The sequence below is a fragment of the Epinephelus fuscoguttatus genome, linkage group LG1, assembly GCF_011397635.1.
Source record: "Epinephelus fuscoguttatus linkage group LG1, E.fuscoguttatus.final_Chr_v1".
Taxonomy (NCBI): domain Eukaryota; kingdom Metazoa; phylum Chordata; class Actinopteri; order Perciformes; family Serranidae; genus Epinephelus; species Epinephelus fuscoguttatus.
Window position 1 is genome coordinate 26,469,643 of NC_064752.1, and position 142,693 is coordinate 26,612,335.

Genomic DNA, 142,693 nt, shown 5'->3' on the forward strand with positions numbered 1-142,693 from the left:
CTTAGCATGCCAGGAGAGTTGGTGAAAACATACTGATAGGGGTATGTTGAAGCAGGGACAGACGGTGAGATCTGACCCCAAAAAACCCTCTATGTGCTATGTGACATTTAGAAGATACTGCAAAAAAAATGAGATGATGCTTGGATTTTAGCCTATTGTGCTCTTAAGGGGTTTCCTTGTGAAAGTGTTCTGAAAGCCAAAGACTTGCAAATATGGCAACGTACTTTGGACAAATGAAGTGGCATCATATGAAAGCAAAAAACTCTTCAGTATCCAGCAAAAGGACGTCCTGACTGGTTACTGGACTGAGGCAGCAGACTTTTATTTTCAACTCACTCCACATGAGGCACCAAACATCTGACAGGTACAGGTAAATGAGTCAGACCTTGGTATGAACTGGTTATTAGTGTATGTGTCAGTTTTTATAGATATGTTTAGTAGTAGTGTAATTTAAAATTCTTCACTCTTATTGTTGCAACTTGCCCTGGTATTGGCGCAGATCGTAACAACAAAACACCTTGTATTTGACATAAGTTAATGAGTTCTGTGATATAGTTGGAGAGTTGTAGTCAAGAAATGAGGGTAATCTGTGTCAGAATTTGAGAGCTCTAACACTAAAATTCAGCAATTTATTAGGTGCTGAGACATATTTATATATATGTATATACCATCAACCTGCCAGGGACTGCAGATGAAAATTAGCCTGTATGGCTAAATCTGGCACATTTACGTGACTTAAGTGATCATGTTAATTAATGTGCACTGTCCATTATTAAATAAAATAAACATAAACATAAACATTGCTGTAAGTATTGCAACCATCCCCGGCCTAGTATAATTATTGATTATTTTTCTCTATCACGTTTCATTGAATTCCATTGTTTTTGTCTTCACTGATGAAATATAACTTAGCAAATCCATTTACATTTTTTTCAATCTCACCAGCAACATATTTTTAAAAAGCCATCACTATGGTATGTTGTAATGTGTTATTTGTTTCTGTAAATAAAACACTAAGTAACTTAATAATTAATTTAACTCAGTCATATCGCCCTTAAAGGTCTACTGTGAGGGATTTAGTGGCATCTAGTGGTGAAGTTGAAGAACTAAACCTTCTCTTGTGTACCAAGTGTGCAGGAGAGCCATAATGGCCGACACAACACAAATGGCCATATCTGAGCCAGTGTTTTGTTTGTCCATTCTGGGCTACTGTAGAAACAACATGCTGGACTCCGTGGAGAAGGACCCACCCCGTACGGCTCATTCTAAGATAACAAAACACAATGAGTCTTTATTTTCAGGTGATTATACATTAATTAAAACATAGTTATAGATATTATAATTTCTGCCAATACATGCCTACATCTGACACATTGGACCTTTAACATGCGTTTTATGTCATACAACTGATGGTTCTGACAATAACCTTAATAGCCATTGTTATTTTTTTATGTCATCGGTTTGATTTTGATTTTTACAAAACAATGAAATTCAGTTTATATATCTATACTGGATAAATGAGACCAGATTAAATGTCACTGATAATCTTCCACAGATTAAATATGTCCCATAACTGCAGATTGCTGTTTTGGAGTCATAAACTAGGAAATATGACCAAATGACTCCAGTTCTAAAGTCCTTACACTGGCTACCTGTTTTCAAAATCTTACTGCTTGTGTATAAATCACTCTGTGGCTCCGCGCCCAAATATATCTCTGACATACTCGTGATTAGAACATCTGGGTCCAGCCTACTGACCATCCCAAAGGTCAGAACAAAACATGGTGAAGCAGCATTTTGTTATCATGCAGGACAACACTTGGAATAACCTCCCAGGTGATGTTAGACAAGCCCCGACTCTGACCGCTTCAAGTCAAAGCTGAAATGATTCCCTCTTTACACTGCCTACTCCACCCTGTAATGACTGCAAACTCATTTTTAACTCGTCTTTGCACCTCTTGCCTGCACTTTTACTATTTTTAATATATTTTTTTAAATTGTAAATTAGTAAATAGTAATTTATTTTAGCATTTATATCTTTTCTCTTTACTTTTTCATTATAAATCTGTATCTATTACTATGACTCATATTTTCTTGCTCTGTAAAGCACTTTGAATTGCCCTGGCATATGAATTGTGCTATATAAATAAAGTTAAAATGTTACACCCCACCCCACTTATATATAATATAATACATGATTCAACAAGTGATGGACTTAGTGTAATACCACATCATACAAATTCTGTTGCGAGTAAAAGTCCTGAATTAAAAATTTTACTTTACTACTACTACTCACTTTTTTAAAGTACAAAAGTATTAGCATGAAAATATACACGAGTGTCAAAAGTAAAATACCTCATTATACAAAATGCCCCATATCAGAATAATGTTTATATTATTGGATGATAATTATTGATGCTTTAATGTGCATTTAAATGTTGCAGCTGGTACATGTGAAGCTCTTTTTAATTGCTCTCTGTACTGCTGGGTAATTTAATCTGTTATAATACATCATATTTTATTAGCTGAATCAGAATATTAAAAGTAGCGGGTAACTAAAGCTTTAAAATAAATAAAGTGAAATTAAAAGTGTGTTTCCCTTCAAGACTTAATGGAAGTTAAGTCTAACAGCAGAAAATGGAGGTACTCTAGTAAAGAGAAGGGGTGGGATTTAATAAGTTTATACTTTCTCCCACTTCTTTTCAGATGTGTAAATCAAAGTAGCTATACATTGACTACTGCTTTACATTGTGCTTTTCATTGTTTGTAAATATTCCTTTCTGTTGGCCTGTTTGTATGATCATGTCTTTTTTTTTTTTTACGTTTGATGTCAAATATCAAAGTACAATTACCTCAAAACTAAACTTAAATACAGAAGTTTAGTAAATGTACTTAGTTACATTGCACCACTGAGTTCAACACGAATACTCAACATGAGTTTCATTATTTGATGAAGAGCTTTTATATTAGATGGTTTAGGTGTTGCTTCTAATGTGTCCACTCCTGTATTTTGCTGACACACAGTTCAGGTGTCTTTTACTTCATTTCAAAGCTGATGTACTCCATGAGAGAGACAGTGTGTCGAACACTTTTTACATGAACTCTTAAACTACACTCAGTATGAGTTGAGACCGCAGATGGTTGGACTCATTCACACCTGCGACTCTGCACAATAGTGACACCTAGAGGACGCCACAGTCTACATGTGTGACATCACTAAGTGACATCAGTAATAACCAGTACGAACAGCTGCAGGCATTTCAACTATTTATTTTCCATCAAAACAAAGACTGCTGTTGGTATGTTGAATGATCTGAGGGAACATAGATACTGTATGTAAGCAACTGCTGACCTGAAATTCAACGAGCTAAAAAATGTTTACACACCTTTTGACTATTAAAATGCAGCATCTTGTCTCCCAAGTGCACAAACATTCACACAGTAGAGCTGAAGATAAATACATCTGTTATGGTACATGTAAGACTTAGACACACACACACTTGAGCATTCATACTGTACATGTGCGTTTATGTAACACCAAGTCCTCCAGCCACACACACACACATACACGCACTTCCATTACAGTTGAGGGCAGTCTGCAGGGAGTGGTGGTGGTGCTGGTAGTGTTGGAGCTAACAGGTGTTCTGGCCCTTCAGACCTCAAAAAGCATTTTTCTTGTAATCAATATATAATTTTATCATGGAGGGAAACATTGATCAAGAGGACCACTGAGGTCTCAGACAGCAGCTGCCTTCTTCTCCTTGTACGTGGCCATCATCTTCTTGATCTCAGCTATCGCCTTCCCTGGGTTCAGGCCCTGAGAGGAAGACCAGACACATGAGGAGAGAGCAGTAAGAATTTAAGATATACAAAGCCTGAGCTGTGCTGTATGTGTGGCTGCAGACATGTGCAGACAGGTCACCTTGGGGCAGGTCTTGGTGCAGTTCATGATAGTGTGGCAGCGGTAGAGCGAGAAAGGATCCTGCAGCTTGGACAGACGCTCCTCTGTGAACTCATCTCGAGAGTCGATCATCCAACGGTACGCCTGAGAGACAACAGGATGTTACTCATAAACTCATCATCTGTGTGGTTATTTTATGCCGATTCAGAATTTAAAGTCAGTGATTCCTAAATGTTTACATGTTCAGGCACACACCTGCATGAGCACAGCAGGCCCGAGGTATTTGTCTCCGTTCCACCAGTAGCTGGGGCAGCTCGTACTGCAGCAGGCGCACAGGATACATTCATACAGCCCGTCCTACATGAGGAGAAAAGCAATGAATGACGTCTCTTATTTACATGTAAACACTGAAAAGCTTTGATGTTTTCCCAAACTAAAAACAGTGGCGTACCAGTTTCTGTCTGTCCTCCACAGTCTGCAGGTACTGCTCCTTTCCTTCATTTGCCTCATCCTTCTTCTTCAGGTAGGGTTCAATAGACTTGTACTGGGCGTAGAAGTTACTCATGTCCTGCAAAAAACACAAGTCTACAATCAAGGATCATGTCAGCATACAAATGACAGAATTAAACAAATAATTAAATCTAAGGAGCTGATCTGATTTGACTGCCAATCTCTGTCGCAGGTGAAGGAAAATGTAGTTATGAAACAAAGGATCATTCCATTTTGGCTATATGGGACTACTGAATGTCTGATCTGACAGAATTGCTTCGGTTTCTCCCAGTAAATCACAGCCTGTACTGGTATAAATGTATTGATCAGAGTACTCACATAAAAGAGCTCACAGAGTACTAAATATTTTTTGAACTTATGAACAACTCTCTGTCAAATTCAGCGAGGGGAGACATATAAAAACAGCTGTTTGCAGCTTGTGACTCGCATCTCTCTCTTTCTAGAAAGTTGAAAGTACTGTTTACAACCACAGAAAGCAAGCAGAACCAAACTAAGTGACATGTTCTGCTGTCTGTCTTATCTGTCTCCTCTGCTCTCTCTCTGCAGCGCCACTGCTGCACCTGCTCACACCTACAAATGCCTCCACACAACAAACAGTGCTGGATGGAACACCTCCTATTATAAAATCCATTCTTATGCCAAGTCAAGAAGACAAAGTGTTTTATTATGAGTTTCAGCTTTTTTATCTGGTGCGGAAAAAATGGGAACTAATGTTGAGAAAATAGATTAAGAAAAAAAAGCAAGACTTTATGACTCAGATTTGACTATGTACATTTTTAGTCGGGGACACCCCTAATATTCAGTAACACATTTAGCAAGTTGTGTTGAGTCACATGAACACCTGTTGAATTTACCATGTACATATTTTCAAGAGGCAACTAATAAATAAAATAAGTCTTTATTATCCATAACCACGTTTTGGCTTCAGTGATTAATTTCAAATCATGACTAAACAACATAACTTAGGGGGGTTACTCACAGGTACCAGGTCCTTGACCACATACATATGTGGCAGAGGGTAAATCTTGGTTGGCTTGCTGAGGTTGGTGTCAATCTTGTTGAGACAGGCAAGAGTGTTTCCTCCATTAATGTTCATTGCACAGGATCCACAAATACCTGCGTTTAAACGAAATAAAAGCTTTTAATATAATTGCAAAAACAAGGCGATCTCATGACAAAATGCTTCTCCTATCTTTTTTATAAACATTTATTTAACAAAAAAACAAACAAACAAAAAACAACAATGATTGAGATAATATATCTTTTTCAGAAGTGCCAGGCCAAGATAGCAGTGAATTTTTGTGGTTAATTCTATTCTATTAATTGACTACCACAACCATCATTAATAATAACACAGAATTATTATTTGTTGCCACATTTATTGATCTTTTTATTATCTACACGCTGATGCTTTTGTAGAGCCTCTATGTTACCAACCTTCCCTGCAGGAGCGGCGGAAGGTCAGGGTGGAGTCCATCTCATTTTTGATCTTGATCAGAGCATCAAGAACCATTGGGCCGCAACTACAAGAAGACAAACAAGACGAGTTAGTGACTGGAGAAGGTCAAGACATTAACTTATAAAAGGGAACATCTAGGGGACATCTAGGGGACGTCTCTGACTTGTCGAACAAGAAAATCCTGACCGGATTCAGGGGCAAACAGCATTTTTGAGTTTTGGACTCTTTTGTCTGCAGCATCATGTTGACAGAAGTGAGTTAAGAGTTTCCCAAAGCTGATTAGAGAACAGATGAAGAAAGAGGATTGGAAATATGCCAGGCTGCCAGAGCCACCTGAGTTTAATCTACCTGACAGCTGTTCACAGTTTGTTAATAGTGCCCTCTGTTTATGTGTGCTTGGGTATTGCTTTGAGCTTCACTAAGCGATAAGCCTCCGCAAGTGCAAGTGAACATGATCAGCTAATAGATGTGTTATTAAACATGGCCATATTTTCCTGCATGCATTATAAAAGATAAGCAAAGATTTGAAGTCCGCCTCACCTGCACCTCTTACTAATATAACAATGGGCACAGATAATCACTGATTCTGAAGGGATGCCAGGTGTCAATAAATTTTAAATTCAACCATCCTTATTTTTTAATGAATAGCCAGGGAGAAAAAGCGGCAATACACTCCAAGGTGTCCTGATATAAAAAGCGATAGATTCAGCTTCCTGTCACCCATCATTTTTAGATATCGGGGCACCTTGTTGTGCATTATCACTTAAGTATCTAAGTAGTTAATGCTTGAGAACACAGATGGAAGAGCCATAAAACCTACGTGTTGAGGTCGATTTCGTAGGTCTGCATGCGGGGTTTGTCTCCTGGAGTGTCTGGGTCCCATCTGTACACCTGGAACTTCTTTACTCTGGGCTGAGCTGCTGGAGCCGCTGCTGTCTGGGCATACCGCACCGCCTAACAGCAGGGACAAGGGCAGGAAATACATGATCATTTTGGCAGTCGACTGTTTTCATTAGACACTCCCTTAATAAACACACACAGAAAATTAGAGTTCGATGATGAACTGACATAAAGTTCATATCTAATTTAATCTTTCATTGTATCTTTCACTTTGTACTAATTGTATTGCCATTTCAACATTCACTCTGGTGCTCACTGTCTTAAAGGTTCCTTGTACAGAATATAGTACAATTCTTCTAAAAGACAAGCATTCAATTTTACTTATAAGTGATCAGAAGTAGCAGGTGCATGCTCCTTTAAATAATTCTATTAATCTAAATCAATGGTTTTCAACCTTTTTCGTGTCTACACTGATGCACATTAGGTCACAGACCCCCATTTGATAAAATTTCACTTCAGGGCCTCCATCTCAAAGATCTGGGTTGTTAGATAAGATTAAGACCAAACAGTTGTCAAGTACACTTGAGTAGATAGCGGAGGAGGAAGTGAAACCTTTGGTCTGAATTCTCACTCATGGGACTTTTGCTCACAGTGTGCTTACTTCTGGTGAAGTAAAAATAAAAGTAAAACATAATATATTTCCCATTTTCCTGGGAACCTTCTGGAGCTCCCTGAAGGACCCCAGGTTTAGAGTGGATCTTTAGTTTTATAAGAGGTAAACATTACATAACATTAACCCCAAACCACTGCCATATCAGTGATCATAAAACATTATTTTGTTTGTTAAACAATACAAAGAAAATCCAAATTACACACAGGTTATCACTTGTGTTAGTATGACACATTGCAGTGACGTGATTTAGCAAACATGACTATTACACAAGGTTATTACAAGTTTATCACTTTTGTCTGGCTGTTTGATCTCACTGAATTTCATCCATAAAATGTGAGCTTGTATAATCAGTTAACATTGTCATAGTTAGGTGAACAATGTTTACGCATCTCTTTCTGTCACGTTTGGTGCTCACGTGGATTTTAACTGCCTAAATTTTAAGCTTAACACACACCAGCACATAAAGAAGAAATTCACACGTTTAAAAAGTTAATGTTGTGTCAGTTCAACCACAGTTAGCACTGAAAGCTAGCTAGTTGGTAGCTAACTGCTGAACCACGTAACATTGACTTCAGAGTATAGACGGAGCCCTCCGCTGTCAACAGGGACTGTAGCTCCGTTGCAATGTCACTTTAGGCAAAGCCATGACAGAAACTGTAATTGACATTAACGGCTAATTAAACCGGTTTGTTTGTTGTAATGATTTTCAACGTACCACCAGTCCTGCGGGGGAGCGGAACGCCAAAACACCACAGCGGCTCAAGGACGTGAAACTGGCAACCGACATTTTGGAGTTTCTCTGACCTCCACCGCCTGCGATCCCAGCAGCCACCGTGGCTGCGTCACAGCTCGGGTGGGAGCGCGTGTTTTGTGAAGCGGTGTCTCCCGGCTTTCAAAGCACACTGGAGGTTATCAAACACAAGGAGAGCGTGAAATTTCATGATTTGTTTGATTTTCTTGTGACGATTTTGCCTTGTCTTTAATTGTTGCTTTACAATAATCTTCTGTAGTTATAATGGATTTGTTTTAATTGAGACTCCGGGTCTTCGTAGGACAGCAAACGCGGGCGGACACACGTACATCAGATGCCTCGGTTCTTAAATCCAACGAACCCAAAGCGCCTCTGTCAGTCGTAACACAGCGTGTGAGGTTGAACTCACATAACAGTCTCTTCACTGGTGGAGTGGACTAAGGTCATTTAAATAGTGTTTTAATTCAGGACGGTGGTGAAGTGGGCCACTTGAAGAGCAGACATGGTGTTCCTGACGTTATCTTGTTGGATAAGAAGCCGAGGACCCGACAGATACTGGAAAGTTCAAGAAGTCCTCAAACATGCACGGGTAAGGCCACGACTATTTCCTGGAGGAGAAGGGGGGCTAAGCTTCTCTTCACTGCTAAAATGTTGTGGTATTTGTGTTGTATACATTTATGTGTGACACTGAATCTGAAATGTTGTTTAAACCAGACAATCAGTGAGTCATTTGCTGCATGGTTGGGTTGGAAACATGCCTCATCATTGTAATCTAATATTAACAGGATACTGAGAGTCATTTTGTGTAAGTCATCCTCCCTGTCGGTTCATCCTACAGCACTTCAGAGGCAGGAAGAACCGCTGCTACAGGCTGGCTGTGAAGGCAGTCAGGAGAGCTTTTGTCTACGCCACTAAAGGTCGGAAGCTAAAGAAGCGCAACATGAGGACGGTGAGACACCTGATGAGACACCTGATACTCAAATACAACAACAGCAAACACATGGGTAACACACAGGGTACAGTCTGAGGTTTGTCAATGATATTTAGTGTGTAGTATTCAAAAGAGCTTCTAGCTGCTGTGTAATCCAGGCTATCACTCTCAGTGCATGAACAGGTGTACCTCACCTGAACATTGAGAGTCTGGGAATGATCAAGAGGAGGATCATGTGAAGCAGTGCATGCTGCAGACAGTCACTGTGCAGCTGTTTACCATCCCTGTGCTACTCTCTAATTCAATTTATTTAATTTCACCAGGATAATACTGCATACACATATACAGTCATTGGCCACTTTATTAGGTACACCTTGCTAGTATCACGTTGGACCCTTTTTGCCTTCAGAACTGCCTTAATTCTTCATGGCATAGATTCAGTAAGGTGCTGGAAACATTCCTCAGAGATTTTGGTCCATATTGGCATCGTACATCTATGATGCAACTCTCCCGTTCCACCACATCCCAAAGGTGCTCTATTGGATTGAGATCTGGTGACTGTGGAGGCCATTGGAGCGCAGTGAACTCATTGTCATGTTCAAGAAACCAGTTTGAGATGATTTGAGCTTTGTGACATGGTGTGTTATCCTGCTGGAAGTAGCCATCAGAGGATGGGTGCGCTGTGATCATAAAGGGATGGACACGGTCAGCAACAATACTCAGGTAGGCTGTGGTGTTTAAACCATGCTCAGTTGGTACTAAGGGGCCCAAAGTGTGCCAAGAAAATATCCCCCACACCATTACACCTCCACCACCAGCCTGAACCGTTGATACAAGGCAGGATGGATCCATGCTTTCATGTTGTTTACACCAAATTCTGGCCCTACCATCTGAATGTCGCAGCAGAAATCCAGACTCATCAGACCAGGCAACATTTTTCTGCTGCTGTAGCCCATCTGCTTCAAGGTTGGACGTGTTGTTGGTTCAGAGAGTCTTCTGCAGACCTTGGTTGTAACAAATGGTTATTTGAGTTACTGTTGCCTTTCTATCATCTTGAACCAGTCTGGCCATTCTCCTCTGACCTCTGGCATCAACAAGGCATTTTCACCCAGAGAACTGCCGCTCTCTTTGTCAGACCATCCTCTGTAAACCCTAGAGATGGTTGTGGATGTCGGATGTCGGACAACTTCCTCCAACTTAATAATGAAAAGACAGAAACCCTAATTGTTGCCCCAGACATTGTAATCTCAAATGTGAAGTCTTGTATCGGGTCTTTAACCAATTGTGTCCAACGCAAACTTCGTAATTTAGGTGTCATATTCGACCAAGCCCTATCATTTGATAATCACGTTAGCATACTCACCCGATCTTGTTTCTCACAACTTAGGAACATTGCAAAATTAAGGTCAGTTGTGTCCAAAGCTGAATTGGAAATGATCATTCATGCTTTTATTAGCTCTCGCTTCCAATCCTGTCCTCCTTGCACTGGCTTCCAGTAGAATTCCAAATCAACTTTAAAGTATTGCTCCTGACTTTTAAAGCCCTACATGGTCTAGCCCCTGCATACATCACAGACCTCCTTCAACCTCACACTCCGCGTCACACTCTAAAATCCTCGGATCAGCTCCTACTGTCAGTTCTACGTACTCGTTTCGTCACTCGTGGAGACCGAGCATTTCAAGCAGTTGCTCACAAACTTTGGAATGCCCTCCCCTTTTTGTTGCGATCCGCAGCATCATGTGACACTTTCAAAAAAACAACTGAAAACACTGCTCTTTAGCCAGGCCTTTGGTTAACTAACTCCTTTTACCCCATCAATCTCTTACTGTTTTTCTTTTATCTAATGTTTTATTTACATTTTGCACTTTGCAGACACCTTGTCTTTTGCCTTGCTTTGTTTTTAATGCTTCGTCTTGTGCTTTGTTTTTAATGTTGTGTTATATTGTTGTACTTGCTTTGTCTACTGGAAAGCACTTTGTGATCTAGTATCTGTGAAAGGTGCTATATAAATAAACTTTACTTACTTACTTACTTGTGTGTGAAAATCCCAGTTAAGACCATAACGTGTGATCAGTGATGATAGGTAAACATTGGTTCACTGAGGGAGTCACATGTCAAAAAGGTTGGGAGCCACTGCCTCCACTGTGTACATCCATCGTATTCATTGTTTTCAGTTCGGGCATGCCGATGTCTTGCAAAGAATAATTATGTTATTAATTGAGCAAAGTAATCAGTATTATTTATTGTGCTCTTATTTCTTCAGCTCTGGATCTCACGCATCGCAGCAGCATCACGAGAGCATGGCATGAAGTATCCCGCCCTAATGCACAACCTCACCAAGGTTAGTTGTGCTGAATGTTAGGGAACTGCACCAGTCCTCTATGTTCTCTGTGCTGTTTGTTCACTTTATCTGTGACACATTTCCTCTGTTCGTCCACACAGACCAGCGTTCAGCTCAACCGACGTGTGATCAGTGATCTCGCCATCACAGAGCCTCGGTCATTCCTCTCACTTGCAAAGCTGGCGAGGGCTCGGCAACAGGAAGGCTTCCGTGCAGCACTGGGTGACGGCAAAGAGCCCGCTGGTGTCTTCTCCCGTGTTGTTGTACTACAGTGAAGGACTCGCTGCAGTTACAGATTTCCAATTGTTATGTGGTTTAAAGATCGGGGGTCTTGGATTATGGGGATGCCATGAAAAAGTCAGGCACACAGTCGCCTCCTGTCATCAAGGTTTTCGCTTCATCTAAATATTTTTTGTATAATAATATAAGATTATCAGTTGAATTATTTTGTGTGTCATACTTTGATCACTAAACCAGGAATGCTCTGTGACTAATAATGACCCACATAAATGACCCATCTTGACACCAGGGTCTGGTTGCTATATGTGATGGGGGTCGCTTGGTAAAAAAAGGTCAACTGATGTGTGATCAGAGAGTAGACCATGACATGATGTACTGCCAGACCAGTGTCTCTGCCTCTGCCATGTATAAACAAGTCGACATGGAGACTCACATGTGTTAGCCGCACACTGATGTAAAATCCTTTGAACTGTTACCAACAGAGCGACGTCCCTGAAGCAGAAAGAAATGCAATATCTTGCTCAAGGACACTCCAGCAGGATGGATGATTACTGTTGCAGTGCCTTGATGGCTGACCTTGAAGGACAGTTTAGAAAAGATTGAATATTTGAAATTATGCACGTATGTCACAACAAGGACACAATCATAATCCAAGATGGCCCCTGGCATTTAACAGCATAGCATTGTTTGTCCACAGACAGCCCTGCTTCTGCTCTGTTCACTGATTTATCCCCAACATCTCTATCATGTGTGCCAGACTTTTCCGGCTACAGTGCTCCCTACAAAATACTCCACTGCAGCACCCCGGTTACCTCCTGTATCATGATAGAGGATGTGATTATCCATTTCCACAAACCTCCCTTTGTTTGCATATGAAACCTTTTGTTAAGTTATGAATGGATGCTGATTATGAGGGGTTTTTTGTGGAGGCTGGGAAGAGGAGTGACCTCAAGCTTTTTCACATGTTGACTTCTCACTCTGTGTAAATATAGATTTTACCATTTGTTGTGAGGTTGAATGTCAAGGTAATTAAAGATTTTGATATGAATGTTGTTATCCTGTCTTGTTTCTATTCAAACATGTTAGGGGTGTGATTTTGAGAGAGATTTTATTCCTAACTAGTCACATCGGCTTCTGCAAATGTCCCTCTGCTGTAGCCATAATTGCATAATGCACAGTATTATAATACTAGAGAAAAGGCACAATTATCTTCCTCCAATGGACCAGCAGTATTTCAGAAGCATTGCTCCAGCCTTACATGAATATCTCATGAATGCTCCATGTTACACACTGAGATAAAGAACAGACACCACTGATGTCAATGACCTGTGACTTACAAAACCATTAAACAACCTGATGCAACTACAAGAAAACCAGTGAATTCAATGGTTTTTGACCCTCTGCGGCTACCGTAGCAATTTTGGGTGGGACTACACGAATGACCTCTACTGAAGTCAGTTAAGGGGACAGCCAATGACAAGAAGAAGTACTTATTAGCAGCCAATCATCGCTGCAGTTATTCAGAGGAACCTGTACACTCTGCTGCACATGCGCAGAAGACTGCGGCATGACACGCGTGGAGAGGAAGTGTACTGACAGTAGTCTGTAGCAGCTGTAGCCTCTCGCTCCTCACACAACCGGCTAAACTGTGTTTTATCTGTTCTGGTTAAAATGTCGTGGCTGTTCGGCCTGAACAAGGGGCAGCCTGAGGCGCCACCCGGTCTCCCGGTTCAGCCACCACCACCGCCACCTCCGCCGGCCGGAGGCTCCAGCGGCGGCGGTGGAGATAAACCCAAGGACAAATGGAGCAACTTCGATCCCACCGGGCTGGAGCGGGCTGCTCAGGCGGCCAAGGAGCTCGACAAGTCCCGTAAGTGTTCTGGAGGGGCCCGTTAGCTCAGTGGAGGTCACCCCAGTGGAGGTTTCTCCTCATTATAGCAGCATTACAGCACACAGATAGACATGGTGTGTCAGGATTCAGCTCCTCTCTGGTCATGGTGGTGTCACCTCAGTGATGCTACAGCTCAGATCATGTGGCCCACAGTCACAGCCAGCATCTGCACATGTTCATTTAATCTAATCTGTGTAAAATTGTTGGTTGCACATGAGAGTAATGCAGTAATGCTCTCACATTCATTCAAACTACTGACTGGGTTCAAAGGTCATCACCTTGCAATGTGGCTTGCAACATCCAAATTCAACTTGTTCTACTTACATGCCATGGTTCACTGAGTGTGCCTATCTTGTTTTGTGTTCTAAGATAAGGTAGAAATAGGGACTAGTGACACATCTGACAGGGTTCAGGGGCAGACCAGCATTTTACATTGATCACTGTAAATTTCAATGTGTTGAAGCCATCACACCTCTCACCTCTCTGATGTTGTCCCCATCCAGGACATGCCAAAGAAGCTCTGGAACTGGCTCGAATGCAGGAGCAGACCACTCAGATGGAGCATCAGAGCAAAATGAAGGTACGGCAGAAACATGCGTACAGAACTCCAGTGTCTTTCTTCATCTGCTTCAGGACATGCCAGGTCTTTTCCAGACCATGTAGTTGATATTGTCAGTGCTAATTTACATCATCTAAAGAAATAGTGAATAATAGCGTGAGTTACTGGATGGTTTAGGGTGCTGAGAGATGTCGTCGTCAGGTCAACCTTATTTATATAGCACATTTAATATGACAAGTGTAAACTCAGTGTGCTTGAGATACATCATACATGACAAACATAAAATATCATATGGGATAATAAAGTATTACAAATGCAGGACATGATAAAATCACCAGTTTTTAGAGTTTCTTTAGTCGCTGCAGTGTAAAATGTGAAAGTTAAACATTTGAGGAAAATAGAGAATAGAAAAAGCACACACAATAAATATTGCACATTATTCACTGTGTCTTTGTATGTGCTCAGATAAAACTGGACAGGTTATGATTGCATAAGTTTAAGATTACTGTCATGGCATTGTTGATGATATATTTGACATGTGGACCCAGTCGATTGTGTGGTAGCAATGTATTAAAATGTTCACCAGTGTGTTACTTCTGTTTCATAGATTTTTGCCACCTTTTTCTAACAGGAGTATGAAGCAGCAGTCGAGCAGCTCAAAGGTGACCAGATCCGAATCCAGGGAGAGGAGAGAAGGAAAACTGTTAATGAGGAGACCAAGCAGCATCAAGCGGTGAGAGCAGACATGCATTTTATTTTAGTATTTTCATAACAAGTAGGAGTTTGCTGCAGCGGTGAGCTAAACACATTTGGCTGTTTTGTGTTACAGAGAGCTCAGTATCAAGATAAGCTGGCCAGGCAGCGATATGAGGACCAACTAAGACAACAGGTGAGTTCATCTTCTACATATTCAGGATAAAATGTGTCAGAAAGACATGCAGCACCGACATTTATTTTCTGTTTTTAACAGCAAGCCCTGAACGAGGAGAACCTTCGCAAACAGGAGGAGTCTGTCCAGAAACAGGAGGCCATGAGGAAAGGTTTGTAACACTAACGACAGGATCTTGTAGAAGCTTTTTACGATGTTGAGGGGTGGTTTATTTACTCGCTGGGTGTTGTGGTTTCTTACAGCGACGATAGAACACGAGATGGAGCTGAGGCACAAGAATGAGCTCCTGCGTATAGAGGCGGAGACTAAAGCACGAGCCCGCGTGGAGCGAGAGAACGCCGATATCATCCGCGAGCAAATCCGCCTGAAGGCTGCAGAACACAGACAGACTGTCTTGGAGTCTATAAAGTAAGACACACTCACTAATTTAGGATTTTAGACCACAATATTTGTGATGATGAGGAGGTGTATCGTCCTGCATCACGCTGAAACTGAAGGTGTTGAGTGATTTTAAATAAACCAGTATCTCACAGCAGCTTAGCCTCAGGATAAATAAAGGCTTATTTTATCTTTTCTTAGAAGTGGTCAGTTTGTGTGTTAAGTTACTGGTTCATTGACTGTTGGATGTTGTTAACGCCTAAAAGGCATGCTAATGACAGTTGACCTGTATTTGCCCTCAGGACTGCGGGTGCTGTGTTTGGAGAAGGATTCAGGGCCTTTGTGTCGGACTGGGACAAAGTCACAGCCACGGTGAGACTGCTGTTTCCACCCACCATCAGCTTAGTGAATGATTATATTATAAATACATAATAAAGACTGAATTTTCCACTGAATTTCACTGATGGAAGGACAAACTGGGCAACTAAATGAGTTTTCTGAAATATCCCTACACACTAAAGGTCAGTTAGGTGTAAAAGTACTTAAAAATGACATTATTTATAGATAAACAGATGCCTCCAGTTCACACTAACTGAAGCCTGTCTGTTCATAAAGGTGGTTTCATTTTATAATGACTGGTACCGTCTGTCTCTACTGATTCAGCAAAGGCATCTTTTGAGTGCTCATGAATTTAGACCTTAGAATCAGAAATGGTCAAAGCAAGTAGTGTTTTTTCACACTGGTGTTAAAAGAACATATAAGCATAACAATCCTTCTGTTATGTGTTTGCATTTGCATTTGATAGCAGCGTCTATCTTGTAAACAGTGCTTGCCATAGTTGTAATTACTTCTCTTTGGTTCTGGTGAACTGTTTGACAACAGCTTGACAATGATGTTTGTCCTGCCCATGCTGCTTATCGGCTAATTTAGTTTCCCCACGGTGCTCAATTGCTCACCGAGGAATTGATGTTTTATGTCAGCGATGCCAGACAAATCAGTCAACCTGAACTCTGTGAAGTGGGAGGATTTAAAGGTCTGGATCCAGGCAACCATTCATGACATCCAACAGACAAAGGGTAACCATACATTTCCATGCGAATGTTCGAACTGTCAACGTGGGCAAATATATAAAAATAGGTTTGGAGTGCTGCTCTGGGTTAAGGCACTGTGTAGTTAATTGTGAAATCAGGTGCTCTTCAAAGATAGGGCAAATAGTCACATAAAATTAAAAAATGACTGGCCACATCACTTAGTGTAAAAGTCCGTGGTGCAGGCAGGTAGTCCAAAAATGCATCCGAGGCACTCTTGACTGTAGTTGAAAATCCTTTATTGATTCATGGATAAATCAACGCATTTCGACTGTACTTGTTTTTTATCCATAGGTTTAACTTGAGTTTGACCTGAGTATTTGAGTGCTGTCTAACTGTTGCATCACATCACCAGGTGGCAGGACTGACCCTTTTAGCCGTGGGAGTTTACTCTGCCCGAAACGCAACAGCGGTGGCAGGACGTTACATCGAGGCCAGGCTCGGTAAGCCGTCACTGGTGAGGGAAACGTCCCGATTCACCGTGGCAGAGGCAATCAAGCATCCAGTCAAGGTAGCTAATGACCAGTTGATGCTTTGCTTGTTTTGTCAACTGCGGATTATAATATGCTAATTGTACTTTTAATGTTAACTATTTAGACGACCAAGCGGCTGAGGAGCAAACCTCAGGACGCCCTCGAGGGAGTCGTGCTCAGTGTAAGTGGAAGAAGGATGTAACCAACATGCATTTTTTTTTTAAAGGTTTGTAACCACTTGATATAAATGCATTTTTTAATCTCTTAGCCTTCCCTGGAAGAGCGTGTTCGTGACATCGCCATAGCAACAAGAAACACGAGACAGAACAACGGCCTGTACAGGAACATCCTCATGTATGGCCCTCCAGGCACGGGCAAAACTCTCTTTGCTAAGGTAAACCTGAGGACTAACCCATGACTGAAAACATTCATACACAAGTGATGCCTTGTCTAACTGTGAGGCATTTCTCTTTCTGTTGAGTAGAAGCTTGCAATGCATTCTGGGATGGACTACGCAATTATGACTGGTGGTGATGTGGCACCCATGGGCCGTGACGGTGTGACAGCCATGCACAAAGTGTTTGACTGGGCTGGTACAAGTCGGCGCGGGTAGGCTTGATTATATGAAATGGACAAATATACAAACAGCAGTAGTGTGCACTCCAGATATGAAACAACAGATAAAAGTTATCGTGTGTTTTCCTGTTACAGGCTTCTGCTTTTTGTTGATGAAGCTGATGCATTCCTTCGCAAGAGAGCCACTGTAAGTCTGCATGTATTTAATTTTCCAGAAACCCTTGAGGTTTGTGTTACAGACGTTCCTTAATTTATGTGACACATAACGTGCAATCTTTGCTGTTGTTTTTTGCAGGAGAAGATCAGTGAGGACCTCAGAGCCACTTTGAATGCATTTTTGTATCGCACTGGAGAGCAGAGCAACAAGTAAAACATTATTTATATTCTCTACAAATTAAAACTTGAACGTTACCTCGCCTATACCAGTGTGGCTACCTCCCAGTGCATCTCTAAGCTGCTTGATTTCTGTGTTTCTCCTTCAGGTTCATGCTGGTGTTGGCCAGTAACCAGCCAGAGCAGTTCGACTGGGCCATCAACGACCGTATAGATGAAATAGTGAATTTTGCTCTGCCGGGTCCCGAGGAGCGGGAGAGGCTGGTGCGGTTGTACTTTGACAAATATGTGCTGGAGCCCGCCACAGGAGGGAGGCAGTGAGTACAATCCCCACACAGCAACACAGCTGTTGAAATAGGGCACCGAGTCACTGCACACCCAGGATGCATACTAAAGAAGTAATTAGGCCTAGTCCACCATGTCCAACACTCACATGTCAGTGAGCTCATTCTGAGTTAGTTTGAGGAGTCATATAATCGTTGATAGAGTGATCCATGGCTGTGCTAGAATAAGGATTAGATTTAGACTCTGAGAAACAGCCTGTTGGCCATCTGGAGCAGGGCCAGCCATGCTATGGCATTAATAACACAGAGGTCAGATGTGTGATGAGGGCTGAGAGGTGGGGAGCAATCCACAAGGGCCAGGAGGCAATGAACTGAGCACCAAAAACACAACAAAGCCAGAAAGAAACTGATTTCAGGTTATCTAAGCTGTGGGAAAATCATTTACTCTGATGCCCTCTCATCTGTCTATCTGTGTGTGTGTGTCTGTCTTTGTGCAGGAGGATGAAGCTGGCACAGTTTGACTACGGTAAAAAGTGCTCAGAGATAGCGAAGCGGACAGAGGGCATGTCAGGAAGAGAGATCTCTAAGCTGGGTGTGGCCTGGCAGGTACGTTCATAGCTGTAATCTTTAAAAAAAACAAACAACAGCAATATAAATCTTAATTTCACAAAACTCCCATCAATTTTTGTAAATGAATGTATAGAACACAGGTGTTGACACATGTTCTCTTGCAGGCGGCAGCATATTCCTCTGAAGATGGCGTCCTGACAGAGGCCATGATTGACGCCCGAGTTGACGACGCTGTCAGGCAGCACCTTCAGAAGATGGACTGGCTGCATGGAGACGAGGAGTCTCAGGCCAAGACCCTTACACCTCCCACAGCTGGAGCGATAGCCAGCGGAGGCAAAATGGGCTTCACTCTGCCGCACAGTGCGGCACCCGAGGCTCAGGAGGTGATCGCCCCAGTTCTCGAGATGAATACAAAACAAGAAGGTGAAAGTATACCACCTCCTTCAGATATCGACCAATCTGCAGAAGGCAAAAGTGCCACCCCAGCTGCACAGGACAGTGAAGATGCCGTCAAAACAGAAGCTGCGATGACAGCGGAGAGTTTAGACCAGCCTGCTGCCTCCACTGATGGTGAGGGCAAGACAGAGAAGGAAGATAAAACTGGATCATCTCCTCCGAAAGACGGAACTCCAGTTTGAGTTGTAGATTTGGTCAGTGGGGCGGCTGGGATTAGAAAGATTAGTGTCCTGCCCCTGTAACTAGTCTGTCAGTTTGTCTTAGTCTGTTGGACTGTCTGTGACAGAAGATGTGTCCAGCAGGGGGAGATAATTAACTTTACGAAACACAAATAATGCCTGAGACTGTTTGATTCTAATATATAATGTATACATTGTAAAAGTGTACTTTACATGAAACCAGACTGTGTGTCTGTAATAACAGTGTCTAAGTGTTGTGCACAGTGGAGTGTCTCTGTGGAAATGATTAAATGGATTTGTGTTTTTATAAACAGGAGAAGTTCGAATGTTTTTGTGGTACAGTTGCTTATGATAATACACTGGAATAATCAAGAGATAGTTGAGTTAAAATTTCTTTGAGGAAGCTACGTTTTGAATAGTTAGTGACATGATATGGCATGGCGTTGCAACATGGCAGCCTCCGTGGACGAGGACCCGCTCCCTGTGTATATATAAACGTCTCATTCTAAGTTAATGAAAACACAAGGATTCTCATTTTCAGGTGATTATACACAAAAGAAAACATACTTATTTTATTAAATTATATTCTATTTCTGCCTATATGTTCCTGAAATCCTACGCACTGGACCTTTTTAAGTATGCAATAAAGCACAAAATGGCCAAAAAAGATGAAAAAAATCAAAGTTGTATTTGACTCAGTCAGACCTGTAAGTTTGTTGTAAACAAAACAGCACACGAACTACTGAATTTAATCCACACTTTTATATTTATGTGTCATTAACATCATGGTGCACATCTTGCTCGATGTTTTCCCCGGAGTCCTCCATGTGTTTTGGATGTGATTGCCTGAACAGCTCCTTTGCGTTTCTGAATTTGGGCATCCATGACCAGGAAACTGGAAATAAAGACAGGGTAACTGGGCTGATGAAAGGCTCTCATATGTATTTGTGTGCAAGGTGAGGTGAAATGACATGACTTTAGTGGAGTGCAATGGGAAGTAGTAAAAATCCGAATCATAAGGAGTGGGGATGTAATTGTTTAAGAAAAAACATACTTTAGGAACCCCTAAGCTTTTCCCCACATGCCAGTCCAGTTTAGGCTGACTTCTTACTCACCGTTCATTTGGTTTTCCCTCCAGTATTTGAGCTGTGAGCGCCAAACCCTGTCCAACCACTGCAAGGTCAAGCTGATGCAGAAACCCAAGAGCAGTCCAACTATCACGTTCATCTCCTGGCGGGTCATGATGTCACTCCCGGTGTAGTTTTCCCTTGAATCCACAATGGACTGGGCCCCATTATATGAAACGACATGATAGACTTGATGCCTGCAGCAGAGAGCAGAAGCCAGTGGTGGGGGATGTGCACACAGAAAAATAAAGATAAAAATGAACACATGATGCTGAAAGATGATTATGGAGTTTTGTTTTTAGGGTGATATCAAAATCTACTCATTCCTGATGATCAATTTTCTGTGTGGAAAAAAAATGTAGACCTTCACATGTTTTCAGCATCAATGCAACGGTTTGATTATCTGAACAGTGAGTCTGAACACAGTGTAGAAACAGAGCAGGAAAAAAGAACTGATATGACTCAGGTGTGAAAACGCTCCACTGTTTAACAGTTTTCTTAGTCAAAGAAAAAATGTGTGAAGCCTGCCTGCACTGATGTTATTACAACAGAGGATATTTACTCTTGATAATGGACGTGCTGCTCGGCTGGGAAGCAGTCATACTCGTGTGTAGTTTCAAATACATGGCATTCCTGGAATTTAACCCCACACTGTGTAGAAAGATAGTTCAGCATATTGCTGGTGTTTACACCCTTACATGCAATGATCATTTTACAGACATTACAAGCAGCACTGTTGTCATCTTTCTTTGTCAAATGAAACCATGCGAAATTGTTTTTAAGATGTGCAACTATTAGAAAAACATGCTGGCATCAAAAAAGGGAATTGATAAGTACGGAGGCATTCAGTTCTGATACCAATTTGGAACTGGTTCTCCACTGGCACCGGTTCTTGATTCCCATCCCTGGTCTCGTAAACAGTTAAATAAGAAAATGACAGCCTGAACAAACGTCACAAAAATTGAAAATTTGACATTTGCCTTTTCTGAAAATCAAACCTTTAATTTGAATTCAACTGTCAGTAATTTAACAGTTGAATCAGCCAATCTCCTAAAAAGCTCACAAAAATTCCAGTCTTACAAATGTTAGCAATACAGCAATACAATACAGCTCATAGGTTAAACACACAAAAACACACACCACCTGAAGTCACAGTAACCAGAGGGAGCAGGTGTGGTGACATGGACTCCAATACTGTGCATCAGCAGCTCACAGTTCGAGCATCTCTGACACACAGGGAACGAGTATCTCACTGAAAACTGATACTGAGCTGAAAGCCATGAGATAAATGCCCAGGGTTCATGGTGAGAAATCATAATAAAAAATGCTGTTTTAATCCAGGTTTATTGGGTTACAGTACCCCTTTTTCTGAGCTCACTGTCAGCAACTCGCAGCAGCCTTTTAAAGCACGTTTAGTAACATAAGCGTCGAGTTTGTCTCTCTCACCACAATATACAATCATAAGGTGTCATTTAGTGCAGCTGGACTGTGTCTTACCGTCCACACATACAGGCGCATACGCGGTCCTCCCCTCTCACTAACGGCAGGATGAAGTTGAGCAAACGGTCAAAAAGCGCGTTCATGTCCGTCAGAAAAGTCAACACCTGGAACCAAACAGTAACTAAAGTAAGCTTAAAATAACGCTATACAACACAACACTATAATATTCCCATTACAACGGGGGGATGACACGTTGAAATGTTGATTAACTAGCTTAACTACTATCAATTTATTCGTTAACTGTCGACGGAGAAGCGTTAATACACTTTAATATCTGGCGAAATATGGAACGTTATGGTGCCTTCACGTCCCGACTCTTCAGTTAGCTTACATCTCCAACACGATACAACAGAACAGGGCACTTGACTCCCCGGCGGCTGTCAGTCCGTCCGTCCGTCGGTCCGTCGGTCCTGCCTTCTCGGTCCGCTGGCTCAGCTTCACATCACCACCACCGGGGAGCAGTCGGAGACGGATTTACAGTCACAGGTAGTTTAATAACTCATTGTTTTTAGCTTACAGTAAACAAAATAAGTTATCATGGTAACTTTTGTTAGCTAACAGTTACCGCCGTCACACTCTTCATTAGAACAGTCATTCTTCTTACTAACGGTCGGTTAGCTAACTGTTAACGTTCATGATAGTTTGTCAGGGTAATCTGACTACATTTTTTTAAACTAAATATCGTATTTTAAATTGCCATTATTGTTATGTGAGAAAGCTAGTTAACTCTAACATTATTTTATTAATAAAAATGAATGAAGATTAAAACCGAGGTCACCTGGTAAAAGACAGTTAACGTTACATCCGGACACTAACGGTTTTAACTTATGGCTGAGTATTAACCAGAGGAGAGTAACTGACCCACTCTTCAAACAAAGCCAACTGTAGATTTGCTTTAAATAATTTTGCCTTACTCTGATTTTTTTTTAGGTTTAATCAAAAAAATAAAATAAAATAAGTTGGCCTCTCACGTCCACTTAAAGGTCTATAATACATAAATTAAAGGAACACTTTGCCCACAAAATTACCATTTGTACATCAATTTGTCAAGCCGAGTTATCTTTAACTTGTGAAGAAAATTTTGTTTTTCTTGCATTCCTCCACAGAAAACAATGAACATATTGATTAATTGGGGACCACGCAAAACAGCGAATGATATCAAAACATCTGTTTCTCACACAACTCTTGCAGTATAAAGGGCCATACACGCCGCGTTTTTTGCACACTCAAATTCATCGTTTTAAATGAGGACCATGGCAGGTGTGCTCAAATGCCAGAGCGATACCAGAGCGATGCACATGGCTTACCGACAACTATTTTTTAGGGTGTGAGAGGCTGTGCCCTGAGATATACAGAGCACCGCATGTCATGTGACGAGGACCAACCAATCACAGCCAACAGATATCTCTCCCTCCTGTAAATATCAGTCTGTGATAAATATGGAAAAGTTGTCATTTTGGTGCAAAACCGCCAGAGCTTTTCATCTGTCCCACGGATGATATCCCCACACACAATAGGCTTACACACAAACAGCGCCTGGAAGATCAGCTCTGCACTCAGGATTTCAGATAAATAGACTATACTTTTTAAGGTTGCTTAGCAACGTCAGACGCAACCTGCCACTGCGCTCTTAAAAGATGGCTCAAAAAAAGCACAAAAGTAGCACCCAGTGCCTGACCTTGTGGTTTCCAGGTGGTTAAAGATGGGGCATGTGTACAGCCCCTTATCCGACTCTCATATATTCAGGTGTATGCTCAGTACTACCCAAACACATGCATTTTCATTAAAACTTTACTATTCAGAACTGAACTGAAAGCGAAACATATCTCTGCTCCATTCAAAGACACTATTCAAAGACGCTTAGGATTTTAAGCTAAAATGCTTGTGTTTAGGAGATACTGAATATATAACTGGATAGGCGAGACTTGAATTATACTGCATAAGTTTTGTTAGAGTTTGTAAATGGGTGTTTTAATATAGTGTTGCTGTTGTTAGATACAGGTCCCTGATCAATAAATCACTATTTTTGCCATTTCTCTTGGAGACATGCAATAAAATGTAGTTTTCTTCATGAAATCAATGTAACAGCTACTTCTCACAACTCTATTTGTAGCTTGATGGTGTTGTAACTGAATGATTGTTTTGTGTAACAATACCCATTTTCAATTTTATGTAATGCTCTTACATGAAACCACCATAAAGTAAACATCTCAAAGCACACACAGTCATGACATGTTTCGTAGAGATCTCTTTCATTAGAGGATTCATATGTACATACAGAAAAATCAGGCACTCTGAGCTGAGCTCGCATTTTGCAAATAATTACAATGCTTCAATTCTTTAACATTTACAAAAGAAAAAAAAAAAACATACTATGCCCTGAAAATAGCATATCCAAGTTTAAATATGAATCAACACATTATATTGGAAACACACTGGAGGAGGGCCTCAGAGAGGTCTAGGTTTGGTTATTCATTATTAGCCCACCCACTTTAACTTAATCCTAACTAACCTACAACACATGGTCGCACAAAAACACGCATTCAGTTCAAATAATTCTGTCTGACCCCAAAAACACATTTACACTGTCCCAAACTATGAATAAAAATCTGACATATATGCTTCAATAAATTGCAATTATATATCATCTGGAGAAAATAAAAATCAGCATTATTGTTGCTGTACTGAACAAAAATCAAAGGGACTGTTAAAGAAGTTGTTGCAGGGGTGTGGGTGTTATGGCTCTCCCTGAGGAGACATGGTTGAGTGATTTCACTGGACTGGGATGGAGGGAGGACCTTGGCCTGACCTTGATCCGGAGAAATGAAGGCAGAGCGAGAGCAGCGAGTCCGTCCTCTGCATAGAGGATAAACCCATCATCTCCAATGTGTCCAACAGCAGCCATTTGTTAGGTCCTGACCCAAAGCTGTGTGTGTGTGTGTGTGTGTGTGTGTGTGTGTCTGTATGTATGTATGTGTGGCTGTGTAGGCACACAACGTGTATGTATGGTGTTGTGGATGTCTGAGGAGTAAGAATTGTATGTGTGTGTCTATAATACTATTGTTTGATTGCTTGGGACCTAGGTCTGTGTTTATTGCAGATTTCTATTGTGTTATCAGTAGAAACAGACAGTGTGAAGAAAAGGCCTGTTGCTCTTCTCCTCAAACTCTTGTATGAGCTCATCTATTTCATCCTCCATGTCCTCAGTTTCCTGGATCTGCAGGGGTGGAGGAGGAAGGACATTAAACACAGCCTGGAAAGCACACAGCTCATTTGCACCATTGAAGTCAAATCAATCTGCACACCATTTATGAATCCATAGCACCATTTTATAGCATTACTAGCATTTTCATTAGGTGGCCACTTAATCCCTTACTTTGGAAATACACTGCATGGCATATTATGTCCACTTAACGACCATTTCATTCATATTACTTAAGTAAACAGATATACGGCAGAATTTTTCATCATTAAACCACAGTAGCATGAATGATTTATGAGTGTTTGTTGTATCAGTGTGGCTATGTAACAGTGTTTGATAATCCCGGCAAGAAACACTCACACATTGACACAGCTCACAGATGAGGAAGGCGCCCAGCGTGGCTTCCTCATGGTTATCCTGAATATCTACATTGATGACGTGCACAGGCTGTAGGGTCTCCTGCTCTCTTGAGTTCAGATCTGGGGAGCAGCAACAGATGAAAGAGAAAGTGTGCGCCACACAGTCAGAAGTGTTAAGGGTGAAAACTTGGTCTGCATACAAATCATGGTGGGATGAAAATTGCATTATGCAAGCAGTATCAAGGCAGTGTTTTCTGCAAGCAGCTTTGAATTTGCAACTGTATCCCTTCAGTGATTAAACATGTCTTGTGAGAAGCCTCACCCTCCAGCACTTGGTCATAAACTCTCTCTTCACAGGTGATGACCAGGTCAAACTTATCCTTGCAGCTTTGAAAGCGCTCCGGCTTTGCTTTGATGCGCTTGTTGCGGTCCAGCATGTGCAGGATGCCATTCTGTGTGTATCTGAAGAGTTGGGGAGGTCAAGGAACACAACAGGAGCAAAAGAAACACTTCAAGGTAACACAGCACCTTCACTGAACTGTCAGAGACAGAATCTCAACCAACCAAATAAGGAAAAATACCTGCCAAATCCCAGTAAGACAAATATTTGGTTTGAATGAGACTGCATAATTTGTTTGCACTGTGGGGTACACACTTGAATGGTGTCAGTGAGTGTTTGTATTGGCACACTACAGCACCCTCTGGTGGTGTCTGAAAAAACTTCCATTCATTAGTGATCTGCCTGGGGGAGGGGGGGGGGAGAGGAAGCCAATTCAGGGCCGTACCAGTAAAATGTTAAACTTATATTATCATATAATATTATTATCAATGAGTCATTCTGATACTGGCCAGCCAACATTTATTGTCCTTACCACAGATGTTATAATGTAATCACACACCTTCATTTTTCTAAGATGTGACCAAAGCCTATGTTGCTCTATCAATACATGGCTATCATACAAGACACCGCCAAATATATAAATTAAAAAAAAAAGACCAACCAACATGGTGAATTGTCTATAATAGTGGACTATATTTTCTTAAGGAAAAAAAAAAAAAAAAAAAAAATCATGAAACCCTGCAAGAATACAACAAAGTCTTCTAAGAGGTAATATGAACATTTTCTATTCATAACACATTGAGATATACAGGGCAGCTATTTTACAATTTGTAACACATGCAGGAATAAAGACAACCTACCGTGGGATGGCAAAATGTTCACCTGCAATACAGTAATATCATTAGCAAGTAAGAATTTGGTGAAGCACAAATCTTACTTTTAAGCCCAGATGTTCACAAGAAGCCTATTTGACCATAACTCCTCAATATGACCTTCTTAGACATGCCTAAGTCTGCAAACAAAGCAATTATCTGAAGAACAATTGGAGAAATTCCAGGAAAAACAAAACAGACGCCTTAAAATATACAGTCAAGGGGGCTGGTTTAACATTATACTACTAACTAGTATTTGAGCGATATCAAAGACCAAAAAGTGCCACTATTCAGTACTTATAAAGGACAAGCAACTGCAGTAACTAAATAAAACAAAATTTCTGAGACAGTGTTTACATGTGCAAAGAAAATGCAGTGCAAATCCTTCACTTTTATATTAACATTTATATGTCTCCAGCTACAACAAATTACAGGCTATTTTTGTAATGTGGTCTAAGGTTGTTAGTAGTATATGCATGAATTCCCACTAACACAGGGCTAATTTACTCTTCTTCAACTTACAGGGGCATCAGTCAATATTATCTTAATCAAAATTTATGATGTGACCCAGAAAGCCAATACTTAAACAGTGAAACTGCCCTTGATGTTTGTGTTGATTTAGTATGGTTAAATGTCCTGTAAGGCATTTCATTTTCCAGCCAGTGTTGTCTATGTGTCACCACTGTTTTTCTTTGCTGATGTAGTTCTCCTGTGGTTTAGTCTCTGTGTACTCTCACCCGTCAGTTTACGTGTTTATCATGATGCACCAGCGATTGTTAGCAATTACAGCAATTTAAAAAAAAAAAAACAAACTATCAAAGAAAGGCAAACCAGGTTGTGTTGACTCTCTGAAAGAGACAAAATATTTTTGTCTGATTTGCTGGTATTACTCAAACTGCAAACTTATCAATTATGACAGCAGGTATGGTCCATATATTGGAAACAGAAGGAAAGCAAGGAACAACAGTGGTAACATGACAACTCTTGAGAAAACAGACACTGAACAATGTAAACTAGGATTTGAGAAGTGAGCATAAATTTAAATCTGATGTGCCTCAGCAAAAGCATTTGATCTTCACCAAACTGTACTTACTGTTGTATTGCAATGTGTTTTGTCCACCCCCCTGTATGTTACAGGTTTAATAACAAAGCATAACTTTGTGACACATTTTAAAATCCCTGCATGTGATTTACCCATTGGTGCAGTTCCATCTGCTGTGCCGCTCAAACGCATTCACTCTTGATGCACGAACTCCCACAAAAAAGCAATATCTAAACACAATACATGTACATGTGCCATGTCTACTTATCTGGCTTCCAGTCAACAGTGTAAATGTGTGTGTGTGTGGAAAAGTGAGTGAGAAGGGGATACAGTTCCTTGTCCTTGCGGACCAAGTCGTTGTACATCTGTACATATGTCGTTTTGAAGTCATACACATTTGGCTTATCCGGGGCAGGACCGGGTAGCTTCACATGAGACCCTGTCCCAAAAGAACGCACCTCGAATCCACGTTTACTGCAAAGACCAAGAGGATAAGACAGTAAATTACATACCAGTTCTGACATCAACACTGGACACAAGAAAACATTACATACAAGTAGATGCAGTCATCAGCGTCTTTCCATGCCTACAGTGTAAAGTATGATGTGGACCTGTTTTGTGTCAAAGGCTGAACTAAGACATAAATCCACAGTAAATGTGCGTAGGCCTATTTCAGCTTGTCTCTCTCATGTTGTGTCAGAATTTGCCTGACTTTCTTAGAACAGAAAAAAAAAATTAATCAAGCTAACCACACAGATGTCAGGTCGTCACAAAATTGAATTCTCTAACTCATTTTGTACTAGACCAAGGTACTCTGCTTTAAAATGAGAAGAGCAGCCATTAGGGAATGAACCCAAGTGTGAAATGTCTGACAGTCCCAAACCAGCACACACCTTTGGCTTACAAACTAGTAAATCTAGACTTAACCTCTCTAAGTAGTGTGTGCATGAGGGGGCTGATCAGAGCAGGTACGCCATCTGATGTTGCTCAAGCTGCAGTCCCTCCCTTCCGGAATATTCTCTACAGGGGGGCGCTCTAGTCAACATGTTGGGTGGAAAAAAAACCAATTTGGGCCGTTTTTGAAAGTCCATAACCTGTTTGAAAACAAAAAAATGCGGATATTTATTGTAGACAATCGCGAACCTGAAACCTAGTCAGAAACCTGCGTTAAAAGCGGGCCGTAGCCCCGTTGTGACACTCAAAAGGAACGAGTCCATTGTTAACTGCGTTGAGGCCCAACAGACTGCCTGTCACCGTGTCGGCTTGACTCGTGACGGGAAAACGGCTCGATACCGCACAGATTTGGTTCACTTCACGGTGGGTTTTCCTTTTGTTGTCCTCCCGGTGGCTCATCTTTACCTGAGGATATTGTGCGCTTCCATACTGCGGTTCTGGTTGCTCGAGCACACAACCGCTACACGCAGCGTGTGGCTCGGCATTGCGACTCTCCGGCTGAAACTAACCGTTAGCAGGTGTCAGAAACTATACAAAGGCAGTTAGTTTGATCCCTGAAAGAAAAACAAACAAAACAAACCCCTTTGTTACGGTTATTAAGAAAACGATTCGAATACAAATACTGTGCGACTGGCTCGTCTTCTTTCTGATGCAGGAAGTTAAAATGGCGTCGCCCCGTCAGTGGACTACGGCTTTATGAAGTGATGTCAGTTGAGGGCGGGGTTTGCTACTTGTCACGCGACGTAGCGTGACGTCGGTCGGTACACAAACACGAGTGATATGATTTTCCTTGAAAGACATATTTTTACTACATTCAAAGTGTTCATGAAAACACCCACATCATATTTTTTTTTAAATAGGCGCACACTTGTGACTCAAATAACTTCTGACGCTTCTGCTGAAACTAAACAAAACTAGATACAAAAATATCCTGGACAAACTGACAACGTGTTTACAGTAAATGCGTAAATGTATGCTATTTTGAATGATATATTTTCCATGTAATATGTGTTCTATCTATAGAGATATGTATTTTTTCCCAACAAACAATACTTTTTTATGGTTAAATGTTTATTGTGTTTTTAAGAACAACTTATTTTCAACATATACTGACAAATGCAACGACCAAACAAGCCAAAACAAGAGGAACAACACCAATAACAGAAGGAGAGATGGTCAGCTGAGGTTAAAGCATTAAAATCCATACATTATCAAGGGCAGTTATAATACCCACCCAGGCCCTGATTGTTTTAGGGTGCACGCTGTTCATCTTAGCTGTTCCAAGATCACTATTTTCTTAAAAGCCAGAATCCAATGTGATAACAAAGAGAGACTCAGAGTATACCACATTTATAAAATTCTAAAGCCTGCCAACAGCAACCTATGTTGATTAAGAATAAAACATAAAATTTGGATCTTAGCTCAACCCAGTCAAATCTGATAAAGAATCATTGACAAATTTCCAGAAAGCAGCAATGATGGGCAGCCCCAAACATATGTTAAATGTCTCTGTAGCATTCGCAGAACAAAATGTACAGTTATAAGAAGCATTTTTATAACATCTGTTAAACTACTTATCCTCATCCTTAAATCAGTTCTGAACAGGCAACTGCATATTTCAGTTGTCCTATTAATAAATTCTACCTCCATGATACTTACCATGCATACAATCCCCAACACTCATGTGGATGTTACTACATCTGTACACTGTAGGCCTATGTAATAATATAACATTTGTCTGTTTGTTTCAGTATATCATATTGTGCTTTGCTGTGTATATTCTCTGTCCTGGACTCTCATTTTATCTGATCTAGAGTTGAACAATATGATGATGAATACCCTGAAATGACAACAAAATTAGTAATCAGAGATTTTGCCTGACAGTTTATACCATGGTAGCTCCCCCACATAGTTGTGGCGATGATACATATCATTTTGGTCATTATCATCAAATCATTATTTATTTTTTATATTTTTTTGCATCAATGTGACAAACTTTTTCAGATTTGTTATCTCATTTGTCAAGTTTCTGTCTTGGTATTTTACACTATACACACATATACACATACATTGCGTGTACAAGAGGATCCTCCTGATCTGATCATAGTTTGGGATACAGTTGTATTCAGTTTAACTATCCAGAAAGACTTAAACAGAAAAGATGAATAGGACCGATGAGATCAGCCCCTGTGACTGACCTGCATCAGACACCTAGGGAAGGTTTGTGTTTATACAGATATTCTAATTCCTGTCTGTTGCTGATTCTTGTAGAATGTCCAGAGATGTGAGGATGACCACGTGCACACACACTCTCTCACACGCAAGGAGAAAAACAAGGACAGCTGCAAAGTATTACAAATGACCTCATGGTACTTTATTCACTGACAGCGGGACATAAAGGCATTATAACTCAAGATGTTTGGCACAGTATTTGGAGATTGTACACCAGATTGTATTTCCCTTCACAAAATGGTACAAATACATACTGTATGCAGACCTAAAAGCAAAACTGGACGGTGGGATGGTTTAGTCAAGTGGAAAAAATGAAATTCATTAAAGTTTTATTTTCCTGTGTCGCAGCAAGGAAGGACACCGTCGGGACACTTTCACAGGCTGCACATTTAGCCAAAAAACAGCTGCTTCTGATGCACTCAAAGCCATTTCATTAAGTGTATTGCTGTATAAATGCTGCCAGCATACAGATTGACAGATTCAATCACAGACAACCTTGAACAAAAACAGAACACAGTAAACTACTGTATAATTGTAAATGTAAGTAATCAGTACTTTTGGTTCAGTGCATCCTCGCAGAGGTTGACAAGGCATGTTATTTGCAGAGCAACAGTAGTTTGTGCTTCTATTCAGTCATAACAGGATGTGTATATCATTATGTGGCGGACTGAAAAGTAAGTATTATTGACAGTGAGTGGTTGTGATCTAGGATTAGATGTGATCATGGATGTTAAATGTAGGTCTTTTTATGTATTAACAGTGCATCTTAGATTCAGAGTCACATCAGTGACGAGAGTGAGTGCGGTAGGAGTATGAGTGCTGTGTCGTGGGGCTCATGATGTTTTCTGTGATGTATGCCACCAGCAAGCAGATGATGACCAGCATCACGCAAATAGCTCCCCCAACCGTTGTCATGGCAATCACAATGTCCTGCATCCCAGACGGCGGGAGGGTAAACTCCACACAGTCCCGCTGGTCTGCTTTCTGAGCTGGATCGGAGCGGGCCAGGGAGCGCAGGCAGATGCGGTACGGGATGTTCTCATGCAGCTCAGTCAGGAGAAAGTCCCTGCAGCCAGATCCAAGATGGACGCCAGCACACTCAAACTGAGTATAGCTTCCATTCCACCAGCAGCTCAACTCGTAGCCACCCCGCCTGTGGCGTCGGCCACTGAAAACAGTGTTTGATCTTAGAGTTTCCTCTTTTGTTAAATTTGCCCCTGGATCCCCACCACTCTTCTGAACAGCTGCAGTGTCTTTCGTCTTTGCGTCTCGGCCAGTCATTTCTCCCTTATGGGTCCACTGTAACAGTACGCTGCCATTAATGAGAATATTTGCCACCAGATTCCCCAAAGTCACCACTGTCCTGCAGTCTCCCTGATGACACTTGTACCCGAACAGTGTTTGTCGAAAACACAGCTGCCCACCGATGCCGCCCTCAATCACTCTGTAGGCACACAGCGGTGACGCCCCTTCATCCAGGCTCCAGTTTGGTGCCCTGCCAGACCTTTCAGATATCACAGTAGTAATATTGCCTCTGCTGGTGTTAAGAGAGAAGCTATTCACTTGGCCTGTTACCTCTTTTAGCTTTGGTGGTGGCCTACTTTCGTGTTTGTGATTGCCATAGTTAGAGCTGTTAGTCTGTTTTTGCCAGTGCTGGATCCCTAAATGGTTCCTGCCTCCAGCCTCTGATGGGGATGTTGTTGTTGATGATGCTGGGCTGCTGCGATGAGATCTGCTGGAGCCAGCTGTCTGGTGTAATGTGCAGAGCACGAGTGCCGATAAGGCGAGCAGCGATGGTCGTTGTTGGCTTTTCATCTCACCTCCTCTCGTCGAATTATTTTCTCTCACAGTGGATCAGATGGGCGATGGTAAAGAGCGGGCTGATGTCTGCCATAAGATCAGCTCCGCTTCAGTGCACACGACGAAATCCGTGTGAAACAGGACAGCTCGTCCATGGGCGAGAGGAGCGGGTATGCATCTGCGACAGAAATAACATTTAGTCATGCGGCCATCCTGTCAGTGAGAGATCCGAGTATGACCTTGCATAGGATAAGCTCGGATGAAGTTAATAAAGCCCCCTCCGCGCAGCCTACGACTCTCAGGCATGTATAAAAGCACTTACTGGTTTCGGTGGGATGATGAGGACCCGGCTATCGTGCCATCAGATTCGCTTTCTTCTTCCTGTCTGGCTTGACGTAAAGGCTTTGATGCCCGCTGTGCGAGAGTGCACGTGGAGGAGCGCGCGCCGCGGTGTGCTTGGGAGCGTGGGTGCGTGCACAAAATATTTGTAGTCATCAACAGTCGATTTGTGAGTCATCGTCCCACACATTGCTCCAGGTGTCTATCAATAACGGTGAAAACAAACGAAGCCCTGACGACACTGATGGTTGGAGCCAATATGCATCCCACGTGTGCTGCTCACCTGCAGGACCCTCACACCCAGGCAGAGCAGGCTACACATCACATCAGAGCTGCTGTCAGCCCTACCTGTACCAACAACACCTACAGAAACACCCGCAACTCCTTTCTCCTAATCTTTGAGTTTAATATAATATTTAATAGAGAACTGTTTGAAATAATGTTGCTCAGACAAAGGACATTATTTAGCTTTTGAAAAATGGGAAGCAACATTAATCTTCTATAATTATCATCAATTAATAATAATCAATTTCAGGCTACTCATTGTTTTACTAACATGGAAAAAAAGCAGAATCATTGCTGATTCAGATCAAAATTATACTTAAAATATACTTAAGTGTTTAATCTAGCATGGACAACTTCATACACATGCCTGCCACCCGGGGGGGTCCTCAAGGTCCGAATACGCCAATTCATCAAGGTCTTCTTGAATTGCTCCTAGTCTAGCCCCTCCCCTCCCTATTAGCCCCAGACAACACAGCTCCCAGGTTCACAGTGACCCGTCCACCAAGTTAAGGTGGCTATTCTCGGAGAATGCCTCCAGGGCACCTCCTGTTAGAGGTGTTCTGGACACACCAAACTGGTAGGAGGCCCCAGGGCAGACCCAGAACACGCTGGAGGGTCTACATATCCCATCCAGCCTGGGAACACCTTGGGTTCCCCCAGGAGGAGCTGGAAAACATTGTTAGGGAGAGGGACGTCTGGGGTGCTTGCTTGGCCTGCTGACCCCACGACCCAGCCCCGGATAAGTGGATGAAAATGGATGCATGCATCTGATGCTGCCCTGCACTCACTTTTGGATGCATGGCATTCAACAGTGTCAGTCGCTATTTACAAATTATCACTTTACATATTCAATACATGAACTCTACATTTTGTGTGTTTTTTGCAAGAAATAGACCCTTTGTTCCCTAATTTCAACAACAGGGCTGTTAACTGCAAGACAGAAAGTTGCTGCTGCTGTTTTCTGGGTTAGATTCATCAGAGTAAACATGTTATTTTGTATAGAACGGGGTGGGAATGGTTGTTAGTGTTGTTGTGCTTCATAGAATTGTAAAGGAAGATCATTACGTATTTTTTTCGCCCCTCTGATGGTGATAACAGAAAGACTACAGCTGTAAAAATTAGCAATAAATTATACCAAGACCTCTCTGACACAGTCTGAACAAAATCATAAACCTTACAAAGGCAGAAATTGCTGCAGGGATAATGTATCAGATTGCAGTGCATTATACAGCTGTTTTCACTTTGTCCATTCCCTGTACAAAAAGCAGTCTGACATGTAGTGCAGTAAAGAGGTCATGATGTTCTCTGTATAAAATCATCACGAACAAAGAGCACCTATATGGATCAGCAGGAATAAAAAACAAGTTTTATCTCAAGGCACAGTGGAAAAAACGTGTGATCAAGATGCATCATTGTTCTCCACAATACATTTAATTAAGCGGTGTTTATGTGAGATTATTCGAAGCAGCACTTGCCACGTCCCCAAGAGAGACACTTGGCAACTGAGTAAACAGTTAATATCAAGGGAGACAATGAATAGCTGACTGATAGGAGAAAAAAAGCTGTGTCAGTGGGAATGACTTCTCTACGCCTGTCCCCTAAAGGTTGTGCAAGGTAATTGGTTAAATCTGTGTAAGCTGCAGTTAATATTAGAACTGATGGTCTGATAGCTAGTGTTATTTAGTCAGGATGGAACATTAAGAATTATTACGAAATGAGCAGATTGCTGGTGATGATGTTTTAGAATGAATAAGTGAATGGGAACAGACTGTGATTAACACAACAAATAAACAGCGTCCCACACCTGTTGCTGTGATCATTCAGGCCGAGAGACATTGATGATGCTGCTTGGAAAATGCCAACCTCTGCATGTACACTCAAAGCATCAACACGTTGGATTAAATTGACCTTGAGCCTGATCAGCAAAGATGAAACCATCTTTGACGTCTCTGTTTGACAAATCTGTTTGTGCATATATAAAACGCCATCGGGAGCTTTAGCATCAGTAGTGCACATGAAGCCTTGATGTTTCACTGTGACTCTCACGCGCATGCCTGTCACAAAGAAAAAGCAAACTATGTCGCCATGCAGAGGATGATGCCATGTCAGAGGTCCTCACTGTAGACGCTATTTTGTTTGGGCTCTTGGTCTTCTCTGGTATCCTTGGAAACATCTTGGTCATCCATGTGGTGAGATTATACAGAGTATTTTATTTGCTGATTGAGCTCAGTGTTTCAGGTGTTCTCAGCGTTTCATGCTTATACTCTCAGGTGTTGCAGTCGGCCCTTAAGAGTCCGTCTCGGAGGCTCCCTCCCTCGGACACTATTTTGGTGCACCTGTCTCTGGCCAACCTGCTGACCTCGCTTTTCCGCACAGTGCCCATCTTTGTGTCCGACCTGGGCTTGGATGTGTCTCTGTCTCCGGGCTGGTGCCGAATCTTCATGTTGCTGTGGGTGTGGTGGCGAGCTGTGGGCTGTTGGGTGACTCTGGCACTAAGCATCTTCCACTGCACCACCCTGAGGCGGCAGCAGGTGAACTTTGGCCCTCTCGCACAGCAGAGGGAGAGGCGGCGGGTTTGGATCGTTCTGGGGCTGGTGTGGGGGCTTAACCTGGCCTTCTCAATTCCAGCCTTGGTATACAGCACTCACGTTCACGGCAATGCCACTGTGGAGCTGATGGTGATCAGCTGCACCACTAGGCCTCTTCTGGGCTGTGTCTGGGAGTTCCCCTCCAACCAACAAGGCTCAGCCTTCGCCTCTTCCTCCCTTGCACTTAATGAGGTGTTGCCGCTGGTGCTGATGGTTTGCACCAACCTGGCCACGCTTCATGCGCTGGCAAAACACATACGAGCTGTTACTGCAGGGACAGAGTCAGGAGGAGCCTGCGGGGAGATGGACAAACACTTGTCCACTGAACGCAAAGCGGCTCATGTGATCATGTCGCTGGTGTCACTCTTCGTGGTCTGCTGGGCACTGCAGGTTGCTGCGGTGACGTACTACAACCACGATGGGGGACACCACGCTGAAGGGCTGCTGACTGTGGCTCACTTCTCAGCCTCACTGTTTGTAGGATTCAGTCCCATGGTGGTGGCCCTGGGACATGGCAAGCTGAGGAGGAGAATCGTTAGTATGATCCTGATGTGGTCGAAAGTGCTTAAATGTCACAGGAAGAACACTGAGGAGGGGGGTGAATCCCCAAAGACTAAAGGAAAGAAGGGAAAACAAAGTGTTTTTATTGTCCAAAAAGAAAGGAAGGTCATAAAAGTGAAGGAGAAAGTTAGGGCAAATAAATGATGAAAGTAAAATGTGATTGAATTGATACAAAAATACTAAAAAATATACCAGATTTCACACCCAAATAAGCATGCATGAAGATGCATTATCCATTTTAATCCACAGGCACATTTTCTCTGGACAGAACTGTTGTCAAGTATTATTTTAACTTATTTGGAGATATTTCAAGCCATTTATTTCAAGTCAAACCAATTTATAAGCCCAATATCACAAATCACAATTTGCCTAAGAGGGCTTTACACCATACGGCATCCCTCTGTCCTCAGGAGTTGGGAAATCATTACAAAGCAATCAAGCAGGTAATTTGGTTTCTTTGATTGTAGAAACTATTTTATCCATTCCGATGTTTTTCACCCTGTTTTTCCTCATTCATGGTGAGAGTCCAAGGACAGAGTGTGTCGTATGTTGTAAGGCCCTTTGATGCAAATTTGATTTGTGATGTTGGGCTACATAAATAAAACAGAAAAAAAATGAACGTATCATTGCTTCTGTGTTGTTATTGTTGTTCTTTAAGCTGAGATATAGTCTAATAATCCTTTGGGTTTAAGCAAATATATATTTAGCTTTTCCCTTTTTCCATATGTTCATATTACACCTAATATGTATTATATCGAGTTTATTGTTTCTTATATTGTATCTTACACCTAATGTGGCTTTTTATATTTGCTGTTGTTTTTCTTAAATGGAGCCTCCCTGCAAAGCGAAGCATTTCACAAGATTGTGCTTGTGTAACCGGAGTGACAATAAATATTTTGAATCTTGAATCAATATCACACACAGTGTCTTAATAGCAGCAATAACAATGTTCCAATGGGTCAAACCCAGTCGAATCTATGCCAAAGAAAAACTCCTCCGAAAAAAAAAGTTACACAGGAAAAATCTCTGGAGAAGTAACATAGCAAGTGCTCCTCAAAAGTTTGCAAATAGTTCTAATAGTGTACATTTATCTTAAGTTGTTTTTTGTGTCATTACATTAACCAGTTGTTTGATGTGGGATGACTAAATATGAAATGCTTAGTCAGAAGCTATCATGGTGACTCATAACTTTAATGAAACTATAGATCTTGTTGATGACCTTTTACAAGCTTCGAGAATTCCATTAACACCACTTTTTCAGAGGATGTACAAACACAGCCTCTGATGTTGCTGTTTAATCACATCCATTCAACACTGGACCTCTGTAGCAGAATGGTAGATCCAGACATTGGGTGGGAAACTAATGTAATCTTGTGGCATTGTAATCTAAAGGAAGTGGATTTGATAGTTTGACAGTTTGTCAAGACTGTAAATTTAAGACATCATCTATCTGAATTAATTGGGACATGTAGCACAAATCCTTGTAATGTTAAAGGTAAACTATGCAGGACTTTTCTAACAAAAAAATGTATAGACTTCATCACTTATGACTCACTAGAAGTATGTGGTGGTGTATTCATCTGCAGAGCCTCTGCCGTCTGCCAGTGTTTTTCTTTTCATTTTCTTATTATTTTGCTGTGTTCAGGACATTCCTGGGCACAGCACACAAGTGAGGTCGGACTTTATAAACAGCAAACAGAATGCATCCAAGAGGAAGCTATGAAAATTGCCGACACAGTGCTGAAAATAAAGCAAATACAGCAAAGTGAAACGCCAAATGGACAAAGCTGGAGTTGTCTTTCACTTTTGCTGGTGATGCTGTTCACAAACAGTAACTATAGTATATTTTTAATTACTTTCTACCACTTTCCCCTTCCACTGAGTCCATCAGTTCAACTCCAGTCACACACACGTGTTTATGAGGGGGAACATCATGTATTCATACCTACTGCCATGAACCTCCCTTACATGTTTTTTTAAGGGAAGTTGATGCAAACAATAGTTCATGATCAGCAGTATAGTGTGAGCTGCACAGGGGCTCTGTCAGTTAGAGAGTGCTGACTTGATGAAAGAACGCAGCCGCCGGTGGCCGATTGCCAGAACAGCAGGTGACATGGCGATGAAGATGATGTTGGCAAAACGAGCAATGACCAGTAGAAACTCCGCTGAGGAGCCACGGTTGTAGTTAAAATAGTTGACAGAGATAATGCTGGTTCCCCAGGATGCAATGAAAAGCATGATGAGAGCAAGAATCACCTGGAGAAACACACAACACAAAGATTCAGGGAATCAGTACTGATGAATTACATTCACTTTGACTCGAATAAAAAAGTAAAACAAGTGATGTACATGCTCGTCTGTCGAATAAATGAGTTATCAGTGCTGCTGTGGATGAAACATTACTCTCCATCTACATGATAAACATGGCTTCACGGCCTCTTCCTCACCTTGGCTGCTCGTCTCTCGGCAGGTACCCGTTTAATGACAGGTGCATCTTGCACTGAACTCCGCATCCTGCTATGGGTGTAGAGTGTGTAAAGGGAGCCCAGGTTGGTAAAGGCCATTAGTATTATGGGAATTGTTTCATGGATCACCATAGATGTGGTAGCATAGGCCAGGCCACTGTAGCTGGAAGGAAAGTTCCACACGCAGCCCAGCAGGGGGCGCGTTGTGCTGCTCACCAGCATCAGGGTCTAAGAGAGGAAGAGGGAGATGGAGGAGTGGAGGAAAGAGGGTGGAACATTAATAGTCAGCGATTTAGGGAATTCTCACCATAGAAAAACATCTGCTATTTCATATATTTTAAAAAATTTCAAATGTTTTATGGCTGATGTGTTTGAAATTTAATGCAGATCTCTCACTTCAGATGAAGTGTATTACACTGCTGCTCTAAATGATTTCAGTATTTTCTGGACCACATGTCAGGGGAGAGATTAATGCAGCAAAAAGCTTGAATTCCCTTGATATTATCAGGAACCTATCCACATGTTAAACATTTTTTTTAAATTTTTAATTTATTTAAATTCACTACTTTTTGCAGGATTAACGGACCATCACATGTGTGTGTGTATATACAATCAAACCGTGTTTGTTCCACATTAAATCTTTTTTGTTTACCACACACTGTATCATACCAGTGTTTTTGCAAGTCTTAACTCCTATAATACAACAGAACATTTTTACCAAGTGCCAACCTCCGGGCCTGAAAAATGAAGCCTACACTGAAGTGCCACAAACTGCAGTTCCTTGAAGGGCCACTTGAGGCTGACTCCAAAACAGTCTCAATCCCCATATATTCCCATGTTAAAATGCTCAACTTCACAGTAGAAATAAACATGTTTTCCCCCTTCATGATAACTGTGTGGGGGTAATTTTTTTTCACAAGTCAACCATTTAAATTTTTCTTAAAGTTTAAAGTTATGCATGGCCACTTTGAGTGACAGGACGGTTCAATCCATTACCATAGCGGCACTGTTGATTAGGTAACATAAACATGCCGTAACCCCAGATTCACAAAGTGTAGGCATAGTTGTAGCCGTTGCTTTTTCAATGTGTTTTCAGCTCATGAAAGATAACTAACATCTTGGTCGCCTAAAAAAAGTCTTGTTTAGTGTTTGGTTGTACTGAAAGACCCTCTAAGGTCTTGGATATTCATTTTTAGTACATTTTGTTTAATGGTTTTAGGATAGCAAAAATTAGTATTAGCATTATCACAGTTAACCATAGCTGTAAATGCACTGTGCTAACCAAGGTAGCTGCTAGCCTTAGAGTTAGCTCCACACTGTTGCCCAAATCATAGATTTTAATATTAACAAGATACTGGACCCCAAGATGGCGCCTTTTCATTCCAATGTAGTTGCTCACCTGGCGCATATGCCAAAAAAGTTTTCAAGCTTTCAGGTTTACTTCCACAGTATCCTCCTAAATATGCACAGTAGTGTTTCTCCAGCGGGCCCCGCCCACGAGTTCCTGTTCAGTTCATAGTCTTTACATTGTGATGATGTCACAGATTTTTAAATTGCTTTTTTCAGCTCCAGTAAATTTTAACAAATATAAAACTACCATGGCTCAATATATCGGAATGGTAAGATTCATAACTGAACTTGTTTGCAATTCGAACTGTCCTGTCATCAGTTTTACAGATCTCTTTTTTAATGTTGGCCTATGAGGAAAACGCTTCTTTTTTGCTGTAAGGCCAAATGCTTTTTTGGGGGGCCTGGTCCAAATTTGATCACTTCTAAAAATTTAAAATAGGCATAGTCAGAATTCCAAACTTAAGGCTTTAAAAGGGGAGTTCACAAACCAATAGGTGACGTCATATTGGCTTTGCCTATTAAAAAAAAAATACAATCTATGTAATTACTTTAACAACAATAAATACAATTGATGTTTACTGTGATCGGTCACACAATGGAAGCAGGTTTCTCTGTGTTGACAGACATCCTGTACATAAATAAATGGAAACCAGCCTCTAATAGAATAAAAAGTAAATTAACATTTCTAAAACAAAGCAGCATGGTGTACAAAATGACCAGCTGTCATGTGAAGTGTACATGATGATGTACAAAACAGGTGTGGTCCTATAACTGAATTCAATGCATCTCACCTCTGTGCTGTTAATGTCCCCGTTAGTGGAAAAGATATGAGCAGGAATGGAGTAAATAAAGTTGACAAGCCAGATAAGGGCCAGACTCAGCATGAGGGTCTTAGGAAGGCCCCGGGGCCCATGAAGGCTCCCAATGGTAGGAGCCACACGCCTCAATGTCTGGAGGTGGAACGCACTGAGGAAGAGCGTTGACCACACATTGACTGATCGCAGCCACACCCAGACACCCATAAGGAACTGACACCACTCTTTGGAGGAATACAGCTGTAAAAGAAAGAGACAGGTGTATAGTCACAAACGTTTGCTGACTAATATGATGTACTCACACTTTTCTCCAGGAGATACGAAGAGGTCTTTTTCTCAAACCTTACTGACTTTCTCCTTCGCCTCATGTCTGCTTAACGTCTCAGCTATTTTAGGTTTGTGGAAGGAAAAAAACACAAACTTTCCAGACAAATCCTCCTCTTCAAAATCAATACACCCTTTGATCTAACTAGACAGTGACTCACTGGCAATCTTTAAAACAACTGATCCAAAAGACCACATACCTCGAGTCCCATGTCTGAGATGACAAGCAGTGTATTCCTCATTACAGACACCAGTAGGTTGGACAGTGCCATGTTAATGATAATGATGTCTGAGTTCCGTCCCCCACCACGGTCCATTATTACACTTTTACCAATCACAGCAACAACGGTGGCATTACCCAGGATGCCCAGCATCACCAGGAGGATGTAAAAGGCAGTTTGTGCAGGGGACACAGAGACACGAAGTCCCATCCCCACCAGCTCTGTGTCTTCACCCTCCATGGGGCCGTTCATTTCAGCCATCGTCTCGACAACTCTGACTATGAAATTTTAACAGCTGATGAAAAGTCGTAAAGCATGTTCCATCTTCAGCTTACATCCTCCAGCATGCTGCCTACATGTTACACACCAGTACATTCACTCCACCTGTGCTTCTTGATCTTTGCAGGTGCAGTCAGCTAACTAAAGACACTCCCTCATGGGGCCAATGAAAGACAACGGTCCCGTGTGTGTCATCACGACCAAAATCTGACAGCAGAGGTCTCTTTGTGGTACGGCCTGGTAAGACAATCCCTGTTAGGCTGCCAGAAAGCCAAAAAGCAACACAACGTTTTATGCCTTGGGGAGCTGGAGGAGCATGTTAATGAAACACAGGAGATTAATCAGTTTCCCTGAATGAAATGTGCTTTCCTCTGCAACTTGGTTGGTTTCACGGTCATCCTCTGGGAAGTGTGAGCCTTTTTGTATGTGTGCATGCATGTTCTTGCTTGTGGGTGGGTTTTCAGCAAAAGAACAAAACATAAAGGGTTTAAACTAAAATAAAGAATCAGGTGTGGAGATCAGTGACATCAGTGATTAAAACAATGCATGGATGTGTGGTGTGTGTGCTGTTAAGGTTTTGCAAGGTGCAACAATGCAGACAAATTTATTTCCCAACAAGTAACATGTCTTTGGCAGAAATGTACAACACTAACATTTTCCTCTGGCAACTGAATTGCTTTGTTAGGTTTAGGTTAGGTGTGTTTTGCCTGAACTTTTATTGTTACTGCTGCAAAAATAGTAAACACACCAATGTCTTTACTATAATATTTGTACCAATAACACAAATTACACCAGTGAGTACTTTGTCATTGAAAGACCCTCTAAAACAGTGTTTCAGTCTTATCCATTACATCCTATCTGGGCAGATTGGATATGTTGCGTGAACAGGGTTGTGTTTGTTCAAGTGAAGTGATAAAAAAAAATGTTATTAACCTCTATTCATGCTAAAAGAGAATGTCACATGAGAAGATGTAATGAAATTCACCATTTACTCAGTTGGCACTTTCTGATTGCAGCCAACAGTCACTAGATGGCCCCATAAACAACCAGTTAGAGAGGACAAAACATTTGTAACACAGATTTTTTTTTATTCCCTTCCAATTTAGAAAAACAAAATCAAATGCTTGTGGACACTGTGCAAATACTTTAAATAGGAATCATCCTTTTCTTGTCTTTTAATTTGCCTAGAGAAACATTTTACCAGACAAACCCAGCCACAAATTCAACAGAATATTTAGTTAAACACAAAACAAATAGTAACAATATATATAAATATATTTATTCACAGTACATATTCTCTATCAGCACTTAATACTTATGGGCACTGTACAGAAAATACAGAAACAGGATGCAGATACAATTTGGAATTCAGTCTTATCTACTGAGCCAGTAACATATAATACAACAATTATCTTCAGGCACCACACCACTCTTTGTTGTCTCACTGCCAGTAATGCAGAAACACACCTGACTGATTTTATACCGCCTGTGTGGCACACGACACAACTGCTAAATGTACATCAGTGAAACCAAGAGACACAGTCATAAAGGTGTCTGTTCAGACATTAAAAAAAGCTTTTTCTGAGTTATTCATGCTTGAGTTTTTCCATATAATGAACAAAATGACAGAAAACAAGCAGAAATTTGGTCATATACTAAAAAAAATTCCAAAATATTTGCCAGCATGTATCACTTCAATGATTTGTTGCCTGCAGCCCCTACATGGATTTGATAACGCTGTGTGTAGCAACAACTTTTATATCAAATCATTTAGACAAAAATGAACACTGCTTTTATAAGTTTCAAAGGATGAATTAGCATCAATTTGAGAAAAAGACTAACACGCAAGGTCGCAGTCCTCTAACATGGCATTGAAAGCTTCTTCAGCTTCAGGCTCACATTTTAGACGAGTTCATTTATTTATTCATGTGAAAACTAGTATTACAAAAAAAATAATTGCACCTGTAAAAGAAGACATCATTAAATTGAAAACATTGTGTCGTATTAAGGTTTAAAGGGATTAAGGAGACCTGTAGCTCTGTTGTTCCAGACCTCCGAATTGATGCTCACATCACATTGTCTCTTTTTCACCAATTTAAACAAAGTGAAAACTAAATGCAATTATGTGGTTCAGCGTCTCAGGTCACAGTTTATCAGGGCACTTGTATTTTTAATTGCACAGCTTTTGCTCTACAACACACAGCATTTTGTGGTTTATGGTACCTCAAACATTTGTACTGATAACATGTAATTTCCTCAAGCTTATCTTGTGTCAGGCATTGTAATCAAATCTCCATTCAGACTATAGTCATTTCTCAGATGAGCCAAGCCTTGACCCAGATATAAACCATTTACTGCTATAGAAGGTCCAGTGTGTAGGATGTAGGAGGGTATTATGGCAGAACAGGTATGTAATATTCATAATAATGTTTTCATTTGTGTATAATTCCCTGAACTAAGAATCACTGTGTTTAAGTTACCTTAGAATGAGCTGTTTGCATCTACATATGGAGCGGCCCCTCTCCCCTTGAGTCCACCATGTTATTTCTACAGTAGCCCAGAATGGACAAACCAAACACTGGGGCTGTTATTTAAAACGATTAAATAGTATGTGAGATTTTTTAAGTATGCCTGAAACCTTAGCATAAATATCCCAAAATGCAATGTGGTAGAGGACAACATTTAAAACAGACAGCAATTTGGTTTATATACATTCATTCATTCATTTCCCGTAACTGCTTATCCTTTTGGGGGTTGCGTGGGGGCTTGAGCCTCTCCCAGCTGACATATGGCAAGAGGCGGAATACACCCTGGACAGTCACCAGAGCAATGCTGGGCAGCAGAACACTGGCACATTTCTGAGGTGGCAAATTGAATCACTCGCACTACGGTCCCCCCACCTCATGAGCCCCAGTGCAACCACACTGCCTACACTGTCTATATTTATGTCCCTGGTTGAACGATAGTACACATCGGATCGGGTGTGTAGTGCATATTATGTGTGAACCTCATCACTGGATGCCACTAAATCCTACACACTAGATCTTTAAAACTTGTGATGTCAGCAATTCTGATCTGACATCAGGACCGCTGGAAAGGAAAATACAGAGCCGGGCAACACTTTACATTTACCACATGTTAAGAACTTTCAACGAGAAAAGAGCATTTTTATGTAGTTTCAAGTAAATACAGCTGTAAATATGTAACAGTACAGTTTAACCGGAGGCTGACATTACAGACTGTTAATCATAATAATAAATAATAATTGGCAATGTCAGAAATTCCTCGCACAAACTGTGAATGCTGCCTACCAGCATTCTCTGTAACTGTTTATGTTCCTGACTGATATGTGAGAACAAATGTGTGGTGCTGCGGTGCGCAGCCTTCCTGCAAAGTTGATGATAAAAATTAATAATTATGCCAGATTTTTCTCAGCCATTGTGTGGACAGAGGGCTGGAGTTATGCGATAAAGCCTTTTTAGTCAATGTAATTCATTTCAAGATGAACAATTTAACATAGAATAATAATATTCATAATAATATTCAGTCCTGCACAAGTTATCAAGTGCATCCAGCACTCAAAATGCTCCATTTCACCCACTGCTTTTGCTCCAGCTGCCTGATTGCTGCAGACTCTGGTTGTTAACCCCGCTGCCTGGTATCTATCAGAGAGACGAGACGAATGGGAAATTACACTTCCTTTAATGAACCAAAACCGCAATGTATGAACATAATTGCAGGAATTAAGAAAAAAGCAGATAATAATAGTCAGCTCAGCCAACCTGTGTGTCTCTCTGCAGTGCAGCAGAGCCCGTCTCCTCGGCCGGAGCTGTAGACCGGGGACACACACACTCGACTGCTTGGTGCGAGGTGTGTGAGACGCGTTGAAAGAGAGCTAGGAGGCAGGTAGACGGAGGAGATGGAGGGCTTCGAGGAGGATCTGTGAGAGTTTTCTTTCTCCCAGCTCAGCCAGTAGCCTTTCAAACCTTCCTGATGGGCCTTCCACGTTACCTGCACCTCCTGACGCTCCACTGGGGTCAGCTTAAGGTCAGTCAAGGCTGGCAGAGCTGCTGCAAGAGAAAAAAAACATAGTGGAAAGCAAGGGAGAGGTTTTAACAGCCTGATCAAATGAAGCCGATGCAGTATCTAAAAGTAGCCATGATGCATGAATGGACTCTAAAGGTCAGCCTTCAATAAAGAGAAACAAACAGAACAAATGCTTTTAACTGAAAAAAAAAACAAATTACCTGGAGGGGAGAACAACTGAAAGACACAAAAACATACAAACCTCAAGCTGAAAACGTACCCTCTAGAGTGCATGCTCTCACAGACATGGCTCTTTCTTTTCCGTCCACATACAGAGCGCTGACTGTGACCAGGTACTGAGTGCCCGGCTCCAGGCCTGTCAGTAAGGTAGAGTTCTGCTGGCTGGGTAAGGTCACGGTGCGGACGTGTCCACTTGGAAAAGCTCCATACTCCACCGTGTATCTCTGGACTCGAGCCAGCTGCAGGGGACCCCAGCCCACACGGATCTGACGAGGGCCAGAGTCTGACACAGAAACCACTGCAGGGCTTAAAACATCTGAGACCAACAGAGGCAGAGGGGGGACAAGAGACACAGGTGAGATGGTGACTGGCTGCAGCAAATTAAGGTCTGTTATAATGGATTTAGCTCCAAATCTAGTATGCACCTGTTGAGTCGAATGAAATAATATCATACTTAATGGGAAACTTTGGTATTTTCTCACCTGAACTCTATTTTCCCACTTTTATGTGTCTAAGTGACTAATGGAGACAACAATTTTTAAAATTAGTCCAGTTCTGAGAGAGACCACTCTAGCTGCAGCGGTGAAAAAGCTACTAGTAATCCCTAGTGGCAGCAGAGAGCCATCAATTTCCGTCGTTTTTTCACTGACAGCCTCAGATCGTTGTTGCAATTGTCTGACAACATTATAGAAATCTGAGAAATGTTCAGCCATGGCATTGAAAACAATAATCTACACTTTCTATACTCCAACACAACAAACTCTTCCTGGCACTCCTCACTCCAACTCTCACTAACAATTCCACCGTTGTTTTTCCCGCAGCAAGTCGCCTCTTGCAAGATTTCAAAACGAGACTTCTCCTTGTGTGAGATTTGGTCACAGTAACAAAAAGACCAGTAAAAGGTATGAAAAAATGTTTTACCTCTCTGTAGGATCTTTTCAGTCATGTTGTCAGAGACTCCTAATCACAGTAGCATTGTTTCCACCAAACACTTTCAGTAGGGTACCTTTGGAACCAAGAGTAACCCTTCATGGTATCTAGACCCTAGCGTTTCCATCACAAACAGTACTCTTATATGTGGGCGGGGTTGTTGTCACTGACTGCTCCGTCCAGCACTCACTGTATTTCCTCCTTCATCAGTCTGCACCTAGTTTATCGTCCACAGAACGAGGCTGCTGAAAAATAAAACAGGCTGTAGTGATAGTCTCTCTCAATGGGATATGTAAAAATAGCGGGTTTGTACATTTAGTCCTTCTCAGGCAAACTCAGGGGTTTAGTGTTGCCAGTGCCCACAGGAACAATGCTCAGAGTGAGAAGGTGCAGTTCTCATAACCCAGTCGTAATTAATTTATATATAAATATAAAAGCTTGAAGATCCACTCATTACTAAAAGCGTATGTCATATAAAAACTAATGGAGAGGTTGAAATTGTCAAAATGAAATTTAAGGTGTGCTGATAGATTAACATTGTCAGCTCATGCATTTAGTAACATTACAAGTTAATGTTCTACCTTAAAAGTTGCCGGAAGTCGGCCCAGTGAATTAAGTTATTTTTTACTTCCGACAACAGCTGCTGCGAGTGGCAGCAAAACATCCTTTTATAGTCAGCATTTTATAGTTACAGTTTACTAATAAAACTCTCCACAGTATGAGCAGTGGGTACATGAGCCTCAAAACCAGCCACAGCTCAGCCCTGAGCAGAGTGACCATCCGCTATTGACCAATCAACAGACTGCAGTGTTCACAGCTCCACCTTTTAGTACCAGATCTGTGTGCTAGGTACCCCAACAGAGGGGGGACCAAAAATGAGGACGGTACGGAACGGTTCTATTGGTACCATTCACAACTTTTCACAGTGTAAACAGAAAAAAAGCGTACCGAACTGAACCGTACCGTACTGCTCGATGGAAACAGGGTCAATCTGAACCTGTCAGAAAAACAAACACTTTTAGTGGATGTAAATGGATGGTGCACAATTGCCCGTAGTGATTACATTAATACTAGTATTAGCTTTTTTGATGGTGCTCAATTGCCAGTAGGGATTACATTTTAGCTTTTTTCACCGCTGCAGCTTTAAGTGGTCTCTCTCAATACTGGACCAGCTTCAAAAGCTGTTTTTTTTACCATTAGTCACTTAGACACAAAAACATGGGGAAAAAAGGGTCCAGGTTGAAAAAAACTGAAGATTCCCTTTGATACAAACTCTAAATGTCAGACAGGAAACAGAAAAAAATGCAGTAAAAGGCTCTCTAATGGCATGTTTGTTGTCTAGAAACAAACCATCAACCTTCTTTGGCATGTAGTCAGCCTGCTGTATGACTGGAACTCCAGTTTTGTTACATATTTCTATCGTAAAAATGGAAATTCAAACATCTACAATTCACTGACAATTGAGAAAACTCTATCCACTGAGGAAGATAGTGAGAAACGATTGAATACTAACAGTAAAACTAACAGAATGGATTTTTATCTCACTTATTTCTGTCTAGTTTTTCCAGTCTTCTATTTTTTGCCATGAGTAAAGCATGTGTTTTTTTAGTGCTTTACAGGATTATCAAGACACATGTTTATAAAAGGGAAATCTCTCTAAATCCTCTCACCAGGAAGTGTGGTGAAGTTAACAGAGAGTGTGTTGAACAGCCTCTGGTTGGACTCTGGGTGCAGGGTTGCTGTGTAGGTGGTATCAGGCTGCAGGTTGGTCAGCTCCACCCAGCTGGAGTCGCCTGGGAGAACCCGTCTAGTTTTAGTGTCTGTTTCCTGCATAGAGTTGTAAGAGAGCTCATAGTAACCGCTGTCTTTGGTCAGAACAGGACGCCACTGCAGCACAGCACTGTGGGAAGTCAAGTGAACAACGCGCAGCCGTTCTGCATGAATTATTTCTGTAGATAACATGACAGGAAAAGGGGGGGGGGGGGGGGGGCATGGTGAGATAAAATGTAGAAACTGAATCATTTTACAGTTAAATATCACTTCTCTGTCTGTCTAATATCTGCCATGGATCCACTGCTTCTACTGTGCTGAACCTCACATGTCAAACACAGACATACTGATAATGGCCTCCTTCAGGTCCTCTGTGATGATGTCAATGCTCTCTATGTCCACAAAGTAGAGGTGAGACTCCATTGGAGGTGTCACTGAACGCAGTAACAGCTGGTAGTTGGCATGTACTGTAGAAACAGCTAACACATAGACTCCCCGCGCCTTCAGCTCAGACATCAGCTCTTCCACGTCTCCAGGCTGCACACCATCAGTCAGCCACAGCAGTATCTTTGGCACATCCTCGTCTGTCTCTGTCAAAAGCCGCAGGGCCACTCTTAGCGCCTCCTCAGTGTTGGTGTCTCCCTGCAGCTGCCTTACACTCCGCAGAGCTTTCTGCAGACTGTCTTGATTGTTGTGGACGTCGAGGTCGAACTCCAAGTTCGGCTTTGTGCCCACCTGCAGCAGCCCGATTCTTACGTGCCCACGGCCCAGTGAGAAGGGGCGAAACAGCTCGGTGGTGAAGTGCAGAAGGCGCACAAACTCGTAGTTTGCTACACTTCCTGAAGAATCCAGCAGAATGAGTAAATCCCCTTCACAGCAGTTCAACACTGTGCACAACAAGAAGAAAAACAGAATGGTCATTTCAACATGTGGGTCATTGTTGTTTTGAATGACAGCTTTACTAGTTTTTAACATTTATGCCACCATACAGCATTCAAACCTGCACTGACTAATTTATTTATTTATTCGTGGCCTTTTGGGAGCTGTCAACATGAAATATAATTATGTTAACATGCTGATCTTGTTAGCAAACCGTTGCATTACACACCCGGGAGATACAGAGCAATGTAAGCATTCATTTGGAGCAAGTGGCAATGTCTGGGGCTGAAAAAAGAAGCCATCACAGAAGTGCAAAACACGCAGTTCCCTGAGTGGCCACTTGAGTCTGGCTCCAGAAGTGAGCCAACCCCCATAAATACTCATGTTAAAATGCCAAAAATTACAGCAGAAATAAACACATTTACAGCCTGGTGCTAATGGTCACTTTTGGCTCCATAAATCCAAGATGGTGACAAGACTCAAGGCTTCAAAACAGGAGTTCAGAAACCAGTATGTGATGTCATGGTAGCTAAATCCATTATTTTTATACAGTCTATGATTTGCAGTCACATTTCTGGCCAACAGGCAAATACAAGTCCAATATTTACTCTCATTTTAGCTCTTTGGCTGTTAAATGCTTCTTTATGTACCCCAGTCACCAATTTTCTCTGCTGTTTGTTGCTGGGTAGTATACAGTGTGTTTTTAGGGCTTTTGGCACAGCTGCCTACTGGGCCTGAAAATGGAGCTGATGAGAGCTGTGAGAGTCAATCAGAACAGTAAAGTAGCGGGCCGGGAAACCAAAACAAAGAGCTGAAAGATGCTAACACTGCAGAGTCAGGCGATAATTCTCTGTGAGTTTGTCAACAAGTAACCAATTTTTTTCATACACTTTTGTGTATGTGAAAAGTTAATTTCATCCATAAAAATATTAATAATAGCAGCTTTAAAGGTTCAGCGTGTAGGGTTTAGGGAGATACATTGGCAGGGATACTGAATATAATGATAGGTACGTTTTCATTGATTTATAGCCTTAAAATAAGAATCATTGTGTTACCTACCTCGTTACCTTAGAATGAGCCCTTTATATCCACACAGGGAGCAGGTCCTCATTCAAGGAGTCTGCCATGTTTTAACACTATATTTCTACAGTAGCCAAGAATGGACAAATCAAACACTGGCTCCAGACAGGGCCATTCACATTTCCTCTGCGAGGCTCTGAAGAGCATCGGACAAACACTGTGCTGCAACGTAAAACTGCTTTATTCAGTGTTTTTACTGGTTTTAATCATCTGGTACATGCTTGGCACATAGGAGAAGTTTCAGGTGGTTGCAATCTGCAGTCCTCACCACTAGGTGCTACTAAATCCTACACACTTCACCTTTAAAGTAAAGCATCACCCCCTTTTTAGACACAGGATCAAAGTCAATGAGCAAGATTTTAATTAATGGTTAACATAGAATTTTCATAAAACATTGGGATTTATGAGGTGCCTACCCTAAAGGACATCAGAAACTTTTGGCAATGATGAATCATCCCTTCATGACGATATTAATATCTCAGCCATGAAAGAGACGGGACACTGATTTAAGGCACCATGGGTGAGATTGATCTTATTAATGTCACAGATGCCACTGCTGTCCTTAGGGAAGCATTATTATAAAGAATGAAAGGCAATAACAGGTAAATGAGGCGTCTTGTTTCATGCACAGTGCTGAAACCCTGGGAACAATCTGCTCAGTGTTATCAAAACATGTCAGAAAAATATTGCACTGAGAATATTTAGATGGAGCTATACAGCAGAGGATTTATGATAGCAAAGACTAAAGAGAATGGGTGAGTTGATTTGTCTTATGAAACCAGAGTGAGATTTACATTGCCAGTAAATAAGTGACAGAAAAAAGGCAGCACAGAGAGAAAATGAGAAAGAGCATCCCACATATTGGGGGCTCTCCACTTGAATGAACACACACTGGTTTTCCCATCTTCACCTTTCATCATTTCTCAGAAGCAATTGTGCTTCATTTTGACGTCAAGAAGTCGTCTTAGTGGAATAATTTTCCACTAAGAACCATTTCTACCCTCAAGCATCATCCTGAACAATCACGTATGTGTCCAGTATGTTGGTGACTCACTCTGGAAACCACTGAGTGTGATATTCTCCCTCACTGCAGGTGACTTTTGGTACATTTGCTACCAGCAGGTCATGAAATTAGAGATGCACTGATTGTGAAATTCTGGATAATAATGATATTTATAATAACAATTTGTCCGAGAACCAATACCAATGTTTTTTTGTTATTTCCGTTCATTTTGGTTTGGTTGTTTCCCCAGTTTTGTGCCATGGGGAAAAAAAAAACTAACTGTTTTAAAGTCATTCAGTCCCTTATTACAAAACCTTTGTATAAGCACAAATTCAATCATGGAAATTTATGCGACAACCTTTAATATAACCTTCTTTCACAAGAAAAACTTTTACGATATATTCCCTCTCTTAGAACTATTTTATGTTGTTCAAACGAACTCAGTTTTACAAGGTACATCTGAACGCATCATGATAAACTTACAATTTACCTTCACCAAATACTTATTTTAACTGAACAGAGCTTGGATATACCACAAGGTATCTTAATCATAGGTTTGTAACAATAACTAGATACTGGATCCCAAGATGGCGCCTATTCATACTCACCTGACACATACAACAAAAAAATTCTAGCTTCCAAGTTTACTTCCGTGGTATGCGACCCACTGAATATGAGTAGTAGTGCTTCTCCCACTGGCCTCACCTGCAAGTTCCCACTAGGCTCATAGACTTCACATTGTGATGACTTCTCAGGTTTTCAAATGGCTTTTCTCGAAAGGTAAGGTTTTACAAATATAAAACCACCATGGCTCAAAAATTCATGATAGTAAGAGTCATACTTAAACCTTGGCTGCAGTTCGAGGGTCTGTCAACAGTTTTACAGGTGTGTCTTTTATAATGGTGGTCTATGAGGAAAATGGGGATTTTTTTCACTGCAATACCACGAGTGGCCACTGGGAAAAATTGGCTGCAAGGCTGAGCAGCATTCCTGGGGGCCTGAACTCAATGCAACCTCGGTTAGCTATTGTTCCGGCTACCAATATTCGCAACTAACAGCTAATGTTAACTAGCTCTCTCCTGCCAATTTCAACCCAGATTTGTTGTTCACAATGCAGCATTACCAGGGAAACAATGGAGTGCATCCTCTGACACATCGATAGTAAGTTTACTGTGTCCTTTTGTCCTGATGGCATTTCAGGAAATAGCTTTATTTATCCCACATAAGTTGTCTATTGTGCCTGGGACGACAGGACGTCGAGCCCTGCTTTTTAGCCTAAAAAAATTGATGTGTTACAATAGAAAAACTTCGACCACAGATATTGGTGAATGTCTTCCTATTTGCTGATAGGCAGCTGGCAGTCAATAAGGTGAACACTGGCGGATACCGATGTTAGACCGATAAATAGGAGCATCCCTCCATAAAATAGGCTGTTAGTCTTACACCATCACCCATTATAAACAACAAATATGTCAGGATCAGATTAAGTGTGTGTGCTTTATGAGAATTAATCCAATGCAAATAGAGCCATTCTTAATTGTCCCTAACATAATGTACACATCTGCTTTATTGCTTCACTTCTTCCATATTGTTCACACTTCTCTGTCTTTTCCATTTGCAGCTCCTCCGCAGAACACACCCATTATTTTATTGCAGCCGTGGTCCATAATCATTAAACTTTTATAGGGAGGCAGAAAATAAAGCAGCGGGAAAATAAGCAGGCAGGAGGAAATGAAGGAGAACAGCACAATCAAGGGAAGAGGTGTCAGCCAGCGTCTTAATGAAACACAGATAACTTACGAAGAGTACAAGGGGAGAGATGCTGCAGGGAAAAGAGGTGAAACCTCTGTGGACAGTTATATATACACACAGTGGCAAAGAGGAGACGTTGAGAGGAGAAGATCAGACAGAGAAGACAGAAATGAGACAGAAAGATGAGGGGAGATGGTTGGATTAGAGCTGTTGATGGAGATGCAGAGGAATTCCTCTGTCTTTGCATTCCTCAGAGGAGAAACACATGTGAATATGTATTTGTGTCTGAAAGAGAGACTTGAGCATGTCATCTGTCATTTAATTGGTTTCAAGCTTTGCCAGGCCATATGCCACACTGCAGCACTGCACAGATGAACGAAAAATATGTTAATGCTTCCTGTGAAGAGTACTGAGTGCAATATCAACATGCGCCGACATCAAACAGACAGATGGTACACTATCCAGTCTGTGGTGGATCAAAATCAACGCAGGCTACTTCTAAACTCTTGATGATCTAAAACAGTTTAAACATAAACTGTGTGTCGCTCTGCTGCCCTTTAAACTTTTACAGATTTAATCCAGAAAAGTGAAACCGCAAATTAATTAAAAATTCCTCTCATTCCATGTGAGCTTTTTCGGGGGGGGGGGGGGGGGGGTGTGTGGGGGGGGTCTCTGACTTAAGCTAATACAGTAAGTCACAATATTTACTTTTAATTAGCTGTGGCCACCTGTAAGTACCTCAGCTTCCTCTATGTCAGAGTCAACATTAGGAACAAAGATCCTGCTGTCCTTAGAAAACACAGTAATGTTCTGTCTGCTCCTCGAGAAGAATAAAACATAAGCAATAAACAGTTTACCTGCATTACTGACATAATTTGGAACATTAAGTTCAGCACAAATCTACCTTTAGAGCTCTAACAACTGCTGATATAATTATTTGCTTTTTTTCCTGAGAGTTAGATAAATTGATTGATACGACTCTGTCTGCGTCTAAAATCAGGTACCATCGTTAGTACACACACACGACAGGGTCATGTTCTCTTAAATCAAACACAGCACTCCTCTTCTGCTGTTGATTTGCAACCAGTCGGAGCATTATCGCACATTTGACTAATGATGTCACTCGCCAAAATATAAGCTACCTATATCTGCTTGTCTGCTCACGTCTTCTTCTGCATTTATTTATTTATTTCAAAATTACCATGTTTTCTCGGCGCGTTATGAATATCTGATGTATTAAGTTAATAACAGCTGTCGCATTTTGCGAATATGCACAGCTTGTCAAATATCCAACCACAAATCTAACATCAATATCTTCTACAGTGAATACAACAATTTAACATGCGTAAACACCTAACGTAACCATGTTACGCACCTGGACCATGTAGTTTATGCCACAACATATCATGCCTGATGATAAATGTGCTGCTGTTAGCTAGCGCGCAAGCTAACGTTACTATTCACATTATGATTTGTGGTACTTAATTATTACAGAATTACCCAATATACAACCTGTTGGCTTCTATTTGACAACTGTATGGTAGTATTGAAAAATACATGCGTATATTTGCAAAATGCTTCGGTGCTCACCACAGTAGTCGGCCAACATTTCAAAAGTGTGAACATATTGCTACATGGGCAATATGGCGACCACTGAGGGTGGGAAGTGTCCAGCGTTCCACACTCATCTCTTGACTCTTATGAGTCCCTTTCTTAGAACTATTTTATGTTGCTGTGAAAACATCAACAAGTTCCCCCTTCAAACGAACTACCTTATAAGATACACCTGAACTCATCATGATAAACTTACAATTTACCTTCACCAAATACTCATTTTTACTGAAAAGACCTAGAACGTACCATAAGATAACTAAATCATAGATTTATAACAATAACTAGATACCGGATCCCAAGATTGTTGTAACATATCAAATAAAAGCTAGTATACATCTCACACTGTATGTAATTACCCATGTAACCCTTTTCCAGCAGGAAAGATGTCCACTCTTGTTAGCAAAAAGAATGTAAATACACCTATTTGACAATTCTTTGGTTTTAAACCAAACAAAAAACAGGAGAGCCACAGAACATGAATAAAGTCTTCTGTAAGCTGTGTTCAAACAAGTCAGGACTAAAGATAGAAACATTACACATCTCCACACCCACCTTAAAACTCACCATCTAACAAAACACACGTCTGCCACCAACTCCGCCCACAAAGGGCAACTGGACCACAACTCTCAGCAGATGAGCAGTCAGCCCTCAATCAGTAGGGCAACAAAATATAGCAGTCAAAGTTTGTGAGACTGTATGACGGCAGTAAAACGTGTAATAAAAATAACCACAAAAGCTGATTGATCAGATTTTCCGATCTCAGCTTTCCCTCATGTAAAATAGCACTTACTGCCTCTCTACGTCTCTCTGTGGCCCCTTAGAGGTGTTGCAACATTAATATATTTATACTTGTGTGCATCTCTCTTTTCAGCCTTGTTTTGGATGATAATTTTGTATATTGTTTTTCTTAAAGCAATATTGTTTGGAGGGGAATTTCAATATCACCCAACCCTAGTCCAACAATAACAAAACCTACAAACACCTCAAAAGTTCACTAATCAACACATTATATCTTGTTTGTTTAATCCAAACAAAGTTTAATCCCTACCAAAAGGATATGTCAACCTCTGCAGATTTTGACAGATTTTAACTCAGCACATGCAGCTGTGGATGTTAAAGGGCGGACCAGTGCTGGTGGATGCACTGTTCACTTGCATATGTTTCTATAATCTGGTTTAGGTCCAATTTGGCTGCAGTATGTAGTAATGGTGTCATAATTTGGACATTGTGACATTTTCCATAGCTTGTGTCAGTAAACACACCCTGATAATTTGTTCCATAGGAAGTCACAAAAACAACCTCAGTCCAGTTCAGCCAGCTGGCCTCTCTTCCAGTTTAAACCTATGAAAAAACACATCTGACGTCACCTGCAGTGGAGGAAAAAGTAAAGGATCTACTTCTTCCCAGCACAGAGCTGTTATCAGCAAATTGTACTTAAAGTTAGCAGTAAAAATACTTATTATGCAGACAAATGCTTGATGTGAGTGTTATACATATTATTAGATTAATATTATTGATGCATTAATGTGCAAGTAGCATTTTAAAGGATAACTGCAGCTGCATTATGAGCCGCAGTGGAAATACATCATCACTGTATGTCCATTAAAAGTGGTTATTTTTGCTACAGAGCGGCTCAGATTGTTATTTTAAATGTCTGAATTGTCTCTTTACCTTTCACTTGATCAGGTCTGTTTGTTATTGCCTCATTAAGCAGAAGTATTTTTTGGAGATCACAAGATGTTACGAGATGTCACTTGTGCAGGTAAACAACAGTTGAAACCGTGTGTGAGTTCTGGTGAGAGTATAGTAATCAGAGTAGTTTACAGTAAATGTAGTTTAGTGTTATTTTCCTAAAGAAAACTGCTATTTAAAGGGTGATGATACCTGCTGCAGACCAGTGGAGGTAGGCTAATGCTATTAGCTAGAGTCATCATGTTGATATTGCATAACCTTGCAATTGAAAACATGCAGAATAAAACAATCAATTAATAAATGATTAGCAGGTGCAAAATATCAACAAATTCAGTACTCATGACAAATCTATATAGACTGATTACCTATTTTCATCAGCTTACATTCACAAAAATAAAAAAGTGATATCAACATGCTAATGCTACCTCTGCCACAGTGTGTGTGCGTAGTGGAAAAATATATTTATGTTTCGCTATTTTACAACCTACATATAAAATATTTTTATTACATTTTATTCCTACATTTGCCCTTCCTATACATCAAGGAGATGGGCTCCCTACTGGCTATAAATGACAATGGTAATGTTAGTTATGTCTCTCCCTCTCTTTATGTATGATTTTGTCATAGGGAATACTGTAAATTTATTATGCTGATCTGTTCTGTACGACATCTATTGCACGTCTGTCCGTCCTGGAGGAGGGATCCCTCCTCAGTTGCTCTTCCTGAGGTTTCTGACATTTTGGGTTTTTCCTTATCCGCTGTGAGGGTCCAAGGACAGAAGGGTGTCGTATGCTGTAAAGTCCTCTGAGGCAAATTGTGATTTGTGATATTGGGCTTTATAAATAAAATTGTATTGAATTGAGTTAAGGGCAGCATGGTGGTGCAGCGGCTAGCACTGTCTCCTCACAGCAAGAGGGTTCCTGGTTCAGTTCCAGGAGGGAGCCCTTCTGTGCGGAGTTTGCATGTCCTCCCTGTGTCAGCGTGGGTTTTCTCCAGGTACTCCAACTTCCTCCCACAGTCCGAAGACATGCAGGTTGGGGATAGGTTATTGGCCACAGGTGTGAATGTGACTGTGAATGGTTGTCTGTCTCTATGTGTCAGTCCTGTGATAGTCTGGTGACCTGTCCAGGGTGTAGCTGGGATAGGCTCCAGCCCCCCTGTGACCCTCAAGAGGACAAGCAGTTACGAAAATGGATGGATGGATGAGTTGACTTATTGTACGAGCCTCTACACATTGTCTTTTCTAATAAGATAATCATTTGCTACAAAATTTGCAGTGTTAACAGCACCAAAGAAGACAGTGTAATATCAAGAAGCATCAGCAAGATGTAATGTAAAATAAAAAGGAAAATAAAAACCTCTGCTGCCTTTTTTCTCTCTCTCTCTCCTCATCCACTTTCTCCGTCACAAATGACGGCGGCGATAGAATTCAAAGGCCCGAGAGGCATTTAAAATCAGGTAGATAATCATCTATAATATTGAAAATCTTTTAACAACACTAAAATACATTTTCTATATGCTAATTCAGTTATTATTCTCTCTCCAAATCTCACACACACATTTGGTGATAGCTTGTGATATTTACAAAGGACACCTCTGCTTAACAGGGCAATAACAAACAGACTAAATCAACAATCTGAGCTGCTCTGTGGCAAAAATAACCCCTTTTAATGGACATACAGTGATGATGTTTGGTTGCCCCGTGTGCTTCCACTGCAGCTCGTTCAGCGGCTGCCAGCTCCCTCAATTTTGGACCAATATCAAAAGTTGTTCACATCAGTCTCTTTGATCAATTTGCACAGGGAAATAGAGCCCAGGTTGAAAAATGCTGAAGTTATCCTTTAATGTTGGGTAGTATAATAACACTGCATCATGTTTTACATAGCGATCATGCATTTTGTTTTTACAGCTGTCAGATAGCAAAAGGCACAATATTATAAAATGTAGTGGAGAGGAAGGATGTAGTATTAAACTAAGATGCTTGAGTGAGGTACATCTAAAGCTGAAGTAGTACTTGAGTGAAAGTGCTGTGAATGTGTGATCCAGTAAAGAGAACTAAAAGTATGTGAGATTTTATATTGAAGCCAGTAACAGTGATTATTTACAGACCACTGTATTGATTAGATCATACACTGTCAACACATACAAAGACACACCCATCACATGTCCTGAATAATGAAACACTATTATGCAATGTCTGTACCACCCAACTAAAGTTCTGTGGGAAAACACTGTCCATGTGTCAACTTGTTTCAACCAGACTGCCTGAAATGATCCTGGCCTGCTGATACATATTAAATGTCAATGAATGTTAACCAGCATTTATTTATGCCACCCTGTGTGCTCTGACTCACTAAACATCACATAAAAATGTTTATGTATTTTACACAAACGATGTCATAAGTTTTAGAGTGTTTTTGCACAACTTGCGAGTTTCAACATAAAGGTAAAAACTTTCAGCCCAGACTCCATTTTAAAAAACATCTAATTTTCCATTATCTTACCCCGGAGAAGAAGCAGATCACAACTTATTATTTTCATTTGCATATTTTGTTCTGTTTACTGTCAATGTTTCATTCGGCCATGTGCCTGCTCTGTTTCATGTTTGTATTGTAGCTTATTTTATCAACTCACCTGTGGCAGGTAGAGCAATCTGCGTGTTGCTCCGCTGCAACATCGCCCAGAGGAGAACACAGCGCAGTAAAAAGCCCTTCATAATTTCTGAGCGATATGAATGTGATCAGAAACAACACAGGCAGGTGAAATTACCACCGGGTCTTCTTTCATCGGTGCCCATTGCGCAGATGTCACAGTTGGTCCAGTCTGTGTTATTGTGCACTCACGTCGCCTCTTTCGCAGAGTTTCGCTACTCCTCCAAACTTTTTTCGGCCAACACCTGCGTCATGCGCACTGCAGTATTCACGCGGTGCAGTGATTCCCTTTAATGTCAGATTACTTGTCTCCAAGTCACTCTCTCGTCCAGATTACTCCTCCTCTTGCTGCTGAGCCAGGACATAAAATCATTGTCACTTTTTGCTGGAGTTTGGTCTTTGATGGGGCATTAAAGCACAGATGCTTCTTGATGGTCGCTGTTTTCATCCTGCATTGTAATTTCCTCAGTCAGTCCAGGGGCCATCGCACTTAATCACACAAACACACAGGCACCTGGCCAAATACACACCCATGCAATACACTGCCTGTCCCAGAGGACCCAAGAAAATCTCATCATGAGCACGCCAGAATTTAATGCTGTAGCTGCAAGGGAAAAGAATGATCTCATCTGTTTCCCCTGTACATCTTGTACTGGAGTAATAACAGTGAAACTGATCTGGTCTTCATTTTCTCTGGGGACGCCCAGGAAGCCCCTCAAGCTGAACGCAAAACTGAACCCCGCTTTCAGAAACAGTAACGGGGCACCCATTTGGATCAAGCAGCAGCAAGGAAGCCAATTCAGCCGGTCCATTAGACAGGATTACGGCAAATACCACAGCTGCCACTTATCAGAAAGATAACTTGGATGGAGTGCAGGCTACTGGCATGCATTCATCGCACTCAACTTCAGTCAGACCCATGTCCCTGTATGTGTGTGTTTGTGTGTGGGTGTGTGCCAGCAGATAAAGATAAAAGGCTAAATAAATGAAGGGCACTGACTGAATGTGCCCTCTTGAGATGAGAGTGCCCTGTGTGTGCCAAGACACAGCGTCTGTTTCTTCACTGTAAATACTGCGCATAATCAGAATTTGCTTGAACATGACAGCGTTTTTATTTTTTATTCCACTTGTCTCAGTGTGCAGGGTGCAGGATGAGATGGAGGTGGGATGGTGAGGTAGAGACAGATAGTAGAGAGAGAACATTTTATAGAGGGCATACTTTGATTCTGCCTTTTGATACATGATTAAAAAATCCTTGCTTACATACCAGGCTGGTATCTCTAGACAGCAGAAGTTCAGTCTATTCACGTAGACAGTCTGCATGTTTGGGGTCTGCCTCGAGGCCTCCTACCAGTTGGACGTGCCCAGAACACCTCTAACAGGAGATGCTTAACAGTCTCTCCAGGAGGAGACATCCTGATCAGATGCTTGAACCACCTCAACTGACCCTGTTTGACACGAAGGAGCAGCGGCTCTACACCGAGCTCCCTCCGGAGCACTCGCAGCACTCTCATGTCTGTATGCTAAAAATGAAGCTACTGTCAGCAGGTGGTTAGCTTAGCTTAGCACAAAGACTGGAAACACAAGGAAGCAGCTGGCCTGGCACATACCTCCACTGTAAAAACACTTTTTTTTGTACGAATTACACCAGCTAGTGAGCTTTAGAGAAACTGGAAGGTGGATTTTGTTACCTCTGTAAAGAACCAGGCCCTCTTTTTTCCCCTGTTTCCAGTCTTAGCACTGAGTTAAACTAACCAGCAGCTGGCTCCAACTTCACATTTACTGGAGAGCAACCCAATCGGCCAACACGTCTCACTCCAACCCCGTCACATACTGATGTTTGGTCATGGACTTTCCACATCCAGATACGACGTAAAAGGTACCCTGGGTGCATTGGTTGTTGACGTTCTGGGAGGCCTCATCAAGTTCTGCCTGTTATATCCATTGTCTTCTTTCAAATTACACGTCTGTTTTCACAGGAAATTTAATGTTTACATACAGTCTCTTTCAAAATAAATGCACTATGTCAGTACAACACTGTGAATGGACTTTTTTTTTTCCTTCAACAACTAACACACATAATTGGGTTTAGGCAACAAAAAGGCGTGGTTACATATAGGGAAAAAAACAGGGTTTGGCTTTAGAATCTTACGGGACGCAAATACCGCTCTCTTAGGTGAAAGTCTGTGTTTGTTGGACCCATCCACCACCCCTCCTGCCCACCCCAATCGGACTTATGTTGCCTTAACTTTTGTCTTTGTACGGCTGTGTTCTCCCCTGATGCCACTGGGTGCTATTAAGCTATAATGGCAACCAGACGCGTATCAAGCTGATGTTAAAGGAGGCCTTTTTTGTTGGTTTCTGATGCCGCAAGTCCCTGCCTTAGCGCCAGATTTTGACGACTACGGAATGAGACTGGGCTCAGTTGCCAGAATAAGTGTTAGCACTGAATTTTTTTGCAAACCACAGATGTGTTACATTTGTATGTTATTATATAACAGATACAATTTTATATTTCTTTATGTTTCAACAATGCTGAGGTTACCAACAACACACTACAACCTTATAACTTAACAATTAGATATTGAAAATCACAAATTAAACAAATAAAAATAAAAAAATAACCTGAAACTTTATAAATGTAGATCCTTTACAAATACTTCCATAACACTCCCAACAACAAAATGGGAAAATGACCTGTCTCTCTCTCCCAACACTGATTTCTGGATGCAAATTAATTAAAATATTTTCTTTATGACCACTAGCACAAATTTGCAGCCTATACAATATAAAACTATCCACAGAACCCATACACTCAAGATAAAATCTTTAAAATGGGTTTGGCTGATACAGACATCTGTTCACAATGCACTCTGGGTAACACGATTATTTCATGCCACTTGGGTCTGCCCACCAGTTCGCTCCCTCCGGACAGTAACAAACTCTCCACTATCTCAGGCTGCAGAGTCCCATCGTCCCCATCGCTCTGCCTGCTGGGAGACATTACACAAGTCACACTCACAACTACACACAGAAACCCATTACTCATGTCTCTATACCACCATGGAAATATTCTTTCAAAACTGGAAATCTAAAAGAATCTTGTAACAACACTCAGTGGAACAACTTGCTTATGGAATGCATTTCAATAGAGAGAATAACAAAGTAACAACAGCATATCTGACTTTAATGATGCCAAGGAAACCTTCTTAAATCATCTAAACTTAAACCATCTTTTAAACGTCACAATACACCATCACACTACACCAAACCATAGAGTCATGCATATTTAGTAGTAGGTGTAGTGAAGTTTTTTATGGTCATAATCATTTGTAATTTGACTTCAGAGTGTGCACACAGAGATCTTTGAATTTTGGTTCAATTCTTCATCATAGTATTATTGTATATAAAATCATAATGTTCAATATCTGAGCTCACAGTGTATGACGCTGCAAATCCAACATGACTCAACACTCTTGAATGCCCCAGGCACTCCATCACTGAACTGAAAAATTGCACAAGCACTCACACACAGGATCACAGAGGAACACAATGGCTTTTATTTACAATAGAATCTAATATAGTATTGGGCACAAGGGTGACAATTCGGTGACCTCAAACATTTCCTCATATTAAAAATCATATTCAGAGGTTTTTTTTTTCTTCTTCCAATTTTCAATGTGTTGTCATGGATATTTGATATTTAAACCTGTGCTTTTCTTTGGCGTGTGAGTCAAAGTCATATGTAGTTGCCCCTGCTCTGTGCTGTCTGTCTGAAACTTATGTTACTGCCTGTCTTGGCCAGGACACTCTTGGAAAAGAGAATTTTAATCTCAAGAGGTTTCTCTAGTTAAAAAAGAGGTTAAATAAAATGAAATAAATACATGAAACAATAACGTGGTCCTACCTGGAGTATATAGTATGTTCACATTGGGAAAGTGTCAAGATGAAGTACACTCAAACCAGAAAGTATGCTGGGTTAGTAGTCACATTTGATTTTGGAGTGTGCTGTTTTTGAATGTGATCCTCCCAAAATGCACAAAGGAAATGGAGGAGCTGCTCCCTGCTGAAATAAATAAATAAAATGTGGGTGGGGGTGAAACGCTCCAAACAAATCTCAGCAATCAAAATAATGAATGAATGTTGGTAAAAGTATTTTTGATGATGAAGTTTAACTGGCAGTCGCAGTTTGACAGTTGACGTTGAATTAGTATGGATTTGGGACACAGCTTGTTATTATAAAGTTTTTTCCCCAGCTATCTGTACTCAGATATATTAGAAAGTCTAACACTTCAAGTAGAGCAGATTCAGTCAAGAGGCACATTCAGAGTGCTGTGTGTCCTCTCCTCTATCAGCAGCAGCTCGCTATAGTAACTCTCACTGTGCTACTCTGAAAGCATAAAGTTTTTACTTCCACTTGAAACAGATTGAATTAGATTTTCATATTTATGTGTATGATAAGCGAGACATTAACTCCCACTGTGGCGTCCCAGCTTGGGTGTGTGTGTTCAACTCAATTAATGTATAAGACGCAGTATTATAAATTCCTTATGTGCATGCAGCGTGAAGACACACATGATGACTACCAGCACTTCATTCTTCACAGTGTAAAAAACATCACGGCCAGGCTGAGCACAAAGAGGGAGATGTGCTATTAAAAAGCCATTTTATTAACATCATGCTGATGAGCTCTGCCTCTGCTGAAGAGTCCAGCTGATTAACTCCCAGATTAATGTGCTGTCAGCTCTCTGCCTCTGCTGCACAAATTAACAGGGTTTGTTGTCACAACAGTGCAGTGATACACTAATATTGACCACACAGGACAGGAATTAAGTGGTCACCTATTTCCCTTTCAAACTGAATGATTTTATTATGAACATGCTCTTTAAAAAGTTGAATCAGCACTTGAGCTCAGTGTTTTTTTAGTTTGAGCGTTGGTGGCAGAGAAAACGCTTGAGGACGGCTTTAAACCGGAAGGTCTCCCTTGTAAAAGCAGCGTGAACACAACATACAGAGCACTTATAGCTATTGATTAGAGGCATTGACTCAAACAACAGATTAATGAGGATGGAGCCTTCCTTCCTTCCGTCTCCGTACTCATCCGCTGTCTGGTACATGTCCGGGCCTGCGGTATCCCCAGCTCTCCCTGTAAGATAGAAAACTGGAATTTCCCATAAAGAAGAGTTTGGCAAAGGCAGCTTTCTCTTCATGTTTCATAGACAAACATGTATATGAGCGTAACGTGTGTGTTTGTGAGTCTGTGAGTGTTGTGAAAGAGCCAAAGGGTGCGACGTATGTGCTATACGCCTGTAATTTCGTGAGACATTTATGGATATTCCAGAACAGGAGTGTTTAACAAGCATTTATTTTTCATCACATTGCTAATGATTGTTGACAGATTTGAAATACGCCTTTTATTTGAGAAAATATGACAACACACCCTGGGAAATTCTGCTGAAAGCTCTGATATATCCAACTTGGAATTTACTAATACGGCAAACACACCTCACATCAGCTGCACACACTTGCTCAGTGTGATTAAACTCAGATTTAATAGTGTGATGTCTCCAGTGTGCAGTATTTTAATCCTAAATCTTTAAGTTGAAAACCTCTTCTAACATCCATCCCATATGTTGTGAACATGACTTACAATGCTAGCAGCTCTGTGAGACTGTACTTTAAGGATTCCCTGTGGATTTCTCTGGAGTGAACAGACAAAAGTTATATTTACATTACTCACAAAGCACATTGTGTGTTTCCCTGAGGTCTAACAAAAGTGCTGAATGCATTTCTTTCCTCATAAAACATTTGTCAAGCTGATTTCTATAAGGTAATTTAAATAGATTCAATTCAGTCAAATATTGCTTCCATCCATGTTGCAGTATAGCTTGCAGTCTTTTTCTCACATTACAGCCACCTGTTGATCAGTGGAACAGAGTGAAATCATTGGTAGGACTGAATATTATGTCCCCCATGTGTATTTGCAGTGTGTCATTGTGCAAGTGCATGACACGAACTAAACAGGACCCACTCATGATAAAAGCGGCTTCAAAATGTTACCATAGGTTGTGTTAGGTTGACAAAATAACATCACGGTTTAGCTTAAAATAAGTACTTTTGTTACTAGCGTGATGTAATGTCACATGACACTAGCATAGTGTGCAACACATATTCGCATTATCAAAATAACTCGAATGATTTTTGGTTCCACATGGGACACAAACATAGGTCTCCCGGGTGAAAGTTTGAAGTTTATTTGGACCCATCCACTTCCCCATCCGACCACCCAGTGTGGACTTTCTCACGCTTTGTACTATGGCAGTTGCTCAGAGCTGTGACACCCCTCCCACTGTCTTGGAGGATGTTCAGGCCAACCTCTTCAGGTGACTGTCTGACATGGGAGGGTTGTTACCTTGATTAAGCTCACCTGGGCCTTCCCGGCTATAAAAGCTGCCTCATGTTTTCACCTGCTCTGTCCCGTCTTACAGCAGACATCCTGTACACCCTGCATCATTATTTTTTGGTTTTGCACCTTCAACACCTCCGCAGCACACCTGGCACACATCCATGCTTGGTTTTCCTTACTGTCTTTGCTGACCTAAACACTCCATTGTTTATTTAAGTTGGTCTCAGTTCAATAAACTGTGATTGCTTTAACTAAATCTTTTGTATGGACTGTCTACTTGTCACATTCACTGAGCCAGTTTGTGACAGAGCTAAAAAAAAAAAAGCTGGTGTCCCGTGTGTCTCATATGGCCGCTAAAAGGTGCCTCTGTATCTGACGCTGAGGGCCTCTGACAAAGCTTTGGTATCTGACGAGTTGGAAGTAAGACTGGGTTAGATGTCAGATACTCCACTGAGAACCCTGCTTTGACCTGAATGCTAATGTCATCATGCTAACATACTCACACTGACTACATGCTGATGTTTATAAATGAGTACCATCTTCATTTAGCATGTTAGCATGCTAACAATTACTACATAGCAATAAATACAAAGTAGAGCTGAGGCAAATGATCATTTTGACATGATGATGGCAAAGATGAAGGGTTAAGGTTAAGGGTTGGTCCTGAAAGGGAGTCAGCATTTTACCACTCATGGTTCCCTCACCTTGAAGTCAAAGGGATTTTTGAATGGGTTTTTGGTTCGATGCCTGAAATAAGGTCTGTGGAGAATCTTTCACATTTTGTTCTATGACATAAAATACGTCAGTAAATACCCCACTCGTGAACTTTGAAGCTTCTATGTGTCTTAAAGCAAGTGACTAAAGGACACTACAAAACGTCATCACGCCGAACATGGCTTTATAGCCCCGTTGTGGTAGGGGGTGTTAGGTCATGCAACTGTAATGTAGTTCATTTAAAGCCAAGCGTTAGCTTTTCACTTCTGGCGCTTGCATTTAGGCTTCAAAAAACAAAACATTTAAGTATCATGAACACTTCGCCACAGAGCTTATTTTCTGCAATAATCCAAAATCCAATGGCAAAATTCCATAGGTGTTTTGACAAGGGAACCATGGTGTCTGCGTCAAACTATAGAAAAATGTCATCCTTGGAGCACGCTATATGTCCCGATGTTGTTCTGTAATCTCTTTTTTGTTTTAGCTGTCAAACCATGCTGATGATTTGCCTGCTAAAATCTTGCACAGCTGTCAGGTGCATTGTAGCAATGTTTGAGTAGTGATGGATGACAGATCTGGAGTGTTTCTTTCTATCTCATACACCCGATTAACAAAAATACAGAAAAGTCTGTCCTTTTAGTTTCCGATTATGGGATGATTTATTATTTTATGGGACAGTTGGCAACCCTATCCTCTGGGAACCATGATTGCTTGTATCAAATGTATTACAATCTATCAAACAGTTGTTGAGGTGTTTCAGTCCTGACCAACGTGTTGGAGTGTATGACCGACTGACATTGCCATTATACCTGAAATGCCTAAAAATGTGACAAGACAAGAATCAGTCTTGGTAGGTGAGGAGCTGAGGAGGAACAGTAGAAGAAAAACAGAAAGGATGCTGGAAAGACAGATGTAATGTTAATATCAGAACTATGAAATTATAATTGATGTACACATACAATGATGTAGATTGGGAGGGAAAAGAGAAAGCCCCAGAGCGCACAGACAAAACACAATTTATCTCCAATTTAAATGTCCAAAGTGTGAAATAACTTCACTCCTCTATGTGTGTGTGTGTGTGTGTGTGTGTGTGTGTGTGTGTGAGTGTTAAAAAGCTGGCACGGAGTAAAATCTAATCACCAGTTTCAGCGCTCTGTCGGGAGATGAATCCGCAGGAATAAATAAAACTCTTCTGTGTCAGTCTGGAGAGCACTAACCTTCAGCTGCCTCATAAAACACGGAGAAGCGCTTCATGAATGCAGCTTTGGCTCCTCATGAAGGCTGCGGGCATTTCGCCAGCTAGTTACTCTGACAGTGGACTTTGAAACCACACTGAATACTCTAACTACAGTCGTCCATTCATGTGGAGACTGATTTGTTTGACTGATAAGAGGTTTCTCATTCTAACACCATTTAGCTAATGGGGCAGCTGAAGTCGTGTAATTAACTTCAGTGTCTGCCAGTGACATTTCTAATCTGATAAAAGTATAACAACGGTCATTTATGAGGGAAGATGCAGGACTTTTGGGGAAGGAGACAGGAAATAGAGCGAGGGAGGCTGTGACAGAGTCAACTGGGAGAGAAAACAGAGACACGGAGGTCAAAACTGTAGCAAGGCCAGCACTAAGTAGCTCTCCTCTGACGCAAGACCTGGAAAATGAGCCTGGAAAAATGCACCCGAGCGAGCACTGCAGAGCGAAATGTATCTCAGTACTGTAAAATGTTGTGGGTACCTCGAGGTGCTTCATGACCTTTGCCTTTATGAAAGCTCCAGCGGGAATATGGTGGTAATGCAATACTGCTAAATGTCATTTATAGATTCATTTATTTTCTGGTTTAATCTTTAGATTTGAAAATCAGTTTAGGACCACATTACTGAACAGTCAATGACACTTAATGAACACTGACTTTTTGTCACCTGCACTGTTTTTCCTCTGTGTGTTGGAGCTGCAGAAAGTGTGCTCTGTGTTTGGAGTCATGTAGGGCTGTTATGAAATACTGGAACACACATTCTTCAGTAATGGGGCAAGTGCAGCAACTTGAGCCCAGTTTCCAGAAAGTAATGTCCAAATTTAAATGACACAGGCTCTCTGTTTTTCAACACTGAAATGATAGTTTATGAAGACAAAGTGTGCTGTTTTTACCCCTTTTTTCTCCACGTTTCAAGCACAGATGAGAGAAGTTCCAAGTTTATGGACCCCAAATCTATTTTTTAAAAAGAACTCTAAAACTACCACACCAATTTTTTCACATACTTTTATGACTATTAACATTTGAGTTATAATACAGTTTACAGTTGTCAAAGGCATACCATCATGTTTTAGATAAGTGGACCCTGACCTGGGGACAGGACCTCCCCTGAGGGGCCTCAAGATGATTTAAGCTGTAATTCTCAAAACAGGATCAGTTACGCTCATTTTCAGGTTGTGTTCAAGGTTCTACTAGAACATGTTTTCATGTTTTAATGGTCCAAGAAACACTTAGTTTCCTCATCTGTGCTGGAGCACCTGTAGTCACTCCCAAGTCTTCAAAATCCAACGCTGGGCAGTCACTTGCGGCATCAGACGAAAAAGGCTGTCCTTTAATGTCGGCATGGTATGCGGATGGTCGCCTTCATAGTTTAACTGTGGCCAGCATTGTCAGGGGTATACGAACTTGACATGGCATCCCAGAAAGTCAACAACCAACGCACCCAGGGTACCTTGCACATTGTATCTGGACGTGGAAAGTCCATGACAATACGTCGATATGTGACGTGGGACATGTCAGTAAATACCTTACTTGTGAATTTTGAAGCATTTACGTGTCGGAAAAAAGGCGGTTGCTAACAAGTTGCTCAATACGACTACAAACCCTGTCGGGGACAGTAAAGATCATCACCCCTGAACAGGTGAGAGTGCTGGCAGTCCGCCATTACAGCTTCTTATTTAGCTTAAACAGTCTGATTTCCCCATTATACAATGTTTTTAAAATAAAGCGGCCGAAATCAGTTGAAAGCTTAGTGGCGGTGACATCAAGAGTCATGTGACCGTGGAGTAGTCATGTAGTCCGTTAAAGCCTAACGTTAGCTTTTTACTTCTGGCGATTGCATTTAAGCTTCAAATGCGGTATGAAAGTGTTCATATGTGAAGATTATCTCGCTGAATAAAACCTGTAAGTATCATAAACTTGTGTTAGCCACAGAGTTTATTTTCTGACGTAATCCAAAACGCAATGCAAAAATCACATTCACTTTCTCTTCCGGGAACCAGCGCTATGCTAAACTTCCGGGTTTTGACGTAAGCCCTGACACACTCTATAGCGGCACATTTTTACAATAAAGAAAAACCCAAAACAATAAAAGCTTCTAAACAGACATATTTCAGCAGTAACATGATCAGAAAACAGAAATAATAAACAAAATGTACGTGTTCCCCTGACATTAGCATGCATAAAGCAGTGTAGGCTAAATAATGTAAACACTTGCAGTAGTGTACCTGCAGCAGATATGGTATGATTATGATTTCAGTTGTGGTTGATTTAGCTACTTTGTCAATAATACAACGGACAATAACTGTGTGTTTGTTTACAGTGCAGCCAAACAAACTCACGTTGTTTTAATGAAGACGTCGATCAATAATCTACCTTTTCCTGTTGTGAGCAACTTCAGTCTGATGTTGTTTTTTCTTCTTTGGGACTATTCAAATGAAACAGTGAGGGCAAACCACTCTGTGGTTGAACTCAACATACAGATACAATTTGTGTAAATGGGTAGACAAGTAGGCACTGACCCCCTCCAGAGGTCACAAGCTAAAAAGGTTTTAGGTAATTTAATGCATTGTTCAGCCCACTGGTTTCAAATGATTTCTTTACAGGATGGAAATCTATTAACAGTGACTGAAAACCTTCACAAGATGGTTCCATATGCTCGTCTTTTATTCTTGGTCACTGTTTTAACATTCGTCTGCTCACTCAGTTTTATTATCACATTATCATGCATTGAAAAAATAACTACAGAAAAGCTTGATGTTGATATTCACTGTGATGGATGAATAGCATAGACCAAGTTTTCATGTCTTTTCAAATTGGTTTTGTAATGATGTCAGTATAAACTATATTCTTACTAGAAGATGGAAAATGTTTTAAGCATTTTAATTTAGACATTAAAAAACAGTACAGAATGTTTTTTTACAGTGATGAGCTGTAACACTGTTGAGCATTCATTGAAAAACACAAACTACACACTGTTTTGCTGCCAAAACACTAAATGTTGCAACATTTCTTCTTCCTGGCATCATAAGGCTTTTAGTCGCTCAAACCCAAAATGTCTCATCAGCTGTTCTGCTGATTGAAGCCGAAGACTTCAAAAACAAGAAAGATTGATGTGCCTTCAGTTTCACAAAGTGTTTGAAATGATGGACGGACTCTTTGTGGGATTTTAGTCTCACTGCTGCTTCATTATAATCTACAGCAGACTGACCACAGAGGGGAAACAATCAGCTATCTCCAGGGGTAGCAGAACATCACAGGTTTTTGATTGCACTGTAGAAAGCAGCAGCTCACACTGTTCCAGTGGTTACCATGGTTGTGCCCTGCACCCATACAAACACATTTCCCCATCGATTTCTGAAAGACTGCAAAAGAATAACAGCAGTGAGGTCAATATTATGGTCACACACCTTATTTCACTCAATCAATCACTCAATCAGAGTGTTTCAGACAAGTAAAGGATCAATTGACCTCAGTGTCTGTATATTGGACATGCTAATCCCTGCTTATTGCTCTCAGGGGCTTAGGTGTAGATTTTAGGGGGGATGGAGGGGACATGTTCCCTCTCAATATTTAGAACATTACAGACAAAATTAAAGACATTCAAACCATACATTGTTACAGAAAAGCACACATCAGTGCATAAAAAAATCACCAGAATGCAGGAAATGATCTGTTTGATGCTCACAATTTCCTCCCACTAACCCCCCATATCATTTGTGTACCCCCTAATGTTACAAACCAAACCTTTACTCTTCCTCAGGGGTCTGACCGGTCTCTGAGTCCTCAGGTTTGTTTTACCTCTGCTGCAGGTTTGTTATTTTTGCCCTTTTATTTTATCTGTCATTTAGCAGAATATTCTGTGACATTTGGTAGACAGGTGGTCAATGAACCAAACAACAAGTAAAAATGTTTTAAAGGAAGCAAGTTTACTTGCTTTGGTCTGGCTCATGGACTATTTTTGTTACAAAGTCGCATAATTGCCTAGAGTTGGTTCGTGTTCTCACGGCAGCATTTACAAGCGGACCAGATAAAATGCCTTGCGTGAGAAAGCTGCTCTTGATTGGTCAGAATTTCCATCCAGGAAAAATCCAGGAAGTTAACAAAACGTTGAAGAAGAGTACAGTTACAAGATAAATGTGACACGTTCTAATGTCACAATGGAGGGACAACTACGCAGGTCTCACCACAAACAAACTGCACCAGAGTTCATTTGTAACCGGACCGAGACCACCTCTTCAAGAAGGTCTCACTGTTCTTTATAAAAGATACAATTGCAAATTGAGGGGACAGAGTTGTCTCATCTTTAAGCAGGCAGCAGAGGTAGTAACTGCACTGGATCAATGCCCGTGTAAAAGGGACAGCCAGCAGGAAGGGATGGGTGTGACCTTTGGGTGTGTGAACCACTGAAGGCAGATTTACATCCATATAATAAGGACAGTAAAGATTGTCATAGCCACATTAATGCCATTGTAATTGTTTAGAAAGTGCTGCTAGAAGCATATGTTATATGTCACACTAGAGGCCAGCACTATTGTGTTGCACATCACACCTCTTTTGATTCTGGAATACCAGCATACTGTCTAAAATCACACACTGAAACAGCATGCTAAGGCATAATGCAGGATCTTTATTGTGGTCATACTGTGGGATCTCTGTGTAAACAGGGCTCTAATAACCTCAGTGTTCCCTTTAGTGCCACCATGTCAAAGTTTTCACTTAGTCTGTGAAATATTTCAGTATCTGATAGATGGATTAATTATGTTCAGGCATTCATCGTCCCCAGAGGATGAAGTCTGTTGACTTTTAGTGATGCTTTGACTTTCCTCCAGCGACACCATAAGGGTGACATTTTTAGTTTTGAGTGCAATTTCCTAACAATTATTGAATTTACTGGCAAGAAACTTGCAGATATTCATGTTCCTTTCAGTAAAAACGGTAATGACTTTGGTGATCCCTGTCTTTTATCAAGGTCGGCACTTTAATTTGTCCAATACTTTCCTTTACGACCAAATGTTAATAAAAGTGTTATTCCCATCAGCCTCAGCTGCGCTTTGTCTTTAGTGCAAATTAACCAAAGCTCTTCAGAGAACTGATGATGACAGTGTGAAGTCGGTCCATTGCCACTGAATTAGTCACTGACTCAGAGGACTCACTGACATTTTGTAAAAATATTGCACCCGTAGGAGTTGTGTGAATGTGGGGCTTTCAGCTGTGAAATTATAAAATGCCCCCACATCCTGCAAAGCTGCTGTGGCAGCTGTCAGAGTAGAAATTAAGCATCTTTTGGTTTGTCACTAGTTGACATCAGTTTGCCTGTCCGACGTTCAGCTGATTTAAGTTCACAAACTGAAGCTGAACTGAGAGGTCTGAGAGGAGACTCAAGTTTTAGTGAGACACTTCTCATGTTGCTATCTACTGCTGAAAGAGTCCTGTATGGTATTTGATTTTAAAATGTTTTTTGCGAACAGCCTCATTTGTTTGTTTCCATCTGTCAAGCTGCAGACTGAAGGCGAAATGTGCATCTAGCAGACAACAGATTGAGCTCATGTCTACACATCAGTGTCAATAAAATACTCAGAGTGCCTCATATCAAACAAGCTAAACTACCCCCCTTTTCTGTGCCCTGCCCTGGTTTGGAGCAGTGATTAAACTATTGATTGAATGTCTCTGATGTCCTGATATGCCACAGACACCTGCCGTAACGGTAGTATAATAAACTGTTGACGAGGAATCTCTTTAAAGTTACAATCTCAAAGACTTCATTTCGACTTTTCATTACGATAAGCGGTAATTGCAGGTCTGTTTCTGATACTCACTTCCCAGATATCCAAACAGTGTCGCCTGTGTGACTTCAGTCAGTTGGCACTTGTTTTTTAAGCTTCATTGTCTGTAGTCATCATTCTTTTCTTTATTTGTTGGGCCGTAACCATTTATTTGCAATGCTAGCAGAGACCAGAAAATAGTATGTTGCTTCACTAACCCTCTCTGGTGGACCAACCTCTGTTGAGTGATTGATGATGTGTCACTAACTTCTGATTTTTCCTGCAATGTTGCCACAGACACCCAGATCATAATACTGCAAAATGCAAAAGCTTTCACCAGTGGGCCATGGGCTCAATCACTGTCAAGTTAGGTGAAAGATAGTGATTTAACAGACATTTAGTCAAAGGAAAATATTCAGGATTATTGCATTAAGGTTGTAGTTTTCTCCCATTCATCTTATCTTTTTGGAATATTTTTTTGGGATGAAAGAGACTTGAATAAACAGAGCAATCCTCTCTCGCACACTTTCCTCCTCTTATCTCCTTTCCACCCAGATAATTTTCAGACAGAACATATCATTGATTATTATCTCACCTTCCCTTTAAACATCCCTGCCTGGGTCTTAACATAAACAAACAGGACGAACATGAAAAAAGAAAAGGGTAGAAGACTGAACAAAAAACAGATTGATAACATCAGTGATATCTCAGGTTGCACCCAGATCATCTACAAAGATAAAACATAAAACCAAAACAGCCAAATTAACCACATCAGCAAGGTTTCACTGGGGTCACTGTGACCTCACTTAACATGTTTTTGGCCATAACTCAAGAATTTATACAAAAATTAATTATGATTATTATTAGAACCCCCTTTTAGTCTGGCCTCAGGCCTAAGCATAACACTATTTCTGTGACTTCTTAAATCATTAACATAGTACCATAAAGAAGTTTCAGCTTTAGATGATGACAAACAGTTGACCACTCTCAGCTTTTACGGTGTCTTTCTTCTTTGGGATTTGTGCATGATAGCTGCCTGTGGTTTCAGAAGTATCTCTCTGAGGTCGCTGTGTGTCAACATAGGTAATTATCAGTCCTCTTTTCCCCCATTACAAAGGAAGTCCCTCAGGGTTCTGTCTGTCTTCTCTTATTCACTATTTATATAATCAATATTAACTCTTCATTGTAAAATTGTAACTTCCGTCTTTACACAGACGACACCGTCCTTTATTCCTGTGTGGACTCTATTTATGACGCCACCCTAAATCTACAGCTGTCATTGAATCTCCTTCAAAAACGCTTCCATAATCTGAAGCTGGTCCTATGTGCAAAGATAAAATGGAGGTTGTTTTCAAATGAAAGACATATTGATCATGGTAGTTTTGAAATTTGCTCTTTCAATAATACCACTACTATACTATACACCATAATACTGGCAGTTTAGTTTAGTTAGTTACTTTTAAAGTCGATATTGACCTACTGTTGTCAAAGCTCAGAGCAAAATTAAGCTTTTTTTTAATAATAAAGCTTGCTTCCCATTATTCACTAGAAAAAGATATGTTGAAGCTGTTTTCCTCTCTATATTGGACTACAGGGGTGTTATTTTTTTTTTATTAATATTAGTATTAGTATCATATTTTTCTTGAACCTTATTTATGGGCAGGCTTCCAGCTCCATTCTCAAACCTTTAGATGTGGCATATTACTCAGCCTTAAGATCCATCACTGAAGAAAGTTATGGGACACACCATTACTTAACTTACCAAAAAAATGGCTTTCCTGCTCTTTCAGTGAGGAGGTATCAGCATTTGTTCGAATTTGTTCATCTTTCAGCCCTGCTTTCTTGGAATCTTTGTAGCAACTGTACCTGCTTGCTCACAGGCATGGCTATGTTAGGAAGATCAGCCCGTTTTCACGGTGCCCCATAAACTTGGAATACAATGCAACAAAACTTTAAGCTGACCTTAGTAATACCATTAAGAGAAGTTTAATCGGTAATCATATAACTCAAACTGATCACAAACTTGTTTGTGATCAGTTACTGCTTGTTTATGACATTTCATACCCAAAAGGTCAAAGGTCAACTTCATTGTGACATCAGTGTTCTTCAAAAACACTTTTCCGTTCATTATTCAACGCCATAACTCAGGAGCAGAACGAGAGACATTTGGTCAGATACTGAATTGTGGACACAAATTCTGCTGAGTCATATTTGTATAAAAACCTGTAATATTACTGAACCCTGCCAGCTGACATGACTCTTTGGCTCCTGATGTGTTTCCAGATCCTTCACCTTGCACAGTGCACATGTACAACTGCCCATGAGACTCCATGATACAGGGATAGGGACAGAGATAAGGCAACAGCTTAAAACTTTAAAATCTTTTGCAAATATTGGCAGGGATGTTCATTTTGCTGTAGGATTGTCGTTGTTTTCCTGTCAGTCACGACACTAGGTCACTATGAGGAGAGCATTAACAGTTTGCAGCCATGCAGGTGCAATTTGTATTTATGACAGCCATAAGGGCACCAAATGTAAAAAAAAATATCAAGGCTACATTCAAATGTCCACCCTCTGGACTTGCAAACTGAGCCCTCGTGGACTTCAGTTGTACATACTGTGACGAGTTCACCATCCATCACGTAAAATATGCAAGGGCAGAGAGCGCAAGCCGCTGATAGACAGCCCTTGAGACTGTTGTACTCATTGCCATGGAAACATTTGAGCGATGATTACCATCATTGAAACTGCTGTCATATTCTGTCTGCTCATCTGTCTCTGCAGATAACAAGATATACATCTCATGTATAGGGTTGTTTTATGAATGAACATAATACATTTCTGTAGAACATATAGAATGCAGACATTCACATACAGAGTGTTGTAAATAAGGACTACATATTTCTGTATGATGATGTTGAATATTATTTCTGGCCACACATTATTACAAGTATTGTTTTAATAGGCAGTAGCTGTTTCACATACACATAAATTCTGTTTTTTCATTCAGATATTGGAAAAAAACCTACAACGTCTCATCCGTATTGAAATTAATTGTGGTCAATTAATTCAGTAGTCAGCTAAAGTCTGCACCTTGAGCAGACTCTGTGGAAGTCTGCTTTGGGCCCTTTGTAGACTGGTTGTACTAGAAGTACTCTCAGACTTCTCAGGAACATGCCTGCAAAGTCTGCAAGTCTGCAAGTGCAGTGAAGTCCAGACATTTGGATTCAGTCCAACTCTTGCATAGTGCTGCCTCAAGATGGTGGCAGTGGCAGGTTGTCATTGCTATTAACAGCAGCTCTGTGACTGTGTCCACAGGTCAGTGTGGAAGAGTCATAGAGGTCATTCTCTCAGTGCTCATACAGGTTTTCTGTATCACACTGCTCTCTGAATCACTTGTGTATTTTAGTCTTAAACATCTGCTCAGTTTGGAGTTTATCGCCAGCCTGCTGGGCTCTTCATGTTTTCTTCTCATTTGTTGTCTTCATTCCAGTAGTTTTGGGGAGGTTATTGAAGTGCTCAGCAGTGGGTGGGACTATTTTCATGCTGTTCACACAGTTTCTTTTGTAATTTCATCTTTGTGCCTGTAAAGCAGTATTATCCCCAGTATTTGTGTCAGTAATGACCTTCACAGCGGAAAAAGGATGGGAGCAGACTAAAATGCTCCCACTGGTGTCATTACATTGATTTGTTTGTTTGGATAGATTTTTATTTTGCTCAAGGAACCACACAAAATAAATGTCTCTGTTCCTCATCAGCAAACATAGAAAAACAGAATAACTTAGTACTTGATGAAATGTGAAATGTTTGCAGTTACATGTAGTCTGCCACCTGCACTCAAAGTTTTTCATTTAAAGAAATTTTTGGGGGGAAATATGCTTAATTTAATAATAATAATTAATTGTAGTAATATTTAACAAAGTAGTGACGTATGTCAATATTATACTACAGTTTTTGTATTTTCATGTACCACAGAAAATTACTTCACGTCTTAGGTTGCTGACCCCTGTGCAAACCATACCAGTGGCTCCCAATTGCTCCAGCCGCGGGATCCAGATTTCTCTTTAGTCATTAGTTCAAGGTCCACACAGTTTAATATATTCAGCGACATACTTGAGTTTTGCCATGTCATCAAGCTAGTTTGATGTCTCTGTCAAGTGGCTGTACGTTAGTCACTCACTCTACAGCAGGAAACAACACTTCAAAATAAAAGCCCTGTACTGGAAATGCAGTGTACCTCAGAATAAAGTGTGTTAGACATTTGTGAGTCACTTGCAGTTCTGGGCCTGTGACCCACTTTTGGACTGTGACCAACTGGAGAGAACTGTTGCCATAGACTGTAAACAATAATGGACGTAGCTACTGGTTAGGTTTAGGAAAAATTATCAAGGCTTGGCTTAAAATAAGTACGGTTGCTTCTAAGTCATGTCACGTGACTATAGCATGCTATACATACGAGCGCACAATGGTTGACTTTCAGTTTCACACAAGAAACAAACAGCAGCCGTCCAGGTAGGAGTCCAGAGTTTGTTTGACCCATCCACCACCACATACTTCCTCATACTTTACACTACAGCAGTTGCCTATAGTTGTCATGAAGGGAGATATCAGCTGTGGAGACCAAAACCATTTTTGAACCAGGCTGTAAACATGTTTATTTCTGCTGTGAAGTTGGACATTTTAACATGGGGGTCTACGGGGATTGTCTCACTCTTGAAGCCAAGCTCAAGTGGCCATTTAAAGAATTGCAGGTTTAGGCACTTGTTGGCTTCATTTTTCAATCTCGGAGGTTGCTGCTTGGTGTATGCAGTGTCCTCTGGGCTCTAGTTCAGTGTGTTATGCACAGATATAAGAGTGGTATCAGGTTTCTCATATAATTAATATAATAATATATAGAAGAGAATAAGTATAAGGATATAGCTATAAAGATTCTCAGTGAGCCAGTGTCAGTGACAGCAGGATTGTCTGTTTCCTTCCTCTTCTCCAATTTTCCATAAAGCATCAGCACTGACTTCACTGGAAACTTCGAGGTATCATTCACACCAACAACTCACAGCACAGTCTCATGTGAATTGTTGGCGTCATATATAACAGACATGTGAGAGTCGGCAGAGTTGAAGGTGAGACTTGGTGTGAGACCACTGGGACGGATGTGAGGAGAGTTGATTGCTAGGAGCTGCTGTCTTGACTTTTCCTCCTCCTATTTCTGATCCATCATGGATGCCTCCTTTTCTCCACTGAGTTGTCTGTCTTCTGTGACTAAAATGTGTTCATTTTGTCTCAACACAGGGGCCACTGCTGAGAGTTAAACTGAGGAGTTGGCCCTCCTTAGTTGGGTCATGTTGGGTGTATTTCATTGAGTCTTGTTGGTGGTCTTTTTTGTTGTTTGGTAATACAGCCACTTATTTATCAGTCAACTTGTTGCATCTCAGCTCAGCATCTGTGGCTTTTTAATAAATTAGTTGTATCTGCCCAGAGGCAGCTACCATTTTAATCACATAATCCTCTGAAACATTAACCTCATGGGGACTCTATTATATTGAGTTCATGTTCATCTAGAATACAAAGCTTATTAATTAAACCCGATTTCACCATCAACATCATCTCTGTTACACCAGTTTCATTATGTCTACAATATGCTTCACTTTCACAGCCTCTTTTAAATTATGACATTATAATGACATGTTTGAAACAGTTCTGATTTCATACCTTATCATTTTAGAGCTTCAAACCCAAAGGCCTACAGCTGCTGTCTTTGCTGGTATATTTTTCTAAAAAATGTTTTTGCAAATTCCTGTGATATGATACATTGTAAACACATGAAATTTTCCCCAATGATTGGAAGTTGGGACAAAATTCTGCTCAACAGTTATGACCTCAATTGGCCTGACGAGGGCGCAATAACTAACGATCAACTTTGAAAAGTCACTCCTATGCTACAAGTCAGATTTACATTAAATTTGATACAGATGTGCATCTATAATCACTCTACAAATTTGCCCCAACAGTCATTTTAAGTCACAAAGCGCAGCACTAGGTTTATATTAATAATACAAAAAAAAAAATACAAGGAGCATATTTTGTTTAATATTAGGCATGTTTGGGATTTTGATAAAAAACTATATTAAACAGTAGCCAAAACATATTCTTTCAGAACAGTTTTCAGAACAATTTTCATGTCTAGGAAACAGTTTTTCTAATGTCATATATCTTCCAGGACTGTCATGATTTTGGGAACCCTGTGCACTGCAGTAAATGGAGTGTACCATCCATATACAAATCCATGTGTAAATTAGCCAACCTGTATAGATAGTTTGCCTAACCCTCTGTTAGTCAAACTGTTGAGTGTCTCTGAACTCTTTGCCCTATATAGTCAATAAGCATACTAAAGCAAGCATGGCACAGAAGATATTTATTTCCACTTATTTATGTGTCATTTTAAACGTATGCATTCCCAGTTTTTTGTTGCTCCTGTCCCAACTTTTTTGAAATGTGTTGCAGGCATCAAATTCAGAATGAGTGTATACCTACAAAAAACACTGTCATTGTCTCTCTTGGCTTTTTTTGTTGTTGATTGGTGAAGGGAGAGAAGGAGGTGGTCTCAGTTATCTCTTGTGTGGAGAGATTTTCCTGGGTTAACAGCAGTCCCTGGAAGACACCAAATGTACCCCAACCAGCTCCTGTTAATTTGTATAGTGGCTGGTGAGTCATTCCCATACCTGCTGAAACCCTGGAAAATAACCGATCGTTCAACAGCAACTCTTTAACTTTAGGTTTCTTGACTACAGTTAATGGTTGAAAACACATTTGGGATCTTGGGTAACTATTAATCTCTGTACACATGAGGTGGAGAAAGATGTATGCACTTGTTGTGTTTTGCACAACTACTTGAGAGATGCATGTGGAGAGCTTTATTCTGTTAAATCACTGACTTTGACGGGCTATGATACAATCAAACAACACATATTTATTGCAACCATATGCTACACAAAAAATATGCAAATATGTATTACTTTTGTGTCATATATTAAGGCCTGGGTCTTCACCAGTGGGTCAACAACTCTTAGGGGGTCCTCAGTTACTTCAGCTGGGCCACCAAATTGTCCTTTGATAATTTAGTTGACCCTTCACGAAGCTTTCAAGCTAGCATGACGCCCACACTGTAACTAACTGCACTCCCTGAAGAACATTTTTATCAATTATCACATTTTTAGAAACACGAAAAGGCAATATCAGAGAGAAGCAGACAGAAGGGTCTACAATATGTATTTAAAAGATGTATCCAGGATGTCAAACTCACTCAGCAGCAAAAACAGATCACAACGGTAAAGACACTCAGAAGCTAAAGCCAAACTATAGGCTACAGATCACAATGTAAAAGTGAACCACCACATCACTGGTAATCGAGACAGAAGACAATGAAATGAAACTTGGCTGATATTCAACCAGCTGTGTGTCATTGCAGTGTGTGCAGATTAATGTTGTTTGGCTTTGCCATGTGCAACCAGCAGGCAGTGCAGACAGTCAGGGATCTCCAAGGGAAGACAAAAACACTGATCTGCACACACTGCAATGACACACAGCTGGTTGAAAATCAACAAAGTCTCCTTGTTTCCCTTCACTGGTTCCTGTAGTGTAGTGAAACTCATCTTAGGCCTGTGGGCCAAATCTGGCCCTGGATAGGGTGTTAGGTGGCCCTGTGACCATTTTCTAGTTCACAATGAAAATAAACAGATTCAAACTGGGATTTTTATTTGTACGTGAATGTGAACAAGGTGCCAAAGTGCATAAAAAGCATCAAAACAAAGCTTGTTATCAAAAAAAGGGCACCTGTGCAGTCATGGGTGCAGATCTGATGACAAGTTTGGGGGGGACACAATCAGTTGTGATTTTTTTTTATTGCACGCGTGCAAATCATGCCCACAGAGCGCTTGAGATTGCCAGCATATTTCACAATGTCATAGAGGCTCATCACCATCACCAAGTCATTCAAAAAGCACTACAAAGAGAATCATATGCTTACCTTTACTGTTTATTTCTCTTAAACAGCCAGTAGTACATGGAACCAGCCATCACCCTCCTTTTCACTGCTTCGCTGTTAGTTAATGCTACTTCTAGTTTCAGGGTCTCAGGTATGTTATGTCCACTCACGTTCTCATCTCTCGCCTCTCACGGATTCCCATTTCTCCTCATCATCTTCCCTTTCTCCCAGTATATAGGACTACTGTATACATTTGTTCAATTTCAATCATTTAAGCTATTTAGAATTGGGGGGGACAATTTGTGTTTTTCAGAATTTGGGGGGGACATGTCCCCCCCGTCCCCCCCGGGATCTGCACCCATGTGTCCAGTGCTGCTGCAACCAGATGATCCTGATGGCAAAGATGAGTAAGGACAGCAAAAGTCAAAAAGTTGAAAGGCAAGTGATTGATTATATGTACTGATAAATACTATTAATGCTTGTTTATTAACTGGCCCTTGGCCCCCTTTATTCGGTGCTACAACAGCAGCATGTGTATACATTCAGTAGGCCATACCTTTGTTAGCTAGCTGGCTAACCCTACACTTTTCTTTTTTCTTTTTTTTTCTTTTTTTTTTTTTTGGAACTGGATAGACACTTATTTCTCCTGTCAACCTCTCCAGATAACAAGTATCATAAATACTTGTGCCCAGCCACAATGTTTAGCTCCAAATCCACAAAACCAGCCTGATAAATGAAGGAAATCTGAAACGATTGTATGAAGGTCTTTGGAGCACCGCTGTGTTGTTGTCGGACCCTTGTCAGAGCTGGCCTATGCTACGCTATGACTGGCCAGTCTGCGTTCGAAGGGCGGGACTTGTTGAAAGGTAACTTCAACAAGTTAACTTCAAATTAAAATATATCTGAAAATAAATCGACCTATTAAAATAATAATAATAGTAATCATACTACTAATAATAATAATTAACAGTACACCCCATTAATGATAAGCTAACTGTTACCCATGAATCCTTGTACAATCATGTGAGCAAGCTAACGTTAAATCACTGTGCATCACAGGTCCATCACGGCCAGGTGAACAAGTTAGCTAACAGTTAAGTACAATTGAAACATATTGGCCAATTAGCTGTATTATTATTCCAAGTGTATGGACATTCTGAATTGTTTTGTAACTTTTCGAGCAAGAGACTGACACACCGTCCACCTCAGAAACCACCCACAAAAGAGCAGAGGGTGAGGCTAATGCACCTGGCTATGCTACAACTGCTGCTGACAACAGCTGCAGGCAAGCACAAATGAGAAGACCAAAAGATATTCAGAGAATTCTCTCACATGCAACTCAGTTTCATTCAATATATGTAGTAGGGGGTCATTGCTTCATCTCTCTTTGAGCTTGGAGTCCTTGGTGTGAAAAACATTGAAGACCCCTGTCTTAAGGTAAATATCATTCTAGAAATTGTTATTGTGACTTCTTTTTATAATCTTACAGAAAAATTAAAACAGCACAAGTATTATATTCTTTCTGAAGATGTCCTAAAATAAATACAGCGATGTCCTCAAAGTAACAATATAGCACTGCATATATACACTTGGGTGCCAGTTGGGTGTTGAAGAAGGATTGTTTTCAGATGTTGAGGGGATTTATTCTGAAAACTAGTAGAAATTAAAATTAGACAGAAGACTAGGTTCCTGGCCAGCAAATAAAGAAACAAGGATGAGATAGTTCAAGATTAACAGGGATGTTTATGTAGTGACTGAGCAAGCAGACAACTGCAATTTGTGAAGCACAAAGGCAAATCAAATGTGAATGTGTGACAAAGGACCAAGAAACAGTTGAGAGAGGAGCTGCTGAGAATGGGACCTTAGGAGGAACCACCGCACCAGCTTTGCCTGAGCTATTTTACAGTCAAATTTTACCTTCTGGTTTTTGGTTTTCTCAACGAAGCCTCTGACAACATCAGTCAGAGAAGGAAAAAGACCTGTCCTACAGCAAAGCCATGCAGAAGATGACTGACTCCAACAATCACTTCCCTCTCATCCCAGTCAGAGGAGTTCCTCTCAGGAACTTGATTGCCAACAACTGGGACTCCATCTGGGCTTTCCGTCCTGACCCTTCAGACCTCCTCATCGCCTCCTACCCCAAAGCAGGTACCTCACCTCGGGTCTAAATGCCAAATCAATTTCCAATAGGACATGTTTTTATAGACGTTCTTGTGTTAATGTGTTTGAGTTAATGTGATGGTTATCTTGCTGTAGGTGTACGATGAGATTTCATATGATTCGATGAGATGAGATTTCAAATGATTCAATACATGGAAAGCATCTATTAATTCAACTCAGTGTTAATTTGTGGTTTTGGGACAAAAGGGACCACATGGATCCAGGAGATAGTAGACCTGCTTCTTCACAATGGAGACACTGAAGCCTGCAAACGAGCTCCCACACCCGACCGCAGTCCTTTCCTAGAGCTCTTCTCCCTCCCAACCTTACCCTCAGGTGTGTATAAACGTACGTGGTTATGTTTGAATGTCTATTTACAGTTTTAACTAAGTCTTCATGTGTACTTTGTGTCAACAAACTTTTGCTAAAACTTTGCTAAAAATAAAAGCTATTATTTCCTAATAGGGCTACATCCTCCAACTAGGTCTAACTCTGCCATGTCACAATTCACAAATGCGACTTCAGAGAAATGTTTTCATAAGGGCTTGTTTATCCTGCCTTAATCTGGGTCAATAAGTTATGAACCCATAAACATTTCCCTCATGCCAAAAATACCCAAAGAGCCTGAGTGACAGTCTCAAACATGTAAAGAATGCAGTATCTGCTGGTGGCAAAAAAACCACAACAAGTCAATGTACATGCTCTCACTGCACATGCTTCCACTTAGTGACATTATTAGAGAACACAATGTTTGTTTCCATAGTTATGCGGATGACACGCAACTGTACATCTGCTGAACCAAATGATGCTGCAGCCATAAACTCCATTATTACCCGTCTTTTGGCAATAAAGAAATAGATGAGCAATAATTTCTTAAAGTTAAATGAAGACAAAACTCAAATCCTGCTAGAGAAGTGCTGCTTTATAATCTGGGGAATTTAACTCTCTGGATTAAATCTGAGGTGACGAGCCTTGGCGTGATTGGCGTATTTTTGCCAATTAGATTTCAAAGCTGTGTCAGTTGATTTTTGGCCACTAGGGAGCACATAATATACATTAATGGCTATTTAGCAGGCTTCAGACACAGAGCAACTTTAGCATTCTCACTACCTCCTTTACAAAAACTTTGGTTTGAATGGTTGTCTGTTTGTGCGTGTCAGCCCTGTGATAGTCTGGCGTCCTGTTCCAGGTGTACCCCACCTCTTGTCCATTGTCAGCTGGGACAGGCTCCAGCCCGCCCCCCCCCCCCCCCCCGCAGCCCCTAACAGGATTAGCAGTTACAGAAAATGAATTAGTGGGACTTTTGTAACTTAAGTAAAAGATAGATTCTGAGATAGTGTGGAACAAAAGTTTTGTGTCACAGTTTTCATATGCAAGGATCCTTTTCCCTGAATTTTGTTTCAGGTCTTGATCATCTGAAGAACATGGATCCTCCAAGAATTATCAAGACACATCTTCCTTTTCAGTTGGTGCCTCCTGGTTTTTGGGAAAACAAGTGCAAGGTAAGACCCAAACTATCAGATTCAAGTGAGAGCACAACCCTGCAGTGAACTTCATTGGTTCAAACTGAACAATAAATGCATGTTAACAGGGTAAAAGGTTAATGATACAATGCACATAATGCCTACAACTGCTTCATTAGGTTACCCATTGTTGGCGTCGTTGTTGTCATTTTCTTGTTATATGTCCCTGATTGTGTGTGAAGGTTATCTACATGGCACGCAATGCCAAAGACAACATGGTGAGCTACTACTACTTTGACCGTATGTGTCTCACCCAGCCTGAGCCAGGGCCCTGGGAGAGCTTCATGTCCAAGTTCATGCAAGGAGAGTGTAAGTAGATTAAATCACATTCCTGGGGGTCATTTCACCTTTATTCAAACAAGTTATTTCTTTTTGTAAAAAGCTTCCAACTAATTACTACGGCACCGGAACATTTACCCACACCACCAGCCAGAGGTTCATAAGTATTTTAACAAATCTAAACATGTTTGAGGACCTCAGAAATGCATCTCTGCTTTTTGCAGATGATGTGGTTCTGTTGGCTTCATCATGCCATAACCTCTAGCATGCACTGGGACGGTTTGCAGCTGAGCGTGAAGCAGTCAGGATGGGAGTCAGCACCTCCAAATCTGAGGCAATGATTTTATGATTGGGAGAGATTTACTGCCACAAGTGAGGAAGTTCAAGTATCTCAAGGCCTCGTTCACAAGTGAGGGTAGAATGGAGCGTTCAATGGATCGTCAGTTTGGTGTGGCTTCTGCAGTGATGCAGGCAGTGTGCCGGACCATCGTGGTGAAGAGAGAGCTGAGCTGGAAGGCGAAGCTTTCGATTTACTGGTCCATCTACATCTTAACCCTCACCTGTGGTCATGAGCTCTGAGTAGTCACTGAAAGAATGAGATCACAGATACAAGTGGCCGAAACGAGTTTCCTCAGTAGGGGGCAGGGCTCAGCCTTAGGGTGAGGAGCTCTGACAGCTGTAGGGAGCTCAGAGCAGAGCCGCTGCTCTTTCACGTTGAAAAGGGTCAGTTGAGGTGGTTCGGGCATCTGATCAGGATGCCTCCCACTGGTAGGAGGCCCCGGGGTAGACCCAGAACACGCTGGAGGGATTACGTATCTCATCTGGCCTAGGAATGCCTTGGGGTCCCCCAGGGGGAGAGGGGCTGGAAGGCGTTGCTGGGAGGAGGGATGTCTGGGTTGCTTTGCTTGGCCTGCTGCCTCCCGGCCCGGCCCTGGATAAGTGGATGAAAATGGATGGAACATTATTAAAACATATGATAGGACTCTTTAAACACACACATGAACCTTGTAGTGAACTGGCAGTAATGTTACCATGAAAGATACTCAGTGAATTCTGTCACTACAGTGTCGTGGGGCTCCTGGCATGACCATGTGAAAGGTTACTGGCTGGAGAGAGAGAAGAGGAATATCCTTTACCTCTTCTATGAGGACATGAAAGAGGTACAAAAAACATTTGGACTCAGTATTACCAAAGAATGTTGTACATACTCTTACCATAATATGTCACCCCCCCAGAATCCTCGGTGTGAAGTGGAGCGCGTCATGAGGTACCTGGATTTGTCAGTCTCTGATGAGGTCATCAGCTGGATTGTGGAGCTCACATCCTTTAAGAACATGAAGGAGAACCCAATGGCCAACTACTCCTTCATACCAGCAACTGTTTTTGATCAGTCCATCTCCCCCTTCATGAGAAAAGGTGCATCAGTCTGCTCCTTTTCCTGTCCAGAAGCAAGATGCTGATTAAAAAAATCAATATTAGGATAGGATTCAAAATTAAGGTGGAAATAGTGCAAATATCCTTTAACGTAATGTGATATAATGTAATTAATAAATCGAGAAAATAACTGGCAGATTAATGAGTAAGGGAAGTAATCGTTAGTTGCACCCCTTCCTATGTTGTCATGACACCAAAATCTTGTATCAGGTTTAATATCATGATACTCAATACCGAAACCTGTAGCCTATAGTGACTGATTACATATCTAACACTGTTGTTTTCTGTTCTGCATTTTACAGGTGAGGTAGGTGATTGGAGAAACCATTTAACACCTGAGCAATCAAAGATGTTTGATGAAGACTATAAAAAGCAAATGAAGGAAGACAACATACCATTCAGGACCTTCATCTGACAGATTTTGGATTTTCCAAACTGATGTAGCTCTGTAAACCAAAGACCGATGAACTGCCACTATGAAGAACTCAGGATGAAGAAATGCTGCCCGAAAATTTGAGGCTGGTTAAATACCAAGTGAAAACATGAACCTAGATGATAAACACTGTGATCACTGCACCTGATACAGAGGGAATTCATACAAATTTATGATTAACCTAAGTAAAAGTAGCAGTACAACACTCTATTGTCATATTGATTAAACGTTTATTTGCTTGTGTGTGCAGGTGTGTGTGTTGTGCAAATTATGCACACACTTTAAGCTCCATCTCTGTCAGGCTCTGTACTGCAGTGTGAGAGCGATCCTCATACGTCTACCTGTCTTATCCCTGTGTAACACACACACACACACACACACACACACACACGTACAGATGATGCTGTGGTGCTGACTGAAGCAATAAACAGACAGGTGGAGGACTGAGGGAGGATGAGTGGTCCTCAGACGGATTTCTGCCTGAGGCACCAACACAAAGAAGACCGAGGAACTTTACTGCTGGTTCAAAAGGATTAGAAATATTCTATGCTGTAATCTTTGCCTCCAGTCCTAAAATCTGTTAGTGTAATAGAGTATCACTTACCGGTTCATTTTCACAGATGTTTGAAGGGTGAATATTATTCTGATAGGAAAAAAAAGTGGATAATGTAGCTACTGTGTTTCCAAGAAGAAAATTAAATAGAAAAGCATCTTCAGTGTTGGTAATTCATCTCAGTTTGTGCCTGGTAATGCAGCACAATGTTGTGTCAGTGCATATTTCTATTATCATGAGCATCCCTCCTTTCATTCCTTTATATGTTTTGTGTTTTTCTGTTTTAATCAGTGCCTGACAAGCCATTGTGTTCATATGTGTCATATTCTTTTTTTAGGGTTACTTTATGACATCTGTCAAGAGACTACAGATAAAATAATGGCAATTTGAAAAAAAGAAGAGGTTAATAAGTTTATCAAACTATTTCCAAGGTCATAAATTATTGTTTTTTCTTTAAGGCAACAGGGACAATAAGTCCTAAAAGTGTGATGGATAAAATCATTATTTAAGTCACATGTCAACAGTCTGTCTCCATGACAAGTCAGTGAACTCCATCCATGATGAAGACCATAGCTGCATAGTGTTCCACAGTGTACATAAAAAGTACCCTTACTTCCTTTTAAGGGAAAGTCAGTTAAGGGAACTTCCCTAAACAAAGTTCCTCCACTCTTAACACCCTGCAACATCACCATCGCAGACATTACTTCCTTCTCAATTTACCCTGGTAACACAAACACCTTGATGACGCTACTACACTAGACACTACATTTTCATTAAAAATACAAATATTTGTTGTTTTTTATTGAAGTTACACAGAGCCCAGAGTTTGGTTAGCATAAAGTTTAGCTTGCTAGTAGATGAGGTGCAGTAACTGATGGGTAAACTTGTTTGTCAGTTTGTTTGAGCAGACAAAGCATTATTCAAAACATTTTTTTGAATATATTTTATTTTGATTTTTTTATTATGAGGAAGAGGTCCAGAGTTACAGTTTATGTCTCCCACTCTGAACTTACTGTTGCCTTTCTATCATCTTGAACCAGTCTAGCCATTTTCCTCTGACCTCTGGCATCAACAAGGCATTTTCACCCAGAGAACTGCTGCTCACCGGATATTTTCTCTTTGTCTGATGATCCTCTGTAAACCCTAGAGATGGTTGTGCCCATCTGGCACCAACAACCATGCCATGTTCAAGTCAATTAAATCCCTTTTCTTCCCCATTCTGATGCTCAGTTTGAACTTCAGCAGGTCATCTTGACCATGTTTACATGCCTAAATGCACTGAGTTGCTGCCACGTGATTGGCTGATTCGCTATTTGTGTTAACGAGCAGCTGAACAAGTGCACTTAATAAAGTGGCTGGTGAGTGTACATGTACATTGAAATATCAAAGTTTAAGTCCTCTGTTTTCACAGTCTAGTAAAGGCTAGTATTTTAATCCAACATCAATATACAGAGAAAGGCAACAGTGCAGAAAGTGTTATCGTCTCAATGCTATAATTATAGTAGTAGTTGGGGGGCACCAGTGTATTATAATATTAAGGTGTAACTCAAGCAAGGACAGGGCTCCTACGAATCTTGTAAAAGGGGACCATGTTGATCCTCCTAGTGAATATCTTACTTTGTCTCATCAAAGAGTGCTCATCATCTCTCTGACCCATTGTATAAACAAGGGAGACTTTGTTGATACAGCGGGCCAGGAGAGATGCTGCCATAGTGTTATTCTGATGGGCAGATAAGTTCACCTCTGATTTTGTCACACCAAAGATGGCAGTGACAGGGTTGGGGTCATGTTTTTTTGCCACACACATGTGAGAGGGTTTCAAAAATACAGTTCCACAAGCTTTTCAGTACTTGATGTGCCTAAAACATGTGACCCAGAGTGGCAGGGCTTTGATGACATCTGGAGCATTCAGGATTTACAGGTGGGAATATTTTAGCTAATCTTTAATAGGTGAGAGACTTTGACCTGTATCAATCCATATCTTATACAGAGGGATGAGGTATGAATGTGGGCTATACTTTCTGTCTAGATCTCCATTGATAGTTCTTTCCCTATGTCTTCTTCCCAGGCTTTTTTGTTGTCAGCCCAAGTACGCTGGTGAATATTTTGAATCCCAGTTGAATCGCTGTTCAGTTTTCCGACACAGTTCAAGGTTCCCTTTGAAGTGAGCATTGTTTGCTTCCGAGGGTTTCGTATCTACGTGGTTGAGGACCCTGTTTAGTGAACTGGCCTACCAGACGATTAAAACACACCCCTTGTGATGTGGTTAAAAGAAGAGCAGAAACCGTTAGTCACTCGAATCAATTAGTCAATCAACAGAAAATCAATCGGTAACAATTTCGTGAATTGATTAAATGTTTAAGTACGTTTTCTTGATGTTTTATAAGACTACAATGGACATTTCTCACCATCTTCTGACCTTTAGGAGACAGAAAACAATCAGCAGATCAATTGCTGAAAATAATCTGTTGCTGTAGAAAGTAATTGACCCTTAAGTGGGATCCAGACCTGAGTTCGGACTGTTTTCTGTTCAGTAAAAACTTCAATAAAAACCCTCCTCACACTCTGTTTTGTGGCGTTTTTAACTTCAAAAGGTCAAATTTAATTCAGCTTGTGTACTTCTGGTAGAAAGTCTGGGCTGTATGTACTCCTGGCAAACCACAACAATCCCAAACTGTGTTGCTTCTCTAAACAGTTTAATTCCAGCACACCAGAACGACTTCCAGGGACCGTTTGAAGTCATACTCGAGACTGTTGAGCCTCAAAACGCACCAAAAATAATAATTAACTTTTTGGGTCATTTTCTTTCATCTCATTCTGAAGACGTTTGTGTCATTCAGGTAATCATGCAGCAGATGTGTGTGTGTTTTCTCCAGATGTTTCCAGGCTCAGAGGAGTGTGTGCTGAGCAGATTACAGGATGATAACAGCCTCCTGCTCTGTTTGGTTAAAACTGTACTGGGTTTCAGATCTTCCATCTCGTCTGACCTTTCCTCTCGTCTGACCTTTCACTCCTCTCGACTTCATTCCTAATTTCCAGCTTCGTCTCAGTGTCTCTGGTGTCCGTCAGCTGCTTCCTCTTCATCTGTATTTCTCTTTCATGTGTCCCTGGAGGCAAACTGAGGAGTCTGGCTCTGCTCTCACATGGAGAGGGGAATGGCAGCGAGGGAGCCGGTTTATTTGTGGACATTATTTATTTATTTATGGTAATACAGGAGATGTCTCGAAGGCTTATATGTATCTGTGTGTGGCGAGGATGGCAGGTACGCTGCTGGAAGAAAATATGTCAAAACACTATTACTGCTAAGAACATGTGCAGAGCGGCAGGAGGACCCTCTGCACTTGAGTCGAGTGGAAAAGAGATGAACAAGAATAGATTCACAGAGTCTCCAGTTTGAAAAGCTGACAGTTTTTTTTGGCATCAAACAGGTTTGAAGTATTTTCCTCAGAACGATTAAAAACATCTCTGTGCTGAAGGTACCGACTGTTTGAATTGGTGTAGATGTTAAACACAGACACCTCACACACCAAATATCATCACAGTCACTTCATATACAGCACTTCATTTACGAACTTAAGTTGATTGTAGCAAACTAACAAGCAGTACACTGTGACCTAATTCACTCATGAATATCTGTTATGTTGTAGATGCCTTTATAAAATCTTGCAAGAAACATCAGGTAAAAAAGTTAGCTTTCTGGGTTAAAGGGACAGTTCAACCCAAATCAAGAATACCAACTCATTCTCAGTCCAACCTCGTCACACATCGACGCTGGGTCATGGACTTTGCACGTCCAGACACGATGTAAAAGGTGTCCTGGGTGCGTTGGTTGTTGACGTTCTGGGACGCAGCTTCAAATTCTGCCTGTTACATGCATTGTCTTCCTTCAGAATACACTTATGTTGTCACAAATTTACTGTTTACGTTGGTGAAACACAGCAAATTGATGTTTCTTTTGCCTTCAACAACTAACGCACGTGGTTGGGTTTAGGAAAAAAGAACAGGGTTTGGCTTTATAATCTCACAGGACACAAACACTGCTCTCCCAGGTGAAAGGCAGTGTTTGTTGGACCCACAGCGTTTCCATCTGACGCTGCTGAGCGCCATTAAACTGTAACAGCCGCATATCATGCCGATGTTAAAGGACAGCTTTTTCAGTGTCTGACACTGCAAGTAATATGCCAAGTTCTGGATTTCAACAACTTCGGAGTGAGACCAGGTTGAGAATACATATTTTTCCTCTTACCTGTGGTGCTGTTTATCAGTCTAGTTTGTTTTGTTGTGAGTTTCCAAGTGTTGGAGATATCAGCCGTAGAGATGTCTGCCTTCTCTCCAATAAAATGGAACTAGATGGCACTCAGCTTGTGGTGCTCAAAGTGCCAAAAAAAAAAAAAACTTGAAAAAAATTCAACTTCAATGTCTCGTTCCAGAAATCATGACCCAGTCACTCACTATAATTCACAGACCTTGTTGTGAGCAGTTTCATAGAGGAACTATTTTCTTTCTACCTAAGTGCACCCTAAGACTGCCCCCCCGAAAGTCAGAGTCGAAATATCAGTCGCACCTCAGTTGACTGATATTGCTTCAAGTCGAGCTGTCTTTTTTTTTTGCCAGTCAGTATGCAGTGTACTTCTGGGGGTGTAGACTCTGCTACAGAATGAGTGCTCCTCTTTGGTACAGGCAGCTGCAGACACAGAGTAACAGGCTTTGCCCCATAAAGCTTTGAAATAATGTTATTTTTCTGCCTTCTGCTTAGAAGTGGTGAATTTACAGCTCACAGCACGTTAACATGACACAGTCTCTGGCTTTTGTTTTTTTTTATCTTATGTCAGGCGATAAATGTTGTTGCACATTACCACTCCGTCTTTAGCTTGTTTACTATATTACATGAATGTCACTGTCATTGAACGTCTTGCTGAACCCCATTCAAACTGTCAAACTCTATATGGAAAAATATAGGTATTTAACGTTAACAGCCAAATCTGATTCAACTTACATAATTCTGAATCTGGTACAGCCCTACAGCACCTGCCAAACTTGTCCCCCCGCACAGCATCTCCTGCTCGCTCACCACTGAGCTAGCTAACGTTACAGCTCAGCTGAGGTGGACATCATTAATGTTTACACCTCACGCTGTAATGAGCACGAGCCTCTGAGCCATGAGAAGATGCACGTTTCCCACCTGAGTGATGATGATACTTAATTCCAGATGTGACAAAGATGTTCTGTCTTTCCTGTTTTTTTGTGGTCCATGAAATCTTAAAATTCCCCCTGAAATTAGTTCCTTTCTCAGGTGCAAGCAAACCACAGCGACCATCTACCATCTGACATTTCCAAAACGTATGGCTTTAATATTATGCCTTCTTCCACTCGTTGTGTATATGGTCTTACATAAGGTGCATTACATACTAACAACACCAACAGCTGGAGCTTATACAGGCTGTATTGAACAATGCCAGGTTGTTCTGTATGGCTCAGGGATGGTAACTCCACAGCTCTCAATCTTCAACACACTGTTCCTCTGTCAGATTCATTGTTATTCTGCTCCACCGTCACCATATCCACGAGGAGTACTTGACGACATACAGCACTCATGATTCTACGGCTGCCTTCATATTTAACCCCCAGCATGCCGGCTGTCAGTCTTCAGCAGGATTTACAGCTTTCTGCTTTTCAGAGTCCTGTCAGGACTTATGTTACACCTGAGACACAGATCAGCTGAGATTAACCAGGTGACAGCACAGAGGAGAACAGCTGACCAAATAACGCACTCTGAAGTTGTAACATATAGCTTTGTTAATGGTGTACAAACTTTGTGAAACATCTGGATCCGACACTTGCTCATTAATGTTAAGAGGTAATTAATAAAGTGTGGAAATGACCCGAGCTTGCATTGTAAAATTGATTAAGTAATTAATACATGGATTGTGGTCCAGTTTTTCCTGCAGCTGTTTCACAGAAGGTGTTGAAAGCGGACAAATGATCCATTGAAGGGCACCTTGTAGCCCGATAATCAGACTGAATTGGCATTTATGTTTTGTTCATATTTCAGTTAAGTGTAACATTGGAGATGTAAGCAATAATTTTGAAGTCAGGGGACCAGGCTGGAGTCTTATTTTTTAAGTTACAGATTCAGATTTGTGCAGTAAACTCAAACCTGTGTTTCCTTTCCTCTTATCTTCTTTAGAAACAAAACAAAACAAATCTCACTCTTAGGTCCTCTTTATATAACAATGATTTCAACCAAAAACGGTAAACTTAAGTTGCGTTTTGCCTGAAAACATTTTGAAAACGGGTTCCAGAGTGCATTTTTTTGGAAACAGAACCGTCTCCCTTGTCATGTAAACTTGCAATATGCAGTTCCTCTGAAAACGGAGACTTTTTGCACATGAGCATTACGGTTCCGGTCACTAGGCATGCGCGAGAAGTCGACCATCACAGCAACAATGGCGGACTCCCGAGCTCTGTTTGTGCTGCTCACCCTGTTGAATTTATCGACGCTTCTCCGGCAAAGTGTAGATTTACCGTAGCAACTCCACCTCGTCGTCTGTCCAGACAAATGTTCCTGCAGTTGCCATTTTGTTTGTTTATACATCACCGCTCTGCAGAAGAAAGCACATGAGCGCAGATACGTGTTGTTTCATTACAAAGTCACACCGCCAACTACTGGCCTGGCATGTGTACTACAGTGTTTTTGGTCATCTTTGTGGATCTGTTGTTATCAAAAAACTGTCATCTACGAAAAAGAGAAATGATTCCATTTTCAGCGGATCGTTTTTGTGTAAACATGGCCTTACACAAATGTTTCGCTTTGTATTGAGAAGTATTGGGGACATAAGGGCTCAGATGAAAAAACATTTTTTAAAAATTCCTCAAAAAAAAACCTCTTTAAATGTGCACGTGGCATCTATTCACGTCACTGACACACTTTCATTTTAATACATTAATAAATCCCTGTACTATAATAGCTGGTATGTGCTGTCATGTTCACAGAGAGAGGAGGGGAAACTTGAACAATAAGAAACTGTGTCAAGAAATTTGTTTATTGATTGGTGTACACACATTTTTTGTTTGTTTAATTTTTTTTAACTTTCATTACTTTTTGTGGACAATGCACAAATGTTTCTCAAAGCGATCTCATTTGTTAGTTAACATTTCTCTATGAAAGCTATTTATCATAACATTTTTAATAAACTATGCTTTCATGAAGTGGTAGGAACATTTTCGTGTCCCCAGTGTAAATGACTTCTGTGCTTTCACATTGTTTATGTGTATTTTTATGTTGGTTTATGGCTGAGTGTGTGTGTGCCGACTGATAGCACAAGGGCCATATTTTTCCTTTATGGACACACACACACACACACACACACACACACACACACACACAGACACACACACACACAGACACACACACACACACACATACAGACAGAGGTCCCATGCACTGGGCTGCTGACAGAGGCACTGCCGAGGCAGGCAGACTGACGAGGATGATGAAAGATGTGCAGTCACTGGGAGTAAAGATTGTTATCGTGCTTTGGTTTTAACAGAGCCAGTTCCTGTGTGCGTGTCTATGGGATTCAACATCAAATATGTTTTTGCATCAGGGCGTGTTCCTGCACGTTAAAATGTTTGTGGTTTCAAATGAATCAGAGTCAGCAACCTGATGACTTCAATCATTGGCGCCATCAAAGACATAATTACCCCGTGACTTTTAAAAATCTTAACCACCACCTCCACACACTTTTACTGTTTGACTGCTTCAGTTTGATGCACTTACTGTGTTTCTAAACTGTGCTCTGAGGGGGGCGTGGCCTATGGAAATGTCTATGCACCAGTTGTGATGCTGAAGTGTGGATGACGGGCCCGATTTGGAAAATGTTATCCCCCCTCCATAATTCCTAATGTCTGGCCTGCGTTCCTTCCATCCAGCTGTAATAATCCAGATGAAAGAAGGTCAGAGTTGATAAAAAATCACCATGCGTTCATAGCATTAGCAAAGAAACATTTAAATTCAATTATTTGTCTGTCTGCAGGTCTGCACTTCTAGTCGCCGCAGTCCTCATGCTCTGTGATTGGCTGCTGTTGGAGTGATCAGAAAAATGTCAGGAAATGTTCACTGCACACTTATAGCAATTTTTGTCTATCTTTGGTTTTGCAGAGGATCTTAGTAATATCAGTCATTGGTGTCAAAGTCAAAGTTGAGTTCAACGTGATCTCATTCCTACTCATCATATTTTGACGCTTGGACAGAGGCCATCTGCATCACTATTTTGCATTTTATCTCAAAGCAAAAGGGGTCAGCAGTTAGGTGAAGCCAACAAAAAAAGATTGTGGTTGATGTTGGTCATGTGAGTCGACTCCATTGTAATTAACGTGACTAACAACTGACATGGTAAAATGATTTAGCATTGACTAGTGTCACACAGGACATGAACACCAGTCTCCTGGGTCACAGTCCTGTGCTTGTTGGACTCATCCCTTCCACCTCTGCTCCCCTCCCTACCCACCTGCCCTAAGCGGTGGGCGCCCTGTACACAACGTCTGTAGCTTTAAACAAATAATAATATGAATGGGTTTACACTGCAGTTGGCTGAAAGCCTGGTGTGTCTCATATGGACGCTAGAAGGTGTTCCCCGTGTCATTATATTGACACCAAGGACACTGCCCAAGCAGCATATTTTAAAGCACTGGGAGTGAGACCAGGCTGTCGAGGTCCTAAATAAAATTGTTGGACGGATTAAATTTTTGCAATTGGTGCTAGATGAAAAGATAAGTGATATGTTTTATATTTTTATTTTTGTACAATCGAAAATACTCAAAATGAAAAAAATAAATAATACACAGCACAGGGAGAGGCAGAAAACCCAGCTGGCTTATTTAAAGCCTCCACTAAGATGCAAAGATTTCAGGGTGTCAAATATACACACACAATATAGTGTTATTACAAGTCATCCTGAGAGGAACATCAATGTTTGTACCAAAGTTCACGGCAATCCATCCAGTAGCTGTCAAAACATGTAACACAAAACCTCCTGTTGGTGCTAAATCAGGCATGTCCAAAATCCCACCTGGGGTCCCATTGTGGCCCTTGGACCAATCTGAAATGGCCCATGACGTCACAGTGGGCACTTTTTACCTGCCATACATGCCACTCTCATTTAACCCAGTAAGTGTCCACTAACCCCGCCTCTCCACCACACCTAACTGCCAGCCTATCACCTCTCCACATATCACCCACTCCTGCCAGTCCACCACACCCACCCCATCAAGTTAATGCTTCTCACCGGTGGGTTGTTACCTCCTGCCAGTATAAAGACTCCAGCTTCACAGACTCTCTTTACCAGCTTGTTCTATACTATACTATGCACAACTGTCCAGCACTTATTCCTAGACCGCTACCTCGTTGCCGACCTCACCTGCCTCTGACTCCCTGGTAAGCCACTCAGCCTTCTGTCCCCGACCAAGAACTCTGCTCTCACATTCCTGGTTTCTGTTCACCTGTTCCCCGTGGCTGAGTGTAGGGACTGCCAGTCAGCTCTACATCGTGAGTTTACCTGTTCTGCTACCTGTGAATTCTACATTCTGACTTTGTGTATGTGCACGTCATCTGCTCATCATCGCCCCTGGTTCCTTGACACCTAGATGGTGGTGACCAACTTACAGTCAGTCCCTCATGGTACCACTACACATTACTGAACTGTCTGCTGTTTGTGTGCATCCAGCGGACAACAGAGACTCTCCTTCTTTTTGCTTCAGCTCCTGAACTAAACCTGTGCCCTGGGAAGCCTCAGGCTTAGGAGTTAATCTTGCTTGCTGTTTCACTTCCCTGTTTGTTCTGTGTGTTGCAAGTGATTTCATTAAAGACTATTACAAGCTGGCATTCTGTTTGTGGTGAAAATATACTATATCTGGCCTGCCACCCAATATTGGTTACACAAGGAAGTTCATTTTGCATTCATACGTTCCAATCATGATGACAGGAATATCATACAGTAGGCATGCACTAAGTAGGAGCTGTGCAGGCGGAACTGATGTGTTTCAATAAACAAGCTAATGAACAGTTACCTAGCAGCAGACATTTCTGGTAGGTAGCAGACATGGCCATAGCCAAAAACATATTAAGTTGACAGCAAGAGCCACTGCTAAGCAGTAATAAGTTGACTATTTTTCCAGTGAAAGATGAAACAGTTTGTATGTCTCATTTGTATGTGAATGTGAATTTTTTAAAGTATGCATATGATGTCAGGGATTTTCACATTATCTAATGTGTCCCACATTTAAAAAAAAAAAAAAAAGTTTGGACACCCCTTTGCTAAATGTAAGGTCAGTGGGTCATAGAGGTCAGTAGGATTCATTCTATGAAGACAATGAATGTCTGCACCAATTATACTTTTCAGACCATCCTTTGTTGTGATATTTGAGTCTGAACCAGAGTGGTGGACCAGCCACCATCTCTACAACCACATCTACTCTGCAGCTAAAAGTCGATACTGCAATTAAGGTGTGATTACAAAAAAGCTACTGGAATTACGGGGCGTCGGTAGCGTAGTGGATAGTGCCGACGCCCAAAGAACAGAGGCACCACCTCGCTGAAGCGGCCGCGGGATCGAATCCGACTTGCAGCCCTTTGCTGCATGTCAGTCCCCACTCTCTCTCTCTGTCTCCCCATTTCACTCTCTGTCCTGTCATTAAAGGCAAAAGCCCACAAAAAAAATCTTAAAAAAAAATAAAAAGAGCTACTGGAATTAAATATCATGTGCATCCATAAAAAGACAGTGATCTTTCTGTGAAATATGCAAATACATGATTAGCTGTCATTTAAGTGTTTATCAATGAAAACAAATGTCAGTTTAATTTGGGTGCATTAATATTTATACACTTCTCCCTTGTCAGACTTTATTTATCATGTAAAGCAGGATGATGGTTACATGTTATTCGTTATGTTGTACTACATGCACTTAAATGGAGGACATATATTTTCACATTAGTCTCTCTGTGTTTGTTTTTTGTTGGAAAATGCATGACATCATTCGTGACTTCATTCTGTTGCTGGAAGTAGTGGCAGGTGTTGTGTAGCTGTGAGCTACAAAATTAATATTTAAACAGCTGTATGTGGTGATTTTATCATCCTGAGGGAAGGTAAACACTTTTATTTTCACAGTGTGTTTGCCCCAGACAGCACCAGCTGAAAGATGTTTCGTCCAAAGCCTCCATCAATCTGGAGTTGTTCTCCACCATAAAACATCTCCTGTTGCGGACGGCTGAGTGGACGAGAGAAATTTTCATTGTCTTTCATTCTAAGTTAAATCCAACGAACCCCCACTGAAGTATTTGTGAAGAGTTTAAAGTGTTTCTTTTTAATCATGCTTGTATTTATCATAATACAACTGACACGTTACAACTTTTCTAGTGTCTATAATGTGATTGTCTTTTTAATTTTCATTAATATTTTAACATTCCTGTTGCTGTAATCTATTATCCATCATTAACCCTGCTCTGCGGCGGCTTCAGAGGCTCTGACCTCGAACAGACAGGAAAATGACGAGATCCCTCAGGTACCTAATCTCACAGCAGCAGCTCTGTTCCTCTATCAGCGCAGGAATGTGCACAGGCATGTCTCAATGTGAAGCTACACAAAGAAACCAGGGCCTCTGGGCAGCCAGATTATAATATCAAATCTGAATTGGAAGGCTTCACTTACCTGACAAGGACGTAGCTGTTAAAACAGAGATGAAACACTGATGCAGCCTGTCTTTCATCATCTCTGAATGAATCAGTGAAACATTACATGAACTTTAGCTGCATTAGCCTACTGAGGAGCAAAGCTTTGGGTTTTTGTTGTATTTTACTGATACAAGGTTGGACTCTCTGTGGTACTCACACTCAGATGTTTATACTTGTAATAATATAGATATATAATCCTACAGTGCAATAATCTGACGGTGAGTGTTCACAGTGGTGTCTTAAGTTTTTTTCTTATCTGAATCTGAATGGAGGGTCCTCGACATCATTAATAGGATCACCATGCAGGGATCTCCCATCTCATCACAGAGGCTCCACTGAATTACACCCAAGTGGCTCCAGAAGCTCAATAACCAAGTCAAGATTCTTTTATTGGCCCAAAATCACAAAGCAGGAATTTGCCCCAGAGGACTTCACAGCCTGTACAGTACACAGAATAACTCTCTGGAAACTGGAAAGAGGACAGACTGAGAGCATTTTCATATCAGGTGCGATTTATTCATCCTGTGCCAAGTATGACTGCCCCCTATCCACATGTCTCCCTCTGTTCCCATCTACCTCTTTTATGCATATTTTCAATATGTGCATAAAAAAGTGGTTGATGTATTGGCAAAAGTTAAATGTGACTAAATTTGGGTTTCCATCCAAATTTAGAGCAACCAATTTTAACCACATTTTCAAAACAACTGCCAAAGAAAATGCAAATTTGTGTGCTTTTCTATCAACTACTGCCATGTGAATACTGGAGGTCACTAGCTGGCACTAGCTACATGACTTACCCACCATTACCTACACGTCAGTCCACGATCAGCCCCCTTGGCTCATTGGGTCAGAAATGGAAGTCCCGACGAAATTGCTAGCGATTAGCTTGCAATGAAGTATTACATTAAGGGAGAGATGGGTAAGGTTAGGGTAAGGGTAATGATAAGGGTTACATCTCATTGCTTATAAAGTGAACATGTCTTCATGTATTATGAATTATAAAGTGGCTTCATATGTATTCACTACAGTGTAGCATTGTAGCAGGGTTCAGATAGCTGTTGTGATAGTGGGTTTGTCTTGTACTATCAGTGGGCATGGATTGTAGTGGCATGTCATATAAGCAACACACAGAATGTGTCTGCAGTTATACGTATCTCAATGCCACTGCAGAAGAGTGTGCAATGAGATAACTGGCGCTCTTATAATTATGTCATCTCATTTTGCCCTCTTCTGCATCTGACTGGAGAATTAACACCACCTACTACTCAATGAACCAACTCAGAATGTTTACATAACAGTAGTGGGTAGAAAAGCACAAAAAAATGCATTTTCTTTTGCTGATTTTCTGAAAATTTGCTTAAAAATTGTGCTACATTTGGATGGAAACCCAGCTTTTGTTTCTTACCTGTAATGCATTCAACACTGTAGCACTGTAGAAACTGTTGTATTGTCACTGCAGTGTTGAAAAGAGCACCAGTCGCAAAATCCCAAGCTAATACAACAGAGTCAGCCTTTGCATTATGTCCGCTGTGGTTTATATTTTTGGGACAATGTCAAAAACAAGCCTCTCACCTGCCTTCCTGTATCACTCATTGTCACAGTCTGCGAGGCCGTTTACACGTACACAGTGATTTTGATAAACGGAGACATCTTCCTTCATTTGTGCCCTTCGTTTACACGCAAACGGAGATTTCTCCTCTGAAAATGAGTCTTTCTAAAAACTCCGGCCAGAGTGGAGATTTTGGAAAACTCCGGTTGCGCGTTTGCATGTAAACTGAAGTAAACGGAGATAAACGGAGTTATAGGCAGCCCACGTCACAGTATGCGCCGGAACTTGCGCCTGTGTAAAAAGTGCGACCTATGTTGCTATGATGACAGTGGATACATGGAAGGCTTGAGCTTCTTGTTACACTGCCACCTACAGGTTTGGCATGCTCTTGTGTATATATACACAGGTAGTGTAAACGAAGATCTTTTTGAAAACGGAGACGGTGAAATGTCCGTTTATGAAACTAGCCGGCAACGTGTAAACGGTGTCACAGTCTGCTTCTCTCTCTTCCCTCACCTGCTCCTGGTAATTAAAATGTATTTCCATTCACTTGCACCCTGCCAGCCAGCCACACCCCCCTCATCAAGACAACTCCACTCACCTGTGCACGCAGATTTAAGCAGCTGCTGCCTTCCCCTCAGTGCCAGATTGTTCTTCGACTTCCAGAATTCACTCTTGGCTTGATTCCCTGGTACCAACCCTGCCTGTCCCTGACTTGCCTTTGTCGTCTCTGCCCTTGTAATCACCTAAGCCTTCTGTCCTGCCTCCCTTCCTGGTTGTCATCTGCTTGGCTCTGTGGCTGCACGGTGCTACACCAGTCCTGCTTCCCTCAGCTCCCCTGGTTCGGCTTGCTACTACTTCAGACCGCTCTTGTCTCACTAACTCACCACAGAGACTACAAGCAAGCTAAACCCAAAGACCCCAGAACTGTTATGTATTGCTGTGAGCATTAAAGCTAATCACCAACCCTCTGCCTGCCTCAGTGTGCTGCATTAGGGTCTGCACTCGACTCCTGACACTCATGACTGTGCTGTTAGAGGATGATAGCGGCGTGGGCTGCACGCAAATGCAGATTTCAGAGGAGACGGCCAATCTTGAGAAATGTCTCTACTACTCCACTCACCTACTGCCACTTGCATTAAATAGCAGTCCACATCCTTGTTCTGGTACATTTTAATTTTCAAACCGTATGTGGGTACACATAAACTGCACTCTAGACCACCTTTTGAAGTGGACCTTGACAATCCATGCCTAGGTTACAGTGCACAGAGTTTAAACCAATCAAATAAACTGGACTTTGGGGTTAAGTGTACTTGGATGCAGGCCTGTGTCCTTGATGGAAAGCCTCCTGATTTAAAGCACAATGTCACCATTCATTGAGGTGGGCTTCCTGTTTACTGGCTGGTAGAAAACTCACTGCCATAATGTCATGTTTTGACCTTTTGTATTGTAAAAGAAATGCTGTTTAGAGGTGAACATGCATGTGACACTAAACATATTGATAGTCATCTGACGGCTCTGGCTAGCTACACATGAACAATAAGTGACGTTAGCATGAAATTCCTGCTGTTCACCTTCTGCAGAGAACACTCATTCTGCTATAGTAGTAACATAGTTTGTTGTTTAGACATCAGACACCAGGCATGTGCCAGATGTGCTCACTGGTGTTAAACCTCATATTAGATGACTGCAGGAAACAGGCAGTGTTAACAAGTATAAATTATCAGCCACACAGAATCATGAGAACAGACTCTGAACACCTGTTTGTGATTTTTTTGTAATTTGCATTTTTCACCCAAAGTTGTCTGTGTGCAGCTGTATCACAAACATGGATCAAAAAAGTCTGGCAAATAAACAATGTGAGCTGTTAGTTTCAGCGCAAAACCCTGCACCACCTTAATAATATCACCACTATTAGAAAAATCCACACTCTTTGCTAACTGGGAGTTTTTCCTCTTGGAATATTGAACATTTTCCGCCCGTTGATTTTGTGATTTATGCTGTTTATGGCACAGAAACAACTTCATATGCTGACCTTTTCATGAGTTCATTCATTCCCATTTGTTTTCTGCCCTCCACAAGGGCAGAAAACATCCCATCTCATGAGGACAGAGCTCATAAATTCATCTATAGAGGAAGAGAAACAAGGACACTACACACACCACTTTAACACATTACTGCCACACGAATCAGACAAACTCATGATGACATTTAAATGCATAAAAAGGGCAGGTTGGCCATTTTGTGTCTGAAAAATATAGTCGTAGCATCTGTCTGAAATTGTCCACTTATTCACTATGAAATGGCAAAATCAGTGAGCAATTTTGAACTCTACTTAGGTCATGACTGATCCTGCACTTGCGCATGAGGACTTGATTAGTGATCCTCGATTGCCCACTACTTTTTATGTTGCACTGTGGGATCATTTGAGTCTGCTACAGAGAGTATAGTAACTCCCACTAGACATTCAGACAACACAACAAATGGACATGCTATGAGGTGGCCTATTTTAATGATTTCACACACAAAATCATCATCACCTGCACGTTCAAGATTTAACATTTAATCCTTATGAGATGGAGCAATCATTAAATTACCTTAAAGGGATAGTTCACTTCATATCAAACACACTTAGTTTTCCTCCTAGCGCTATTTATCAGTTTTTCAGATATATTTTTTTGGCACTTTGAGCACCACAAGCCGAGTGCCAACTTGTTTAACTATATCTGAGAGAAGGCAGACATCTCTACGACTGATATTTCTAACACTCGGCAAGTCACACCAAAACAATCTAGAGCTGTTTTCTCGTATGAACCTCAGACCATGTCCGGAGAATCAGGTTTGAACACTGTGGGGAGTTTTTCTTTCACACATTAAGCACATAACGGGAGATTGTCTGTGTCAGAAGCATTCTAACCTACTGGAAATACTCCAGTTGGATTAGGCGAAGGGTGGCACCGAGGTAGAGTTTCCAGAATGCAGGACATGATCTGAATTATACAGCCATTATGTACAGTAGCTGGTTCGTAATTTGGTCATAAACAACCAAGTCCCTTTCTGTACCTTGAATTTGTCTGAAGATTTCAGCTTTGGCCCTTACAGACAGAAGTTCTCAGATCTCATTGTCTCTTCAGTTCAACATTTTCGTTGCCGCGTTTGTTTAGATTGGGCTCAATCGGACATTACATAGACTTTGTACTAGAGGGTTAGCAACATAAAGTCTGTTTCACTAACAAAGACCACACCAATAAGATAAAGATTTAGAAAGGTTTATTGCATGTGATGGATTATGGGTTCAGAAGAAAGCATGAAGGGGTGAGGATCGAGGGATGAAGGGATGAGGGTTGAAGGATTAAGGCTGGGTTTCTGGTAGCGGGCGAGTGTGATGATGGATGTGTTGGGTGGATGTTATACAAGCCGTGGTCTTTGTTCCTGAACCTAGTTACAAAACCACATTTAATGTCTGATTCAGACATTTACGTTCTCACATTCAGCTCCTCCAGATAATGTCTAGATAATTTCAGGTTTGCAGTGCCTGTGTGAAAGTGGCTCATGTTGAAAATGTAGCACTACAGCTAAGAGGGAAAATATGTGTTTTTGATTTGGGGGTGAAATGTCCCTTTAATCTAATCTCCTGCGGCAAATTGATACTCTGTACAGCTACACTTAGGTTGTGTGATATTGTTATGGTTACCTGATCCCACCAATAACAGTATCTCCTCATCACTGCTTTCATCGATATTGAAATTCATTAAATTGGTCTAAGTAGATCAGTTATCTAAATGAACATCAGCATCTTTACCTCGAGAGAGAAACAGTCCAGGGGAGCCTCTTCTTATCACTTCTTTTAGTGCTCGAAACACAACCTGCAGCATCTACAACTACATCTCAAATCAATACACCACTGCTAACTAATTGTTAAAAGATATTAATTAATCATGATTGATTGTTTATCGGAGTAAAAACATACTTTATCTTACCCACAGAACACTGCTGTCGCACCACAATACTGTCCTTTCTTTATTAGACACAGAGATAATCTGTGTTATGGCCTGAGTGACCCCATGAGGTGCAGTGAAATCCCCCCTGGGTGCTGCAGGTCTCTTGTAAAGGACGGAATTAGTGTTCATGAAAAGCCTGCGTTGATTCCTCTTTTCATCCTGCAGCCACAGGAGATGGGGAATAAGCTGTAATGAGACAAGAGCGGAACGATGGAAAATGGATTTTAATTTTCTGAAAATAGGAGGAGGACGAGGGAGGACAGCGGCGCTCGTATTAAGCCGTGAACTGAAAGGAGAGTAATGAGACAGAAGCTGGGGGAGAGGCGAAAGATAATGTGCAATCGTGGGAGTTCTTCTTCGTCCAGGTGGGGGGTACTGAGAGATGGAGCGTGGCTGCCAAAGTGGCAGGGACTATTGTGTTCACGGGTTAATGTGGGGGAAAGAATCAGAGAGAGAAGTACAGTAGCTGGAACAGTGATAAAGCATGTTAGGCCATATTAGAAAAAAATTGTTCTTAAAAAGCGCTTTTAAAAGACAGAACTGTTTATAGCTGTTTTGAATGGCTACACTGAAAGGTGGAGTGAAAAGCCTGCCATCATAGAGGATGGCAGATCAATGTGACTAATGCTGCACATTGTCAGACAGTTTCTCCTGAAGGGCAATCCCAACATCAGAAATGCTGTTCTACCATACAAGCACTTTGGTTGGAGCATACCGAAGCCTTGAGATACTGCAGCAATTGACTGCTGCATTTTAGTACTCATCAATTACTCCCAAAAAGTAGTCAAGTAGTCAATTAATCATGGGAGACAATATTTTTCCCACTCAAAAAACAATAATCAATTCTTGTCAGAAACATTTCAAACACCACCAGTGGAGTGTGAACTAATGTAGGCGGGTCCCACCTGCTGGTTGATGAAAGAGAAGTAGAGTCTTCGACTGGCCCTGAGAGGTTATTCACAAATGAGCCATGATCTGATTGGACCCCCCACTGAACCCCACGCCAGCCTTTCTGAGCTGGACATACTGTTGGACTGCCGTAACATCGAAACTGCTTTCTGGCAGGAATAGCGGGACTAAATACCTTAATATTCATTTCATGTAACACAGCATAACTTAGAAAATTATTGTTCAAATAAATCTATGTTAACTAAAAGTTACGTCCACCTTCACTCATTTGAGGGCCATCTCAGAGCTCTGATTATTCTATTACAATGCACCATAGACTGTATAATAAACATGGACAACATGAAGCCAATGTCTTGATCACCTTCTGGTGGCTGGCTGCAGTACAGGTTATAAAGCCCGCCCCCTGCATGTTAGCAGATCAGACATGGGCCAAACTAGAAAGTACTCGTCAAATGAATTTTTTCCGAAGATGGTTTCTGCCATTTTAGGTCGTTCTCATCACACCAGTGTTTGTTCAAATGTTAATTTTTCTGATAAGTTTGTCTTAATTAGTGATTCGATGCTATAAAAAGGGAATTCGACAACATTATTGACGTGTACTTGGGCAGTGTACTTGCAATCAGTGGTGCTTTTGCAATGGTCTGATGGTGTATGGATGAGAACCATGGATGTTTTAAGAGACCTGAACACAGCATTGATGGTGGGACCTCAATCATTTCTTTGAAAGTTGCTCAGTGGCACATAAAGCCAAAAAAGCTCTCTTTCTGCAATACAAAATTACCCAAATGATTGGTGCTGCCTCCACATCATTGGGCCCACAGAGCAAGCACTAGAGACTTACAGCTGAGCACAGCAGATTAGCCAACCTTCACTGGCGGAAAGGTCAACTTCCTCCTTAACGCTCTGCTAACTTGAATTGGGATAAAATAATTTCATCTTGCAGCTCTTTTAGACGTTCAAGATGTTATTGGACCGAATGGATCGAATCCTGATAGTGGAATGAGTCATTTTGTGGGGGTTGTGACACACACAAAAATGTATCCAGTGACTTATTGACGTCTCTTTCACAATTTATGTCTATGAAAAAAAGTCTTTTGGGGCCCCATGGCTTCATGTGACAGACCTTGGAAATTGTAATATTGCTGTTTGGCCTCTACAAAAATTGGCCAAACAAAGCCTGACACACTTCTTGGGGGCTTGGCAAGGACTCGACACCAGTGGAGACTGCTACTGTGCAAACTCTGGCTCCAGATGACGTCAACATTGCAAGATGGCAGCGGCAATATCCACGATATTTACGTTTCATTTTTGTACAGTGGTAGTGAGGGGTAATGTAATTCTTTAGTCTATTTGATGCTCCATGATTACTGATTACCACAATGCTGCTGTTAGCACCAGCCATAAGTGGGTGTAACTTTAAATGGTTACGTATAGCTCTGGTACTGTTTTGGTACATTAGGGTAGCCTTACAGCTGACAGTTTTATTTCCTCTGGTAAATTATTTTCACACTTTTTATACTGCTGTAGTTGCCGGCAGTGTTACAGGCTGCTGCTGGCCGGTGTGTTTCATTACACTGTAAAAGGTGCCTTTGTGCTGAATGTCCACTGACAAAGTGTGGTATTTGACAAGTTTGATTGTTGCCCACTGCGACAACAACTGCAACAGCCTGGTGTGTATCATATTGTTGCGAAAGGTGCCTCTGTGTGTCGGTTCCTGATAACCAGATTGCTGACAAAGCGGCGGTATTTGACAAGATGGGAGTAAGAACGGGCTGTAAAACCTCATGGTGGTGCTAGAGGAAAAGTCAGGGATCAGTAAGGAAAGTAAGGAAGGGAAAACATGCAATGGTAATCCATCCCATAAATGTTATAATATTTCAGTCTGACAAACATCACCACTGCTAGAACTATGAAGATATTTAACAAAGGTGGAAACCAGAGGAATTTGAGGTTACTGAGTGAATGAAACAAATCTTTGCAACAATCAAGAAACAAGAAACAGTCAAAGTAGAAAAGTTATTTTCCTCTGAGGTACAAATATGAGAAGGACAGTACGTGGACGGAGATGGAGAGATTATAGAAATGGTGGATGGGATGGTAAATACCAAGAGAGCTGTAATTTTCTGTTGCAGGGAAGAGAGTAAAGAGGCTGAGTGTATGTGAGGGAGAGACACAGAGGGATGGGGAGAAGTACAAGAGTGGAAAATGGACTGACAGAGCCTGATGTAAATGGCTCATACTGATTCATTTTCACAAGAGTGCCTCGGAAAGTAGCAGAGAAAGAGACAAAGAGAGAGCCGGCGAGGGCAGATGAGGCAGAAATCATTATGATGACAGGAAATCACATTTGTGTTATTTTATTACCTCTGATTGTGTTATCCTGTGATACGTGTGATTTAAAAACATTAAAGCTTCTTCCCTTTAAAAACCATGTTTGTGTGGTTGCAGCCGGTTTCAGCTTCACACAGCAGACACACGAGGAGTATTACACCGAGCAACACTGTGAGTGCTCTCTCATGATTGCGTGTGATTGTGATACAGAATACACTGATGCTAAGCGCTGAGCGTGATTAGCCGTGATTACCTCTGTAACCTAAAAATGGATAATATGGCTCTGTCATTATTACCAGCAGGAAGAAAATGCCTTGTGCTCTACAAACCGGCTGCTATAAATCACACAGGTTCAGCATCAGACAACCAGCTGGAGTCTGGAGAAGGTGTAACTGTCTCTGACACTGTGCCCTCAGGTGTTAAAATACTGTTGTCATCTGTAAAGATATGAACCTACACCACCTATGTAAAAGTTGTACATTGAGATCCCTCTCTGAGTACAAAAACTAACATTATAGGGGCAAATTCCAGAGGGGGCAAATTATTTAATGACGTGAGACACCGAAAACAAAAATGCCAAACTCAAAGTGAGCTGTGGGCCTCTGCTGAGTCCCTTGTGTTCTTTGTTTTCCAACTTAACTTAGTTATGATGTCATTAAAGCTGTGGTAGCCAGTTTAATTTTGGCGTCTGACGACTCAAAGGTCAATCAAAGGTCATTTCAGAGAGACATCGTGCACATTGGCTGTTCTAAAGATTCAGATGCTCATGCACATCACTGACATCCTGATTAAATGGCAAAGAATCCTGCAGAGAAAGTTGCTGTTCCAGCACTGGCTACAACTACCGATACTGCAAAGCAACCCAGAAAAGAAAACATTAGCTAGAGCCTTGATTCGTAGTGTGTCCTCCACTTCACTCCCCACTGCTACAGACCACCCTGCTGGAGGGAGAGCGGGCAGCAGTTTTGGAGACAGACCCCCAGCAACTGCCCCACCTCCCCACCATTTGGGCTGACTTTCTGTTGCTGCTGTTACACAGGTTAGACCTGGTGCCCCCACTCACCACCAGCCCACTGCGACACCCAGTGCTGGGTGGTTTGAATTAGAGTCACTAAAGCCGATGACAGAATTTGTAATGTGCCAGGAAACTGCTCTCTATTCAGAATTTCCATGTGGGAAAACTCCCAGAAGTAAACAGAAAGCAAAAGAAGTGCAGACGCCCGTTCTGTTCCAGAAATAGACACTTGTCACTTTCCAATTTCAATACGTGGGTTGATCTTGGGTGTGGTCATGTTTTTTTTAAATTGTATGCATTTATTACTATAGGCAAATAATACAGTTAGAAAATGAGGTTGAAAATAATGAATTGATGGTGCATATCAAGACAGTTCAGGAGGAACTCAGTTCTTGAACTATAACATGCTCAGCAGCTGAGAATATTTCTGAAGATCTTTCAGGTGTGCTCCGCATGAATACAGAAGGTAAGCGAAGGCTCTTGTAGCAGAAGTAGACACATAAGCACGCTGCAGCTGGCTACGAGAGATGTTTTAATCAAAAGAGGCACAATGTTTCCTCTAATTGGGTTGGATCCAGGTCAGATCATGTCCTCATCTCTTCACCTCTTCCACTTTTTCAGCAAGGACTCAGCCCAGTTGTTTTGGTCTGTACCTGAGTGCAACTGTTTTCATACCTGACCAAACAAACCACACTAAAACACCCTTAAAGCCCCTTTTTGTATGAGAATAGTATCCATATTTCAAACTGTTCTCATGCACTGTTCGTACGTATACCTACAAAAAGTAATGCTCCACACTTCCTATAACCCACGTAATTATGAGCCAGTATTCTGTGCGTGACCCACATAATCAGGAAGGCCACATAATCAGGAAGGCCACGATGGCCACATGACCACTGTGCTGACGGGAGTATAAAGAGTGAAGGAGGCAGGTTTTGTGGTGAGTGGGTCAAACAGACACAGAACTTTCCCCCAGGAGACCAGTGATCGGGACCGTGTGAAACCAAGTGAGTTATTTCAAGGCATGTCATCACCATGATTCTTTTCCTAAACTAAACATTTGTTTAGGTTTAAAAAAAGAATCAAGTTAAGTATGTAACTTCACGTTAATGTGGTGACACCATTCGTGGGGTGTTAATTCATTAGATATTACATGACTCATTGAATGAGGATACGTTGAATCTCTTCATCTAAATCTAAGTAAGAAAGCAAATATGTGTCTTACGCAAAAGTTGAACTATTCCTTTAAACTCCTCCCTTTACACTGAAATACTGCACAAACAAAAGCCATGACAGGTAGAGCTTGTTTTTTAAATTGTGTTCATTACAAATTAGTTTTTACAGTATTATGTTTCTTATTGTTTTCTTCACATTATTATTATTATTATCTGCTTACAACCCAGAGCATACAAGTCCTTGTTAATATCTCTTTGACTTGCCAGAGTATTTGCCTCCTCCTGGATCACTGAGCACTGAGAGCAGCCCCTGCTCGGTGATCAGGTCAGAGATGGCAGCTGGCTGGTCAGTTAGGCTTCGATGCTGCCGTCTCCAGCTCTTGACACTCCTCTACGTACTTCTCTTCCAGAGCCCTGGAGGTTTTCCATACCACCTATTTTTCATTGGCTAATTGGATGAGTGTGTTTAAGTGAAGCCTATATGACAAAAGGTTAATTACGCCAATTAAAAGCACTTCACCTCTCCTCTCCTCACCCCAGCCCTGCCCTGGAAATGTTGTCAACTCTTGACAGTCTGCTGTAGTCGCCGCGCCTCGCTGCCTGTTGGTAATTATCCCTCTGTATTGCTGTGCTTTATCACCAGCAGTTGGTCGCCACAGGATGTGCACAGAAAATGAGGAATCTGAATTTGTTTGCTCGTTGCGCCAGCAAACATCTGTGTGCTAACACGATGGTTATTTGCTTAGCCACTCGTGCCCGCAAAAAGAGGCACACAGTGGGTACAGTTCCAACACAAATAATCCTATCATACTGCACACGGTGTAGCCACAAAACAAACACATTCATCACACTGACGCACTCAGCACATTATGAACAAGGACACCACCTATTAACATACATTTAAACACACATACCACAAACACCTGCTGCCATAGAAACAGTTTAAATAAAGTGTCCATTCTGCAGTCACTTACAATATGGTGACCTTCAGCGGTGCAGAAAAACAGCATGTTTTTATTTTATTCTTCTTTTAATCGAGGCGATGATAGTTTAGCAGGAAGTAGTATTCAGATGGACGGATAATTGAGAGGAAAATTACAGGACCACAGGATGCAGAGGGAGGAGGGCCACAAACAAACTCACTGCTGCAGCCCACACTGTCTTCTTCATTTAATCCTGCTGCGTTTGAGACAAAGCTAATGTTTGGTCTTTGTGCACTGACTGATGAGCAGGATCAGTGTTTGGATTTTTGTAATCCATCAGGCTAATTTGTTGACAGTATGTAATTGTCAATGTTCTTCTGTTTGCTTTGGACTGAGTTCAGAAAGCCACTTTTCTTGTTGACATTTTCAGTAACGGAGTGGTTTTGATAAAATGTTCCAAAAGGTTTTTCATCTGATTGTATTAATCTGTGGAGATATATGAAGAGGACACTTCCAGTGCTCTCATGGTGTGCATTGCATTGTTTTGGCTCCATACTCAGGCTGAAACAATAACTATGAGGTCAGAGCTTTAAAGGAATAGTCATTTTGCCTTACTTACCAAGAGCTAGAAGAGACGATCGATACCCAGCTCTACATGTCTGTGTAAACACTATGGAGCTGGAGCCAGCAGTCGATTATTGAGACTGGAAGCAGGTATGGGTAGAAAAATCTAACCTGCTACTTCAATACACTTAAATAAAGAGAAAAAGCTGTGTCACCACAATCATGTTGGCAGATATGTGGGAATAGAGAGCCAAACTTCACACACATTTTTTGGGGAATGTCACAAGTTAGACCCATTCTGGGAAAATGGGAATGTTACAATTAAAGAAATTTTGGGATATGAAATACTTAAGGAATTCAAAGTTAATGCTTCCTTTGAAATATGATAGATACATAACCAAGATATTAAGACTGAACCCCAGTGGTTGGAAATTATAAAAGAGAGATATATACTATGGAAAGAATGACCTCAGCCCATCAGCTTAGAGTGAGAGGAAATGTTAGTAAATGATGAGATGGAGGATTTACAACACAGTGGAAAAAGTTTGTGGACTAACTGGTGTATAAACTCCAAGATACTGGATATATTTATACGCCCTTCTTTGGAAATGTTGTTATCTTTCTGAATGTGGAAAGAAAATCAAAAGTTAATATACATAATTTTTAAAAGAATAAGGTAACAATCTGCATGCATCTTTTTAAGATGCAGGTGGAAACAGCTGGCCTGGCTCTGGTCAAAGTTTAAAGATCTGCCTACACCAGCACCACTAAAGCTCACTAGTTGCTAAATTATTCTGCTGTCATTTGAGGTCGTTTACTGCCATGTCAGCTGAGCTTCAGTCTCATATTCCACACATGCTCAGTTAGATTTAAAGTAAAATAATATCATTTGTCCACCTGGGTCCAGACCTTTCAATCAATCACTCCACTGAGTTGACTGATTGGTCTGACATCTTGACATGAAATACTAGTTTCTCGGTTAAAATAAAAAAAGACCAACGAGTGCAGCAGGAGAAGTCGATTGGCCAATTAGCAGCATAGGCCAGACTAACATCATTATCAAGCTGCTGTCAAGCAGTGCACAAGAACCAATGAGGAGTAATAACAACGATGGCGAGCACTATAGACAAGACAGAGGCTGCTATCAAGGCTGTTCTAAACCGATACATAGATGGTATGTCTCCTCAATATCACCCGATACCATAGTTTACTCCATTCCACTCTTAAAACCCTGACAAGACCAGTGCGACGACATGGCTACACATCAGTGTGGACTTAAAATAACATTAGATTCAGCTGGATATGCTGGTGTAGTGGTAGTGATAAGGGAAAATCCACAGATTGTGTAAATGTAAAAATAGACATAACTACCATGACATCACCCACTGGTTTGTGGACTGCCATTTTGAAACCTCAAGTTGCCATTTCGGCCATCGCCATCTTGTTTTCTTGGAGCCAGAAGTAACAGTTGGAGCTGTCGAGGAGTGAGGTTTAATGCCATAGAGACAGACTTTCCCCCTAACGGCCCCACCCTTAAATATGCATAACTTTGGGCCTGCACAAAAAAATCCACTGCCTCAACTTGTAAGAATAAGGTAACAATCTGCATGCATCCTTTTAAGTTGTTCCATTACTGGGTCAATCCTGAGTCTTTTATAGACTGAAAGACACAGTTAGTACAACCAACATCAATTTGCTTTGACTTCAAAGAGCCTGATGATGTTGAACCAACAATATTAATCCAAAAGTTGTGGTGATGTTTAGTGGTTATATATATATGTATATGTATATATATATGTGTGTGTGTGTGTGTGTGTGTGTGTGTGTGTATTTATTTATTTATTTTTTTAAAGATATTTTTTATGAGGCATTTTTGCCTTTAATTGATAGGACAGCTAAGTGTGAAAGGGGGGAGAGAGAGAGAGAGAGAGCGAGAGAGAGACAGAAAGAGAGAGAGAGAGAGAGAGAGAGAGAGAGAGAGAGAGAGGGAATGTGAGAGAGGGGTGAAGGTGAACACCCTCAAACCCTCTTATAGCTGAGAGTTATTGTTTCTTTTCACATCCAAAACAATGAAACACTCCACTGTCATACGGTAATGCTTTATGACTGCTCTGTGGAGACAAAACATGAATATTAACTATAGTACTGTTGCCATGCAGTTTTTGCTTATGATGTGTTGATGTCTTACATTATATTTATTTTGCATTCTTTAGTGTTTTTTTATTTTTAAAGGTGATAAAATCTTTTGGCTGGCTGGACCGGGGTAAGGTTTCACAACACTGCACCACTCTTGTTCTTTTCATCCTGCAGTTCACTGTGACATCTTTATTACACAAAGGCCTTGGTTCGTTACTGGTAGTTAGACAGTTTTTCACTCCCAGATTTGTAAATTATATATAATCAGTATTCCCTCTAATATGATTTGGTTGCCATGGAAAATACCTGATAAAAGTTGTCATGGAGACAAATCAGTAGGGTCTCTGAGAATACATCAAAATTTATATTAAAGTAATTACGACCCAGAAGGTGTTACAGGTTCACTGTGCTTTATGGAGACGACTCCAGCAGATCCAGTCAGTACGTTTCATGCATGCTCCTCATAGATATATCTGTTTTGAAATATTGTCCGGGAGATTCTCTTTTTAAAAGCGCCACTCAGGCAGACAGGAGCATCCATTACAGAATCCACTTTGAAACCAAACAGTGAATATCCACATTTTCATCGCTCTGCTGAGAGCACTGTGGAGGACCTTTACACTAATGGATTCAAGTTTTATAGAGAGGTATTAAAAGGAGAATACCTTCATATTTGGAACTGGGCTACATCAGCTGCACTTGTCCTACGCTTATCTGTATACAGTCACTTTAATTCCCTATAATAGAGACAATAATATCCTTTTATGGTTTTAATTATAAGGTAATAATCAGCCTACCCGGTAAAGTCTATGCTAGGGTGCTGGAGAAGAGGGTCCAGTCGATAGTTGAACCTCGGATTGAGGAGGAGCAATGTGGTTTTCGTCCTGGACGCGGAACCATAGACCAGCTCTTTACCCTCGCCAAGGTGCTGGAGGGGGCATGGAAGTTCGCCCAACCAGTCCACATGTGTTTTGTGGATTTGGAGAAGGCTTACGACCGTGTCCCCAGGGGCATCCTGTGGGGGGTGCTCCGGGAGTATGGGGTTGGTGGCCCTCTGCTAAGGGCCATCCAGTCCCTGTACCGAAGGAGCACGAGTCTGGTTTGCGTGGCCGGCAGTAAGTCGGACCTGTTCCCGGTGAGGGTTGGACTCCGCCAGGGCTGCTCTTTGTCACCGGTTCTGTTCATAACTTTCATGGACAGAATTTCTAGGCACAGCCGAGTGGTGGAGGGTGTCAGGTTCGGTGACGGGGGGATCTCGTCCCTGTTCTTTGTGGATGACGTGGTCCTCCTAGCTCCATCGAACAGTGACCTCCAGCTCTTGCTGGGACGGTTCGCAGCCAAGTGTGAAGTGGCTGGGATGAGAATCAGCACCTCCAAGTCTGAGGCCATGGTCCTCAGCCGGAAAAGGGTGGATTGCCCGCTCCAGGTCAGGGGGGAGGTCCTGCCTCAGGTGGAGGAGTTTAAGTATCTCGGGATCTTGTTCACGAGTGAGGGTAGGATGGAGCGGGAGATTGACAGGCGGATTGGGGCGGTGTCAGCAGTGATGCGCGCGCTTAACCAGTCCATTGTGGTGAAAAGGGAGCTTAACCAGAAAGCGAAGCTCTCGATTTACCAGTCGATCTACGTTCCAACCCTCACCTATGGTCACGAGCTCTGGGTAGTGACCGAAAGAACGAGATCGCGAGTACAAGCAGCCGAAATGAGTTTCCTCCGCGGGGTGGCTGGGCTCAGCCTTAGGGATAGGGTGAGGAGCTCAGACATCCGGGAGGGATTCAGAGTAGAGCCGCTGCTCCTCCACATCGAGAGGAGCCAGTTGAGGTGGTTCGGGCATCTGGTAAGGATGCCTCCCGGACGCCTCCCTTGGGAGGTGTTTTGGGCATGTCCAACTGGGAGGAGACCTCGGGGCCGCTCCAGGACACGCTGGAGGGATTATATCGCCTGGCTGACCTGGGAACGCCTTGGGGTTCCCTCGGAAGAGCTGACGGAGATGGCTGGGGAGAGGACTGTCTGGGCTTCTTTGCTGAGGCTGCTGCCCCCGCGACCCGGACCCGGATAAGCGGAGGAAGACGAGTACGAGTATGAGTAATAATGTTATTTTTTTATAGCACCTTTCAAAACAGGGTTACAAAGTGCATCATAGGAAGTACAAAAATAAAACCTCCCTTTCCACATCCCCTGACAAAAACACACCAAACAAAGCTAAAACAAAATGAATGTTAGTATTTTTAGTTGTGGCCGATCACTTTGGTGCAGACTGAAATATCTCAACAACTATTTGATGGATTAGCATTAATTTTGGTGCAGATATTTGTGGTAACCAAAGGATGCCTTTTACAGACCTTGGTGATCCCTAATCTATTCTAATACTTTGGTCGATGACCAAATTCCCATCATCATAGCCATAGCTGCACTGTCTTAGCATGCACTCATGCTGAATGAAGGTAGTAATGGACGGGGTCTGCCCATTGGTCCGACAGCCCATTGGTCCGACATCCCATTGACCATATTAAACCCATTGTTCCGAAGTCCCATTGTTCCGAAATCATCATGATGCCCTGTGCTTAAGGTCTGGTTAGGTTTAGGCACAAAAATCACTTGGTTAAGGTTAGGAAAAGATCATGGTGTGGGTTAAAATGAAAAAGAAAGTGGCAAACACATAAGCCGTGAGTCTGCTCCACCTCAAGCCTTTCCCAGCTGACCCAGAGCTGGTCAACCCCGCTCAACCCCGACCCCAGAGTTAATAACAGGAGGTTATGGTGTTTCATTCTCTCCTCTCTATGACACATGTATCTTGACCAGTAGCCTACTTTTGTTGTGTTGCTGATCCTCTATGGTACACAAATACAGTATAGCCTAGTATAATCATAATGGAACAACGGGACGTCGGACTAATGACAGGTCGGAACAATGCTACGGCACCGTAATGGACATGTTAGCTTTGTGTGTCTGCAGTCTCACAGAGGGGGTCCATGTCATTGGTCCGACAGCCTATTGGTCCGACATTCCATTAGTCTGATGGTCCGCGGTGCTGAATGGCTCCCGGCGGGCGTATTTCTGCCTTGATGGTGCGCCGCGACTGGCTCTGGGTCAGCTGGGAAAGGTTTGAGGCGAAGCAGGCTCACGGCTTATGTGTTTGCCACTTTCTCTTTCATTTTAACCCACACCATGATCTTTTCCTAAACCTAACCAGACCTTAACCACAGGGCATCATGATGATTTTGCAATGGACTTCGGAACAATGGGTTTAATATGGTCGGAACAATGGGATGTCAGACCAATGGGCAGTGCCCTCACAGAGTTGCTAGCATGATTTTAGACGATAGAAATACAATTAGAGTGGAACATACATTTCCACTCGAATCAACATGGATATTCAGAGTGGCAGCCATTTTGAAGTGTACTGTTGTCATTGCAAAGAACTGTTACCGCTGTAGCAGGCAGACTCCTGTACAAACCAACAAGTCATCAACTCACTGAGATGATTTGCAGTAATGACTAGGGCTAGGTAGCAGTTCTTGATACCTTTAAGATATCAGCCGTAATGAACCAGTACCAAGTAGCATCAAAATGTCACCATATCTCAATATAAATAGGGGTCTAATCCCAGACCGTCCTGAATCCCTGCTGGATCAGCAAACTTTCTGTTGCTGCCCTCTCCGGAGCCGCTCTTCTCCTGGTGAACAGTCAGTTCAACAGTTTGCATGAATTGATGTAGCAGCACCAGCTAACATCAACACTGACAGCAGAGCAGCTACAACCCGTACTGCATAGATACTCAACTTGCTTTGCCCCGAGGCCACTATTGCAACATGACAGGAGGCCAGAGTCCAGTTGATGAACAAACATTAATAATTGATATATAAATAATTAGCCACTTCCTCTGTTAGGGGGTTTGGAGACCGCGCTTGGCATGTTTTGAACCATAATCAAGCTCATTGTAATACTTTTTTTTATGGCACCCTGGAATGTAATTTACATTTAAAGAACACAAAAAAATCCAAGTGTGAATAAATCTCATTTTCAATGTGAATCAGAAAATAGTCCAGGGGCCAGCTGGCTTTGGTCCTTTGGCTGTAAGTTGAGTATCACCACCATACAGACTGTGTTGTGTTGAGGTTCAGCAACATATATTTGACAGAGTTGGCAGTTCTGTGTGCCAGTGTCGGTATCATTTTAGGAGTACTGGTATCATATTTTAGTAAGGACCAAATGAGCAGTGGAGTAGTGTGAAGCACGGGGAGATTTCAGATGAGTTTTGCCGTCGGCTCGGTAACACAAGGACACACAGATGTTTATAATTAGGAATGTGATTAAAGGCCTAGGACACAGGTGACTGGGTCCTATCCATGGTGCATCACATCCTCATTTATGTGACATCTGTGTTGCCAAGGTGTTTTTTTCTTCATTTCCTCTCTTGTATACTAATTATAACTTGTGTTGTTTCAACGTGTACTGTTTAATTTTATTCTTTTTTTGTTTGTTACTTTATTGTTCTCTATATTTGTCTCAACTGGACACTGCTTTATCTTGCCTCTGTGCTGGATACAGATTGCTGCCTTCGCAATGTACACATTATCTGTCCTTAAATAACCCAATAGAGTCTTTAAAGAAAAAAAAAAAAAAAGGCCCAGGAGACACAATGAGCATCAACAAGAGACAGACAAAAGGAAGATGCCAGCTTAGTGTGTGTGGTCAGTAGAAAACTGAGGTCTCAAATGAGAAGGTGTGACACACTTTAGGGCCCCACTAATGTGTGTTGTTACCATAACAACTAACAACAATCACCATTTTCTTTTGAACCAGTCAAATGACCACAGCACACCGCTCTACTCTTATTCTGTTTCTACTGTAGACAGTTTACACTGCAATTATCACCATGGTAACGGTTAATCTAGTATTGAGTATTACTAAACTCTTATTTTTCTTGATGATAACACATCTACCAGTGAGTTGACTTTATGCCACATGGTTTCAGTAAAGACTAAGATGTGTTATGAGAATCTGATGGTCTGAGTTTGTTTTGTTTCCTTTTTTTTATGCTCACACAAAGAAAACAAGAGGAAACAGTGATGCTTAATATCAGAATAAATGAGTCTCAGTGTGATGGGAACTAATGAATAATGATGAACCGGTGACATTAATGAAAAGTGCATTTGGCGCATTTTCAAGGGATTTTATAATCTGTAATTATAGTTTCAAGGGGCATTATTATAATGCAGCTCTAAAGGGCATCAATACCAACTGCCGAGCACTCTCTCTGCTTGTTTTTGGCTTTCAGAGCTCATTGTCTGGTCCATCCTGCTCCAATTTCCTCCCCCATGCTCTGCATCTATTCTAATTGTCAACCACTTAACAAGAGGGAATGGTGCTACAAGTAATTGACCCGCATTATAAGACAATTTTCCCTTCAAACTAAAAAAAACAATCCGGTTTGTTTCTTCTTTCTCTGCCTCGGAAAAGCACATTAAAGTTCAAACACACTTTCAGAGTAAACAGTACACACGCAGAGGATGAGCTTAAAGCTTAAAGGTATGAGTCACCCAACGAGGAGACACAACAGGGTGAGCTTCTGCTGACCAGCACTGCATGTCTGTATGGTCAGTGTTAAGCTGCTGCGAAACAACTATGATTTCTGCTCCAGCTGCAGAGTTTCACTGAACTTTCTGCACATTATCATCCATACAGTAACTTTGCCTCAATAAAACAGTGTAAACAGTAAATTTGTTTTATTAAAGACATTAATTAGATGAATTTCCCTATGGGGACAATAACGTATATCGTATCGCATCGTACCACATCATATCGTATCATATCATATTGTAATTACCTGATAAGAATAAGAAAACAAGATCCTGAGAAGGCATTCAAAGCTGGATTTTGGTGCTTGACAGTTTCTGTTATTCTGCTGTGAACACATTTTTTCTGTATCACAAAGCTATTAAGATTTCACCTTTTGCTTCTGTTTATCTGTCAGGCAGAAACACATAGTTTTCGTCAGCAGACACTAAGAAGAGGTCATACACATTGCCAGGTAAGTCATCGTAATGTGGGCTGATACTGGCAGCCAACACTGCAGGAGCTCTGAGCAAGAGTAGGATGATGTATTTGTCAGTATGGTGGTTTAATGGACTGCATACATCATCAGGACAGACTGGACGACCACATCAACAGTGGCAACATGTCCTTTAAGTGGTGTATTTAGTCACTTGTACTGCATGAATGTGACCAGTGTAACAAAACTGAGGGTGTCAGAGACGATCCCATGTTGTTTTATTTCAAAATTAAGGTCATAATGCCATTTTAGTATGTTTTTATGTGTTATGCATTTATGTTTAAGACAGTGTGAATGTTAAAGGGACAGTTTACCCCAAAATCATTAATACTTAATCTTCCTCTAACCTGTAGTGCTGTCAGTAAATCTAGATTGTTTTGGTGTCAGTTGTCGAGTGTTGGAGATATCGGCTGCCTTCTCTCCAATATAATGGAACAAGATGGCGCTTGGCTCGTGGTGCTCAAAGCATCAAAACAATACTTTAAAAGTTGAACTGCAATGTGTTTTTCCAGAAATCATGATCCAGTTAATACAGATAATCCACAGACCTTGTTGTGAGCATTTTCATGTAGGAACTATTTTCTCTCTATCGAACAACACCCACCGGCTGTGTCACCGCGCAGAAGGAAGCGTGCATCTACTCATAAACAAGAGGCTTGTGCTTGTGACAGCACAAGAAGTGAATATTACTAGCGTTCTCCTCAGCTGAGCTGTAACCTCAGCTAACTCAGCGGTGCTAGCAATAGATGTACGATAGATGTAATAGATGTACGATGATACAGTTGGTGGGTGTAGTTTAAGGCTGTGTATTGACAAGAATCTGGCAATGCAATATGTATCACGATACAGGGGTTGCGATTTATTGCGATATATTTCAATACTCTAAGTAAGGCAATTTATTGCAAGTTTTTAAAAGGAAATTTTGGGATATACAGTATCACAAAACATTATATTTTGATATTTGCTTACGCCCTTAGTGTATTTCTGTAGACAGAAAATAGTACCTACATTAAACTGCTCGCAAAAAGGTCTGTTGGTTATCTTGAGCAACCGGCTCTTGATTTCTGAGTTTTTCAAATGTATTTTTTGGCATTTTGAGCACCACAAGCCGGGGGTCATCTAGTTCCATTATATTCAACAGAGGGCAGACATCTCTATGGCCAAAATCTCTAACATTCGGCAACTCACACCAAGACAATCTAAATGAATAAGTAGCACTACAGGTAAGAGGAAAAATATGTAGTCTTGATTTCTGGGATTGAACTGTCCCTTTAAGTCATCAGGACTCTAATCCACAACCCTTTACAAACAAGTCACATCACAAAAGAGACACTGAAAAAAAAGTCCTGTTTTTATTGTTGTGAGGTCAGAACATGACAGTGTGCTGCTGTTTTGTTGACAACACTGAAATGAAAAGCTGAACAATAAATAAATGCTGTAAGCTTTTCAGTAAATACTGTAGTTAAGGTGTAATGTTGCCAGCATACAACTCAAAAAATACATAGACCCTTTTCCTTCCTAGTTCTCGTAAAATACTGGAACTAACAGGGCTTCATTTCTGTAAACAAACATACAGTGGAAGATAAATAACAGGACTTACATAAGACTTACATAATAAATATGTTTAAATAGAAAATAAATACATCTCAGTAAGACTACATTGGCACAGGACATGTAATAAATGCCTCTCATGAAGTATGATTCAAGGCTTTCTTCTGAGAAATCCAAACACTTAATTACAGAGCACTGACACTCAGATAAAACGGATGTGCGGCACGTGTGTCGCTGATGAATTTAAATGAGCAGAAAGCAAAGAGGCAGCAGAATGAGCTCCTGCTCCGATGATTCAAATCTCACTTTAACACCTGGCTCCCACTTAACAGCCATTACTTTTGTCGTACTGTCAACTGTTGTTGTTTTTATAATGAAGGGTGTGTTTTATTATGGCACGATGTGATCTCAATAAAAGATCCACTTACATGAAATGTGTTTCATATTTCTCTCCCTCCCACAAAACATGACTGCTAGTGATGCTACATCAGATAAACAAACATCATCGTCCATTTAAGTCACCGCACAGACGATACAAATGTCCCTGTATGCTGTTTGAGCGCCCCAGGGGAGCTGAGCCCAACACACGGGACCAAGTTAAACCCAATGAATCTAATGTTTGCAATAGTGTTTTGACTTTTTGCTAAACTTCTAATGTGCAACCACAAATAACTTCACAGCAATATCCTTCTGAGAAAGTCCCACATGTAACCACGCCAAATAGTTAGCAAACAGGCAATACAAAATCACAAAAAGTTAGTTGGTTATATACAAAATGTAACTGAATACTACCATAATGATGTATTACTGTCCTAAAACTGCTACCTTATCTAAAGAACATGACGATTCCTTTGAGTCTTGCTTGTGTTAATGCAGCCGTGATATTGCAGTATTGATATGCATTTATTTGTCCTTCATTTTACAAAAATTATTTAATGAGCATTTTTTCTGGACTGTCCCGAGATGCATTTTGTTCCTTTGGATCAAATGAGTGCAGAGTATATTCTCTAATGTTTGTATGTGAGGTTAAAAGACATCAAGCCACGAATCACAGAAAAGTATGTGGTTTCTAAAACAATACAAATAGACTTAAGTGGAAACTGCTACAATGACTTTATAACCACAATTGTACTTTCTTGTTCTCAACAAATCACAAAATGACCTTAAATGTAGAGGGGGTAGACAAAATAATGGAGACACCATCAATTCGCAACCTAGTAACAACGCTACAAAACTCGGTCTCGATGAGGATAGAGGATAGAACCAGCAGGTGATTAGCTTAGCTACCCGCGAGGGGTAGGGGTGTCCCAATTCCTTTTAGCGTGTATGGGTAGGGGACATAACAAGGGGTAGTGGGTATGAAACTAGCCCGTCGGAGTGAGGGATTTCAGATGCTGACTTGCCAGCGAAGGGTAGACGTCGCCATGGCTACCACTGATCAAGAGACGGGGGAAAAGTTCATACACAGCTGTTGTCAGGTTGCTTGTTAGCTAGCTAGCTAGCTCGCACTATCTGGTGTCTGTCATCTGTCCTGTTCTGTCAGATTTTTCACATTACGATAACTTGCCAGCTAGTATAACCATGCTGCCTCATAATGTTAGCTGGTTAGCTAGCTATCTAGCTAGCAGAAGTCCCCTGTCGTCTGTCGTTCATCAAACGAAGCATGATGAATAATGCAGATGCAATTGGTAGGATTAACTCAACTGGAAACTCCATTGTAGATGCCGGTTGGAAATGTAGATGGCTTGCAGCTTCCTGTTTAAAATAGTTACGTATGCGTGAACGCAACTGACGTGGTGAGGTAGTGAGTGGTGTCCCAATTCCTAGGGAAACATTTCCCCTACCCCTACCCCTCGTTGCTTCATTTTGAGGGCCAAGGGGTAGTGGGCAAGTGCTAGGGGTAGGGCCAAGGGCTAAGGGGTAGTAGACAAGGGGGGGTATTAGGATTGGGCCTAAATCTTGCCAACACCGCGAGGACGCCAGAGACGCCAGGAAGTAACTACATCCAGCCAGAAAATAGTCCATAAAAACCCATGGATGTATTGAGGCCTTTTCCACATACCCGGATATTTGAACTCGTTTCTATGAGTTTTGACCTTTTGTCTACACAAAATAGTGTTTTAGGTCTAAAAACTGACCTTCTATAAAACTGCTTCCAGGATGAGGATTTCCAAAACATTTCAGTGTTGACATGTAGACAGGCAAAACTGAGTTTAGGGCTTGTAACATTAGAGCGTGTGCCGTTTTCTCCTTTATGGGGCATCACACATGACCATTTTGTGCAGTGGCAGACGTGACAGAAATAGTGCTGGTTCACATCTTGCTAACAGGGCTTTTAACATGCTAACACATAAATGCACAGTTGGTCTTCCACTATACAGGGGAGCAGAGGTGTCAGAAGTGCTATAGGGGTCACGGCTCCAGAAAGCCTTCTGGTAATAGCTTTTATTCAGGTTTCTGTTTGGCCAATATCTTTCTTCTACCTCTCTACATGGCTTCTGGGTTAGGGTTATATCGCCGCCTGTTTGTTTGGCATTTTATTGACGGCGCCTCAATTGCCTTTTGTGTTTGCATTTGGATGAAGATTTTATTTAAACAGAGCTTGTTTGAACAGGATTTTTTTAAGAACAAAGGAGAGAGAGAGAGAGAGAGAGAGAGAGAGAGAGAGAGAGAGAGAGAGAGAGAGAAAAAATTTCCGAGATACCCATGAACATGTGGCCTGGGCCTATGAGAGTTGGATACATTATTGGAGGTGTGCCCCAATGATTCCTATGAAAGTTGCTGAGTGATGCATGATGTCAATAAAGTTCAAGTGCGGAGGTATAAAAGTACTCTGATCCTCTGCATTGTTGAGCCCAATCACACTACAGACTTGCGTGAGCTTCCAGTTTAGCGCTCAGCGGAATGGGGATAAAATGATGTTATCGTGCAGCTCTTCTAGACTTTCGAAATGTTATCAAACTGAATGAATCAAATTCTGATGGTGAAATGAATCTTATCGAGGGTGTTGTGAAATGGAGCCACTAATTTATAGGCATGTCTTTTACAATGTAACTCTATGGGAAATAGTCTCTTTGGGCCCTGTGGCATCACATGACGGACCAGGAAGTCGTAATTTCATTGTTTGGCCACTACAAGAATGAGCTTCAAAGCCTGGAGCACTTCCTGGGGGCGTAGCATCTAGTTGAGTCAACATCTCTCACACTATATTGTCAGGTGTCCCTGTTATTTTGTCTACCCCCTTTGTCTCTCAGGTTGATTTTACATCACACATCACACTTTCTGTTCCCCCTGACTGTTAACATATCCGACCCTCAGTGCCTCCTGCTGCGCCTTGATCAGACCCAGGCGTGGACGCTGCTCGCCCAGTCCGACAGCTGCCCTCTGTACCAGGCGCGTGTGATCGGCTGAATGAGGAGCAGGAGTCGAAACCTTCGGAGCAGCCCGCAGAAGACGGCGGCTGCCACAACCACGAGTGGGGACATCATCACGAAGCCCAGGATGATGAGGGCGGAGCAGCTGTTGTCGTCAAGGTAACGGCAGATGGCAGAGGGGGCGTCAAGGACCTACGAGGACAAAGGCAGAGGGAGACCATAAAAGTAGACAGGAGGGCTCCGGAGGACATGATGAACATTTTGGCATCAGGAGGAGCTGCTCCTCCACTGTCACAGAGAAAATAGGTGGGATTTGTTATCCGTGTGTGTGTGTGTGTGTGTGTGTGTGTGTGTGTGTGTGTTAGCATATGCTCAAGGTGCAGAAGTGGGACAGTGTGTGTAGTGGACTGTGACAGAGTTTCTCCCAGCCTCCCTCTACAGTTCCGATAAGCAGCAGCTCAGTAGCTGTCAGTAACCCTCTGAGCTGTCAATCACCTTGTGAGGGCGGGAGGCGAGAGGGAGGAGTTAGACCAGAGAGAAGAGCGATGGAAACTATAGAAAGATGTAACACTGGCAGCTGCAAAGAGTGCACAATGACATCCTCACAAAAGCATACACCAAAGTTACACACAGATACATGAATTACACTCACATATATTCTCTGTCAAACATACTCAGAACGATTTTGGTTACATCCGAGGCTTTTTCTAAACGATTTCCTATTGTAAGCATTTTCAAAACGAGCTTCACCCCCGACAAATGCACCCTAGCAACAGCAGTGTTAAACACTTACGAGCACACGCACACACGCAGACACAGAGACACACCTCAGTCAAGTGCACACTGTGCTTTCAGCGAGTACATTTTCCTCCTCAGCGTGTTGTCAGTGTGTCTGTGCACAGCTGGCGCTGGCACCAAATCAGACAGCCTTGTCTGCTCAGTGGGGCTCTCTCCCCGTGCTCAGTCTGTCACCACAATGGGGAGAGCTCTCTGACTGACATTGTCTGTAATTGTTTGCTCTGAACTGACATTTGCTCTGGCCTAATCACGATTATAGTCTTGTTGCAGGAGGACACTTTGCATGTTCTTAATTTGCCTGCTCTGTCGTACGGCTGCAGCTTCAGAAACTGAAAAAAACCCAGCTGTATCGAGGGTGAGGATGTGGTGTTATGACCTGTCGGGTGAGCCGAGCCAAGTAGACCTTTACAGCATGATGCCTAGACTCATCATATTTTACTGATGATCTGTCTGCCCCTCATGTGACTCACCAAAAAATGAGTCGCACCCATAAAACACTGTCTGACATGCCCAAACATTCAAGTTAATCATTATCTTTTTGGACAAGCTTCTTGTTGATGATAAAAAACCAATGAGTATAAATGTGAAAAAAAAAATCTTGAATACCTCTGAAGAGAAGGCGTCAGGTAAAGAGGTATAACCTTTGCTGCCAAAAAGACTTTCCCTTAAGGCTGTGATTGTTTCCCTCTACGACTCCAGGTGTCTTAATGAGGAATAACCCTTCCACTCCCTGTACGGCGTGGGCTTACTTGCCTAAACTTCAAAGTCAAAAGAGGCTGAGTGCAGATTCCTTATTATGAATGATTTGTAAACTTACTCTCAGGTTGGCACAGAGTGCTATCATTTATGAGCAGGACTAAATATTTTTAAGCCACTTGGGGGCAGCAGAAACGAGCTGTAAACACAAGACTGACATAGCGTCACATTTTAAAGGGAGACACCACCCAAATTAAGGTTTCCAATATTTTATTTCCATGACTGAGAAAAGTTCAATCAGCATTTGTGAGCATGTGCTACTCTCTCTCAAAACTAGAAACCAGGGAGTCTCAAACTTGTGATATCATCAAGCCCTGACACACCAAGCCAAGGGTAGGCCATTGGTCAATGCTGGGTCATCAAAGAGCATCTTTTGCTCTAGTTTTTGCGGTGTGTCATGCACCGTTAGCACTAGTCGGCCCTTGTCTGCTTTTTTTCGGCAGATTCATCATGTTTAATCTGTGTCGCAGAAGCTTGAACCTGTCGGTGTATGAAATCACTCTGATTGTCAGTTCAGCTCAGCCCACAGGAAGTGAAATGGAAGTGAGGAAAGCAAACACTCACTCACAATCACAAGAGGGCTGTGCTGTTGTTAGCTGGCGCACAGTAAATATGGTTTGCTCTTTCAACTTCAGGTTGGGTTGTCAATGTCCTAACTGGCTAACTAGCATCTTGAATCTATCCTGTCGTTCTTCTGCCTCCCTTTTTGGATGACGAATACAGACTGCCGCCACCTGCTGGCATAGAGAGTTATTTCATCTCACATGGGTGCAAAAGGTACGTGCTTGTTGGTTGTGGCTGCAGTCGTTGCGGTGTGTTCAAGTGCAACTTTTTGGCTGAAACACAGGCAACGTGAGGCCATGCAACAGTTGGCCTTTATCGTCAACAGTTCATGGATGTCTGTTTGGTGTGTCTGGGCCTTAAAGTCTGGAGCTGCTCCACAGACAAGGAATGGGAGCCAGATTTTTCACTTGGACTGCACTTGTATAGCGGTTTTCCAGTCTTCCCACCACTTAAAGTGCTTCTACGCTACATGTCACAATCACCCATTCATACACACACTCACCCACTGGTGCCACCTGCTACTCAGAAACCAAACACACACTCAGGCACCGATGGGACACCCATCAGGAGCGATTTGGGGTTCAGTTTCTTGCCCAAGGATACAACATGCTCACAGCTGCCCCATACTGTGGATCCACAGAATGTTTGTTTTCTTTTTTATACCCAAATGAGCTTTATTCTGTTGTAGTGTTCTCGGCTGTGAAACAGACAGTGCACCCATAGTCAGAGCATTCCCCTGGGTGCTGTGTATGTCATCTAGAACATCTTCCACAAATCATTGTCTATGCAGCAGCTCCAGACTTTACACCCTGTCACATCACAAATTTGAGTTTAAGCTCTCTAGGTTTTGGATTTGAGAGAGAGCTGCTCATGTTAACTAACATTTTTGGACTGACTGACTGAAATTTGGCATATTGGCATAGTTCGACTTTAGGTTGACATGTCGTACTTGTTGGTAAACTTCGTCCAGCAGTTAAGGAGCAACATTCATTTGCACCAGTGTTTGTGTCCATATGATGAATGTCCCATATTCACTCAGCTCCTGAGAAAAACAGCTGCGTCTTCAGCTGATAAATGCTCCACTACGTTCACCAGCTCACTAACTGTGTCTGTCTGTCACACGGTGCTTTTTCTTATTCTGAAAACAGCTGTTTGCTGTGGCTGGAAACACCAGGCTGAGGATAATTATCTGTGGGTTTGTCACTATGAGTGACATCTTTCACACTGCATAGTCATTTGATCTATTGTTATTATAAAAACACAGACTATAGCAGCTTTAATAATCCTCGACAGCTGCATAAAAGTTCCTGCTTTCCAGGAACTGGGAGGAAACATTTCATGCAACAGAGGGGAGGGAAACTGAGGGGAACTTACAGACAATGATAATCAGTTCAAGGTTTGTTAGCTGACAGCAAAGAGTGACAGGAATCATGAGGGTGTTGTGCACCAAAGGTTCCCTCTATGACTCAGACTGGAGCGTAAGCAATTTCAAGCAATGAGCTTTACGACTTGTCACCAGGACGCCCCAGTTACAAGTGTTTCTTTTGTGCATTTTTGCCTTCATTTTGACAAAAGAAAGTTGAGATAGATAGATAGAAAATCAACATGTTTTCACTCCAGCCTCATCACATATTCATGTTTGATCATGGACCTTCAACGTCCAGATACAACATGAAAGGTATCCTGGGGGCGTCGGTTGTTGGTGTTCTGGGACGACAAAGTTCTGCCTGTTACATACGTTGTCTTCTTTCAAAATACACTTCCGTTTTCACAGGAAATTTGACATTTACATACAGTCTCTTTCAAAATAAATGTACTACGTTAGTACAACAATGCAAATTGACATTTTTTCCTCCAACAACCAACATACGTGGTTAGGTTTAAGAAAAAAGAACAGGGTTTGGCTTTATTATCCTATGGGATGCGAACACCGCTCTCCCAGCTGAAAGACTGTGTTTCTTGGTGTTTCTTAAACTATGACTGCAACTGGCCGCATATCATGCCGATATTAAAGGACTGCTTTTTCATCAGTGTCTGATGCCACAAGTCACTGCCCAAGCGCTGGATTTTGACGACTTCAGAGTGAGACCGGGTTGATGGAAAACTCGAGGAAAGAGAAAAGAGGTGAAATACAACAAAGGTCAAACCTGAAATCAAACCAGCAACGTCGCAATCACATGTTATGAGTCTTAGACCAATACCTGGACATTTAAAAAGCTCTTGAAGCCATGTCCAGCATGATGATTAGTCACTTATATGGTTGCTATGGGCAACTGGATCTAAACATGTGAAGATTATTGTTCAGTAAACATTAGAGGTGGTGGAAAGAATTGATGCAGGATATATCCTGTGAGACAAAACAGCACAGGGAAAATAGGTATTATATTTTAGATTATTAACATTTTTAAATATGCATCTTGTTAAAAATACCTGCAGTAGTACAGTCATTCACATACTGTATTCTGTATGTTTGCGTCCTATGAATCAGGACATCTCATAGAGATTAATACAGAAACAGTTGTGTCAGCATGTCCGGTTTGCATACAGAATGTGTTGTGGTTTTGCACTCAGTCTACTTGGCAATCACATTTGCTGCAAAGTAAATGAGTGGATTTTTATGAGACCAAAGAGACAAAAATGACTAATCTTCTGGAACATAATTTGTGCCGAAAATGTAATAAACTGCAAAATATTGCATTGCACAACACAAATAACCCAAATCTTTATCCTATTATTTTGGATTGTGAAAATAATGAGCTCTGGGGCCAACAGGGATTCCTGCCACCAGTAGAGAGTATCCTGTATCTGATGTTGAAGTCAGGATCTTATGCGAGTGAATTAGTGTCCAAATCAGCCCATTATCTTCTGACTAATCATCCAAAGGCAGGATTATTTCAGATGCAACTTTACAACCTGATTTTTTTAGCTCAAGTCCCACCATTGGGTCAGCAATAACAATAAACTCCTCCTCTCAGCTTAATTGCCACAAACCGAATAAACAACAAAGAGTTTTATCTCACCCTGGAGTGGCAGAGGAAACCGGCGTACAGCAGCAGCACTGCAGGCAGCAGCACCACGGAGAAGACCACAGCCAGGAGCAGAGCGCTGGCTAAGATGACACACAGGTCCCAGAGGATGAGAGCTGCCCCACAGGCCACGCAGCCACATCTGCCCCTGCGGCTGCCCCACGCGCTGTCCCCGCTATGGGCCACAGGAGGGGGCAGCATCTTCACCCCCTCCCCGACCCAGAACTCCTCCTCTTTCTCCTCCTCGCCTGACCCGCCATCATCCAAGTCCACGTCCATACCACACATCCTGAGGCGGAGAGAGAGACAAAGAGAGAGGGTGAATTGTTGTGATTCAGACTGCAGGATGGTTACAGGCAACAACTGACACATCCCTGGACTTGTTAATGTTTAATGAAGTAAAAGAGATGATGCTTGCAAAACATTACTGCACCTTTTTGATAAAATCTGTATTAAAGTCATGGAAAATGAAATTCTTTAACATATTTATGTTAAATCATTCAGTTTTTTAGCTTTTTATCACATTCATGTTGAATCACACTCGGTCTGTATCTCTTCCCGGCTGCATTCATATATTTTTTGCACATGCTGAATTATAAAAACATTAAAAAAGATAGTGAGGCACAGACTGAGCCCCGGCCCCTCTCCGCCTGCTCCTTTTTTCCATCCAGGCAGCCAATAACTCATTAGATTATTTAAATGAGGAACCTATAGCCTGCTTTGACTTTACATAGGCCACACACACACACACACACACACACACACACACACACACACACACACACACACACACACTTTTGTCTCCCTTCCCATCGCTCCTCCGGTCGATCTCATCGATCAGAGCTTTGTCACTACAGCCAGGACTGTGTGCCAATACATTTTAAAGTGAATCAGTGAATCAGTGAATGACCTGCTGATGAGCTGCAGACACACACCAGGAGCCAGGAGCATCACACCGGACGGGACACATGCTTCAGCGCACCTCAATCATGACCTGAATACATATTTCGCTCTGCTTTTTTGTTTCTCCTTCACCCTGATCAATAAATTAATATAAATTAGCTGTTTATATTTTACTTTACACTTCAGGTGGCTTACTCTGCTTTTTCTGTCTGGAGAATGTTAAACCCTGGTGACACAAGCATATGATAAAGTAGCCCTGTGTATCTTATAATAAAAACAGGTTATGAATGGGAATTTTATTGCCTACCTCCAAGTACAAATCCCGGGAATCCCTCCGGTGTGTTTGAGCTCCTCTCCCGGTGATCCACCCGGACCTCTTAATTTTACAACAAAATAAAATCAACACTTGTGTGTGTGTGTGTGTGTATGTGTGTGTGTTTGAGCAGCAGCGGAGAGGAGCACCTGTGAGTTGAACCCTGCGCTGCTGCTGTGTGAGGAGCCTCAGTGCGTCTGTGGGAGCGAGCGACTCCGGGGCCGCGCGCACTATCGTTAAGTGCGCGCTCACGCGGTCTCACAACAATTACATCTCCAGCCTAAAGAAAACATATAGTTTTGACTGATATCGCAGTGTTGTTGATTTAGATATGTAAACACAACACACGTGAACGCATCTGTGCAGCTGCAACACGAACATACAGATTAATGTGAAGCAAAATGAAGCATCACAAAGGGGTGGGCTGAGTGTCACACTTCTACGTCACTGCTGTACATTTTCTGGCAACACATTGCCCTTTATCATGGGTTTATACATCAGCTGCACATACATTGTGGAGAACAGCTTCTGGGTTGCCAGGTTGTGCAGGTTACTTTACACATGTTAAGAATGACCTATGTTAAAATCAATATATCAGTTCATTGAAAAGTTGTTCAGAATTCACGAGTAGAGACTTGATGGGTTGTTTTAACCCCCTGAAATTAATTAGGCCTACTAAGACTTGTGCATTTAATGTAAACCGGATGGCTTGTTTAAAAATAGGCTATTTATTAATGATTTAAGAACATTTATAAATGCATTGTTATCTAACAGAAAGATTATTTTTGGTTGAACAACATTTTTATTACCATAACTGAAACTTGACACCATTTTGTTAATGAAAGAATGTGTATAAAGTCTCCCCTTTGATAATAAGTAAAATAAAGGGGAGATTCTCCATCCAGTTGCATTTTTTTTCTCCCAATAACGTATAAGCATATGGTACATGGTAAGATAATTGTTAACTTTTTATTCACCATAGAACCAGTACATTGCTGCAACCCTAGTTACAGTTTACCAGAGGTGTGGACTTGAGTCATATGACTTGGACTTGAGTCAGACTCACCTCACAAATTTGATGACTTCAGACTCGACGTGACAAAATCAAAAAAGTCAACACTTAATTCCCCAGATACACTTTGTCTGAACCAAACTGACAGCATCCAATCAAGCTGCAGGGAAGAACCATGAAGAACAAACACGATGTGACTGAGCAGTAGCTAGAAAGAATTATACCAAAGATAATTTTGTTTGCAGTGGTCAACAAAACACAAATTGCAGTGTGCAAAACATGCCACTTGAAAATCATAGATGACTTCCAGCAAATTTGTTTTAACAAATTTGAAAAGCATTCACAGCTTTAGAAATTTAATACAGTATTGTTTTTCTGCTGTTGACATGGAGATAAATTTGATGAAGAGCACATTATGAGTTGTTGATGACTTGAAACTCAAAGTTAAGGACTTGACTTGGGACTTAAAGGCAAAGACTTAAGACCTGCCTGTGACCTACAAAACAACCTTTCATTCCCTTTATAGAGTATGCCTTATCACTGCTGTGTCTTCACTCTTTATTTGGTAAGTCCTTAAATATGCAGTAAATGGTTGTAAAAAATCATAAAACACAAACCTGGAGAGCTTAAAAGCAACTTAACAGTTGTTTTTGCTGACCTCCAGTGGTGTAACTTCTGATCTTGCTACATGGATGTAGAAGTGTACTCCAGGGTACACTACACTGTGACATCATAGTTGAGCCTGGTTTGTAGTATGGCACGTTTGTGTGTTGAAATAAAAACTAAAATAGTCTGTACTATATTATTATAAAGGCTGGTTGTAGCCTGTTCATGTTGTTAGCTGTTCAATTGAGTGACCTCTGCTGACCTTTACATAAGTAGATTTCAGTTTAGTCAGATAATCAGATAACATCTTAGGAAAATTAGATTACAAGGTACACTTACATTTACAGAGGTCACACATACTGTTAAGAGTGACTCTAACACACATCACAAGGAGAAAAATACAGTAAAATCTAATTAAGCTGGAGACATCTTGCAGTGGGATCACTCCAGCCACAATACAGAGATTCATGTCTTAAACAAATAGGGGCCAGGGGCGTAAAGTGTGGGGGCATATGGGCTGTTCTCTGCTTCCTATCTCCCTCCTTATATCGCTCTTGCCTGGATCACACCCGTCTAGCACTTCTCGCACAGTTGCGATACTATCACATTGGCAAAATCAGTCCACAGACAGACACAGGAACACCTGGCAAATACTCAAAACAGCTTCTGCGGGTGTACTCGTTGCAACTGGTGTCACCTGGAGCACACTTTGCCATGATGACATACAGGCACGAGGTGAAAACGGCACCAGTCGTCACTCAAAACTGTGTCAGAAAATATGTACTCTAAGGAAAGATATGAGGAGTGAGTTGTGGAAGATGGTGAGCATCAAGCACATGTGAACTGACCTCAGTATGAAAGTAAATCAAAGTTTGATAAAGAAGTTAATATGTGACAATAAGCTATGACATGTTCAGAAATGTCTCTCTGAGTTTCTCCCTCTGCAGTCTGCCTTTCACCGATCTCGGAGCATTGTCAGCTGTGTGGCCCCGAGATAAGCGGATGATCGATTTGTTTTGCAGCACAGACAGACAGTCAACCTTTTGCTGCTCAAATTTAATTACTCAGAACAAGGGAGAAAAGATAAGAGGATATGGGAAAGAGCTGACAAGAAATGGAAGAAAAGATACAGTCTGGACGTGGAGATAGAGATGAGCATATGATTGATGAAGACGAGGAGAGCTGCTGTCGAGAGTCTGCGGGGAAGATGCTGCTGCTCGGCGTGTTTGTTGTCTGCTTCTGAGGAGTTGAAAGGTAAGTCAGGAGGATTACAGTAAACGTAACCTTTCAGACTCTACCTGTGACATCTGCTGACACCTGCTGGACTCGCTGTGAACTTTGCAAACTAAGTGAAGCACTGACTTTTTTTGTTTGGCAGTAACTTCAAACAATGTTCCTCAGTAATGTCCTCCAGCCTTCTCTGATGACTAAACTCAGACTCAGACCATGAACTGAACATCCTCCATTTGTGTCCTTTCAGGTCCATCAAGCTGTGTGTCATTGTGTCGCTCTCTGTCTGGAGCCACGCATGAGGTCACTCACCATCCATTTACTGAACAGCATCCTACAGGTTGCCATGGTAATTCATCTTAGTCCATTATCTATCTATCTATCTATCTATCTATCTGATGATATCATATTATTAGATAGAGATAATGAGGTCGTAATTTCAGCAGCTGTATTTGCAGCACAATGACAGCAATTTCATTACCTCCGCTGTAATTGGTTACAACAGAGTAATTATGTGATTATGTTAATGTCATTAATGTCCATATTATTTATTACGTATTGTCACTATAATGAGTGACATCATGTACAACTACTGTGTGTAATTTAACACAATGATATGAGGGAAATAAAAATTTCTTTTGTGGAAAATGCTCCTTTAAACCCAAGAAAATATTCATTTATTATTCACTTATTATTTTATTTTTTGTTAAATTGTATACATGTTGTTGACAGATTGATCAGAGTGGAGGACTCCCAACTGGTGGGTCACAGCCCAAAAGTGGGTCACGGGTCTATTCTGAATGGACCGCAAATGACTTGCAATCATGTCAAGTTTGTAAAAAAATTACACTTATTTTAAGTACAGTGAATTTTCAGCACATAGCTTTTATTATGAAGTGCCTGGGGATGGCTGTAGAGTGAGTGACTAACTGACAGCTACTTGACAGAGACAGCAAACTAGCTTGATGACATGGCCAAACACAAGTATGACGCTGAATGTATTAAGTAGAAATCTGGACCCTGTGGCTGCACCAGTAGGGAACCACTGCTCTAAAGGTCAGGGGTGTCAAACTCATTTTAATTCATGGACCATCAGCAGCCCAGTTTAATCTCAAGTGGTGGAAACCAGTAAAACCATCGCATAATAACCTATAAATAATACTACCTCCTTCCTTTCGATCCCCGGCTCCTCCAGGCTCCATGTCGAAGTATCCTTGGGCAAGGCACTGAACTCCAAATTGCTCCTGATGGTGTGTGAGAGCGTGTGAGTGGTTACTCAGTAGCAGGTGGCACCAGGTATGGTAGCTTTGGCCACCGGTATGTGAATGTGTGATGTGACATGTGGTGTAAAGGTGCTTTGAGAGGTCAGGAAACTAAAGAGGTGCTATACAAGTGCACTCCATTTTACAAATCAAAGGTATTGTCAGTGCCATATCGGTAGGGTTCCATCAATATTGTCTTAAGATGTCTAACTCTTTTGTACTGAAGCTGCTAATGACAATATTTTGCAGGATGTTTGATATCTATAAATATGACCACAAGAAATATTAACTGTATTTTCAGAGACCTGTAAGGGGGGTCAGGGTGAAAGGCCTCTGAAGAAGCATTTTACACAAAGCAGGCTACTCACTGTTAAACTTGAAACCTGTTAGCCTTCACAGGTGCTTCAATATCAGGAGTGCAAAATCATCCAGTGGGCCAGATTGGACTCTTTGGCAGGCTGCTTCTGGCCCACGGGCCGTATGTTTGACGCCCTGCTCTAGGTTATATTAGCGTTGAGCTGAAGTTGACTAATTGAAAATGTATCTATTGAGCAGTGTCTCTATTTTTCTTAAAGTTTGTACCAAATCAGACACATTTTTCCAAGAAGACTTTATGGATGTTTTTAGGAGGAATGAATCAGACATTATAGACCTGTAAAATAAAGTCTTACCAAGATAACTGTTCCATTGTGGGCGCTTTATTATTGTGTTTACTTTATGGCAAAACTTAAAAAAAATCATGTTTTTATATGTCCTTGTTGTAAAAGCTATAAATAAGCCACACTGTAGCGTACGTTTTTCATTCTGGCTCAACATACATAAGGATGCGTTCACAATTTTCAAGCCTATCCTTAAACATTGCTCACATGCCAATATGTACATTGAAAGACAAATTTGTTGCTGTGACGATTTCTCTCCTTACTGACTGTAGACAGATCCCTTCCTCACATGATAAACAGAAAACTAGCAGTTTGAGTTTGCCAGATTAAGTGGATATCTTCCAAAGTCTTGAGTAAGAAACTCCCTCTTTGTGTTCCCATGTCTCTGCTGCAGCTCAGCAAGTAAACAGTGTCTATGCAAACACAAAGACTGTGACTCGATACTGGCTTTAGCCGACTTTAAAAGGTATTTCTGCACAGCACAAAGACTGCGGATTTCCTCCCCTCTCTTACATTACAGTCGCAGTAAGAAGGGATCATTTCAGTGTGAACAGAAGGAATAATCACAGCAACCAATAACACCTTCATTGTACACATGGGTATGTGAGCATTGTTTTGAGACAGACTTGAAAAAATGTCATCCTTTAAAGGAGACAAATCAAGAATGACATGGATAAACAAGTGATGTGCAAAACTTTCTCTGTGGCTTTTCCATCACAGCATCTTATTAAACTTCCTGGCACTGTGAGATCAGATTCAGGCCAGTGAAGCAGGAAACAGCAGGCTCTGTTCCCATCATGCACCTCTTCTGTGCTCCACTAAGCGGCACCAGCATCTATTAAATGTTTGTCCATGACTGGGGTTTGTTGATCAAAGAAAACAACATCATGTGCCGTGGCCCAAACTCACACAGCAGCCACACGATCATAAAGAACACAACTTTAGTGTTAGAGGCAGAGAGAGGAAGCTGTGGGTGTTTCTTTGGTCCAACACAGAAACACTCTGACAAAAAACAGGAGCGCTAACTGACACTCAGATGAATAAAACAAAAGACAAACGGCCAGTTATCACAACAATAGAATTTATTGCATGAAAGCAGATTAAAAGCAACGAGACTACAGCTTATTAAGTGACTATAGTCATGTCTGGATGGACACGTGCATGTTTAATCAGCAAACAAAGAGTGCATAAGCTGGTGTGTGTATGAGTTTATATACAATAGAGTGAAATCTGATAGCATGAATTTGTGAGAGTGTGTGTGTGCAATGAAGTGAAGCCATATTCTCAAAGTGCCTTTCCAATACTACAGATTATGCAGTGTGAAGGAGAGTGGAGAGGGCGGAGCAGATGAGCAAAGTGACACCTACCCTCCATCAGATGTGTGTGGTAGTGTGTGATGGTCTGTGTGCGGGTGAGCATGCTTATTGGAGTGTGTGTCTGAGGGGGGCAGAGGGTGAGACTGAGGGCTGCTGAGCGTGTCAGATAAAGATGGAGTGTCCAAGACATTGTCTGCTGGATACAGCTGCATCACTGCCCCCTCCTGGCCACCCTCCTTACTGCAGGACTGGCAGCTACAGTGGAAGATCCTCTCCACCAGCTTATCCACACGAGGAGACTCTTCACTGCCCGGGCACTCCAGAGTCACCTGTTTACATACACATACAATTAAATACATACAAATATATATATATATATATATATATATATATATATATATATATACACATATATATATATATATATGTATATATATATATATATATATATATATATATATATATATATACATACAAAGAGACAGATAGTTGAGTGGTTTGGTTTCATATCTGGACGTACAAAGTAAATGGCTATCAGATTTCTGCTGCTGCGCTTAACTTTACAACTTAAATCTTCCACTTTGTTATATATTGAGTAGTAACAGCGTTTCAATTGTTTGGCTTTCAAGCTTTTTTTAAAATTAGTTTTCATACATATATTTAATATTGTTTTTGTGTCATTGACTATTATTGCTAGTCATTGTAATCATTGTATTATATTTGCATGAACTGGCTTCATGATAACCTGAAGTTGAAGTTAGGGCTAACAATGCTAACAATAAGCAGCATCTACAATTAACCCTACTCTATTCTAACCCTTTGAACCCTGAGCAAATTGCCTTGACTTCTTTCAAAAACACAGGAAGAGAGCAGTGAGCAACAAAAGAAGAAATTACCTAAAAAATAAGGCAAGAAATTAGCAAAAAGAAAAAATTTAAAACAAGAAAATTATTAAAAAAGAAAGAAAGTTAAAAACAAACAAGGAAATGACCTGGAAAGAGTGCTTGAAAATTATAATAATTCTGTGACATAATTTTAAAATGTAATGATAGTAATAGTTATACATATCATTTACCTCTTTCTTTTACCCCTAATTTTTTTTTACAAATAATTTTCTAAATCTATGATTTTTTTTGCAATTTGCGGGACATTTCTTTCCAAGTCGATCATTGCCTTTTTTCCTATGTTTTTGAAAGAAATTACACCAATTTGCTCAGCGTTCAAAGGTTTGAATACTTGCAAAAGGTGTCTGAAAGCAGCACAAGAGAAGTGATGTCACTTCAAGGTTTCAAATGATTAAGACCTTTAAACCACTCAAAATTGAAGTTAAGACCAAACCTGTCTTGGAAATACACACCAAAAATGAAAATATGCTCTTTGTAAATAAACTTATGTCAGTTCCAAACGAACAATGAGGTAAAATGACAGTGATGATACTCTCTATGCTTTCCGTAAAAAAAAAACAAACAAAAAAAAAAACACACTAATGAGCAAGCTGGCTAGCAAGGTATTAGTTTAACAATGCAGTCTCACTGCATGATCGAAATGCACAGAGGGGGCTAAAATAGGGGCAAATCATGCACACAGGTGTTATACCAAAGTCTTTTCTGCATTCGAATATTGTTTCCCCCCTCTTAAAATGATGTTTCCCGTCGCAGCAACACCGTAAATTCTTGTGGTGACGTTACTAAAAAACACTTAAGACCCATGCAATTTATTAGTGAATGTATTTACAGTAAGACAGGACTATTTAGGACTTTTTAAGGCCACTATGACAACACTTTCTTTCCTGCCCTACAAAACAAAGTAAATAAAACCATTTAAAAACACTAAAAGGTGAAAGAACTATATTAACTACTACAGAAATTAAATTAAAAAATTCTGAACAAAAAAAACCTTTTTTATTTATTTGTATTTGGTGATTTATAAACTTATTTTACGCATTGTATTCATTGAAATATTTGATTTTGTTTTATTTTTAACTACCTTCCTTTCTGAAGAAATCTGATTTTTACAAAATGGACATACTGCTACTGTATATGTGGATGGATGGATGGATGGATGGATGGATGTGTGTGCATTTGGTAAAACTCTGACTCCTTAGTGTTGTGTTTTTTGCTTTGTTAAAGACTGTTATATCTTCACAATAATACAATTATTGCGCCATTCTTGTATTGTCAGAGGAATAAATATAAAATAAACAGAGAAGATACAAGCCCCCTGTAAGCCTCAGTGTTGCACAAGCTGTTCCTGCTCTCCAGACCTCACACAACTTCCCCTCACTGTTTCCATTATCCATTGAAAATGATCATTCAGCAGTTTTATCAAGATCTACCACCAAGTGCCAAACCAGCATGGAGGGGTGTCCTCTTTCATGAGAGCTGACTTTGTTTTGTATTAAACTGAACTGCAACAACAATCACAACCACAGACATAAACATTCATTTCCACATAATTAGAAGTAAGGTGAGACTGCAAATGCACTTTCCCTGGCCCTCCTCAAGCAACAAAAATAGTACCAAAATTAATTAATCTATCAGGTAACAGCAGTCCACTCCAGTAGATACAATATTTTCCACTGAAACATGAGGCGACCTCACCTGTGGTCGCACCCGCCTAGCCTACCTGGCAGCTGTCCAAACTACATACACCTCACTACAAAGCCTTTGTTGTCGCAAGACTGGATTCCTTCTGGCGAACAGGGACAATGAACTTCAGCGGAATATAAAATACAGGCTCAGGGTTCACAGGGAACCGCAAAAATTGTGAAACAAATCTTTTCAAAATCCTCGATTTATGTTTTTTCTCCTGCTCCGTGTTTGCCAGTGGGCAGCGTTGCTTTCATGTCGGAAACTTGTGGTTTTGTGTGTGAGTCTGACAAGTCGGTGTTGGTGTGTGCCTGCTACATGAGCTAATGTGCAATAAATCTTACCACTTCCCACTGTGTCTGGGCAGGCATGCAGGAGTCACAGTGCACCAGAGACTCAGTCGACTGTGGGAATGTGTTGGGGACGCTGTAGCTGAAACACTGGCCCAGACAAGCTCTATGAGGAGGACACAGTGTGTTAATGTGTGATTCAACTGCACAACAAAAGTGTTCATACCTGTGTAAGCAAGAGCTGTTAGCAGATGTCTGGTAGCCTCGGGTCAGACACAAAGTCACAAAACGGAGACTTGTTAGTCATATATGTTAGGTAAATCACAAGTCAACTTCTCATTATAAATACAAATCATGACAAAGATTATGAGAATGTGTCCTTCCCCAAATACTATTGTGTTGAACATAGGAAGTAATGTGCAAAACTTGTACATACTGTATGTCGCCGTGGGGACGACAACTAAGAGAAGAACACATATCAGTATTTCCTGAGTGGGCATTACTAAAATAACTAATGAACTGAAGGCAGCATATGAATTGTTTCAAGGGCCACAGTGTTACATTTGTAAGTTTTGACCACAGATCAAGTAGACAAGTTAAAAACAAGTGTGAATTCGCAATAGCTGCAGCCACATATGTGCATCCATGTGTTCATGCATTCACACTAGGGGTGCAGCAGTGTACCATGAAACTGTACGCCATGGAATGAAAATTGACGGTTATCATACCGTGTACATCCTGCTTATCTACTGTACTAAAAAAAAAAATCCAACCAAACTGTGAATCTCAGCTGCATATCTGCATTTCCTTTCCTCCTCAACTGCCTGTCAGATTTTTTAACACTTACTTCAATTAAAAAAACTCTTTTGTCTTGATTCCTTTAAGGGTCACTGTCACTTGATGATAATAATATTAATAATATTTGTGTAACATTGTATATAGTACTGTGATATTTTCTGAGACAACTCTAATTCAATCACACACAACCTCACACACGCTGGACTCCATGCCAAATTTCAGCCACCTAGGGCAAAAACTGTGGTGGCCAAAGTGTGGGGAAATTTTTATGGGCCGACTGACCAACCGACCAAGCTACAGAGCTGCTGGGTGCAGCTATAAAATCTGGTGCTTTTCTATTTTTTGTCAGCAAATTCCATGTAAAGAACAAAACAAACAAGTATTTTGTTTGTCGCCAAACCCTTCAATTGCTCAACTGTTGTCTAAAACCATCCAGAGCACATGACATTACTAAGCCACATTGTTGCACTGATCCGCCATTAACATGTAAATATTCACCAGAGCAACAAAGCAGTAGCTCAAAATAGTCCCAAAACAGACACACTGTTTACTTCTGTTCAAGTATTGTTTGCTAAAACGTACAAGTGTCCAAGTAAAACATGTCCAGCTGTTTGAGTGTGTTTTGTTGTTTTTATTTAGTCTTTATTTAAAATGAAAGTTTACATTCATGACCCCTTTCTAAAGATTTATGATGGGCTTTTGGCTGAATGCCACAAATAGGTTAGTAAAGTCAGAAAGTGTTGAGAGACAGACTAACTCGTTGTTGGTTTCAGTCTTTTCATGGAATGTGTTGGCAATAACAAACATTAATATCGCCAGTTGGCCTTTAATAATAACGTCTGCTGTCGTACAGCCATGCAGGCAGCCACTGATTTACATTCAATTCAGGTATGTATAGAAGTCAACATGCAGAGCTGGAACTTGTTTGGTGTAGTGTAGTGTAAGTAATTTGTTATTTCTTCATACTTCACGTGTAATGGATGGAGTAGCTTTCTCACACAAGTTTCAAGTCTCTGCAAGCTGTCTGCAAGAAGTTTTTAACTTCCTATGACGCAGAAAATAACAAAACTCTGAAATAGTGCTGTGTGTTTAAAATCATGGCTGGTAATAACTTAAAAATATGTGTTTGTTGTAAACTGACTATAACCTGCAATG

General features: G+C 41.3%; 12 protein-coding genes and 1 long non-coding RNA gene across 16 annotated transcripts in view; 5 read left to right on the top strand and 8 right to left on the bottom strand.

The window, feature by feature from the left end:
- Positions 1-3,254: 3,254 nt before the first annotated feature.
- sdhb (succinate dehydrogenase complex, subunit B, iron sulfur (Ip)) lies at positions 3,255-8,231 on the bottom strand. Its single transcript, XM_049582193.1, has 8 exons — positions 8,099-8,231; positions 6,691-6,824; positions 5,849-5,934; positions 5,391-5,527; positions 4,353-4,469; positions 4,157-4,258; positions 3,923-4,045; positions 3,255-3,817 (listed from the first exon to the last, which is right to left on the bottom strand). The coding sequence occupies exons 1-8, from the start codon at positions 8,168-8,170 to the stop codon at positions 3,737-3,739; spliced, it is 852 nt and encodes a 283-aa protein (XP_049438150.1). The 5' UTR covers positions 8,171-8,231; the 3' UTR covers positions 3,255-3,736.
- Positions 8,232-8,514: 283 nt separating this feature from the next.
- On the top strand, positions 8,515-12,694 carry mrpl20 (mitochondrial ribosomal protein L20). The gene is made up of 4 exons (XM_049582207.1): positions 8,515-8,723; positions 8,973-9,083; positions 11,329-11,406; positions 11,508-12,694. Exons 1-4 carry the CDS (start codon positions 8,637-8,639, stop codon positions 11,679-11,681), a joined length of 450 nt encoding a protein of 149 aa, XP_049438164.1. The 5' UTR covers positions 8,515-8,636; the 3' UTR covers positions 11,682-12,694.
- A 513-nt stretch (positions 12,695-13,207) lies between these two features.
- Positions 13,208-19,633, top strand: atad3 (ATPase family AAA domain containing 3). Its single transcript, XM_049579578.1, has 16 exons — positions 13,208-13,516; positions 14,041-14,117; positions 14,728-14,829; positions 14,926-14,985; positions 15,067-15,136; positions 15,228-15,393; positions 15,666-15,735; positions 16,807-16,962; positions 17,049-17,105; positions 17,193-17,318; positions 17,409-17,533; positions 17,636-17,687; positions 17,796-17,866; positions 17,983-18,150; positions 18,615-18,723; positions 18,852-19,633. Exons 1-16 carry the CDS (start codon positions 13,318-13,320, stop codon positions 19,323-19,325), a joined length of 2,082 nt encoding a protein of 693 aa, XP_049435535.1. The 5' UTR covers positions 13,208-13,317; the 3' UTR covers positions 19,326-19,633.
- Positions 19,634-20,064: 431 nt separating this feature from the next.
- On the bottom strand, positions 20,065-23,634 carry LOC125894513 (transmembrane protein 240-like). 3 transcript variants are annotated; one of them, XM_049587880.1, is made up of 4 exons: positions 23,616-23,634; positions 21,947-22,053; positions 20,438-20,646; positions 20,065-20,217 (listed from the first exon to the last, which is right to left on the bottom strand). In XM_049587880.1, the coding sequence occupies exons 2-4, from the start codon at positions 22,030-22,032 to the stop codon at positions 20,090-20,092; spliced, it is 423 nt and encodes a 140-aa protein (XP_049443837.1). In that variant the 5' UTR covers positions 22,033-22,053; positions 23,616-23,634; the 3' UTR covers positions 20,065-20,089. The 3 variants fall into 3 exon arrangements, with proteins under 3 accessions (XP_049443837.1, XP_049443012.1, XP_049442318.1); XM_049587055.1 differs by lacking the exon at positions 23,616-23,634 and adding an exon at positions 22,728-22,735; XM_049586361.1 differs by lacking the exon at positions 23,616-23,634 and adding an exon at positions 22,281-22,558.
- Positions 23,635-24,182: 548 nt separating this feature from the next.
- On the bottom strand, positions 24,183-29,403 carry ssu72 (SSU72 homolog, RNA polymerase II CTD phosphatase). The gene is made up of 5 exons (XM_049585183.1): positions 29,124-29,403; positions 28,095-28,238; positions 25,833-25,972; positions 25,512-25,630; positions 24,183-25,166 (listed from the first exon to the last, which is right to left on the bottom strand). Exons 1-5 carry the CDS (start codon positions 29,201-29,203, stop codon positions 25,065-25,067), a joined length of 585 nt encoding a protein of 194 aa, XP_049441140.1. The 5' UTR covers positions 29,204-29,403; the 3' UTR covers positions 24,183-25,064.
- LOC125897679 (uncharacterized) lies at positions 25,897-46,458 on the top strand. Its single transcript, XR_007450540.1, has 3 exons — positions 25,897-26,026; positions 42,105-42,217; positions 46,339-46,458. It is a non-coding gene; the product is annotated as an uncharacterized LOC125897679 (long non-coding RNA).
- Positions 30,865-33,191, bottom strand: fndc10 (fibronectin type III domain containing 10). Its single transcript, XM_049583983.1, has 2 exons — positions 33,073-33,191; positions 30,865-32,928 (listed from the first exon to the last, which is right to left on the bottom strand). The coding sequence occupies exon 2, from the start codon at positions 32,763-32,765 to the stop codon at positions 31,734-31,736; it is 1,032 nt and encodes a 343-aa protein (XP_049439940.1). The 5' UTR covers positions 32,766-32,928; positions 33,073-33,191; the 3' UTR covers positions 30,865-31,733.
- LOC125892410 (olfactory receptor class A-like protein 4) lies at positions 35,477-36,667 on the top strand. The gene is made up of 2 exons (XM_049582789.1): positions 35,477-35,563; positions 35,645-36,667. Exons 1-2 carry the CDS (start codon positions 35,477-35,479, stop codon positions 36,665-36,667), a joined length of 1,110 nt encoding a protein of 369 aa, XP_049438746.1.
- LOC125896931 (olfactory receptor class A-like protein 4) lies at positions 38,567-41,914 on the bottom strand. The gene is made up of 4 exons (XM_049590311.1): positions 41,678-41,914; positions 41,130-41,393; positions 38,971-39,216; positions 38,567-38,779 (listed from the first exon to the last, which is right to left on the bottom strand). The coding sequence occupies exons 1-4, from the start codon at positions 41,906-41,908 to the stop codon at positions 38,567-38,569; spliced, it is 954 nt and encodes a 317-aa protein (XP_049446268.1). The 5' UTR covers positions 41,909-41,914.
- LOC125891263 (von Willebrand factor A domain-containing protein 1-like) lies at positions 43,059-60,094 on the bottom strand. Of its 2 annotated transcripts, none has more exons than XM_049581602.1 (6): positions 59,598-60,094; positions 49,291-49,830; positions 48,844-49,122; positions 46,284-46,559; positions 45,760-46,044; positions 43,059-45,639 (listed from the first exon to the last, which is right to left on the bottom strand). In XM_049581602.1, the coding sequence occupies exons 1-6, from the start codon at positions 59,677-59,679 to the stop codon at positions 45,620-45,622; spliced, it is 1,482 nt and encodes a 493-aa protein (XP_049437559.1). In that variant the 5' UTR covers positions 59,680-60,094; the 3' UTR covers positions 43,059-45,619. The 2 variants fall into 2 exon arrangements, with proteins under 2 accessions (XP_049437559.1, XP_049436747.1); XM_049580790.1 differs by having other exon boundaries at positions 45,760-46,047; positions 59,598-60,093.
- Positions 60,095-83,683: 23,589 nt separating this feature from the next.
- Positions 83,684-90,624, top strand: LOC125896261 (sulfotransferase 1 family member D1-like; the record flags this gene model as incomplete). Its single annotated transcript, XM_049589110.1, has 7 exons — positions 83,684-83,876; positions 84,096-84,224; positions 85,293-85,390; positions 85,594-85,720; positions 86,756-86,850; positions 86,926-87,106; positions 87,427-90,624. Coding segments are annotated over 7 exons (936 nt in total), but the record flags the coding sequence as incomplete, so codon positions are not given.
- A 31,219-nt stretch (positions 90,625-121,843) lies between these two features.
- LOC125897588 (transmembrane protein 88) lies at positions 121,844-132,079 on the bottom strand. Its single transcript, XM_049590988.1, has 3 exons — positions 131,772-132,079; positions 130,556-130,850; positions 121,844-125,609 (listed from the first exon to the last, which is right to left on the bottom strand). The coding sequence occupies exons 2-3, from the start codon at positions 130,847-130,849 to the stop codon at positions 125,382-125,384; spliced, it is 522 nt and encodes a 173-aa protein (XP_049446945.1). The 5' UTR covers position 130,850; positions 131,772-132,079; the 3' UTR covers positions 121,844-125,381.
- Positions 132,080-137,610: 5,531 nt separating this feature from the next.
- Positions 137,611-142,693, bottom strand: part of nbl1 (NBL1, DAN family BMP antagonist) — a 7,806-nt gene continuing 2,723 nt past the window's right edge. Inside the window, exons 3-4 of the mRNA XM_049585967.1 lie at positions 140,795-140,906; positions 137,611-138,191 (exon numbers count right to left, since the gene is read on the bottom strand). Of these exons, the coding sequence (XP_049441924.1) occupies positions 137,910-138,191; positions 140,795-140,906 (394 nt within the window). The 3' untranslated portion in view covers positions 137,611-137,909. The remainder of the gene's footprint in view (positions 138,192-140,794; positions 140,907-142,693) is intronic.

Coding starts and splice junctions, on each gene's coding strand:
- sdhb (XM_049582193.1), bottom strand. CDS start 8,170: ATGTCGGTTGCCAGTTTCACGTCCTTGAGCCGCTGTGGTGTTTTGGCG. Junction 5,528..5,848: donor CCGCCGCTCCTGCAGGGAAG/GTTGGTAACATA, acceptor GTTTAAACGCAG/GTATTTGTGGATCCTGTGCA. Junction 4,470..5,390: donor TGGTCAAGGACCTGGTACCT/GTGAGTAACCCC, acceptor TGTTTTTTGCAG/GACATGAGTAACTTCTACGC.
- mrpl20 (XM_049582207.1), top strand. CDS start 8,637: ATGGTGTTCCTGACGTTATCTTGTTGGATAAGAAGCCGAGGACCCGAC. Junction 9,084..11,328: donor AGAAGCGCAACATGAGGACG/GTGAGACACCTG, acceptor TTATTTCTTCAG/CTCTGGATCTCACGCATCGC. Junction 11,407..11,507: donor TAATGCACAACCTCACCAAG/GTTAGTTGTGCT, acceptor TCGTCCACACAG/ACCAGCGTTCAGCTCAACCG.
- atad3 (XM_049579578.1), top strand. CDS start 13,318: ATGTCGTGGCTGTTCGGCCTGAACAAGGGGCAGCCTGAGGCGCCACCC. Junction 15,736..16,806: donor GGGACAAAGTCACAGCCACG/GTGAGACTGCTG, acceptor TCACATCACCAG/GTGGCAGGACTGACCCTTTT. Junction 17,319..17,408: donor GCAAAACTCTCTTTGCTAAG/GTAAACCTGAGG, acceptor TCTGTTGAGTAG/AAGCTTGCAATGCATTCTGG.
- LOC125894513 (XM_049587880.1), bottom strand. CDS start 22,032: ATGAACGCGCTTTTTGACCGTTTGCTCAACTTCATCCTGCCGTTAGTG. Junction 20,647..21,946: donor TGCGCCTGTATGTGTGGACG/GTAAGACACAGT, acceptor TCTCTGCTGCAG/GCATCAAGTCTATCATGTCG. Junction 20,218..20,437: donor GAGGGAAAACCAAATGAACG/GTGAGTAAGAAG, acceptor CTTTATTTCCAG/TTTCCTGGTCATGGATGCCC.
- ssu72 (XM_049585183.1), bottom strand. CDS start 29,203: ATGCCGAGCCACACGCTGCGTGTAGCGGTTGTGTGCTCGAGCAACCAG. Junction 25,631..25,832: donor TTATGACCAAGTGCTGGAGG/GTGAGGCTTCTC, acceptor GCTGCTCCCCAG/ATCTGAACTCAAGAGAGCAG. Junction 25,167..25,511: donor TCTGTGAGCTGTGTCAATGT/GTGAGTGTTTCT, acceptor CCACCCCTGCAG/ATCCAGGAAACTGAGGACAT.
- fndc10 (XM_049583983.1), bottom strand. CDS start 32,765: ATGAAAAGCCAACAACGACCATCGCTGCTCGCCTTATCGGCACTCGTG.
- LOC125892410 (XM_049582789.1), top strand. CDS start 35,477: ATGTCAGAGGTCCTCACTGTAGACGCTATTTTGTTTGGGCTCTTGGTC. Junction 35,564..35,644: donor ACATCTTGGTCATCCATGTG/GTGAGATTATAC, acceptor TTATACTCTCAG/GTGTTGCAGTCGGCCCTTAA.
- LOC125896931 (XM_049590311.1), bottom strand. CDS start 41,908: ATGGGACTTCGTGTCTCTGTGTCCCCTGCACAAACTGCCTTTTACATC. Junction 39,217..41,129: donor GGGACATTAACAGCACAGAG/GTGAGATGCATT, acceptor TTCCTCTCTTAG/ACCCTGATGCTGGTGAGCAG. Junction 38,780..38,970: donor CCGAGAGACGAGCAGCCAAG/GTGAGGAAGAGG, acceptor GTGTTTCTCCAG/GTGATTCTTGCTCTCATCAT.
- LOC125891263 (XM_049580790.1), bottom strand. CDS start 59,679: ATGAAGGGCTTTTTACTGCGCTGTGTTCTCCTCTGGGCGATGTTGCAG. Junction 46,560..48,843: donor TAACTTCACCACACTTCCTG/GTGAGAGGATTT, acceptor TGTTGGTCTCAG/ATGTTTTAAGCCCTGCAGTG. Junction 45,640..45,759: donor CACTGCAGAGAGACACACAG/GTTGGCTGAGCT, acceptor TCTCTCTGATAG/ATACCAGGCAGCGGGGTTAA.
- LOC125897588 (XM_049590988.1), bottom strand. CDS start 130,849: ATGTGTGGTATGGACGTGGACTTGGATGATGGCGGGTCAGGCGAGGAG. Junction 125,610..130,555: donor GTTTCCTCTGCCACTCCAGG/GTGAGATAAAAC, acceptor TTGTCCTCGTAG/GTCCTTGACGCCCCCTCTGC.